This window comes from Anabas testudineus, chromosome 21, assembly GCF_900324465.2.
Source record: "Anabas testudineus chromosome 21, fAnaTes1.2, whole genome shotgun sequence".
In the NCBI taxonomy this organism is placed as follows: Eukaryota; Metazoa; Chordata; class Actinopteri; order Anabantiformes; family Anabantidae; genus Anabas; species Anabas testudineus.
The window spans coordinates 23243794-23387972 of NC_046629.1; the positions used below are offsets into that span (position 1 = coordinate 23243794).

General features: G+C 41.1%; 2 protein-coding genes across 4 annotated transcripts; one reads left to right on the forward strand and one right to left on the reverse strand.

Moving 5' to 3' along the window:
• The first annotated feature begins 8826 nt into the window (after positions 1–8826).
• On the forward strand, positions 8827–109837 carry hdac4 (histone deacetylase 4). 3 transcript variants are annotated; one of them, XM_026376571.1, is made up of 28 exons: positions 8827–8973; positions 18555–18783; positions 46076–46138; positions 63837–64040; positions 64134–64279; positions 64743–64893; positions 67011–67131; positions 68272–68390; positions 74483–74611; positions 74752–74858; positions 75049–75168; positions 75485–75692; positions 76043–76260; positions 80267–80539; positions 81525–81711; positions 82200–82333; positions 82979–83081; positions 84362–84408; positions 87149–87256; positions 88989–89044; positions 89142–89229; positions 90060–90179; positions 90281–90378; positions 97727–97845; positions 98530–98663; positions 105337–105421; positions 105527–105668; positions 105869–109837. In XM_026376571.1, the coding sequence occupies exons 2-28, from the start codon at positions 18762–18764 to the stop codon at positions 105906–105908; spliced, it is 3342 nt and encodes a 1113-aa protein (XP_026232356.1). In that variant the 5' UTR covers positions 8827–8973; positions 18555–18761; the 3' UTR covers positions 105909–109837. The 3 variants fall into 3 exon arrangements, with proteins under 3 accessions (XP_026232356.1, XP_026232357.1, XP_026232358.1); XM_026376572.1 differs by lacking the exon at positions 46076–46138; XM_026376573.1 differs by lacking the exons at positions 8827–8973; positions 18555–18783; positions 46076–46138 and adding an exon at positions 57460–57687.
• Positions 109838–117540: 7703 nt separating this feature from the next.
• On the reverse strand, positions 117541–120653 carry twist2 (twist-related protein 2). The gene is made up of 2 exons (XM_026375741.2): positions 119912–120653; positions 117541–118046 (listed from the first exon to the last, which is right to left on the reverse strand). The coding sequence occupies exon 1, from the start codon at positions 120437–120439 to the stop codon at positions 119945–119947; it is 495 nt and encodes a 164-aa protein (XP_026231526.1). The 5' UTR covers positions 120440–120653; the 3' UTR covers positions 117541–118046; positions 119912–119944.
• Positions 120654–144179: the final 23526 nt, after the last annotated feature.

Sequence of the window (144179 nt, forward strand, 5' to 3'; positions counted from 1 at the left end):
AGAGTCAAAAATGCAAAAAATGGAAAGTCAGACTGGAAAGTCATACAGAGTTTTTATTTTAGGGCTGCCAAGTGAATCCACATGAGTCACTGACTGACTCATATGCCATTCACTGCCTCCACTGCTGTGCATTGGAGACAGAGTCAAGTGTAGTGGAACTCATTAAATGTTGGATTTGAGCACAAGACGAGACATTTTTTTTCATTTTTAACCAAATGCAGGATCATTTCTCTAAACTTAACCAGAGGTGTGTTGGTAGCTTGAACCTAATCACATGTGGGTCACTGGTCTCAGGCTCCAAAGACATGTGCTTGCTACTCCCTGCTGTATGAATGGATGTAACACTTCTGGAGTGAAAAAGAAAACATTATCAGTGATCATAACCCACACAACAGCTCTGTTTAACAGCTTGTCAGTGTATTTGGCAAAGCAAATTGACAGCATATATTAGAGAGAGATAAGGCTACTAATAAAATATTTCAACAACTACTGAATGAGTTGTCATGAACTCTAATGCAGACATCTGTGCACCTTCCAGTAGGACTTTTATGTCTTTATTGATCCCTTAACTTTTTCATCACATAACTAGATCCGCTAGCAGATTGCTGAGAATAAAACTATCTGCTGTAGCATGGGGTTAAACCTCGCTGTGAATACTAGTTATCTGCTTAATTGCTTTTCTTGATTTGAAAACACGATCTAAATGCATCATGGGGCTCTGTATTAAACATGCTTTCAGGCAACAAAAGGAATAAATGAGTTTAAATTTCACAGGGGAACGTGTAATTACGAGAGAGAGGCCCAGTTGCCCCGGTGGATTTCACTGTTGACTGGAGTGCACAGTGAAATTACATGTAGGTGTTCGCTGTATGGCTCCTTCTGTGTACAGACACAACACGGTTTATAGAGAAAGCAGTGGATTTGAATCTGTAAAAAGTGCTCATAAAAAACAGTAAGACTGCTTCCACTCCGTGGAGATGAGGTCCACATGTGTAACAGGTGCACATGCAGTGTCACTGTGCTCATTTCAAACCTTCATTAACTTCAAAGCGATGATATGACTGTAGCTTTATAAGATTTATATGTCTTCTAAGATTCAATATGGTGCAGCACGTGTGTCTTAAATGTGTGCTCATGTGTGTAATGTCCCATAGTTATTAGTGAACCACTTGCATGATTAGCAGTGAAGGTGAATCATGCAGGTCTTGGGCTTAAATTGCATGAGTGGCTCTTATTTCTAAAGGTCACCCCTTAAGAAAATCAGACGCAGATTTTCATCACAGAGTGAAGCATCTTGACTGGTTGTAGCTGCAGACAGTTTGGTGCTAAAACTGTAAAAGCTACAGGTTCAGTATCTTGTTCAGTGCAGTAATTAGATAGAAATTCATTCTTAATTGCCTTGAGAAGTCGATTGTTTTGAATCCTGCATCCGGTTGACAGATGAGGCACAACTCCACAAGTGCATTATATATAGTGGAGAATGAGTATGGGCTCTCAATGAGACATGAAAGAGTCTATATGCTGTTTGTACACTGCCCCATTAAAGCAAATGTATTCTTTTTTTTCTATCATTCTAGTCTCTCAAGTATCAGGGTTTCATGAATCAATAAAATGATGCAATCAGAGCTGTGGGGTTACAGGGATGTTGCTTGAGTTTACTGTGCACAATAAAATTTGATTTTTTAGGATCAGCTTAAATATTTAATAATGTAAAATTAGCACAATCTGGACCACCTGGGCCGTTAGGAACACCTAGGAACAAAACCTGCACAGTCCAACTCTGTATCCAGCAGGGTTTGAGTGCACAGCCCCAGTTATGTAATAGATGATAATCCGCTGTTACCATAGCGACATTGCTCACTTGTGGCGTTGAGACTGCACTGTGCTGAAAGTAAGAATCAACACGCCTTCCTCCACTTCGCTGTCTTTGCTCAGGTTCTCGTTCTGTGCGCTCGTGTCGGTGTGGTTGGTGGATTACAGCTGCATTCTGCATTCACCACACTGTCGCAGGACTTGAACGCTGCTCGAAGTGTTCTCCAGACACTTGGAATGTAACATAACAGATGCAACTTCTGATGTTGAACTCTTTAAACTAAAGCTAAGAACTGAGTGAGAAGTCAGGAGGAAACTGTTGTATTTGTAGTTCACTTAATTATTTCCATCTTATGTTCATTTCTATTTTACTATACATAAAATACTAACCTTGGCATTCCACTACATGCATCTGACAGCTGTTTACTGGGGAAAAAGCAACGACAAAAACTGTGCAGAATCTTTCTTTTCTTCCTGCTCCATCAATCCTCAGATTTATCTTTTGTAACCCTACGAAAGGACTGCATCAGCTGCCACAGTATTCATAATTGTTTAATATTAACACTCATGTAAAACCTGTTAAATCTACAGTCAAAGGGGCCATGTGCTTTCACTTTTAGAACTTGTACGTGCTGTCGAGAATACTACTCAACAAAAAACATACGATGTACCAGCGTTGTCCACGGTCGGGATGATGGAGTGACAGGAACCACACTAAAAAAAATTAAAGGAAGAGGAAGAGAATGAAACGCTCACGAGAGGGGGGGGGGGCATTCGATAAAGGGATGATATGTACACAGGCAGAACTCTGAGGGCTCCTCGGTGTCAGGAGACCCACAGGGAATCACTGAAGCCGTGCACATCTGAACCACTGCCACTGTGCTTGGCTTGGCTTAACAGGATTGGCTGGTGTTTTGTGGCTTGGAAACCATTAATCCCTCTTATCCACTTAGTGCACCTTTAGCTGTGGAGGAAGGATGTACAGTATAGCAAGCTGTTGCTATTTCTTGTTAGTTACCGCTTTCTTGAACAAGCATTTTACACACATTACATTCAAAACCTCTTCTTTAGAGTTCCAATTTCATTGGAAAAATTTCATCTCTGTGGTTCTGCGTTGCTATTGTATTGGTTAAAGGATTCTCTCAACTCAAATCTCTAAATCCAATTTGTTACTGTTGTTGACACATATTTTCAAAATCTGTTCATTTGGTGACAAATAATGCAAAAAAAATAAAACAATTAATTTCACTTTTAAAATTGATCCTGTGAAATTGTGAAATAATGCTCAAAATAAAAGACACATGATGCTCTAAACTTCAACAAGCTGAGAGAGGACTAAAATCCTGTGCCTTAATTGAGTTAACCGGATGCAGAAACACACCCTTTTAGCCTTTTCCCTTCTTCTGTGGGTGGCTGAAATCCTGAAATTAAATAAGATAATGGAAAAGAGCAACATTATTAGATTATTCCAAAAGGGTTACAAATAAACCCTGCTTTCTCACAGCAGTGTATGGCAGTACCGGCTGTTTCCCCCTGTTTATCATATGTGCTACATTTGCATGCCCTGGCATCTCCCCTCAGCTCCCCGTTCCCCACTTTGAATTGCATTACCCACAGCGTGCGAATGTGCCAACGTTAGCTTATCTCCTGAAAGATAACGATGTGCTCCCGGGAGAACGCGCTGCAATCGTGGGTTTGCAAGAATTGATCTTCCCATCATAACGTGCAGGAAATCCATCCACTGCTGTCAAAGCAATATTACAATGAAGGCATACAGTGTGTATTTCCTGCAGGTCTTGCATGAGCTCGGAGCTCAAATAGTATTACCAGTCGTGTTTGGAAGAAAAGCAGCAAGATTTGATGAAGCAGGTGTTTTGAAAGCCTGTACTGGCATTCCTGGAGAGGTGCTGGATCTGTTAGCAGAGAGGTATTAGTGTGGATTATTAGCATTTTGGTGTGATAAATATACAATGTTTATAGTTTTAACTGTGGAAAACTAGAATAAATCCATGGTCTTTATGATTTTTCTGGTGCATCTGGCAAAGATTTCCCATCAGTCTCTGTTTGTGAGTTACAGTTTGTCTCTAGCTCAAAAAGCCCTTTGTGTAACTGCACGTGTGCAATAACAGCGCACAGACAAAGCACAGGTGTAGGATTCACTGTGACTGTGAGCCAGGATTTCTCAACACAGGTCAACGCAAGTCACGCGACAAACTGCTATGACTGCTCTCTGTAAGCGAACAACGTCTTGTGGTCACCTCACCTCAACAGATCCCAGGAAAAACATTTGAGCTCTGCGGTTCCAGGATGGTGGAACGAGGTACCCACCTCTGCACGCTCAGCTGCTTCACTCTCAACTTTCACAAACCTGCGGAAAACAGAACTCTTCCAAACCTCTCTCTGCACGTAAGGCTCATGGTTAGGGGGGGGTTTGGGGACCCTTGCCATAGTTGTGAATGGTTGTCTGTTTACCCCACCTCTTGGCCAATTACAGCTGGCATTGGCTGCAGCACTCCCCAGCCCCTGTGTGTGGGCAATACATGGAGGACAGCCCTGCCTGCCTCTGTGATCTTTCATTACTTCCCTCAATAAAAAAATCTAGTGAGATACCAGATGTACAGAGTCCCGTGAACCTATTCCATAACCAGGACACAGTACATTATTACAGTTGAAACCTGTCACACTATTTTTACAGATCATCTATAGCGAGTTGACAAGTGACTGACAACTAGCATCTCAATTTCTCAGTCATCTGACACTAACTTTATTTTGGAAGCATCACATATGACAGGTGAGACACGCTACTGTGAAGACTCGTTGAGGTTTATGGTGGCATCACTTAAATTGAAGCAAAATGTCACAAAATACGCCGTAGCTGCAGGCTCTGAAATTACAACAGCATTCACGTTTGTCATAGAATTTGGGTTTCTCTTTTGTCTCTAATTCCACTGAGCTGGAGGAGTCGATTTTCCGTCACTCTTTCTTCACTGAGGCCCAGATGGGTGACAGCCAATCCGTGGAAGACTCACATGTCGGATGACGTGAGAAGAAGAAGTCTCTCTTGTCGTGTTTCTTTGTCATTCAAACTCCAAAAATAAGAAAAACAAGAACAATCTTTGTCGCTTTCCTGTGTCAGTTGAACTGACATTAAAAAATGACATTCTGACACTTGCAGTGAGCTAAAGGCCTCTTTTTCCAGTCACGTCTGACACGTGAAACACTCACTACTCAGTAAATATACCATTTAAAATCAATGTGTTGCTTTTAACCTGCATCTCTTTTACTCCACTATCTTAAGGGGATTCAGACACTGCTTATTGGTGGGTGGTGGAGAGGCAAAATGAAGCAGCATGTACACCACTTAACAGATAATGATAAGGGCTGCTGGGACTCAGTTGGTAGGGCAGATGTCCACAAACCCCAGGGTTGGTGGTTCAACACCTGGTTCCCCGGATTCCTGGCCGGATGTCATAGTGTCCATGGACAAGACACTGAACCCCGAACCACTGGTTCCTAAGATGCAGCTGCTTGTCCTCAAAGAAGGTCCCCAGGAGATTAATAACTCTATGATTATAAACTGATGAGCTCTGAGGATCATTGGATGATGAGCACAGGTCTCAGTAAAATGATTGGATAGTAGCAGTGAGATGAAGATGTAACAGACTTGCCTTCTTAGTTTCACATTTCAGGAAATTGTGTCTGACATTATGCTTTGTTTATTTTATTTTATTATTATATTTTATAACAACCATAAAAACCTCACCGTGCAAGTTGAAATAGTATGTGAACCCTTGAATTACCCGTGAATTACCTGGCTGACCACCCGTTGGCAGCAATAACCTCAAGCAGGCGCTTCCTGTAGCTGCAGCTTCTTCTGTTAGTTTGTTTTGTGAATTTTTATTGGTATAAAATATGGCACAGCAGCCTATGGCATGGTTGAGTCATATCTGCTTTCATTACAGAGAAACTCTGGATGCATCCGATGTTTTTTACACAGCTATGGACAAGTTTCAGAGAATACTTATTAACTTGTCAGCAGTCTACGTTTCGAGGAGACTGTGGCCGGGTTAAGTTGTCCCATCTATGTTCAAATCAGCTTTCTTTGCTTTCTAATGTGGACAGGCCAGTTTGAGTGGATACTTATTATGCTGTCAGTGTTTTCTTTAGAGAACAGCTCTGCTGGGTTGAGTTGTTCCATTTCTTTTCAGATGAGCTCCCACTCTTAAAGCTAGAGTGTCAGTGTTTACATAATCCCAGTCTTACTGCTGCGGCAGCTTTTGAGGCAGCATCAGGTGTCCTCTCAAGCCTGGCTGCAATATCGTCCACTGTTGTGGACTTCTACAGGGCTATGGAGCACTGACGAGGGGCACATAGATTTCAGCACAGTTACTGCAGTTCATCAGTATACGTATATTTCCAAGTGTCTTCTATCATCTTTCCACTGCTACACCATGGATCGATTAGTAAATGGAACAGGCACAGGGGCCCAAAAGTTCAAGAGGCCCCTGGACTTGGGCCACAGTATGAAGCAAGTGTTAGTATTTCTTATTATGAGATATAAACTTACGTAATACTACAAGTGGGGGTCTTACCTGTGTGTGCCCTATGATTTGTCCAAATCTTCACCTGAAGAATGGCTTCATGCTTTGGTAAAAGTCCATCTTTCTGGCGTCCAGTCTCCGTAATCAGCTCCAGACAGTTTCTTGGATCACACAGTAAGTAAATAGATAGTCTGTGTTTAAAGGGGATCAAGAGATTTACAACTGGGTTTTCTGTTTTATCCACCAAATTCAAAGTGGTTTTCCATAATAGCTCCATACAGGAGCTTGTTTTACCCACATTTGTTCTCTAGTCAGCGTCTGTCAGTTATCTTTTTAATAAAAAATAATATTCAGTACATGGTGGATACATTACAATTCACTGATAGTAAATTACATTTCTTACTTTTATGTCTAGAGCAGTTGTGACAGAGCGACTGTGAACGCTTGTTCACATAATGGAGATTCAACATGAAAACACAGAAATCAAAGTCATAATTTGTATTTACTGTGTTTTATCACTGACAAATCCATTTGGTTCTTGTGTAATGGGACTCTTAGGAAACCTATCAAATACCTGCCTTTTTTGTGTGGTCGGATTTAAATAGGTTTGTGCTAAAACAATGTTTTCTCTCTGATTTCACAGTGTGCTGACTACTTCACACCACCTACAGTATTTTGTGCACTATTTTGTGCTGGGGGGGGGGGGGGGGGGGTGCTCTTCTCACCTGCTGAGTGAAGATAGATGAAGCAAAAAATAAGAATCAGAAGCAGTAGTGCGAGGTGCAAGTCTTCAGCTTGTACACATGCATCTTTCGAAAGTATTACACCCCTGGATTTCTAGTAATGGAGCTGTTCCCTGAAAGCAAAGGATCCGACTTTAAACACTTCAGGACAGGTAGCTAGTGGTGAGACATGCTGGATTTCCTGCAGGATTTCAGTCAACAATGTGTCATCACCGTTCTTGTATGAATTTAATTTATTACAAGTCTACCTGAAGTGTAACTGGTGTTGACTTTTTTTTGAGGAAGGCTCTCCTTGATGCGGTGGATTATCATTTCCTTCTGCAATAGTGATGCAAACCCACCATGAAGACAGTGCAAGTCTCACTTTTCTCAACTGGAAAATCTACTGTTGGTATACACTTCTCCACCTAAGTGTTAAACCAACAGCTTAATGCAACATGTTGACACATGTTCTCTGCAGTTGTGTAAAGTCCTCCTGGAAAAGGCTGCCTGGAAATCACCAGGTGAAGTAAAAGCAACAGAGGCAGACTGAAGTTACACAAGACAGAAAAATGATTCAAGGAGTACACTGAACAGAGTAGATCTTTGTGAAAGGAAAAGGTCTTGGAACCATGTTTTGTGATATTTGTTTTACCTTTTAATATTTTTCAGACAGTATATTGTTCCTATTTTTCAATCATGTTTTGCGATAATGTAGCAAAATAAAAAATAAATGGGCTTAATTTGTCATAAATGTTTGATGTGATACGAAACAACATTTTAAACTAGAGTTTCCTGTTTGAAACACCACCTGACATTCTTTACCTACTATAGTAGGTAATAGTTCACAGCACTACATAAAGAAAGCGGTTTGGTCCAGATTAGTTCAATTAACTCTCAAAGGTGAGAACTGTGCACATTTCTGGCAATGGACAGGAAATAAGGGGCCAATTACTGTGTTGCCATGGAGACACATGGGGGCACAGCTGGTAAAGGTGGAGCTGATTTTAACCGCTCTACTTCCTGATATCTGGTTAAACACTTGTCCATGATGATTAATTAGTGAATTATATTGTTACTAATATGCAAAAGGTAACTAGTAAGTAAAGCTGTAAACTGCATGTAGTAAAAGTAACATCAAATAGAAATACTCCAGTAAAGAAAAATGTGCAGTACTCAGGAATGTAGACTAGTTAGTACTAGTTAGTCACTTTGTTGCTGTCTGTGACTGAGAGAGTGAGACACCTGTGTCGCTGTCAGACAGATACTGCATGGGGGAGGATGCTTGTTGTGTTCCTGCTGGTTCTGGGGAAGCACGAGTTTGTAAGAGTGTGAATTCAGGCTTGTTGTTTCTGGAGATGGCTGCGGTGCAGGGTGCACTGTAACAATACTGCACGTTATCACACACCATGAGAGCCTAATGAGGAAAAGATAGGTTGCATCAACGTCGAGGTATTGCAGCATGATGGAATTCAAAGTGTAGAAATATCCAGTATTTTATATCACAGCTGCCAGAGAGGCCATGAAGAGAGGACAACAGAGGTGGTAAAGCAACAGCGTGCAAACCACAGCATTCAACAGCTGATCAGGAGTGCGTGTGTGCGTGTGTGTGTGTGTGTGTGTGTGTGTGTGTGTGCGTGTGTGTGTGTGTGTGTGTGTGTGCACTCACTCCTGTGCTCTGGCTCTGGGCTGTCACTCATCCTGCCCCTGCAGACCCCGCCCCTCACGGAAATCCAGGAGGTAGTCCGGCGGCACGTGATGAGTCCAGTATGGCGGAGCTGCTGGCTCGGTGATCTCGGACTGGTTCTGTACCAGCGGCTCCTGACACCCTGCCCTGTGGATGCTACTGGAGACGTGGGAGCGAAGCAGCCGTTTGCACCCAGGGGTGCTGAGTGCAGGTAGAGCTCGTTCCCTGTCTGTCTCAACGTGAGCACCGTGACTGAAAGACATGTTAAAGTGTCCGCCTGGTTGCTTTCTGCTCTTTTCCTCGTCTCAGTCTGACTCTTCTGTTTGTTTCTGGGTCGTATTTGGATGTTTACGCGAGTTTTCGTTGTATTTAACGGTCTGGAGACGAGAAGTCGAAGTGTTGCGCAACAGGCCACAGACAGCGTCCAGTGAAGTTTGGAGAGGATTTAAAAACAAAACGCGTTGAGCAACATTGTTCGTCGGCGGTTTGAGCACATTTCACACTGCTGCCAAACTTGTGTCACGTCGGAAAAGTGTTTGCTATGTTTTTATTTTTCCCTCAACTTGTCGCTTGGCGTGCGGGACGGGCTGTTTACGCAGCGCCGCACTTTGACTGTGCGTGAAGCTGCTGCGTTTCAAGAGTCGCCAGGTGCAGCGTCGTCTCAGCAAAGTCCTCACACACACACACACACACACACACATTTCTTTAAACACAACCGACACCTGACTGTGTGTGTGTGTGTGTGTGTGTGTGTGTGTGTGTGTGTGTGTGTGTGTGTGTGTGTGTGTGTGTGTGTGTGTGTGTGTGCGCGCTGAGGTTGGACCGCCGCTCCGCTGCCACAGCTCGGGCTGTGCGCTTGTGTCTTCCTGAGCTGTAAACACAGCACTTCTGCAGCAGGGTTGTGCCCCCAGCTCTGCTAAGACTCCTCCACTAACAGTTTCTTTTTCAGGACCGGTTGTACAAACCTGTGAACTCAGCTGATCAGCATCTGTACTGTACCAGGTTTTAGGAAGGACTACCTGTCACTCATGTGGTTCTGCTGTTGTTTCATTCTTATGGAGTTTTACAGAGTGACAGTGACTGAGGAGCGAGGAAACTTTCATTTCTAATGACACTGATGATGACAAACGAGTTTAGATACCTAGACAGTTATGTTGTAAGTCGTGTTTCTGCTTCTTCCTGTCTGCTGGTCAAACTGCTTATGGATGTGCAACATGAAGTGAGACTAGAAAACAGCTTTCACTTTTATTTAGAGAGTTATCCCTGATATGAAGTGAATGTTTGAATCAATGCAGGCGTCACACACCTTATGTATGTGAAAGTTACATTGTGGAACATCTAAATGGATGCAAAGGAACATTACGACACGTCTTTGGACTTAAGTGTCTACTAATTATATCTTGTGGGAGTTTGATGAACAGATATAATAGAATACAGTAGATAGATGTCTGCACTTTCACACAGCCAAGTACAGACCTGCCACGTGCTCTCTCTTTGTTTAAAACTTTAGTTTTGTAAGGACCATACGATTGTGGCGGGGCAGTAATAATAGAATCAAACATCACAAAGCTCTGTAATGTTACTTCAGCAACACTAATGTCTGAATGTTTTTGGACATGAGGTTTTATAACAGTCAAGGTTAATTTCAGACCGATTTAATGTCAGTGCTGTTTCACCTCCTTTGACCGCTTCACGTCTCGCCAGTTGAAATCCTTTATCGTCACCGCTTGTTTTACTTTTACCTCTCCATGTGACAATAATTAATTTAGCCAGACATTGATTTTGCAAGTGAAGTTGTTGTTTTACTGAAGCCCTGTGGTAACCTTTTATTCAGGAGGTCATGACTTGGTGAGGCGTGGGAGTTACGTTGAGATACTTTGTTGTTGCCACGACTTCATAATGCGTGGGAACAAGATCATTCATGTACCGCGTGTGACGGGATGCTTGTCATGCTATGGTTGTGTTAATTTGCATATTTGACAGACACCCGCTGTATTTATAGGACAGAAAAGCCTTACCTCACCTTTATTACTTAACACCCATGTTCCTTTGCATATCTTTTTAGAAATATCTTGATAAAACTATTATGAATCTATGTATAATATAAAAAAATCAGTAGCTTCCAAATCATGTGAAATATTCAAGACAAAAAACAAGCCCTGTGTCCTCTCACATGTGGAACATGAATGGTCTTGTTACCACTTGCAATGAATAGTGGATCATAATATGTCTGTGATGGTGATGAAGGTTATGTGTGCATCATGTTGTTCCCACCTGATATTAAAGGTCAGGTCATGTTGTGGCCACTCTTGTTCCCACGCTTTAGAAACTTGAGGCCACAGCGTATTGTTTTGTTCCCAAATGTCACCAGAGAGACAAAAACAAACATTCAATCCTTAAAGGTTTGATCCAATCCTTCAAAGTCATTTCTGACTTTGTATTTGTATGACATAAACTTTGACTCTGCTCTTGTTATTCAGGTATGTGTTGAGCTGTGTCCAACAACAGTTAATGTGTCAGCTTTAATATCTCTTAGCAGGTGACAATAATAAATGATACATATTGCAGTTAGTAGCACTTGAAATGCCTTTATAAGAGCATTAAGACACATCATTAAATGCTCTAAGTACCTTAAGGGCACAGTGATAGTGATAAGCGATACTCCAGGGAGTGTATGTTTTTGAAGACTCTTTTGTTGGCACTTTTTCTTTCATTTGACAGTGATGACAGACTGGAAATGTCGATGAAACAAAGGTTCCTAGCTGTGCTCAAACTGCTGATGTTGTGGCGGCATGTTCCAATACCACAAAACTGGAATCGGTTTAAAGAGCCTGAAGTCAGATGGACCATAACTGCTGGTTTTCACCCCAGAGGAAACAGTTTAAAGCCACACTTCCAGTCAACAAATTGTTTGACATACAAAGGATAGATTTTCTGTTCAGTACTTTTATCGAAGAGCAATAGTTGAGAAAGTTTGAATATCCTGGTCATTTATTTGGTGATGAGATTCTTATCCAGATATATCGTGGTTCACTCTGTCCAGGTAATAAAAAGTAATTTAGTTGAAGTTTCATTATGCAAATTTAAAAATGTAAGTACACATAAACATTTAAATTCTAATAAAATCTATTGTCTATTGCACAAAGTCTTTGATACAGCATTTGTCAATGTAGTGTGTACAGTGTTCTTTTACACAGTATTGTGTACTTCTACCCTCCTAGTCCTATAAGCTCTTGCTTTCATGTTCTTTATATATAGTTTTCTTTAACTTAAATCAAACAGATCCTTCCTGAATTGAATCCAGCCCATTAGACATTAAACTCACAGCACCACCTTACCAATATTTGGGAGCATGTATTTCTTGTTCTGCACTTGTCCCAATGTCTGCCTCTTGTAATCTCAATAATAAGCTCATTTAGCTCAGTTCCTTTGTGCTTTGTCAGGACCAGGCCTGACTTTCCAACTTCCTCCCATCATTTAGCACAAGCTGGCACTGGGAAAGTTTGCTTGTTTGTGGACATTTTCTGGATGTTGTCACGCTAATGGATACTAATGGGGTTTATTAATGCCACTGTTGTGCTCTGGGACAAATAAGGTGACAGGACCCTCTAATGCACAGACACGTCCACCCAGCAGGAATTTGTAAACTGCCTGGCGGGGTCTTCCCCTGAGCCGAGAGCCATTCAGCATATTATTGTACCTTTGTTCTCAGTCTTCTCAGCTGTTCGTGTATTTGCGCATTTCTCCATTACACGCAATGCTTGAGAAGCTGCTAATAGACTTTGCATCGAACTTGAAGGAATCTGTCATTTCATTAAATTCATTTAAATTCTTGGATTAGGTAGACCTAAAAATACAAAGGTCAGGGAAATCAGCTACTGTACAGTTGTACAGTTGCTTTTTGTGCTTTAGCTTACAGTTATGCAGCTTAATAAAAGAAAGGAAGTTGGATATTGGCCAGGCAGTCAGGGAAGCAGTAAAAGTAGACAAGAGGAAGATTCAAAGCAGTAAAATGGACACAGAGCTTTTAATGGGCAGCTATACAGAAGCTCTCAGCCTCAACTGATGTGATTTGAGGCTTGATGAATCCTTGTGTTGATCCTTCTGGTCACTCAGTGAGTTCATGACTGTGAATCATTGTCCCAGACTCGGCTCTATATACATTACATTGCTGTTTTACCAACAGTAAACCCGTTTTAGCTTTTTTTTTTTTTACCTGCCCAAACTCACAGTCAATCCACATCATTGCTTCATAAAATAAATACAATATTATAAGGTTGAATCCAGAGTGTTTGACTTTGTCTGGTACCTGGATTTTTCATCTGTGCTGTCATGCTGATTGTAAAGGAATGATTCATTACATCTATTTATAATAATTAGAACTAATCATTTTTCACTCCCCTTAGGGAAATTCTTGTGGACAGGCAGATGCATTTAAGGCGCCAAGTGTTCAGGGTCTTTACCAACAGAGTCATGGTCGCCCACATGTATTTAAAATATATTCTGCTCTGCTTGAAGTCAGCTCTGATTCAACTAAGTTGGAAGATTTTGATTCACGTTTGTTTCGTTTTGATTAATTTCTGTTTTATTCTGTTATGCAGTCATGTCAGTGCTGCATAAAACCCAAAACTTTAAATTCTACACAGAACAGGTAAATAACACTGTTGATTTATTAGCTTTAATATAGAGGCCTGTGAAATACACATTATAGACTAAATTATGAACATTTCCTTTCTTAAAACAGAGATTCACTGACTTACTGTTGCAGTAATAGCAACAGCTGCTATTCATTGTGAAGTGGAGCTTGTAAAATAGTGTAATAGCTATCTATACATCTCAGACAAAGAATTGCCAAATAGAATTGTTGCTAATTGTGATTCGCTGCACAAAGTGCAGCTTTGGTTTCAGGTATTATAGCTTTCGAAAACATATATCCTTCTCTGTGCACAGTAGATTACTAAAGGATTGAATGGATAATTAATAATAAATATGGGTGAAGCTGAAAGAAAGTTAGAATGACACGAGTGAGTGCAACATGAAAAAGTGTGATTAATAAAGGAAAGGAAGTTGAGCAGGCTTCTGTTATTAACAGGATTTTGCACACTGCATGGGAAGATGCTACTTCCCGCTTTTCAATAGACATATGGTTCTCTGTATATTTGTGTTTGTGTGTGCATTACCACGGTGTTCTTTTTTTTTTTTTACCACTCCAGACTGGATTATAACAGGTCACACTATAAGACTTCTCAAATCTGGAGAGCCGATGAACAAAAGTGCTTCATCACCATGTGCCATGATGTTTGATGCCAAATATTTGAATCCCAAACCCAAACAATTCAGTCCAGGTTTCACTCACACATTTAAAGAAAACTATTAAATATTTTTCTCCCACCTAAAACTTTAAACATACCTCCTAGTATAGTCAGTCTGGATTTGAGGAAGCTGTGGTGGATGATCTCAGTGATGGTCACATTTTACTTGCCCCCACAGGCCGCTCTAATTTATGCATGTGACACACTTCAGGACATTCCAACACTGTAACAATGACTGATCTTTACTGATTAATTTGGCAAATTCCATGTGATTATCACACAATACTGTGACATTTATATCATCATCATGTCCACTATAAGTGTGTATTTCAGTCGCTACAACACACAACTGTCAAAACCGTGTATGAGCAGAAAAAATAGTCCCCTAGTGCCACTTGATGCCTGCTCTCCTCATCCTGTCATCTCGCACATATTCAGCCAACAGCTGATTGATGTGTTGTCCTGCAGCCATAGCTGGCCTCGTTCACTTGCAAACATCAGCAGAGAGTGTTACTGCAGGTCCTGGGCACTTTCACTCACTCACTCGCTCACTCTCTCTCCCTCGTGTGCCATGTTTCTCGTTGCCTATGTCACACTGACCTTTGAGGAAGATGGGGTCTGTTTGACTTTGACACAGCCATGCCCTTAACTGATAAAAGCAACAGTGATATGTTACCATATTCTGTCCTCGCCTTGCTCAGAATGAGATGCCGCACTTTTCCTGGGGGATCTTCAGGTTCTAATTAAGTATTTTGTTCAAAGCCAACATCGTGTGGCTCATTTTGAAGCCCAAATACCTCGACTGTTTTTGCCAGTAACAAAGAAAACGCAGCAACACATCATTCAGTAGCATATTAGCGGCGCTGATAATCCCACTTGCCAGCTGAATAATTCATAGTCAATTAGGGCTGAGAAGCTGAAGCTGTCTTCATGGCATAAGTGCATTTTCAATGATTCATTTCGCGAGCTATGCAAGGGGTCTCTTAATTGTTGTTTACTGCTCACTATCCGACCACATGTTATTTTTATGCCTTCGTGATTACTCCCGGCAGTGCTCAGAGTGCTTGGGAAATGAAGTCCATTAAGGGGTCCTGAGAGTTGTTTTCCTGTCAAGTGCCGTGAAACGTTTCCAGATTCAAACTTTACTGCATGAGAACAATAAATCTCATCTAATCCTAAACGTCAGTCTGTGGAAATGAGGCACATGAAGAGATACAGGTGGTGTATTTTATCACTTCTACTAGTGCAGTAAAAATATCCGCAGTGTTGTACCAAGATTAATTTTTATCCGATCCCCGAAGAGCAGTTTTAATTTCAGAAAAAGTGAAATTAAGAAGTGCTCACTGCTGACAGAAGCAGACTGAGTCATCGGCAAAGAAGTAGTTTTGGCTTCATGTAGAGAAGTTTATTTTCTGTTTGTGTGTGTGTGTGTGTGTGTGTGAAGAGAGTGAGAGTGCCTGAGGTCGTTGCTGACACAGTAGGATAAGCTGTAAAAGCACAGTTCTTGTGTGACAGATGACTCCTTTGACAAAAATATGTAGCTTGATCTAAAATTAGCACCGTTGTCCTCCAGCCGACACAACGAGGGCTTTTTTTTTTTCCAGGAAATCCATCAACACCTTTTGAGAGTACGTCTCCTGGTCCTGAAGGCATTGTGCACACGAGTACAAGTATTTAACACGCAATCTTGTCAGACGTCGGACAGACTTTTCAACTTCACCTCTGTTCATAATGATGGTAATCTGGTTTATCAGGCAAAGGGGGAGGATTTTTTTAGTAGATTTTATTTTAAGAAAGTAGATTTAACAACTTTAAATATTGGAGTGTTCCCCCAACATAAGGCCTTTATGTCTTCACATTTCACACTAGTTAATAAGCCCGGATTCACTGAAGGGACTGTTTTTCTTCTATGATAATTCCTGATCAGTGACGTAAGACCCTGGAGAATCCTGCCAATAATATTTCCATGATGTTTTATTTGGCCCTACAAAGATGTCACCCTCCTTCCAATGAACATTCATTTGACAATAATTCAGTTCAGCACTTCTAAAGTAACAACAGCAGCAAATAGACTGAGTGTCTGTTTATAGGAGAGACGGGAAAACGGACCTGTTAGTGTGACTTCTGTGCTGCTTCTAGTGACCGATTGGAGCTCTGCTTCCACTTGTTTGCGTTCAGTTCACTTGACACTTGTTGAGATGTGAAAAAGGTGAATTTTAGTGGCTTAGGGTTGAATAAACAGAGGCTTGTGTGTGTGTGAGATTAGATACATTTTGCATTTTTGACACACTTTAGTCTTACTGTGAGCACAATAATGGACATAAAGCCTTTCCTAGCTCCTTATGCTAATCCCAAGCCACATTCAGACAGATGTTTGCCTTTGAAATCAAGACAGAACTTCATAATCAGATCAAATATGTATAATATTGTTTGCCATGATATCTTCCTTTATTGGACAATATATTATCCCGGGAAATAATTGCAATACACAATATTACTGACATTTTAAGACCACTTCATCCCAGTGATGGGGAGCTCCCAAACACAAAATAACCTGTGCTCTGTACAGTCTCTGACCACCTCAACATCTGCACATCACACTCCACAATGACTTTTCTTACCTTTCTATGTAAAATCTCATTATTTACAGACCAAGACCATCAGTAGATTTTTTTTTTTTTTTTTTAGCAATGCTATTTATTTCTAAGTTTTTACAGAAGAACAACTGAAAACATAAGAGATGGTATCTTGACTGCTCTCCTTTCCCAAAGACCATTTCTGATCAAGCTTCATTGGATTATTGATTAGCATCCAGATGAAGTTGCCAGATGTGAGCCAGGTCCTTCCTGGACTTCTTAAAGTTTCTCAGAGTAGTAACTGTGAGAAACGTCTCCTCAGATTTTGACAGGTCTTACACTTTTTGCACAGTTCTGTGCTGGATAACTTAGATGCTAAATCAGAGATCCAACATCTTCACCGTTCTTCTTGAGAAGGGCAGTTCTCTTGTTAGAGCACAGCTACTGCCAACTAATTTGTATCTGTACTTGTTCAACACTTCTCAACCTGCGGGATTGTGTGTGTTTGCCTATTGTGTCCACACATGAAGTGACCCAGTTCACAGGCTGTTTGCCAGCCACTTTGCGAGCACACAATTCAAATACTGGCGGTGGCGGTGATGTCAGTGTGGTGGTGTTGTGTGTGTCTTGGCGTGTTTACACGTACAACACAGAGATGACACAGGAGGACATGGCAGCGAGACTGTCCAAAAATGTTGCTGACATTTATTCTTCTGCAAAAACGCTTGTGTGTAAACACAATGGGCAGTATCAAGGTCAGCAGAATGATTTAGGTTGTGTCCATATATCACATGAAAAGTCAATAATATCATTTCTAATCTTTTCTAAGTTTGTGTTTGCTTGGATTTTACAGACTGTGTACAGACATTATAACTGTGCTATTGTCACATTGTCATTTTCTATTGTTGTGTCACAAATATTGATAAATATTGTGATATAGTTTTAAGATGATTCACCTTTGGTCATGACAATGTCTGGGTTAACACCTGAAACACAGAGTTGACTTTACAAATGAATCAGATTCAGATTTTCTGTTTGTTTCCCGCACAGAGCTGCGTCAATTCAGCAGAGCTCCTAGTGTTGCCAGTCCCTGCTGTGTAATGTACTTTCCCTGTCCAGGTGACGTTTTTTGTGGAGAGTGAAAACCTTAATGAATATGATCTTAACCATTACAAATAAATGCCTAACCCCAGCTCTTAAAGCGAAACCTAATTGTAACCATGGTTCTTATGAGGCTGTAGGAACTGGCCAAATGTCCTTAAAATTGTAATGTTTCTACAAAACCGGAGTAAGGCATGTACCGCTGACACACTTTTGACATCATGAGAGGTTTTTTAACTTTCTCTTCTGCAATTGACTCTGAGGCAGAGAGACACACGCCTGTTTCTGCTACTCAGTTCTCTGTTCTACTACAGGGAACAGACTTTTATTAATGCAAAACTCAAAGCTGGCAAATGTCGAAGCAGCTTCCAAAGTCACAATTTACTAATAGTGTTGAATAATCTGTGAATGCTTCTCAACCACCAATGTGTATATATACATGTATCAGGCCAAAGGATTTGCAAGTCTGACTAGCAGTGTTTTGCAGAGCTAGCTGTTGGATTTAAATTATGTAAACATGCTGTGATTTTTGCAAACCCAGATGGTTCTAATGAAACTTGATTGAAGCCAGAGCTGTTTTACATCACTACTCTTGCCCAGAATAATCCAAGTGACTTTTATTAATAATAAGATTAATGTCATATTTACTACACTTAAATTGTAGTTGGTGTCCACACTACTCGTAAAACAAAATGCTGCTTTAATTCATTTCTGCTTCATAAAAACAACAACAATTTAACAATTACATTTCCGATTTTCTTGGCTCTTATTGACTGTGACTCTGTCTGACTGTTTGGTCGAAGGAAACCTGCCACAACAAACTACTGACAGACTCCACCTGTGGCTCGGTGTGATGAATCTCTGAGATACACCACCTTCCTGTCCCTCCTTGGCCGAGGCTCGAGGAAGCGCCAATTTGGCTGGGAACCACATGGTGGTCAGTAGACAGTACACCTTCGCCACTCACCTTTGCTCCCCTGTCAAGTTTGTCTGGCCCCAGAACCACAGCGATGAACTCTCACAGTCGACCAGGTAAGATGTAAAAAAAAAAAACAAAATACAAAATGATTATGATGAGTCTGCATATGCACCTTTGTTCGACTCTGTGTTTGACGGCGTTGAAGACTGTGATGTGAGTTGTTTAGTCTGAAGGCAGTAATGAAGGTAATTGTGTTGTGTTGTAGCTGTTACCAAGTCAGACAGTTCTCCTAGCCAAAGCTGAGACCTTGTTTCAAAGTACAGAGATCAGTTATTTTGAAACTGCAGAACTGTAGCCTCTCTCCGTCTTAATGATGTAGCTGATAATTTGATTACACCTTAGCGATTAGACCAAACCTGCTGCTTTGATTTTTCCTTTTCTACAAGGGCTCTTCAGACTAAGAAGTGATTGAATGTGATCAAGTTAACAGTTGTGAAACGCATTTACTCCAGCATGTTGCATTGTTAAGACAGTAATTACACAGTGGTGTCTGACAGAAGGCACGTGTTTGTCCAAGTGTAATTTTATGGTCTAATTTTAGTGTCATTGCTTTGCAGTCATGTTATGACTATATCACTATATGACATGGATGTGTACATGGATTTTGTAACCACACAGTCAGGTAATGAAAGTGACTTCAGGTAACGAAGGTGACACAATATCAGGAAACACAAATTAAATACAAAAACAAAAAAATTATCAGATGTTTGCATCTAGATTCAGCCCTACAGAAACCTTTTCTAGAGCAAATCGGCACAATGAGAAGTTTGTGGTACCCTGTTCTCAGTGACAGAAGCAATTCAAGTGACAGTTTCTCACCTGTTTTTGTTACAGAACTGTTATTACATTTTGCATTTCTTGTTTGTATCACTCATCCCTACTTTAGCGTTTTCTTGTTATTATGTTTATCTTTTCTTAATTGTGTTTTTCCTCTATGAATATCAGTGCATTCTTGAGGTTTTCTGTTCCATAGTATGTATCTATAGTTGCCAGTTACCAACTAGACCAATTAAAAGTTATTTAAGACATTAAAAAAATAAAGGAAGAACCAACATAACATAAACAAAAACCCTTCAATAAGAACAGGGAAATAACAAACTGTATATCTTAATAATTTAGGGGCAGTAGTTGGAGATACTGGTTAGAGTATTACCCATCGACTCTAGGATGAGCTGTTTGTAAACTGTCCCTGGACAACTTAGCCGCCAAGATGTCCCAGCCACTGAGGCAGCACAAGCCAGTGGGTGTCGGCCCAAAGTTATGTTAAGAGGGACATCAGGCATAAAACCTATGCTAAAAAAATGTGCTGGGGAGAAAAAAAAAAAAAACAGATCTTGAAATTTTAGTGATTCCTTCATCTGCGCTTCAACAGCCAAGTTTAGTAACCATACTTAAAATTAATTTCCTCACAACACAGGTGACCTAGACCCCGTGCTGTTGAACCTGACATACAACTAATTATAAAGTCTTCTAGGTAAACCTAGTTTATTTTTCCTAATGTTCTTAAGTTCTAAGAAACATCCGATTTCTGGAATATTGTATTGAATTTGCAGGTGTTGGGGGTGTTGCTGATAATATGTGGGAGGTGGGATGCTGCTGGTAGCAGGTTGGTGGTGTTGGAGACCGTGGGAATTTGTGCCTCAGTTTCAGAACTGTTACTCCCCTGCTACGTATAATTTTCTTTTTGGCAGCTAAAGAGAAGTACAGAGTAATTTATCCATTTAGTTGTGAATTTTTTTTCTTGGATGCAAATTCCCTTAAAAATGTAAAACTCTGTACCCTTGAATGACGATGTGTTCACTGTTCATCGATAACTTCACAGTTGTTTTTTCTCTATCTTCACCTTTGTTGCTTATCGTCATAGTGGCGCAGATCTACGTTTTCATCACTCCTGTAGACCTAAAATGGACAAAAGACCAATTGTGTCCTCCCTTAATCATCATGCTTTGGCTGTCTTGGTCGTATTCAACACAGTGATGCCACAGCCAATGATTAATTCTTGTAGCGCTATTGGCCCTGTGCGGTGGAATGTGGGTTGATGGCATAACCTTTTCTCTTGAGCTGTGAGTAGAGACACGGTTGAGTCCTGTCCAGAAGGGTTTGCGTCAGAGTGGATGTTTCAGGCTGTCCAGATAGCTGTGAACGTTGGCACAAGCTAGAGATATCCGTTTCTTCTTCTTCTTTCTTCTCAAGTACACACAGCAACAGGGCCTCTATTATTTTCCTCTTATGCTCTGTCTATTCTCACTTCTCACAGCTGTTTATTTTCTTTCAAGCCTCAACTAACATTATATATTTTATTTTTGCTGTTGTGAATATTGATACGTGTAGTTATTTCATAGACATTGTCCGTGTTGCTCATACTTTCATGGACAATAATTCACTTTTAAGGTAACGGGATATGGTCCAAACCTGAATCCACAGTTGTCAATGTAATCACAAGTCATTTTTCATCTCATTTAAAATCTTTCAAGAAGGGTGTGAGCCTTTTATACTCTGCAACAATATGTCAGTTGATGGATAAACTTAATCCCTTTTTTGGGAAGGAGGTTTCTTATGATTCATAACTGAGCCAGATCCTTCATATACAGCTGTTCCCAAGTAACACCAAAAACAGTTTAGGGATAGTTATGTTGACATGTTGTAATAAGCTGAAACAATTCAAACTGCCAGACTTTTCTCCACCTTGAGGCTCTTTGAAATTTAGAACGAGGCTTGCATTCCCCACTGTCACCTTCTGTTAGCAGTTAATTTTCCCCTTGTAGCCCTCCAGTCTGCGCAGTATTGCTAAGCCCTTTCCCATATATGACTAATCATCATTTCCTTTTCTGAAACCACCGTTTTAGAGAACTGAAGGGGCTTTTGTCCGACTTAAACTTGGGTGGCAAAGGCTGGCATGTTGACATGCAACTTGGCATTTTGGAACTGGGTTTATGGCCTTGGAGCCAGAGCTAGAACACACACACAGACAAACTCTCTCATCCCAACAAGACGCTGCCCTCCCTCCTCTCTCCAGCAGAAGTAATCTGTGGCAGGTCCTGGCTGAGGGGGATCCTGCGTCAATAGATCGTCATACAGAGTGGCTCCCCTGCCTGGAACACAAACAGAGCGAGGGGCCGTCTGCTGCTGGAGGCCTCAGAGAGCTTGTTAAACCCCTCTGAGCCTTGGATAGTCTGACTGAAGAAAGCTGGTGCTGGGTTTAGTGGGTGGTTTTTGTGTATGGGTTGTAGTTGTGTTTTTACATTTTGGAGACTCCAGCCTCCTCCTCTGACAAAGTTATTGCAGGCTGGAAAGCAAAATGTGGACAATCTGCAATTTCTTTTTGCCTGCTTGTGTGTTTTTTCAGAATGAGACCTAGAAAACATATTTTTCCCCTGTGGATCCCGGTAGAGGACGTCCTGTAACTTTTGTTTACTTTGCATGTGCGGTTTCATCCGTTTCACCACCCTAAGATCAATTCACACCCTCTCACCAAAATGCTCGCAACAATAATTAATACAAGAGTAGATCCCAGTAAGGGTGTGGAGCAAATAAAAAAAAAATAAATAAATGCATGGACTAGCAGTTTTTTAAATGAGCTCATAGCTAGGTGGGGAGTTACAGTTGTCTTTCTGTCAGTCACAGCAGCCGTGCAGTGTTGTACAGTACTGGGCGGGAGCTGCAGTGAGAAGTCGTTTTTTTAAGACAAACACAAAAATCGCACCGCCATACTTTTCTGAGACTTATTCAGACCGTTGATCTGTGGCAGATGGCTGTGAATTATTCATGTGTAGATTTTATCCTAGAGATTACTCAGTATCTGAGAGGAGAGGAGAAAAGATTGAGTGGACCAGCAGCACAATGGAGGCCTTACAAAAGATAGCAGAGTGTAAACAGCTAATACCAGATAAGACTACGTCATTAGGTGGGATTAAAGTTCCTTTTTTAATGGCTGTGATATACACAGTTTTGTTTTCCTAGTCTATTCTGCGTCTTCGTCTTGTTTTGTTATTAGTGCTTCGAGGATGTTCATGTTATTAAAGTAATATTCACAGTTGGGGTTTTGAGACTGTTTCCTGTCAGCTATGATATAAATACTAAGAACATCTTCAGCTCAGTTTTTCACTTTCTAAACTGAATTTTTAACACATGCGTGTGTCTTATATAACCATCTGTGAGTTTAAGTATAAGGGTTAGAGGTAGTTAGAGGAATTCAGCTGCTGTATTGTTTAGAATCCCACTTCTGAAATAGGAGTAGCTTTTAGTTCTTGCCTTCCCTTTTTCCCGTCAGTCTTTTTTCTTTATCTGTTTTCTTTCCTGCTCTGTCTCTCAGTTTTAATCAGTAACTGTAATACGGATTCGCAGTGGGAGCTATCAAAAGCCCGCAGTGGTGGATTAGAAGAGAGTGGCTAGTCCTGGGCCAGGCCACTGGAAAGTCAAGCATAATCTTCAAAAAGCAAGCTTAACCCCTGCTGGCCCACACTGACGATTACTCTTTTACAAGGGCCACTAACGCAGAGAAAAGGCTCGGGTGTTAAATGATGTGTTCTAGTTTGAACATTCAAGAAGTCGAAAGATGAATGAAGTTCACCAAGAAGCCAAACTAACTTGAGTCTAGGAGCTTATTCAGGGAAAGTTATTAAAGAAGTTTTACAGAAAGCCATGCTGTCCATTTGATCTGTGCTTCTGTACATTTGCAGCTGCGCTCATCACCGCCTCTGCTATTTAGTGACTGTCCAGAGAGCCAAAGGGACACAATAGCGCTCCCTGCTATCTATGTTTGATGCAGTTGATGATTGCAGAATTGTTATTGTTCTCATTTATCTTTGGCTCTGCAAAATGTTCCTCAATGGAAAGATGGATGGGAATGAGAGCTAAACGTGACTAAACAGAAGGCTTTTTAAGAGTACAATGGAAGCTGCTGGGGAGAAATAAGATTACTGTCTCATTATTGTCTTTCTCTCTACATTTTCCAGAAAATTCCATTCAAGTAATCTCATTGCCAGATGAAACGAGTGTGCAATTTAGCCTTTGAAAGAATTTATTAAGCATTCAAAGCTTTGCGTCTGCCGGAAGTGAATTGAACCATAATTCAGAATTGAATTATGGTTTGTGCTCAAACCTTAGTGTGTTGTTCTTTCAGTTAAATAAAGGCCACCAGTCTTTCTTTTTATTTCACTGTTAATTATATAATGATATGGCTGATTTGGTAGCTAAATTAGGCAAGATGACATTTGAAATTTAACTTGCTCTATGCGTTTGTGTGGCTTCTTTCTTCTGTACTCTGACTTTCAGTACACTTGCCAGTAAAAAGGGTTCACTTGAAGCTTTATATACACCACATGTGCTTTTGTTTATGGGAAAATGGAATGTAATTAAAACTCAGCAGTGGCAAAATTCTGATCGTAGCTTAGAACTGAGGCCTGAGACAAACAAGACCTTGAAGATTAACCCATGGGGAATCACATTTGCTGCCAAACTTGCAGTACGAGTGAAGCGCAAGCGGTCACATTGTCAAAGACCTCTGTGCAGCAAACAACCACAGTGCAGTAAGTCCAGTGAATTCTGCTTCTGCTTTATTCATGTATCTGCATGGGAAGTGGCTGCTGTATTGGTTCAACTGAGGAAAGCAGAGAAGAAAGAGATGGGTCAGGTGGGTCTCTGAGGATGTAATCTTCCTGCTTCTACGAGCAAAACAAAATCAAAAGTTCCCAGCAATTGCACAATCTCTGCTAGGAAGGGCTCAGTGCACCCTGGCTCTATTGGGACAGAATGAACTTTTTCAGGCACTAATCCGAGGATAAGCCCTGGAACAGTCCTTCAAACTTTGCTGTGTGCCACAGTGTGCTAAAAATGAACGAAATGTCTAATGGAGCTGTTGTGTTTACTACAATTGGCATCCCATGCAGGTCGGTATTTGCACTGCCAGTGCAGTGATTTAAAGATGCAGAATCTGCCCTTCAGGAAATTGTTGGATCTTTCCATTTTAATATTTTCTGAAACCGTTGCTTCTAAAATGAGAAGCCTTATTTTTGGCAATGTGCACGCACTGCATTCCAGCATTAGATCCTTATCCCATCTGTGAAACATATTGGTGGCAGTATCATGATTTGGGCCTGCTTTGTAGCTTCTGGACCAGGTAGTTGCCGTCATTGGCAAAGCGCTGCTGATCATTCACTTGCCTTCTTCAAGTCCAAAAGATACTACAACATGTAACCAAAAAAAAAAAAAAAAAAACCCACCCGTCTCAACTCCAACTCTGAGGTAGGTTTAAAGGAGGTTGGTGTACTGCTGAGATATTGAGATGAGATATTATTTGGTACTTATGTATTTATGTATATTATGTAATATTACTATATTCCTGGTATTTATTAGTAAAGTCTGTAGAACTAAGATGAATGAGTCAGATCGTGGTTGAAGCATGTCCAGTGGTTCTGTGAATGATCTTCTCCTTTAAGAACAAGCAGTTTCTCTCCTGACTTAATAATTTAGCCAATTCAAATATGCAGACTGACCCGTGAAAGATTATATTTTTGTGTTGATTATTTATATATCATGTCATTATTTCTTCTATGTAACAGCTTCTTCTTGTGCTAATCTGAACTAAACAGATTAGTACATGTCAGTCTGTTTTTGTTGCTGCTGATGCCGTTATTCATGAGTGCAGTTTGTCTGCTGGTTGTGACTGTGTTACTTACTGTGAGTATCATTAAGTGAAACTGCTGGCACTGACTTGTTTGGGCCAAATACTAAATAAAAAGGTTCCATTGTTTTAATGGCATGCAGTGGGTTGTGTTTGACAGCAGGTGCACTGGTGCACAGGTTGCATGAATTACCACAGATCAGCTTCAGACATCCAATCAGTTTATTACTGTGCAGGCTCTTGTGCTTTCTCAACACCTGAGCTCTCTCCATCCATCCATCCATTAATTCTTTTAGCTTTATGCATTGTGTACTTTACACAATTCTGTCTAAAAACTACTTGGCCTTTAAATCTATATATGATATATGATATATGATATATATACATATATATATACATGAGGAGCTCAAAGTAGCATCCTGATCCTCAAGTGATTGAAAGAGTTTTTTTAAAGCAGGAGTTTTCTAGCTTTCTAACCCATATTTAGCAGGGGAAATAAAGGTTGTTTAAGTGAACATATTATGTTTCGTTTCTCAGAACTCCTTCTGCTCTGCTGGAACTACTCCGCTGCCAATGGTAGACTCATGTGGTTGTACTTGGCAGCTATGATGTGTGAATGTGTGTAAATTAGAAGGCCTTTTTTTGAAAAGCGTGCTGCTTAGTAAACATTCCTTAAATAAATAACAGTCCTTCTCGTCTACTTCGTTCAAACTCATAGCATTATAAGGGTCTAAAATCTGAAATGACTATGTTTAAATGCATTTCAGTAACCAGATTACGATCAGTTTTCTCAAGTAAGTTTAGTTCCTCACTGCCATAGAAACGAGGAACCTGGCTTTTGTAGCCAGGTTTCTCGTTTTTCGTTTGGCACATGTGGGGCAAGAAACTTTGGCATCGACTGGCATTCACAAAATGGAGAGGCATTTAAAAATTGCACAGCCAGGTCTAACCAGTCACACAGAATTGTTAAACTATCAAAAACATCTTTTCTTGAAGAAAATGATTGTTTTTTTTCAAGGTATAGTGTCAATAAAAACACATCTACATGTCTTCATGTTAGGACTAATCGGTGGTATAAGGAGAATTTAAAATGGGAAACAGCGTGATAATATCAAAGAGGGACTCCGATGTAACGACTCTATCTATATCTTCTATGCCACAGCACATTAGGTCTTTGAAATCAGTGATTCTAAAGCCACAGCAACTTTGTACTTTTTATATAGAGCCCTAGACGTCGTGTGACTCTAGTTTATGTTTATGCTACTATGTTGGCATCAAATAAATGGGTCTCCTATGGATTTCAAACCAGTGGAGTTTGCTGTGCACGTGAATCCAAATGCACTGAACATTATGTTGCAAAAACTCAATAGTTAACAACCGTTAATATTACAGATGTTTGTAATATTCTTGCTTTGATTACAGATTGTTCGAGATGGTAAGCTCAACAATACATTGCAAGTTTTCTAAACCGGTGAAGTCATTTGACAAGACTCACCCAAACTCTGGACGTATTTCCCGAATCCCCATAGACTCATTTTACCGTAATCAGTAATTTCTCCATTTCACTTGGCACATTTTGTCAGTTATAGTTAAATAGGTTTAATTTGATAAATTGGCCAAATGACAAATTCAAATTTGTGACTTTGTGACTACTTTTTGCTTTTTGCAGGAGTTTTTACTGTGTGTGCCTAAAGATGGAAAACTGTGGTTTAGAAAGACCAACAGAATGGTGAATGTTTCTTAGGGCCACAAACTAGCTGGTTGCATAACCTCATTTTTAGTAAAACAGTAAGCAGATAATGGACAATTCTTCTGTTCAGTCAGCCTGTTGAACCTGGTAAACATATAACAATCGTCTTTTAGACTCGTTAACTGATGTGATGAGCTCATGTTGTCTGTCATCAACACTTTTTCTCATAAGCATAAAAGAACATGTAACAACCATTAACACAACATATGAGACTTTTGATTCAGCAGAGCTTTGTGCCTTAGGAAAGGATTACTGTGTCACCATATACACAACATAGCAGCATACATGAAGAATTTACAGTAGTGCCCCCAGGAACTGTGCTGTAAAAATCTGTGCAAGATCACAGAGTTCAGCAGCACTTGCCATCAGTCAAATTGCATGAAACCGAGGTTTGTTGTCCTCCCACATTTGTAATTTACCAGTCTTCGCTTTCATTCATTAGCATAACATAGCAAGCTCATTTCTTCAGCTTTCAGAAGCAGTAGCCTATTAGATGAATGAAACAGCAAAGGCATGCATTAGGTTTTCTGCAGGCTAGATAAATGAGCTCCATATGAAGAAAGAAAAAAAAAAACACATCTCACTGTGACCTGTGGTTTTGTGAGCTTATCACTAAAATTAATGGTCAGTAAAGGTTTGTATCTAGACAGCTTTGTGTGTGTCTGTGCAGCATGTTGCTTTTATTTAGCTACAGTTAAATTGGACTTTATGTTAACAAGCAGTCGAGGGGTTGTATTAACAGTGTGAAACTGAGAATTGCTGAAATAAAATATTGAAACTTTTTTTTTGGTGGTTGTATAATATGTGCATGTTCTGCTAACCTACCTCCTCTTTGTCGCCCTGACTCTGTATTTGTTGTTGTGTTGGCCTCTGTCAGGCTCACTGTCATTCTCACACAATTGCAATTGGAGCTAACACTCTAATGAGCATCCGTGCAATGACGAGCTACACGGCAAGTGTTTCACTCGCATGGAAATGCAATGAAAGATGCTGACACATCATGTAATACACGCAAACACTGTGGGAATGTTTATTTGACCTGACAAAGATGCACTCCCACAGGGAGGTGGGGACTGAACAATTAGATAGTTTGTAGCAAACACACAAAGCTCAGAAGGTGACACTGGAAGCTGCTGGGGCCTGATATCGACGGCAGCAAAGTCAAATTTCATGTGCTTTTTAAAAATGATGTATTTTCACATCTCGTGCAATAATTATTTTTGCGTATATCTAAATGAATTCAACCCAAAACATTTTATTGAGTTTGAAACTTACTCTGAACCACTCTTATCCTGCTGCTTGCAGCTGGTGAAACTTGTAAATCCTTTAGGAATGAATATGGAAAAATGTGTTTATGATGATTTTATGCTTAATTTACTGGTTAATGTCCAATTTGTACCCAAATATTGCAAAGTAATGTAAAGTGTAATTATAGTAATATATTACTATATACAGTAATATATATTGCATGGCAATAACAAAACATATGCAGAGATTTTCTGCATTTTTTGATCTGCTGTACATTTTTCTTTTTTTTTAGTGATTCCAAACCAACACAGTTTACTTAGCTGAGGTTTTCTAGGTGAAAGGTAATGTGGGGCACAGATGTTATGAATTAATAATCGCAGAACTGAGAGAAGGGAATTTTTTTAGCTATTTATAGACACTATTAATAGGCACAAGTTGTACACCCATCCTGCATTTTGCTCTCTCACAAATGTATTCACACATTCATGTCAGGAACAGAGGGCATTTTGTTGCAAGCATAGATCTAATGGGGCCCCCATCCTCTTTTGTCTACACCAGACGGAGAGTAGCCTCTTGCCAAAACATGAGTAAACAAACCACATCCGAGGAAAAACCTGCCAGTGAGCTTTACTTAACTTTTTATATTGTAAAAATTATTTAGAAGTGATTTAATTACATTGACTATCACGTTAAACTTTTCCTGCACAATGTCGTCCTGCCATCTGCCATCCAGTACAATACCCCATAATAACCCTATTGACAGTGATAAAGTGTTAAAGTAAATCCCGAATTTCAGTGCCTGAATGATCTGAGTGATGATCAGTCAGAGTCAGCAGAGCAGGAGCAAGTAAAAAGAGAAGTTGAAAGGTAAACATTTGAACATTCTTTATGGTTCACAGAGGGATATTCTTATGACTGGTGATTCCTTGACTTTTCATCTACTGTCAGCAGTAGGTTGGCATTTTTAATTTGGGAAGAAAGAAGAATTTCATGCTAATAGATTAATTACAGTGGCCTAGAAAACAATAGCTTATGAGGTGATACTTCTGTCTATAAAAAGACAGGCAGGGAGAAACTGGAAGTCATTGTTCTTGTAGATAAGGGACAGTTCATTAAACATATTATTCTTGTCCACCTCCTTGTTGTGTTTTCCCACCACAATTCTTTGGCCTTCGTCCAGTTGGCTTGTGATGTTAATTTGACTGTGTTCTTTATAAGTGCTCTTGTGCACTTGTGTTTTCTCATTTTTCCAGATAGAAGTTTCATGTCCCTAATTCCTGTCTCAGATGTCTTAGATTGCTGTATCCAGCCATGACTGACAGCAGATTAGGTTAGGTTCAGTGACCATGACACAATTGAGCTCTTACATTAATAGCGCAATTACAGATGACAAGACATTGTAGGGTCAGAGTCTTAGTTTAAGGGGTCAGACCTCCTCCCCCAAAGCCTCTCGTAACTTGCGCCGTGGTTACTCAGAGTGATATGAAGGATGTTCAGAGTAAGATAGAGAAGCGTTATTGAAAAAGCTCGTAGTGGTCAAGGATTTGGCATCACATGTAACTGAAGATGCTATATCTTATATATATAGAGAGAGGAATATTGGTGATTTGTCAAAACAGTTTTACTGCTGGGTCATTTTGACCTGATAATCTGGTCTCTGCACTACATATTTATCCTTGAAGTATACAATAATTCATTTGGTGTCCTTGTTCAGGTTCCTGCAGCATGCACTTTATGTAGCATAAAATAAATGAAATCCAGTTGCTATAGCTCCTAGATAGCATGTTCAATCTCCAGTACTCTGGCTACAGAAAGAGACGAGCTTCTGTCTCCTCTGGCACAGGTCAGGCTGGACATAGGGCCCCGTTATTGAAGGCCCTTTTGTCATCATGACTACAATAAACAAGTGAGCCATTCTCAGCTCTGGGGTGCTTATGCTGCATGAAAACAAGCGTGACTATTTTAATTGTAATTAGAGGGAGAAAATTAGTGTAGGGTCTAAGCCAATCATAGGCAGTGAAGAACCGTGTGCGTGTTAGAGAGTTAGTATGTGTCTGTTAGTTTATGATGATATACTACTTGTACAGGTGTCTAGGCCAAGTATAGCTCCGTTCAGTTTTTTTTTTTTTTTTATGTGAATAGAGGGGCTGTCAGACTGACATAATAATCTAGCAGTTGAAGGCTGTAATTGCAGTGTGTTTAGTCATTCTGTTAATACATTAGTTAGTGAAAGAATATTCCAGATAGGGCTTATTCTATCTTTATTCAGTCGCTGCTTCATTAGTATGACTCACATGCTGACATTTCATTGCCCGTGTGTCATCTTACTGTCATGTCAGCCACGTAATATCTGCAGCAAGCTTGGCTGCTCACTGAGGCTTTCAGCAGTGTTCTCACCAAGGTTTCATGAGGCCAGTATGTGAGCACTTAATAGAACGTTGGACAAGCCCAATTAGATTGTATTTCTTGAAGATTTAAATTGGATTTTATTCCCTAGAAGTGGCCTTTATAATTACTGTAATTATACAGCCTTGACAGATCTTTACAGCAGCTGTTAACATCATACCTTATAGATTTGCATTACTGTACTATAATTTTTACAATAAAGTGCGCAGCAAGTAGCTGTAAAAGTCACTGCCTGGTAATGAGAAGCCAGCATGCTAACATCATGCATGGTCATATTATACCAACAAAACAACATATCAATGTATATCAGATATAAAGTATCATAATGTCAACACCAAAAGACGCATAAGTGCTGCATTACATATTTACCCTCATCATCCAATAACAGACGTTTTGTAAGAACAATGCTCTGGTGAGTTAACAGTTCTCATTTCCTCTCGCATGAAAACACACCTGTTATTATGTATTCCCAGGTCCATTTCTCTTCTCTAGTTTTTTTTGTATAGCGCCAATTTACAACGGAAGTTATCTCAAGGCACTTTACAGTGTAAGGTTTAAGACCTTACAGAAAATATTTATACAAACAATTATAGAGAAAACCCAACAATCCCATTTGAGCAAGCTTTAGGCAACAGTGGAGAGGAAAAAAACCCTTTAGAGGAAGAAACCTCCAGCAGAACCAGGCTCATAGTGGGCGGCCATCTGCCTCGACCGGTTGGGGTGAGTGGAAAGAGAAGAGAGAAAAGAACAGCAGGCAATAAAGACAACAACAAGCAGCAAGAAGATTGGGCAGATGAACTGGATTCTGGAGATGTACAGCTCCAGGCCGAGGATACCTGCAGAAAAGTACAGAGAGGGAGACAGAGAGGAGGAAACACAACTACAGGAGAGAGAAGACACAAAGTTAATGACATGAAATGGTGGCATTAGAATGGATAGAGGAGAAAGGAGAGAGGAGAGGAGCTCAGTGTATCAATAGTGGTCCCCCAGCAGACTAAGCTATATCAGCATAACTAAGAGATGGTTCAGAGTCACCTGATCCATCTCTAACTATAAGATTTATAAAAAGGAAAGTTTTAGGTCTAGTCTTAAATATGGAGAGAGGGTGTCTGCCTCCCGAACCTGAACTGGGAGCTGGTTCCACAGGAGAGGGGCTTGGTAGCTAAAGGCTCTGCCTCCCATTCTACATTTGGAAACTCTAGGAACCACAAGTAAACCTGCAGTCTGAGAACGGAGAGTTCTGCTTGGAAGATATGGAGCTATGAGGTCTTTAAGATAAGATGGAGCCTGATTATTAAGTGATTTATAAGTGAGGAGAAGAATTTTAAATTCAATTCTGGATTTTACAGGGAGCCAATGGAGAGAAGCTTACGTAAGAGAAATATGATCTCTCTTACTAATTCCAGTCAGAACTCTGGCTGCAGCATTTTGGATTAACTGGAGGCTTTTTAATGAGTTATTGGGACAAACTATTAATAAGGAATTACAATAGTCCAGTCTGGAAGTAACAAATGCATGGACTAGTTTTTCAGCATCCCTTTGGGACAGGATGCTCCTAATTTTAACAATGTTTCTCAGGTGAAAAAAGGCAGTTCTAGAGATTTCTTTGATGTATGAAGTGAAGGGGATATCCTGATCAAAGATAACTCCGAGGTTTCTTACAGTATTACTTGAGGCCAGTACTAAGTCATCAATGGTGAGAACGTGATTAGACATAGTGTCTCTGAGATTTTTTTTGGGAGTTTTGGGTTCAAGTAGATTTTACATCTGTAAAATCTAAATGATTTATTATTCCTTAAAAGATTTGACTGTGTTTGACTGTAAACAGTGTGAAGAGCTTCTTGGGTTGTGCCATAAGACTGCTGCTGAACAACAGCTGGCAAGTATCCCGCACAGGCCTCCCCGCACTCAGGGCACTTCAGTTTGCTTTCAGTTGTGTTCCAACTGCTCCGCTGAAGGGGCCGCAGCCGGCTATTTCTGCCCTCCCCAGACCCTCCAACATTTTATGCTATTCTTTGCTTTACCTCAACAGCTGATTGTGGAGGGGAGTTAAAAAGCCTCAACGCCTCTCACTGCACCATAGTCCTGAACTTTTTGAGCAATAATAAACTGTAGACCAGTCTCAGCTTCAAAGTCTATAAAGCTAACTGTATGCTTCTTATGGCAGGCTGCACAAAACCCATCAGCTCACAGCCAAATCTACCCAGTTATGCAATTGCCGCCCATCTGTGGACCCAGACTCTGCTCAGCTCCTTGTTAATGATTGGCTCATTGATCTGAGGGAACCCCCTTCTGCTTCTCTGACACAGAAAGCATGGGGGCAGAACTTGCACTCGACTTTAGTTTGTTATCACTAACTGCTGAAATTTCTCAACCTACATGAAATTAATGAATGAACTGGTTCATCCCCAGCTTCTTCCCTCAAGCTATGAGGATGTTCAACATCTTGCACATCCAGCGTGCCCAACCCCCTCCCAATTAGTCCATGAGAATTACAACATATACTATGTAACATATATGTAGAAATGACAATAAAGAAAGCCTGAACAATAAATCTTGTAGGAGGCAATATGAGCAAGTTTGAAACATTATTCTTCTGATATCAGTTTGACAAAAGTGCAGGAACCAAAACTCCTCATTTGTGTAAAACACTCAAACCATTTAATCATGTTTTAAAGTTAATAAATTGATGTTACTGAATTCTCACACAGCCCAGAATACCATGAAATGCTCCATTGGTACCACTCGATAGGTCATACTGATCATACCACCCTAAAATGAAAATGTAGTTTAGACCTCACAGTTTGTTTCCAAGGAATATGTTCCACAAAGACAAAGCTTGATCTGCCTCAATCCCACCCCCTCCCCCACATCCCTACATTTGCTTCAGTCAAACGGTTTATGTCTAATTACCGGTTATAAGCTTTGCACTTCCTCTGAGAAGCTCCATATTAGAAACCAAATCTTATAATTAACCCATCCTTTCACATGAAAGTAATGGCAGTGCTCTGCCTTGACAGAGGCCCTTGTTGACAGTTCTGTCATCTAAGCCTGGCCCTCCCCATCGCTGCCTCCCCAAATATCCCAGCAGTTTAAGGAAAGATGAGCTGGCTAATGGACTGTTTACTAGTAGAGAGATTGACCTTGAAGGTTTGTTCAGTTTACAAGCAGAGAAAGGATAACCCAAAACGAACAGTATGGGGTTCAGTATAATTTAAATGTTCTTTGATACACAACTACAGTCATAATGGTCTTTTTTCTAACTTTAGATTAATTCCATGTTCAAGTTTTTTTGATTAATAACTTCATCAGTAATATGACAAGCAACAACATAAATCTTTTAGGATCACAACTTTACACTTCATACATCACACAAAGATTGGGTGTAATTTATTACATAAATGTGAGACAAATATATAAAGGGTAATTAGCCTCAAATAGTGAAAATATTTCCTAAATAATTCCTATAATGTTGCCATACACAGATTAAAATAACATTGAAATTGATTACAGTAACAACACCTAAATACCTTTTAGAGACAGTGTTCATTTTGTTTGTTCATCCTTATGTGACAAATGTCTTTTCATTCACCTTTTTTGTGACTGTAAAGGTGATGGAGCGTATATATTTATGAGGTGACTTCTTGAGTTTTAAACAACACTTGTGTGAAACTTGCTTGTTCTTGGTGAAATTGCTGACTGATTTCAGAGGAGTTTTGGGAGTGGATTAGTGTTGCTGAAGGAACTTGTTGACATCAGATGGCATGGGAACTATGAATACACACACAAGGCTCAACGAAGGAGCTCAAGCAAACTTACCGGGCACATAGTAAGGGAGAAAAACAAATAAACTAAGTCCAAAGCAAGTATCCTCACAGTTGGCATGTTCCCATAGACATTTCATCAAGGGAAAGGATGGATGCAGGAACATTATGGTTATCAATGAATGACTTATTGCAGTTTTCATCTTTCATAATAGTTAAAATATCTCACAGATGTGTAACAAAGGCTATTATTTTTAGAATTAATTGACAATAAATTGCCTTTTATCTAATAAAAAAACTGCAGTTATGTATGAATATGTTGCCTGTGTGCCTTCTTCCACATGGTGAATAATAACAGATCATTAATGAATAATTCCCTGCCACTTTTGTTTTAGGTTAAAAGTTATTTGTTTATCCATTCATGTAGCTCAACTGTATGTTGGATGCTGGTTCAAACAGGACAAGTAGAAAAAAGAAAGATAGATTATAAATCACAGAGCTCAGTATGATGAAGAATAATAATAATAATCATAATGACTGCACAATCCACTCTGCATCAGATTGTTCTGTAATCTCATAGTAAACTCCCACTAAACCTCAGTGAGTCAGTATTATTTCAGATAATCTGCTGGTCTGGTTTATGTGACACACGCAGGCCTAAACCACACATGCACACACCCACACACACACACACACCCACAAACACACACACGCACGCCTCTCTTTAGCTTTCAACTCTGGTCTCAGTTTCAGCAGCCACACATATCACCATGCAAAGCAGATGGCTGATGCATAAAGTATAACGTCACTCTCAAGACTTTTAGTTTATTGATGTATTGATGCGATACATTTGGCAACATGCTAGAACACTTGATGACGCTGATATGGTAAAGGGAATATTAGTTTAGCATTTTATTTTTTATTCTAAAAAAATTTAAATCACACTTCAGTGTCATATTTACGCTCCTCATTCATTCAGATTAAGTCAAACAAATGTGTTTTTCCTGTTCAGCTGCTCATGACTCGTATGACCGATCCAGATCACTCGTGAATTGCGTTTGTACCTAAGAGGAAATTCCTTGCATGGAAAAAAAAATTGTGAATGCCACAAATTGCCTTAAATTGCTCACACGTTCCTTTTAGGAAGGAATCTGTTTGTATGATTTTAGTTTGCATGGAGCCACTTTTTTTCACAATAAAGAAATACTCGTTCACCCTCACCTGAGCTGTTATTGTGACTTTCTCAGTTCCACTGATTTTGCAAATGTCAGCATACACATAAACAGTGCAGAAGTACAGGAGCGGCAGATACTTGATCAGAGGTTACCATACTCATCCTTGCTTGCTTTTTAAACAAGCAAAGAAACCCCACCCTCCCCGCTAAACCTCTCCTAGCACCCAAGTCCAGGAGCTTTGCCAAAAGCAGCCCAACACTAAACATTCACAGCACTAGGGAAGAGAAAGCAAACTCTGGGAAGGTACAGGATTGACGTCAGAGAGAGCCACATGTAAGAAATTCCTTCCTAATTACCAGGAATGCACTGGCTTATTGTGTAAAAAAAATATTCCTGTTCATATCCACTTTTAAAAGGTGACTCTTTTTTTATTGTTCGTGCTACATCTTAGTATTATATTAAATCTTACTCTTCTTTCTTATTAGCCTTATTATTTCACATCCTTTATGCCATCTTCTTGTTCTTCTTAGTCTACAGTTCCAGTTTCTTCTTTCCCCTCATTCTCAGTTCTTAAACTGCTTCCTTACATACATCTATATCCTTTTGTGCAGCATCTATTTTCTTGTGTGCTTTGACGCACGTATGTTTAAATGATTTCTTCTGACCCACAGGGCTTGGTGCTGCACCTGTTATTCTTCCTACTAGGAATGTATAGACAGTTGCATATGATATTACTCTTCAGACTCACTCTTTTATCTTCTTTCTCATTTCATGTAGATTTTTGGCATTTGCAGTTTTCACATTGCTGATTAAAATTATCATGGTCTTTTGTGAGCAACAACAAACAAATCTTATCTTACAATAGGTGCAGTTTGTCTGCCTAAAACAATCCTAACCTTGCTTTCCATGGAATTCAGTGTTTTCCCCAAGATTATAACAAAGCCTGGTGATGCTAAGAGTATTTTTAAAGGTTTCTCTTTAAAGATATACTGTACTGGATTGGAAGAGATGAGTGTAGGGAGAGTTGATTTAGGAGGGTAGAGTGTGATCGTGAGGTGTGAGGAGCGTTCACACACAGGGAGGATTTGTGCTGAAAATGGAGACAGGAGGGAACCTGGGGATTTGCAGTGGCTCCCATATTGACTGGAGGAATGCCTTTGAAGCTTTTTCTTCCTCCCTCTGGGTTCATTTTATTAGTCGGGGACAGCTACTGATCACACACTGTCTGGGGGAAGGGAAGACAGATGTTGGGAACTAAACAGAGTTGGTAGACTAGGAAGGGTGGGCATCAGCTGCTGAACTATTGTGATGTTAGCAGTACATTCTACTTTAGTTCCAGTTGAAGAACATAGGTGGCATTGAGAAACGGAATATGATGCATGGCTGCTGCTATAACAGCAAATGAGTAGATTTCTTTCCAGCATAATTTCCCACCCTGACCATATGATATCTATGAACAGATGCCTCAGGCCCACTTAATGCTTCTGCCATTTATTTGCATCAGACCACATTACTGGTCACAACAGACGTTATTCTTGGAAGATGTCAAACGCATCACCCTAATCATCATAACCCTGCATTCCACCTGAGGCTGTAAGACACAAGGACAGTTCATTCTTAAAAACTGCCAGAACCTGCAGTTTACTGTATTCTTGTCATGTTTGCTTTACTGCATTTTTATATTTAAATTTCTCTGAAGTCCAACACATTTTCTTCTTTCTTCTGTCAAAATATTTTAAGTGTAGGTCACAGAAAAACACCACTTATTGCACAAGTGTCTTGTTATGGATCTAATAACTGCACTTAATATTTAAGGTAGATGTGAAGTATTGGAGATTTTGAGAGATCTCTGGGAAAATAATTGACATAGTAATCATAATTATGCTGTTAATAGTGTACAATCATTTGAAAGGAAGGATTTTCTTTGCTTAAAATGAGCCTTAGCAGCCTTAGCAGGTCCCCTTTGAAGTTTTGTCCTGCCATGTTTCTACAGTAGCTCCAAATGCACAAACCAAACACTCACTGTAGGGACATTTGTCAAAGATGGGTTTAGAGAAATGATTAAAACACTAGAGTTTAGGTTTTAGCAAGACATAAATACTTGAATCAAACTGATTGTACCCTGTAGCATAAGATTAAATTTAAAATTGGAACTTTGTTTTCAAATGGAGAACCATGGGAACAGCCATTCAATAAGGAAAGTAGAATAAGCCACAAAACAATATAAAGGCCCAGACATGCATAAAAACACACCCTATACTGTGTGTAAAAAATACTGTTATGCAAATTATTTGTCAAGCTGCAAGTGATACCTTCACAGTAAAAGTGCAGCTGGATATTGTAGTGGTAACACCGCCTTTCATATGGGAGACTGGGTTTCGAATCCTGGTGGTACCTCCAGTCTATAGGCAAGACCTCCTTACACTTGTACACTTACACTGTACCTCACTTGTAAGTTGCTTTGACCAATAAATGACTAAATGTAAATGTAAAAGCTCTATAAGCTCTGAGAAGAAAAGCAGTTTCACAAAAATTATTAAAATTGATTTTTAATTGTCACTAGCAAAAACATTACTTGGATGACTACTGAAACATTTCGGACATACAAGAAAGAAGTCTAGTTGCCATGACTCAGCTTCTAGATGCACACACAGTGATCCTTAATGCTGGTGGGAGCAACACACAGCTAATGTGATTCAACATGACCGGGCATGTTGGGAATCACACCCATATTCCATTGCATTGGCATACACAGAGAACACAGTTCTTGTGAGAACAGACAAAAAGTGTAATTAGCTCTAGTGGTTTACAGCCTGGTGGGGTAGCTGCTCATCATGTCCCGTCTCACTCTGTCTTTTTCCTACAAGTTAAAACTAAACTAACTGAATACTGTTGGGATTACGTTAGAATAAAGTGCTAGGGCAACAGAAACAAATTGGAAAAGGTAGGTGACGGAGAGCTATCCTATATTTTTAACTGGTGGCATCTGCATAACCTGTAGTTGGCTACATCAAGGGTCTACACTACTGAATAAAGGGACTGGCATCAGGGGGCTCTGCAAAAGGATAATCTGCTTAACAGTACACAATAACGATATTATAACAAATATAGAATTTTGACCAAATATATAAATATGTATATGATTTGCAATGCCTGACCAAAAATAATATGTCACACCGTGGAACCCTCATGAATACAAAAGTGTGATTGCACTATCTGCTTGGATTAGTATTAGCCTCGATGCAGGTGGTTGGAGTATTCAGTATAAAATCTGATGAAGATGGATAACTGGTGCTGGTGATTTTCGCGGTGCACGGACAAGAACGTATTTTTCCTTAGGGATATTCACGTGTATGTTGTTTTGCATACCTATGTATTACAATACTTGTGACCTATTGCGTAACCAGTATGTGGAAGCTACCATGTGATGTCCACATGTGGAATGCTCTTACAAACAGAAAGGCTCTTCTCTTTCCCTAGTGACCTGTCTATTCCTGTTTTGAAACCAAGGTTTAACAGGTTAAAACAGGTTTAAGTCTGGACCCCAGCTGGGCCACCCGAGGACAGTCAGCTATTGCGCTGGAGTAGTTCCAGTATAGTTCTGACCTACAGGTTCTTCTGCACTCTGCAGCAGTTTTCTTGAATTACTTGATATTTAGTTGGATTATTCTCTAGCTCAACTCTGCCCAGTCTCCTTGTCCCTGCTGCGGAGAAGCTGTGTCCCTCCTGGATTATTGCACATACAAACACAGAGACACACAGTGTGATCTTTGTTGTTTGACCAGTCCTGTGGAGGTTAATGGTGATGTTGTACATGCTCTGCCTGACACTCGACTGGTCCAAACTGTTAAAAAATTCTTTCCATCCTGGTGAGCATCAGTATCTTTCTTTTGGAGACTTCAGAAATCTGCTTTGCTTGAGCCACACTTGTACAAGCCTGTACTGTCAAGATAAAGTGCCACTGTACATAAATAAGAGATTTTAGTTTTAATTTAAACTTAATTAACAAAATTAGTTATGGTTTGGCATTATGGCTTGCAATTACATTTTTCCATTTTAAAATACAGCACAGTGAAATGTGTAAAATTGAATGTGGTAATGTGGTATGAATACTTTCCATCGCAACTGTATGTGCTCACTACAAACATATAAATTGTCCTTCTTTGTTCTTCTCATACCTCCTAAGTCATATGCAAATATGCAGTACACGCAGAGGCACACACATGTAAACACACACAGACACACAAACCTTAAAGGATTGAGCATCAAAAATAAAATCCAAGCTGTGGTTTGTATTGTAGGTTCAAAATGCCCAGAGGAAGTGCTGAGTAGATGGTAAACATGGCCGCAACATCAACAAGTGGTTTTAGCAAGCCAGTGGCAACATTAGGCATAGTTTAGTCCTTCACGTAGACAACAAAGCAGGAGAAGAAGTCTGGTAAATGTTTTTTCTCTATGTCATCCATTATAAATTACTGTATATCTCTTAATGTGCAACATAGTGATGTGTTTGAGAAACATAAACACATGTCACTTACATTCAAATCTATTTGGACTGCACATCTTAACACTTACTGCTGTCCACGTTATTCATATATTTTTAAATATAGCATAGATTAAGCCAACGGTTTATTTGGTATAGTTATATTTTTGATACAAGTATTTTTGAGAGTGACTTCTGCTATTTATATTTTGGAGTTAAAGATTTACCAGAAATAGCTCCGAGGGTGGGGGGTGGGGGGGGACTGTGCCTGCAGATCCCCTAGATTATTTTTAAGGAAATCATCACCCAGTACAAACTGTGATCGAAACTGTGAGACATTTTACACATGTAAAGTCAACTTGTCAGCAGTCTCTTGTGTGAAACCCATTGTATGTAATGTGACAGTTTCTAATTCTGCTTGTCATGTCTGTCCTTGAATTTCTCGTTACTTATCAGACATCTGCACCATTACCAATGTATCTGCTTTAAACTCATGTTAGACAGGCTACCAGGCTAGCTCAAGGATATTTGATGATTAATATGATGCATAAGACTGACCAGTAAAACATGTAAGGACTTTCAAATGGCTTCCTGGTGAAATCTAAATCTACATGGTGAAACTGCCATGGAGGAAAATACCACCCTGACTTTTCAACTAAATACAGACATTGCATGTTTTTTCAGTCATATGATAGATATCTCATTTTGGAGTAAAGTTCCTCATATGTTGGCTTCCCACCAGATTATCTTGTGGTTTGAGTGGTGGTGACAGGTTGGCATTGCTGGCACACTCTCAGACTGGCTCAGAGTTTGATCGTAGCAGAAGGACAATTTTGGTGGAGCCTCAGCAGACAGGATGGCATAGTTGGCAGAGTAGAGTGTGGCAGAGCTCTGAAGCTGATATCGAGGGCTCAGAATACACCAGACCAAGTTGACTAGACAGGTTGGCATGGGGGGTACACTGTTGTGATGGCTTCTGGTCAGGTGGAGGTAAAGGTGGCCCCTAACAAGGTGACCTGGCATCTTCACAGTCTAGCAGCAGGAAAGGTGTGTGCCTGTCTGCACATTCAGCTCTGCTGTGCAGTGCGTGTTCACTTTTTGAATGAATGCTCATATGCGCTCTGTATATCTTTTCTTGTGTTGTCGAAGGGTTCTCCTCATCACTCTAGACCGGGTGTGTATTCACTCAAGCAGGCACTCCGGCTTCCTGCTAGCCTCTGAGCCAACTTGTCTTCTTGCCAGGCATCGGTAACTTGGCAGTGCCACTCTTCCTTTTCCATGTGGTGTTCACGTATGTCTATCCACAAGGAAGTCTGTCGACACATCTAGGCTTTTACAAATGGGATATGACACATGCAAAAAGAGCAAATCATTTTCCTGCCTGGACTTGGAGGCACGCATGTACTTCTTAGCAAATTTCACTGCCCATATGATTATTGGTACTCGTCTGTGGGGAATATGCATAACTTTTGCTGAGGGCTATGCATATGGCCCGGGGCACATAGGTCAACACACAGAGTATTGTTCTTTATTTTAACACATTGTCCATTGTAACATCTCCAAGCATCAATAACACCTTGACATACATTATGGAGCACTACAAGCGTCGGTTTGAAATTGTGTGAAAAATAGGTGATAAAAAATGTGTCATATCACTTGTTACAACAATAAAGCATTCAGAAATTCCTCTTATTATGGTTTGATTTCCTGCTAAAACTCCACGCTGTTTTAAGTGACATTTTTTCTATTAAGCTATTCTACAGCAGTTTACAGCAGACCCAAAGCTCAGAGCACCAAATGAGCTGTAAGAGGTAGTGAGCCTCTATGTCTCATACCTCTTGAACTTTATCTGTTGTTACTGCTGTAACTTCAGATAATAGTCCTACTGCAAAGAGGACAACTATTCAATAAAACTCAGAGACAATAGTGAGGTGGTTTGGGCAGCATTGATAAGTACCTTGTTCAAAGCGAACAAGAGTGCTTTGCAGGCAAATGTGTGGCTATGCACACAGTGGCTACTCGAGAGTGGACTGAGCAAACAGGCACCCTATCCATTATGGCTGGCCTTGGAAGACAGTAATTCAGGAGTGAGCAGGACAGATTAGACCAGTGGTTGGCTAGAGCCATATAAAGTATATTGTTATCAAAATAGCTGTCCAGATGTAACCCACTGAGACTATGGAACCCAATAGAACCCAAATTCTGAAAATAGATTTTTTTGTTTTAATCAGTAGACAAATATTCGCCAGGCTAGTTGTTTCCCCAGTGTTTTGCGTCCATATGATGTCCTGATTTTTAACAAAATGTCACAAAAGTTGAGAGCTGATTTGAAATTTTAGCAGGGTAAGGATTCTTCAGATCAGTAGTTCAGTTCAAACCTTGATTTTTGAGTCATGGTTCATATCCCATGTTTTATTTTGATTGTTTTGTTTTGTGGTTGGAGCCTCTCCAGACATGGATAATCTAAACTCTGTATTGTCTCTGAACACAGTGCACGGGAACAGCAGCTGATAGACCTCTAATGCTACTTAAGACACAGTGTTACTTTCTTAGCATAAATCCAGTGCATAAAAGCAAATGATAGGTCCCCTTACAACAAGCAATTCATGGATCAGATTTCCAGTATATTTAATTAGGTTTGGGAGCATTAGGGAGTATTAATATGTGGGAGACTCCACCACGAGAGAGATGGGATGTCTCCAACAGGCTGGCAGTGGGTTGGGTGGTGAGGCTGTTCTGTCTTTGTAAATTGTGAAATTATTTTTATCAATGAATCTCTGAATGTGAAGCTACCTTTCACATTTCCTTGGGCAGGTAATGTCACTGTCTGGTCACCAGCCCAAATACATAAAAATTAAAGACATGTAGACGGCAGAATAGAAGCAAATGTTTACATTTAAAAAGGAGACAAGTTTGTCTTCTTGGACATTTATGTGCATTTATTAAAGTCTCAACAAGCTTATCCAGAATTAATCTGCTGACATATAAACTGTACAATATACAAAACATTTTTTTTTTTACATATGCAGCTATATTCAGGAACAGTAATAACGGCAAAATAGGTGGTCAGAGGTCAGAGTTCAGTTGTTGGTGGCCAACTTATAAACCTACCTGGTTTCCATGAGTGATGTTTCCTGTACACATAGTGATAAATATATGATTTATGTTCTTCCCTCTGTTTACAGTCTCTCTCTATATGGACCCCACCCACTCAAACATACTCACTCATAAACTTTAATATACACAGCTTATCTGTCACACTTTAAAGCTCTGTCCCTATGAGGACACAAGAGATTTGAAGAGTGAAAAAAGCAAAATAAAAAAAATAAGACGCTACTATTAGTGCAGCAGAGGGAAGATGCAAACCACTCTCCTACACTTCCAACTTTTCCTTTTTGTGTGTTTGAGTGTGTGATCGCTTGGCTTGTCTCTCACCCATCAGGCTCTGGTGTCGTCTTTCTGCCATCTGCCACTGCCACCCTACTGACACACACACGGACATGCACGCTCATACTGTAGGCACATATTGTATCCAGTTCACCCTTCTTATAATACCACACGGATAACAAACCTCTTCTCTTCTCTTCTCTTATCTTCTCTTCTCTTGGTTACTACGGTTTTATACTGTAGATTTGTGTTAACATTTACTTTTGTTCGAGACACAAAGAACGCAGGCTTTGCTTAGAATATAAAATTCAATAAATGCACTTGGTCTGTGTTTGTGTGTACAGTATGAATATTTAATCCAGCCCCTCCCTCCATCATGTATTAATCATGGAGCAGTCTGCTTAGGCTGAAAATAGTGCCTAGCAACCCAGAAAAACAAAACCCATAGTAGTTGTGGGTATGTCATGTGCTGCTGCTCGTTCATGTGTGACACAGCACATGGTCTCTCCAATTTCTTCCACACTGTTTTCTTTTGTTATGTCTGCTGGCACTGGTTCAGAGATATTGATGGTGGAGATTTCTGATGTTTGCATGAGATATATTACTTATTTTATTTTTCAGTTTGACAAATGAAAGAGTATTAAGCTTATGCAGTACTTACTTGAGTAGCACACATGAAGTGCCAGTCGTTACACCCACTGAGCATAGGGAAAGTTTAAAATGTGTATGTGGAAGAAAGTCTGCTTTCTGGAAGCAGTGATAATTGCTGGATTACTGAACTTACCAACCAGCTAAGGATAAACTGATGTAGGCTGAGCGATTGCATAATTTCAGTCCAGCTGTTTGGAGGTGGGAGAAACAAGTTTATGTCGAGTTTTTTAGCCAAAGAATTAGAATTTTTTTTCACATATGCGTTAACTTTGATCTGTAGAAATTGGTGAAATAGTTATCCCATGGGGGAGGTTTGTGTGTGTGTGTGTGTGTGTGTGTGTGTGTGTGTGTGTGTGTGTGTGTGTGTGTGTGTGTGTGTGTGTGTCATCTTTTACCTACAGCTTTATCTACAGAACTGTGCAGCAAGACCATGACAAGCCAAAGTTCTCTTATAGCCAAACAGTAGATTGTCTGTTGACGTCAGTCTAATTGTTCATGTGCTTTTCTGACTAAAGATCAACCTAAATACAAAAAGGCTCCAGAATGAAGATTATTATTATTATATGTAAGGGCAGTGTATAGATAAATGTTAGAAAATAATTGAAGCTCATGTAGTGTGTGCTATTGAACTTTATAAAATAAACTAAAACAGAGAAGTTTATAAAAAGGGCTACAGTCCTAACAGTAGTTATGAGGCGGATGTAAAACTCTAAATTAAATGAAAGCTGGGATTTTAAATGATCAGTGAAGATTTTAAAAAGCACAAAAACCTCCTGCAACAGTATGTCAGTGTCATTTGTAGTACTTAGGCAGAGCAGATGTTAACATCTAATGTTGCTTCATGCTTCTTATTGAAAGTGGCATAAAACCCTACATGCCCACAGCGTCTTCGACCTTGTGCAAGGTTGAAGACACGGTCTTCAAATTCGCACTCACCTGCAGAGTGAGGAGGTTGCGTGTGGTCGTCTGCAGGAAACATGTTTGACCCTTAATTCCAGGGGGACTTGTGTTCCCTTCTGAGCTTTAGACAAGACGAGTCAGATAAGTCAAGAGTCTGTGTTTGTGCAAGCCTTACAATCACATCAACTTAAAACTAGACTACACTAACCTTCTAAAGCAGATTGATCAAGTAGGATTTTTCAGCCCATTGCTCAGACTGGATTTCTTTCTTTAAGGAAAAAACAGACAAGCTTTTATTTATAAGAGCAACTTGCTACAATTGAACTGAACACATTTCTACGACTACTGAAGCCGTAATAGAGTCGTTACAGACAAGAAAGATCTAGGAAATTGTTGATCACTGTAAGTAAGAGGCTTTATATCTTCATCACATCTTTGTCTTTATTTTTTCTTCTGATTGAAATCTGTTGCTAATTCCATAAGCATCTGAATGCACATGTAAATACCCTCTCTAACAAGGATTAGCAAAGATGCTTGAAATTAATTTGATTTACCTTAATCCTCGACTATGGTATAGTCAAGACATAATTAAACATGTATTTGAAAGTTGTTCCAGACAGACAGTTTATATGGTTAGAAAGAGAAGATGTTCACCTCTTGCTGGATTTATAATTATTATTTATTTTATTGTATTTTTTAGTGATTGCAATGTGTGAACACTTTGTCTGCTTTGCTATTGTCTTTCTCTCTCTCACTCTTCTCTTGCCAGCTTTGTTGACAAGATATCATTTTACTGCACACATCTGCTCTGTTCATGTTACTTTCTGTTGCTGCTTTTCTCTTTTCCTCCCCCATTTCTCTCTACTTGAATTTCCTGGGACTGTGGACAGATACTTGTACTAAGTCTTGATGACATACTGGTGACCATATTAAATCCAATTTTTCCTACTTTCTGACAGGTGGCTTGAGCAGTAAGGAGCAGCCTGTGGAACTTCTTAAACCAGCTGCTCTCAACCATTTTGGTAGGACTTCTGTGTGTGTGTGTGTGTGTGTGTGTGTGTGTGTGTGTGTGTGTGTGTGTGCGTGTGTGCGTGCATGTGCGTGCACGTGTGTGTGCGCGTGCATGTGCCTTTGTGTGTAAACAGCATCTGCACACATAGTCAGTGGTTTTCGGTCTTACTCTTGCAATTGTTGGGATTCAGCATGCACATGTTTTTTCATGTGCAAATCGGTGGGAAAGAGGAAAAGGTTTTTTGACAAACTGCCACACGGTGATACAGCCGACTCTATAACTACAATTGCTGCTTGTCATCGGAGAATATTACATTATTAAAAATTACTTTTAATATTGAGTGAAAACAGAAAAACAAACTTTCCTTAGATGGTTTCTGCCTGGCGTCTATTCCAGTACTCTGTTATAGACTCTTGGTAGCACATGTTTTTGGGTTTACTGAGGTGTAATGCACCACAGGTAGTTAAAGAACATGAATGTTCAGGGGTGGATTTGGTGATATCATTGGCTTAATAATATACTCCGTCAGTGTCTGTTTATGAGGAAACTTATAATTTACTTCTGAGCATGTTATCATTTCCACCAGCTGACGTTGCACGTTGTTTTTAGCACATGGCAATGCATTATTCAGTGATCCACTCAATTTTAGAATTAACAACGCACTGCTGGCGCACACGCGTGTGCGCCCAAGTGCACTTGAAATGAAATGTTTCGTTGGAACTTCTCACTCTTATTGACAAGAATGTGCAATGATCACAGCACATCAGCATGTCATCAACCCACGAGCGGTATGTTTGTCCCATGTGGCGGCAGGACACGCTGATACAGCAATGATGTCATAGATACGGTTGCCAGGGCCTGGAGCCGTAACCCGTTAATAGCATGATTCATTGCAGAACTGACACACATAATAAGATAATCACACAGACGGATTTATACACACATAACACAAACATATGTACAGTTGGACATGTAATAGGATCAGAATGATGTTTTATCAGATTGAGTTATAGTCATATTGATGGTCCTCAAATGGTAGTTTATGCTTGTGTTTAGGATTGAATAACATAATAATGTTTTAATAGGAAATAATTCATGCTGATTTTAGACTGTACTCATCAATAATGTCGGTCTAGAAGCTACAATGCAAAGAAAGAAATGCATTTCACTGTTACCATTTACACATTGTACCCCATTTAGACCAGCACAGCGGTGCAGGTCACATGCATGTTGGCAGCTTATATGAGCAGGTTAACACGCATCATCTGACCCTCTATTATTACCCTGCTCTTGTCCAGGGTTTAATGTTAGTCACACACGCATGTTTGGACGGGAGAGAAATTAATTTAATGATATTGACATTTACAAGTTATTTAACTGACTGTCTGACAAGAGAGAGAAACAGAAAGCCTACATGTGTAGGCGTGGGAGTGTACTGACTGAAAGACAAGTAAAACTGAAACTTCACATCATTTGGTAACGGTGTACTATAAATCGGTGGTTTGTAATGGGATATTGGACCTAAACTGTAACCAGAGATTAACCTGTGACAACTGTTTCACATAAATGGGACTAGTGTGGGTTCAGAAACACACTGATGGATTAATTTAATTACATTTTCAATAAATACCATAATAAATAGGACTGCTTCTTTAAATTCTGGGATTCTTGCTTGTTTTTGTTGTGTAACTGTTGCTTTGAGATGGGTGTTCGAAAAGTCTTTGGCACCAAAAGTAAAGTTAGTATCTCTCAAAATAATGTCATGAGTCAAACAAAGCGCAGTACACAGAAAACAACATGAGCATCAGTATTTGGTGTTACCACCCTTTGTATATAGGGTGTTCCAAGCATCTTGGAGAAGTTTCCGTCTCAGTGTCTTTTGTCTCTTCATGCAGTCATTATCTGATTCCATGATGTTGAGATCAGAGCTCTGTGGGGGCCACACCATATGTTGCAGGACTTTCTGTAACTGAAGATAGCTCTTTATGACTCCGGCTGTATGTTTTGGGCTTGCTGTCATGCAGCAGAATGAATTTCAGACCAATCATACCCAAGTATTACTGAAGACAAACTTCCATATTTCTACCTATAGCATCAGACGTATTGAGTCTATTACACAGTGTGGTCATGGAATTCTTCACTAGTCTAATTACAGACCTTTATTTTTGATTCAAATGTCGCTTTTAACATATTTATCATAAAATTATATTATTATATTATTATCCTAATAACAATAATTAAATGCCTGTCAATTGGAATAAGTACAGTACAATACAGGGTTTATTAGAGCTGGGTATTGGGCGCAACATTAACTCTTTCTGTGCTTGCTTAGTGTCCTGTGCTATGTCTTTTTTTTAACACAAACCGTAATAAGGTGGCATCAGCTGCAGTCTGCGGCCTTGAAGCCACTGATTTGTGTGTATGTGCTGTTTTCCATCAAAAGTCAAATTAGTGTCAGGAAGTTTGAAAATGAGGAAGATAGAAGTGGTGGAGGATGAGGAGGAAGACTCGGTGATGGAGACAGATTTGGGTGCATATTAAACAGGATGACTAAATTGTGCACAGGAGAAGGTACTGTAAAAGGAACAGAAGTCAGCATCATTCCGAGTCACTTCCGCACTTCAATGTGAATGTGGGTTTGAGCATCTGTTTGTATCTGCAAGCGCACATGTGACATTAGGAGAGGGAGTGAAAATCGCAGCCTAGACAAACATGTTCAGCATTATTGGGCGCTTGTTTGTGTGTGTGTGTGTGTGTGTGTGTGTGTGTGTGTGTGTGTGTGTTTGCATGGAATGTCTGTCCATCCATCCGACCGTATAAGCTAAACTCGGCTCTTTCTCCCCAAGCCAAAACAGCTTTCTTCCACTCTGCACAAATTAGCAGCAGCCCACGCTCCACTCACACATAACTGTCAGAGCACAGACGCGGCAGGGAGTGAGGAGGAGGGAGGGGAAGGTGAGAGGAGTGATGAAGGAGGAGGAGGGGGACAAATTGGGAGAAGAGGATGGGGAAAATAGAAAATTTAGTGTAGAAGAAAAAGCAAAAGTGACATAATGTAGAGCAGAAGTAGCTTTTTAGCTCACAGAAGGACTTCATTTCAGCTCCTTTCATCAGAGCCTGGTGTCGTAATATGCAAGAAACGTGACCGTTGTCTTTTTTAGCTTTTTAGTCTTAGTGCTTTGTGCACATGTCCATTTTCTGTCTGCACAGCACTGATTAAGGCTGAGCAAAATGAGAGGCGGCGAGCAAGTTGAGAGAGGATGAAGAGCTGTTCAAACAGGAAGTGACAGACCTGTTTGCCAGCTTCTGTCCTCTGACTGAATTGCTTATCTTTATTTAGCCCTGTCAATTATCCATAAATGCTTAAGAACCTGAGAGAGGGACAAGTAGGTAGAATAAATGTAATGAATGGAGATGGGTGGAGGGAGATGGAGACGGTAAAATCGAGAGGAAAAAGAGAGAGAACTGCAATTTGAGAAGAGAGTCTAGATAAGTAGTAAAAGTGGGAAGTGGAAAGGCACATTATGTAAATATCAGCGGGCTCATTACCATTTCAAAACTGGAAAGGAAATCGCGAAAAGTGGAGAGAAACATATTTTTGGACTACGCCCAATTCTTTCTCACTTTGCATCTCCATTTCTATAGTTCCTTCTCTCTCTCTCTCATACACACACACCCATGCCTCACACACATCTCCACACTTTGCTCATGCTTGCTCACTCACTTCCATTGAGCCCATTTCTCAGTATGTGATTTCTATTTCTGTGTTCAGTTGGACTTTGATTTCACGTTGATTCTGCATCTAGAGCTCGACTATACACACAGTGACCACTTCATCAGGTTCGCCTCTCTAGAAGGAGCCATCTTAGCCCCGAGAAGTCCTAGTTTTTTGTGGCTTGAATTCAGCGAGGTGATAGCATGACCCCGGCAACAGGTGAAACTGTTTACATAATAACATTAATGTGTTACAGACATTGTGAGCGAAGAATCCTAGAAGAGCTCTCAATCCGCAGCATGTATTTTAAAGCACTGTGAGTTTCTTCTCATTGCTACGAAGCTTTTAAAGCATATTAGTGATGTATTAAGAATAGTTAGTGATGTTATCTTGTAGTTTTAAAAAATGTGATTACCAATCAACCACGTTTTAGTTGTTGATTTCTAATCATTATTTCCCATGAGTCATTTGAATGTCTTTGTTTTGGTGCATTGCAAATACTTTTTACATAAAATTTGTAAATACATACATGAAGAGAGTGGGAAAAGCCAGAAGTGGAGAGCGAGGTGTTTTCCAGGCCCTGTTCACACCTTCTGTACACCAACAGCTACTCTACCTCACTCCCTACTCACACTGACTGTTTTGTGTGTAGCTAAATGCATGACATCAATCATGACATCTTTAGTGCATTTGCATTTTATTTAATGTAAAAGATCAGACAGGATGGGCAGATCAGTGGTTTTTTAACTGCTTCCTTTTTCTTTTGTTTTCTCTCGTCTTCTGTGTCTATTAGTTTTGCCTGTTGAGCATCACAATCTAATATGGAAGAGATCAAGTGATCAGGTATATTTTGAATCACTAATTCTTTTTAAGTGATGTTGAAGTGGACCTGCAACATCCCTTGACCTGGCATTGATTCCCAAATGTGGTGTCAGTTTGGTGTAAGCAGGAGTCGGTGGCCAATTAGTTCTTTTCTGCTCAGCCCCCGAGGCTTACAGTACAGACACATGAACGAACTAACAAAGTCACAAGAGCTTTTTCTTTATGGTTCTTATGAACTTCTCAAGAACTGTGATATGTTTAATCTCACACACTCCTTTATTTCATCGTCGTCTTAACAGTTTCAGATCCATATACCAACATTTGGAGACACAGTAGATGTTGTAGTAAAGCAATAAGTTTAAGGCAGCATGTTAAAACAAACCTGGAGCTTCATGGAGCAGAGGTGAAATTAAGTTTGAACCTGAGAGAAAGATTGGAGTTAAAGGGAATACAAGACAGTGCACCCGTGCCTAATTATATCTACAGACATAGCCCGAGGTTGTGGCCTTCATGTCAGCTCTGTTAAAAAGACCCACACACACACACACACATTCAGGTCTAGGAAAGTATGGCAGAGTGCTCAGAGGCAGACTTGTTTTTGTCTTCCAGCAGAACAGGCAATGCCTTAACCTACTTTGTCTGCATCAGTGCCATTATCCTGACAGCTATAGCAGGAAGGGGGCTGTGTGAGTGTGAGTTTGTGTTTATATGGATGCTGTAGAGAGAAAGAGATTTTTTCCATGTTACCATGTCATGAATATTGCATACTGCCTGGTGTTTTTGGCTGGGCTTGGGAAGAGGTAGATGTCTGGAGAGTCAGGTTGTGAAGGTAAGTGAATAAATCCCAAATCCTTTAGAGATGTTTTTATTTTTAAAAGACAGTCATAGCATGTTATCAGTCTCAGTTCCTCTTGTGTATACACATTTAAAAATGAAGTATTGTTCCATATAACAAATACAAACTTGGTGCGTTTTCACCCTCATATAACAGTTTTCTCTATCTTTATGTGCAAAGTCATACCACAAAATGGCACAGTGTAGTAAATGTGCATGTCTTTTTTGAGGCTGAGAGTTATTTACAGTGTTACACACTGATAAAGTTAAAACAATGTATTGAAATCATATTATTGGTACCATCCACTAAATAATTCTATAGTACCTCTGTGGACCACTTTATACAGCTGGAGAAGAGATCAGATGGTGCAATACAACTTCTACAGTTCTTCCAATTCTGCACTCTCCAGGGTCTCTGCTACCTTATAGGTCAGCACTGTCACTTTGCAATTAGTCAGCAGCCCAGAATCAAGGTTCTGCAAAGCTCTGCACTGTTTTACTTCAAGTCCACCAGTGAACACACACGTTCAGATGTTTACTGTGTCATCCTTTGTGGCAGGTGGAACAGTAAACCTCTGCCAAACCAAGCTCCTCCAATGTAATAATAATAATGTTGTAAGCCCAACAGATATCGCTTTGCTTGATTTTGACTTGGTAATGTGTGACTGAGGTTTCTATTACCTTTGCTTTTCTTTAGTAACCAACAGGTTGTAAGATCACTGCGCAGTTCTCTGCATAGTTTTTGATTGCCATACTCAGTAATAAGTAATATTAAAGATTAATGATGGCTGTTTTATTTGACTCAGGCCATGCCTTGCCCTTTCACTTCCTGTTAAACTCATTTGTTAATGCAGAGGTGCATTGTGCAGAGGCTTTTAAAAGCCCTTGCAGGACCAGATGGACCTAGAAGAGTCCTCTGGAACATCTATTTTGAATCTATTATGAATGACCACTTCAGGTTTAGACCTTTGCTCTTGCAAAGGGGTTCACTAACTTGTGGCTAGCAACACCACCATGACCAGAGGCTGGCCTTCCCCAGTCCGGGAAGAGGAGTTCATTACAGAGAAGCCTGCAGCCTAATGGCTACAACATGGCTGTCAGTGATAAACTGTGTTTTACCACAAACTCATTTAAGAGAAGACATGGAGCATGTTTTCTGTCTGCCATTATGTTTACAAGGTTTCTCTGTGGGATGAAGAGTACTGGACATGTGTATAACTGGAAAAATAAGTTGAAGAATAAACTTTGATTCTTTTTTCTTTATCACTGATAAACAAAATACACACACAAGTAGATATGTCAAGAAAGCACAGACCATTGTTTAGATGGAAGAAATGAACAGACGCCCCTATCCTTCACAAAAATCATTAACACTAGATTGGTACCAAAGTGAAGAGAGAAGCCAGCACAGACCTTTGATCTTACAGGACTGATATATCATATTGATGCAGTCCTCCTGTGCTATCCCTGTGTGTGTTTCCACCGACATGACGGTAGCAAAGACAGAGGCCCATATTAGAGAGGTTACTAAAATCTGTATTCTGTCCTTTTGACCCAACAGGCGGGGAAGGGATTACTACTGAGACATAAGGAGACAGCGTAAAATATGAATGAAGGGAACTCCCCACTGCAGCAAAAGGCTCGAAGCATCTCCTTCCCTTACCTCGTCTGCTTTTTAAGAAGTTATTTTAAAACCTAGATGGTTTGAGGTCTCCAGAACAACTGGTAGATGTTGGCTCTTGTTATTAGTAGTTTTGTAGACCTTGTTACCTAAACTGTATCAGTTTGGACGCCTCAAGCAAAGTTGATTTTAAGATTGTGATCATATGTGTGTAAAAACACAAATCTGATTCAAAAATCCGTCTCTGCGCAAACACTCGAACTAGCTCTGGCTGTGAGCGAAGCAGTGACAGCTTCCCTGGGTGGGAGGGAAGTTATATTGTATTTAGTTTTTATTTTTTGTAAATGCTGATTGGACTATCACATACAACAGAAATAAAGCTTATGATAAATCACCTAAATAAAATGACGTTCCTCTTTTTAAGTGCCAATAAAGAATTTGAAGAGCATTGTCTGTTTACCCATTTAATATGAGTCTGCTTGCGTTGCTACCACATAAAGCATCTGTGCCAGCACTTTAATGACGAGATGACAGGACTGTTAACACAGCTGATATTTCAGGTCAGTGCTATCTCCTTGTTCCCAGTTGTAAAGCCTTTTAAAAGCTGTTTTAGTGCTGTAAAAGTTTCTATTAAATGGCAATGTTGTGATTGTCATTATAAATTCACTGTGTTGCCTAAATCTGTGGTTTTATCTGCCAAAGAACGAAATTGGAAAATGATCGTTAGAGCTTACTGATTCATCTCAGTATAAGTTTCATATTTAGTAATTGTATTTTAAGACACCATGGATACCAGTCAATGGGATGTGAGACAGAGAGAGAGATAGTGTGGTATAAAAAGGTTGCAGAGAGAGTCAGAGTGTGTATTATAAATAACCCATATCAATAATAAACGACACAGTATCTCACATATTTGGAGTCGGGTTTGGGGTTCTCTGGGGAGATGGTTTAAGAAAAAAAAAAAAAAGCAACCCTCCTCCCACTACACCCCTGTCACTATGGAGAGAAGGGGGGAGACAAGAGCGTAAGAAGGTACAAAAACAAGAAGTTGCTGCCTTATCCCCTCTCCTGAGCATGAACCAGCTTGTGGTTATGGTTCGAATGCATGCTCGCGGGTGTGTGTGCACATGTGTGTACTTTATGAGGCAGACGCCGTCCATTACTTATTTATCAGTCCTGTCTGCTAGGCTGCCATAGTGTGTACTTCAGCATGCCTTGCAATCATTATGCCACATGCATTATTTAAGGCACACGCAGACTCTGATGCAGATAGCTACACAAGCTATTTATCTCAAATATGCTTACTTATGGCATTGTCTGCTATTCTTACAGGCTGTTGATAAGAACTGCAGAAACCCCGTTTCACTTAAACATGCACTGTCTTGTCTTTAGGTTACACATGAACACTCACACTAACTTTCATTAATACATGTTGTTTTCATATAACATCACACATGCCCTATTAGGTCCATTACCTACTCCAAGCATTGTGTCATATTGTACACACTTGATTTAATGTCTGTGTAGACAGATGCGTCTTGCACGTGTGTAGTCATCTTGCTTGCTGCCACATTCTAACGAGAGATGACAAAATTGATGTCATGTGGATGCTCACTGTTAGTTAGATGCAGAAACTGGACTTTAATTGGTATGACTACAATTTTGGAACAATACTCTTTCACAATAAATAACTGCGATGGAGGAAGAGACGTTACTCTTTTTCAGATGCTCGATATTCTTTTTCTTGAAAATATGTTGTTGTGAGTTTAATCACACATTGCAAAGGTTCTCGTCCATGCATTTGCACCACTCATTGCACATTGTAATTTTGATTGCTTGCATTATGTGCTGTTGTCTGTGCCTCTGGTGGTCTTCTTTTTCATGCTGTGCTATGGCCACATTTTCAAAAGCTGTCCACATGCACACACCCATTCATTTTTTTGGACAAGCTGCTGACTCACTGCCACTGATCTTTGAACACGTTTCTTTTCAACTAACCTAATGTCCATACATTGATTTTTTCTCTCTCTCTCTCTCTCTTCTGCAAAGTTCACGAGGTGCTTCTCCGCACGGTGTCACAGTCTGGTCACTGCCCTCCCCTGTGGTGAATCTCCCTGTTCTAAAAATGAACAGGTGTTTGTGTGCGTGTGTGTATGCCATTGTGGTTTTGGCTCAGTAGCACAAGCTGTTATCAGTGTCATGGCTGCATGAAGCTTTGCTAAGCCTTTGACGTCAACACCATACAACAAGCTGATAACGCAGACCTTTATTGCAGCCAGGTGTGTGGGTACACTGTCTGATCAAACAAAAGTTGGTTTCCTGGATTCTACGCCGAACTTCAAAAATAGCTCTTGCGAACACACAGACCACCCTACGTGTACCACGATCACACTCAAATCGTGTGCGTACACTTAGATAAGCTGGTTTCTGAATTAAAGATTTGAGGAACATTATGTAAACAAGCAACCCTGTTACCTTAACTGTGGTTTTTTGCTCCATTTTTGATGGAGACAGCACATTTCTGTAAGTGAGTTGGATTTAAATTGAAACTGAAAGTCTTCTTAAGTATATTACCTCATCTTAAACACACCTACAGGTGTATACTCTCAGTTTTTTGGCTGGTTAGACTTCTTCTCATGACTGTGTGGGTGTGTACAGACTTTATTTGCATCTTCATCACTCTATTAGTTCTGTTTTACCTGTAAGGGTTGGACAAATTATATCTCTGCTTGTTCCAACAGTTTTTAGAAACAGTTTGGTGACATCAGCTAATTCCCAGCATAGCTCCTGAACAGAAGTCTAATTAATTATAGTAAGTAAAAACTGTGTGGGTGTGCAGGTCCTTTCACAAACAGTTCTTTCATCCCTCTGTCTAAATACAGTGTGTAGTAATGACTATGGGACATGCCCGATTATGGATTAATTCAGTTGAGCGTTTTATGATCCATGCAGTCTGATGCTGGCCTGCAGACACACCCCCATTGCTTTTCTTTTACTGTGCTTGTTCACACGTACACACAGTCTAAACAGACTGATGCTGTGGTTAGCCTCATAACAGTCTTTTTGGCATCTTTGTGGTGACAGTAATGCACGTTCTTCTAGGTTCGATTCTGACGTCATCACTGATTCTCATTGACTCTCATTGATTTCTAGCTTCAGCTTCTCTTCATTTTTTTTATTCTTCCTTATATTGTGGTTTTCCCAGGAGAATCTTAACAACTGCCATCACAAGTGTATGGATTAGAGGACATTTGCATACAGTTGAAGTTGCAGCAGTATTTCTCGTAGCCAGCACCAGCAGGTCCAGTTCACAGCTGTCATCATGTGTCTCCTCCAGCCCTCAAGCCTGCATGTTTGAAAGGGAATGATGAAGTAGCCAATTCTGCAAATGAGGACTAGACTGAAATGTGGTCATTTTTATACACTTACTCTATCATCAAGTAAACATCCATTCATACAGTAGTCAGTTCCACCACGACGGTTTCCATTCACTCGTATTGGCTTGGTATCAAACTGCCCATTGATATGACAGTAAGACAGACGTTGCGCTATAAGTGGCCCTTCAATCACCCTAATTGTTCCTCATAGTCAGTGAATCCAAACGTCATCATTTATCCACAATCCTTTCTTTAGGCATCCATACATAAATCATAAATCTGTGTCACCTTCTTTTTCTCTTTCTTTTTATTTCTTTTTATTTATCTCTCTAAGCACTTCTGCTCATTATTACATTTAACGGTTTCAGTGTAGGTCCAAAGATATTTCAGTGATGTTCATTCTAAGCATCTTTATATGCAACTGCTCTTTAAATGCTCCGAATGTGTAAAGTTATGTAAACTCTTATGCTTAGATAAAAAGCCCAAGCTCTAAGCTGCATCTTCTGTGCTCTCAAGGTACAAGCACACATGTATATGATGTGTGTCTTCAGTGGTTGTGAAGTGTTCCAAGGCCAAGGAGCATCCATTATCATCAAATCAGGAACAAGTGTCTGTGCTGTTAGGCTGCTAGTGTGTAGGAGGGTTTCAGATAGAAAAAAAGCCAGAAATGTGATCAGCAACAGCACCGAGCTGTGTTCAGTCCAAAAAGCAGAAAAACACAGCATTTGTTTAGTCAAATGAGAGATTGTGGTCACAGTCTCTCTCTTTCTCTCTGGTAATCGAGAGACAGAGAGAGACTCCCATAAAGTGCTCAACATGCCTGAGACTGCCCTCTGATGTCACTGTGAGAGCGAGCAAGCGAGAACAAGAGAGAGAGAGAGAGAGAGAGAGAGAGAGAGTGGGAGGGGAGCAGAGGAACAGAGGGAGGGAGAGGCAGAGGCAGCCGGAGGGCAGAGCAAAGCACGTCAGTGAGAGAAGAGAGGGAGAGAGGGAGAGAGGTCTGTTCCCGCTTTGAAAACCAGGCGGGTCTGCTGAATCTCTGCGCTGCAGTGGACTTTACAGCTCTGCTCAGAGTCCCACTTTTGGCCACATACACTTTCCCCTCACTCTTGCTGAGATACACCGCGCACGCACGCACGCACGCACTCGCAAAATTGCCCAACAACCGGACAGGACGGCACAACTGATGGGTGAGAGCTCTTGTTGTTATGCACAGATTACAGTTTGTTTGGATAGTGTGTGTGGATACTTGTAATTGTGTGTTTTTGCTGAGTGGAGAATGACTTTATTTAGTGCTTTCGTGTCCACTGATTAATTTGTGTATCCTGTTAAGGTGGTATGTGATTACTCTGACATACTTATCTTTATTTCAACTCATTTAGCTTATGGATTTTAGATGTGTGCTCACTTGAGGACTGTGTGTGTGTGTGTGTGTTCATGTTGATCCACTGTGTGGGTGTGCAGCTTTGAGTAGTGACAGTGTTTATTGAATGGTACTGATGTATTGAGACACTTGTTCAGCACCACTCAGTGCAGCCTTTAACTGAATGGAGCAGATGGCAGTGCTTGTGTCTTTCCCTCCCCACGGGCCATTGTGTACATGTCTGTGCGTTGGGGGGATATGTATGTAAAATTATGTTTTTAAGTGAAATGTGACTATAAACAGGATTCACAAATTGCTCAACACTTTGAAGCTTGCAGAAGATAAAATATTAATTAAAATTACAAGTGCTTAAAATGGTTGTATTCTGTCATCAACAGCTGAGTACAACCTGCACTCTCGCAGTAGTAAACAGCTTTTCTTTGAATTAGTTTCCGTTCCAATTCATATGTTTTTCAGTCTTCTTTGATTGTTTAATAATAAGAGTTGAATTTGCATTCTGTTATGTGTCTTCTCTTGTACTATATGTCTGTGTCCCAGCTGGATTGAGCACTAATGACACCAGGGAAAAGTTAAAGTGTTATCTCCATATACCCACCTGAAAACACACTAGGTCTAAATCCTTCAAATGACTTAATTAGTTACTTTTGATGGATTTAACTCTATTAAAGAGAGAGGAATTAGTGAATTAACATGAATTAGTGGCCTAACATCATTGGTTGTCCCTCTATTTCTAGCCACACCCCTTCTCCCATGTTCAACCAAACACTGGTCACAATCCCATCAGTCGCCATGGCGTTTGCCTCCCTCCTCTGTGAGCACCTGTGCGTGTGTACATGAGGCTTATAGCTGGGAAACATTATGTCAGCGTTTGCTATTCATTCTTAATCTGTCACTCACAGGTGACTTTGTGATGCATTTTTTTAAAAACACAAAGCGCTTGCTCACTGCGTTTGAATTAAATAAATTACAGTAATGTATGCGTTCAGTTCCTCCCACACACATGGGGCTTTGTCTGAGTGCACAGATGCCCCTGTGGGGCAAGGAGCTCCCTTGGGAATTCTGGCCTATAAATAACTCCCTGTGTGTGATACATAATCTTTGCCTGATCATGGGAGAGCGGGGTGAGAGGAGGGAGGGAGGCAGCAGAAGGACACAGAGAGCGATGGGTGAACAGATGAGGGAGAGAGAAGACCGGTCCGGTTTGTGTTGGTTTGTGGTGAGTTCAGGCAGATTTCACATCATCATGCCTGCAGCAGGGACACCTCGCAACTCGGTGGGATCTTCACAAAGTAAACACAATTTCCTTTCTAGAAATCAACAGAGTTTATCTCACTTCCGCCCTTCATACCTTTTATGGACCTTCATAGCTGTAATAGTCCCTGAGCTGCTGAAGGCCCCTAGACACATTCACAACCTACTGTATACATTTCAAAATGATCTAGTTGTTGTAGAAAATCACTGATTTTATTTAATTTTTTTGTGATAGTTACGTGGGAAAAAGACACGTCCTGCCTTTTCCGTCTCTTCACACATCGTGTTGTTTTCTCTGGGATAGAAATCACAGCATAAAGCCAGAGTGCCAGTTTTGCTATGTAAATGTCTGGCTGTATTCTCAAGTGCTCAGCCATGCCTGCAGCAGGAATGTTTGCGTTACCATGCCCTACGCTGATAGGGTGAATCAGCTTGTGCAAGCACCTCTCCTCCTGTTGGCTCAGCACCATAACGTCATGCCACATTCACAGAGTGCCATTCTTGTAAGCTGGTCTAATCACTCCACAGGTGCCTGCACCCTGTTGGGCGCTGCATGTCGCCCTGTTTGTCTGCTTCACAAAGCTTTGTTTACTGTAAACACACCTCTGGGAATAGTTATTCAGAGCGCTACTGTTGTTTTTGTCGTGACGGCTGTAACAACGCTGTGATCCTGCAGCGCCGTGTCAGCTTGACCGTGAACTGTCAGACAGATGTGGTGCAGATGTGTTTCCTGTGTGCTATCACATCTTTTGACACAAAGAAAAAGTTTCAGTTTGCCACAGCAGAACTGTCTAACAAATGTTGATTGGTACAGTGGGAATGCAAAGCATTGCACAGTAAACTACACCTTATTACAATCACAGCAGCAGTTTTTGATGCATGTTGGTCTTGAACAATCATATATCTCAACATCCCAACAACCACTCTGCACTTCAACCCAAAGGCTTCTCTCTTTCATCACATATAATACATTTAACTAAACTATACCAGTAAAAACATTTACTCTGGAAATGTCGATGAGACATGTGTGTTGTTCAGATACGGGCTGTAGTGTTGACACACAGTAAATCCACCATCGCTATCAAAAGCTGCTGTACAGTAACATCCCAGTCTGTAGCCACTGATAGCTCTCAGTGTAATCTTAATGGGGGCAGTCAGTGTGGTTGAGTAGCTGGTCTGAGCAGTGATTACGCCACCCTCCCTCTCCTTCTCCATCTCTGTCTCGCTCCGTGCCGCATGCACTTGTAGCCCCTCAGCTTGAGGATAAGTGGCTGTAATTAGGTTGTTTTTTTCTCTGCCTTGCTTCAGCCGGCCATTGATTGCTGGTCTGTAAGTGACCGGCCATGTTAACAGCATAAAACATACACAAAGACATTCAAGATCTGTGTTTACTTTGTTGTTCCCCAAGGTGAAACTTGGTTTATGCAAAATATAATGAAATACAAATAAAACATAATAGTTTTTAAAACAAATACAGCAATTATACAGACACATTTTGGATTTTTATTTATATATACATTATGGATATAAGTGCACAGTGGTCTTTTTAAGATGTACACACACCAACTAGTTTGTCTTATGAATCATGATACTGCATACCACCTTCTTTGTAAATGTTTATCTATTTATTAACTACAACTCAATTTCATATTTGTCAATTACAAACCAGGCCTGGTCAGTCTCATTACAATTTCTCTATCAGTCATTTTCCTAAGGACTGCATGTGAAAAGAGTAGAAGCAGAGAGGGTGTGTTTTTGATGTTGTTTTTGTTGTTGTTGTTTTAAGTGGTAATTGGGGTGAAGCCCCTGTTTAACTATGACAAAATGACTTTGAGAAGCCTATATGACACACCAACTGAGAATGGCACTTGAGGACAAGTGCTAGTCTAATGTAAGGGGCCCTCCAGACTCCATTTAGAGGAAATGGAGATGGGCAGGGCTTTGTGTCTGAAGCTCACAGATATAAACTACAGTAAGTCCATATGGAAATATGTACACACAGTAGAACAGACATGAGCTGAGGTGACCTCCATGAATAGCTGGTGCTGCCATGTGTGGAGTGGCACTAACCTGCTCGACAGCCCATTCAAAAATTGAAACTGCTTATTAAGCGTGTGTGTAAACAGCAGGCATGTGCGCACAGGTAGTATGTATGCATGTACAGCGAATGTGAGAGGTGGAGAGTGTTTGCAGTAGTTCAATGGGAAATGCTTTGTGTATGTAAACATAGGTTATTGGTACAGACAGTGGTTCTCTCTCTGTTAGTGTGTTAATGTGGAAGTGTCGCACATACTAATGGGTAGGTCAGATGTTGAGTAATCATTTAACACACATGTATGCACAACTTCCTCACGTCTGACCTTAAGTCTTGAGAACATTTGATTAAAGCATTAGTTCGTGTTACAGTACGTGTTGATAAAATGAACTTGACATTGAGAACAGTGTGGTTGTACTTCAAGTCTTGTTGCGTTACTTAATTAAACCTGAGCTATTGCAGCGCTTTCATAAGTTCAAGGGAGCAAACAAAAAAAAAAAAAATAGTTCCCACTGTCCAGCTATCAAGCAAGTTCTTACAAGTACAGGGATACAATTAAAGACAAACACACACACAAACACACACACACCAGTAAAGCACCAGTTTGTCTGGCCCAGCGTGGCCACACCCTTTCTTCTCTCTCTGCTGTCCCGTTGGGTGGTATCAAGTTTCCTCCTTTGCTGAAAACCTGCCCGGTACCAAAGATGCCATTGGCTATCTCAGCAAGTAACTCCATCGCCACCTCATTGGCCACTGGGGATGCCAGGACATCCACGATAGGCCAGAGATGCACTCCGTTGGTTTCAAGGTATTGATAAGTGGCAGAGGGCTCGGCACAATGCAAGATGGTTGTATCAATGAGAAGAGACTGATCTCAAGCTCAGCTATCGAGCACAAATCAAAGATTGGTGTGGTTGCACGAGTTTGAAGATTTGGTCATTCCTTATAAATTGGTTTTATCTTAGCCTAAATAAACTTTCACACAGCTTCACATAAAAGGCTGGTGCTGCATGACGTCGCTACGTGTATCAATAACTTTGCCAGTTTTGGATGATGTTTCAGTAAATACTATATCGTGCTGTATGTAAGAGGACACAGTAGCACGCTGACAGTGTTGAATCAGAGCACAGCTGAATCCAGTTAAGGCTTTAAAGTTGGCATAGGATTTCTGGAGTTTTGTGTAGAAGTTGACCACGGTTTGCGTGTGAGCTGCTGTGCTGTTTGCTTGTTGTGGAGAAATAATCTGATTGCACTAATACTCCAGTTCAATATGTCAAACATGTTGATGCAGGGATGTTACATTTCCCATGTTTGCTTTTTGTTTCGTGTTTCAACAACACTACAGGCCTCACTGGATTAGTCCGATAAAGCAGCATAAATGTTGCAGATTAAATGAAACATGAGGAATGTACTGCAAACAGGCGTTTATATTTTGTGTCAGGCACTTTTTCACTGTGGACACATGAGCTAAGTGTGCAAGTGTAGCTTTAGTGTCTTGCCCACTGTGAACTTTGGTCCCTCAAATGTGTGATGGTGCTGGATGTATATGTACATTAACATCATACACAACTTTGCATTCTCTGTAAAAAAGAAATATATATATATACACACTCTCTTCACTCGTCAGCAGTGGACTTAAAATAAGCAAAATGTAGCATAACTGTCTGTGTCACAGCAAATCCCTGCTGCAAAAAATCATTTTGCATGGGGATTGTTTTTACATCCTCTTGTCGTGTTTCCTCATTCTATCCGTGTGCGCTTGCTTGTCAGTTGTTGTATGTAGTGTAAGTGCAGGGTTTCCGTGAGAATTAAGATTGTATGGATGTGTGTAAACTGTATATTTGGAGGCATCCTGCGCACTCTGCTCCCACCACAGCGCTGTCTGTTGCTCGGATGATCTCTGGCTCTCTAAATCGCAGACACATATTATGTTTTTGGTGTTTTTGCTAATCCCCTTATCGAGCGTGTACAAGTGAAAAACAGACGTATGTTTGCCAACATTCCAAGCAGCTAGTATGATGTGTAACCGTTAAGTCTGCAGTGTCCAGACAGCTGATGTAACCAGCGCTCATTGGTCTTGTTTAGATCAGAGAGAGTGGTTTGGCGGCTATTAGAGGATATTAAAAACCTTGGACTTCAAATTTATTATGTAATTTCACCACAAACATACTGTATTCTGGAAAATGACATGGATTTTCTGTTTTCCTTAATTTTTTTTCTTTAATAACTCTGGACTTGCAGCCATGTTGAGTTTCTCAGCACTGTGCTGTAGTAAGAATTCCATTTTTCCTGCCAGGTTAACCTCACTGACCCTCAGAGACAAATCTGCTGTTGGACTGAAAAGCTTCACGGTACAGACACGCACATAGTTGCACATGTTGTTCACAGAGGCACATATTGAGGCTAAGATAATAATCTCTTCATGGGAAATATCAGAGGAACATGCAGGCTTCCTACAAGTACTTCCTGCAGTACGTGGTTCTTTTTATGTATGTTTATGTTGTGTTTTTATGCATGTGTGTGGATGTTACCAGGTAATAGCTGAAGTTGATATTTGCAACCTTTTGAGTCTAGAAACCTGCCCTGTAAGTTCTTTATTGCTGCATGTTCTTAACAGACCCCGCCTTTGTTTCCTCCCTTATGCCCTTTGTGGCTTCCTTCTCTTTCAGTGGACGTGAGCACAGCAGCGCTGCCCACGCAGGTGCCTCCTACCACCACAGCCATCCTTCCCATGGACCTGCGCGTAGTGGACCATTCTCACCACCATCACCAGCAGCAGTCCCCTTTTGGCCTGGTTCCCCAACCTCACCCTACGCCGCCTTCCTCCACAGCTTGTCCCACGTCCAGCGAGCCTGGCCGCGGGCCAGTCAATAGTAAGCAGGGCCGATCTCTGGTTGTCCTGTGTGGTTCGAAGTTGTCCCTCGCTCCAGATGATTTGAGTAACAAACTCTGTATTACCTCCTCAGGCCACCAGGACCAGCAGCTGCAGCAGGAGCTGGTGGCGCTCAAACACAAGCAGCAGCTCCAGAGACAACTACTGATCGCTGAGTTCCAGAGGCAGCATGAACAGCTATCACGACAACACGAAGCCCAGCTGCAGGAACATATCAAGGTGAGGTGGTGGGGCGGGATATGTAAGGAAATACAGGCTCTAAGGGTTAGGGAGGGCCTTCGTCCCTAAATACTACCCCCATAGGCCTGTACTGGGCATAAAATCCATCTTGTGCGGACAGGAGGAAGCATGTGCATGTGTACAGTCATCTCGGTGGAAAGATCACTGGTCCCACTAAACCTTGTGTATGTGAGTTTTCTGTTCAACTGACTCCACTAAAAAGCCTCTGGTGATTCTTCAACCACTAAGTTAGCTCATAAGTACAATCAGTCTGGGTTAAAAATAACTCTGATGTGTGTTTTCCATTCTACTCAGAGTCCAGGTTAGCACAGCCCTCATTATTGGACTCAAGCCTAGTGATGTCATGTGGTTCATCAAAAGCTAACTTTTGAATCATAATTTTGCCAAGGCTCAGTCATGGCTTACTGTAAATGAATCAATGTCTCTTCCCTCTCCCCACCAGCACCAACAGGATTTACTGGCGCTCAAGCACCAACAGGAGCTGTTGGAACATCAGATGAAGATGGAGCAGCAACGTCATGAGCAGCAGCTGGAGAAACAGCAGCGGGAACATAAGCTCCAACAGCTCAAAAACAAGGAGAGGGGACAGGAGAGTGAGTAGCAGCTGTCAGTGAGAAAGATGTTTGGTGAGGTGACCAGCGTTTATTAGACGTTTAGAGTCATATTATCACAGCAGAAGTCAGCTCAGAGGAGAGACTTGGTTCTTCCAGCCTTTCTGTCACAGCAGTAAAAGCTGCTCCTGCACATTTACCACAGGGAATCTAAGCATAAGATGACCAAGACAGCTTGGAGAGCAAGTGGCACACATGCTTTTGTTTGTGTAATTTGTTCGTTTCCTAGTGTCATTTTTTTTAAGGAGCAACACAGTAAACCAAATAATTCATTGTAGCCTGATTTGATCTATTTATTTTGTCTCTTTCTGAAGAATTTTATTTGATCTTACATTTCATTATTGTTGCATTGTCCACTCTAGGATCTTTTATCTTATAATAATGGACAAACCCATGAAGCCAAAGTTATTCTTTTAACTGCCATTGCCATTGGAGTGTACTCAGATTGTATCGTTACTGTTAGGAGTTGTGCTGCTCCTGCTGTAAAGCGCTCCTGCTCCTTTTTTATGACAAGCTCATATCGACTCTGAAATGAGCTTTGACGCAATTACAATATTTTTTGGCAGGAGGAAATGTTTGTGGCAGGTTATTCGAACAGTGCCAAGCCTGAATGCTTTTCTTGTTCCGGTAATTGTTCTGTGTAACGTAAATAGAAGGCATTCATGAAAGCGTTCAGTGACTATGTAAAGCATGTGCATTTGCATTGTTGTAGAAGAACACCTTACTAATATTCTTGCCTTGTCTTATGCTGTGTTACTGAATAGTGTCACAGATTGCACAGGATGCACGATGTAGACACCGGTTAAAACGTCTATTATAAAGTGTTTCAGACAAAAAACAAGTCAATGAGCAGGCAGTGGTCCAAACAGATAAGTAAGGCTGCAAAGCTGCAGCTGAGGGCCACAACCTGACCTACTGCGAGTAGAAGTGAATTGGTGTATATAGTTGGAAGCGTGGAGAAGTTTATGGATATAGCAGAGGCAGGTATAACAGTTTATTATCCACAACATGGCATGCAGCATTCGTATATAAATTTGTGAAAGTACTAAGTAATGTGATCATATTTTGGACACAACTACACTCAGAAAGTGACTTAAATTACTTATAATTTAGTCAAAAAGTTTAATATGGTTCTTGCTGCTTCTTGCTGCTTTATGCTAATATAAGAACTAGTATGCTGGTAGAGACGATGAATGTATTGATTATCAAATGTATTAAAAAGCCTCATCATCTCACTGATTGTGTGCTCTTATGATTATTGTTGGTATGCTGCTAAAGTCCTTTTTTTTTCTCTCTACCATTTTCTCCTGGGCAAAATGAGCCTACAGTTTAACATCTATGGAAAGAGCGTTGGGTTGTGAACAGAAGAAGCTTTGTTAAGTATGCAGTAAATTGCATAGAAGGCAGTCTCATAAAAGCCAATTTGCTTCAGTGGCAAAGCAGACATAGTGGGATGTCAGCACTTCCAGCGGCAGCGTGATTTAAGGAGCACATATTAGCTGTTCTCACTTTCACATACTCTTTTTTTTTTTAAAAAACACTTTTTACCTCAAGCTTGACACATCACCTGTTATCACTCCTTCTCTAACATTCACAGAAAAACATGCTTCCACTGTTTGTTTTTTTTCTTTATTATTATTTGCTTTCCTCACTCGGTGCCTCACTTCCCTCTTCCCCCCCCCGGACAATTTGTCTGTAGCTGTGAAACGAGGGTGGTAATTGAGGAGAGACCGGGAGCCGAGTGAAACTCGTGATGTGTGTGTCTTAGAGATGAGTTACCTAGCACGGATGTCCTCTCTGTGGAATTTCAGTGAAATGCTGATGCAAGATTGTAGCGTGCAGCTAGGAAAGCCATTAGGTATCATAACATGAATGATGTTGTTATAATTTCATGTCAGTGTCACAGATTGGACTTATAAAGGAGCTACAGCGCGGCTCAGTCACTCAAGTAGGAACCTCGCCATAAAAAAAGAGAAGTGTTTTGGTGTAGGACACAGGGCTCTGCATGGGGTGGGGGGGGGGTGTTTGTGAATGGAGTTGTGTGGAAAAAAAATGTAACTTACTTCTGCTCATTGTTTTTCATGTGTCTCCCTGTTTAGGTGCAGTTGCCAGTACCGAGGTAAAGATGCGGCTTCAGGAGTTTGTCCTGAACAAGAAGAAAGCCTTAGCTCAGCGAAATTTGAACCACTGTCTGCCCAGTGACCCACGCTACTGGTATGGGTGAGTATCACTACGGATCACCACAGAACCACTCGCAGTGTGCCTTGGGGTCTAGCTCTTTGTACACTGATGACAAATTTATGCAACATGAAGCTTGATTCCAAATTTATGTGGGTTTAATTTTCCAATTTACACAAAATTTGATAAGTGAGAAGCAGAGAGACAGAGAGGTGAGATTTCCTCTCTGCAACTCCACATGCTATCAAATATCGGCTTGTATTGACTTTTGTGTTGCTATAAGTCTTTTAATTGTTGCTTTTTTATATCTAAGCTCAAACAGTGCTGTCTATGAGAATCAAACACAAAGCGACAATGATGAACTGTATGAAAGCATCTTTGCAAACATGGCGAACCCCGCGGTGTTGTGAACCCCTGTTGTGTGGGTGTCTGCCATTGATGTGCTTTTTGTGTGCGGTGAATCCCTGCATGTGCAAGAAACTTCCAGCATCAACATTAGCCTTTGAGAGTCCTCGCCAGTTGCCTCTGACTTAAACTACAGAGGAAATGTTTGAAGGAACGTCAGCGTTTGTTGCCGTGACTGACAGCTGGCTCTCTTTGAGGTGCGCTCGCATGTGCGGATGTTTGAAGCGGGTAGAGAGAAAAGACAATGGCATCTCTCCTGTGCTTTAAATATTTGAAGAGGTTTTAAGCAGTCAAACATTTCTGCCAAGTAGGAGATGACAGAACAATTTACAGACTGTTCTATCAGAAGGAAAATGGCTCTCTATCACTGTCACCACCCTTTCTCATTGCCTTTTTTCTCTTCACTTCTTCCCGTGCGTCTCATCCTGCATCTCTCCCTTCTTCCATGGCTGTCTCTCTGTATTCTTCACCCACTTTTCTGAAGGAAACAAAGCAGCTTAGCCTCTTTACTGTCTTAAGAAGATAGAGTGAGGGAGAGGATACTTCTAGTTCTCAGCTCTCAGACCCAGTCTGTGTTTGTCTTGCTCTCTTTCTCTGTTGCACTCACGCTGTTGTCCACAGTCTGCTGTCTTTTCAAGTGTTTACCATGCGGAGGCAGTGCACCTTTTGTGTGTGCATGTGTATGTATGTCAGGTAAGGTGCAGTAGGGATACAGAAATGACCAAAGTCATGTTACATGTTATACTAATGTTTAATATTTCTTTACATTGTTTGTAGAAAAACGCAGCATAGCTCTTTGGACCAGAGCTCTCCCCCACAAACAGCATTGTCAGCATACAACCACCCAATGCTGGGCACATACGACTCAAAAGATGACTTCCCTCTGCGCAAAACAGGTACTTAACGATGCCAGGCTTTGCTGAGGTATTGCTACTTTTCAGTTCCATATTCCTCCACCTCTTATAGCCGGTGACCTATTGCATGTCCAGAAGGGAGCCCTAATCTCCCTTTTCCCTGCATTAGCAATTGAAATGGCTTATTGAGTTTCAAAGTCAGGCACATGAACCAGGAGTCAGCCAGTGGAGGATTAAAAGCAGTTCCTAAAATATTCTTTAAAAAAATGATAATGTAAATGAGGGTGGGGGGTGGATAGATGGAGTGTGGGATCACTTGAAATTAGAACATTAGAAACCATAAAATCAGTAATAAAAACATTCTCAAATCAACTTAAACAGTAAAATGCCAGCACTTATACCCACAAGCCGATCAGTAGCAAGTAGAACCAATTTCAGTTCTGGTTTATCATCTAAGGGAGGGGTATTAGATAATTTTAGTCTAGAATGATTTCTATTTAGCCTTCCTTCCATATAAAGGCAGTTGGCTATTTGTTTCTTATTTTCAGCTCATTCACACTGATACCGACACGTTCAGCCACACTCATTTGCAGACGTTGTGGATGATACTGTTCAAAAAACAACTCTTGACCACTGTGGGAAGTGTCCTAAAAACCACAGAAAGCATATAAAAACCACTGTTTCTGCCTTTTGGATGCATCAGACTATTATTTCTCTGTCCTTCTTTCCATGTCAAGTACGGCCAAGCTGTGATTATTCACTTAGCGTCAGCAGCTGCTTTGGCAGTATCACTGCCTGCTCTCACAGCTGGAGGCCAAACTCTGTGTACTCTGCACTCCTGCCCACCTGCTGTGTGCCGGAGGCGGAAAGATTTATCTTGGCACACAACCTCAGGCAGCAAGTTTCAACTTTCAGTGACACTCAGATGTAATTCAGGAATTTCTTGGGGTGCCGATGGTGCTGAGAAATATGCGCAACTCGTAGTTTCAGTTCACATTGACACAAGACACAACAACCTGCATACTAGTCAAATCCAAAAATGATGGCAACTGCTCATGTGCCCACGTACGCTGTGACTGTTGAGGAACTTTTCTGTCGGCAGTGAGCTGACATAGATCAGATCAGACTTTGAAACACAGAGCTGAACTGTGTTCAGAAGGAAGTGAGTGACAGTAGTCGCCACAGTTCTGCTCCGATCTGACGAGCGGAGCTGTCATACATGACGTTTTTGCCTGTGGTGACCACGTTGGTAATGTATGCGTGTAAATTACAAATGTACGTGAAGAATTCTTTTTCTGTCAGGCAAGTCCAGGCATACAGTATAGTCCAACAGGGCTTCATTGTCCAAGTCTGAGAGGCTTTGTGATAATGGCTCTTAGAACACAGAGGGCCACTTTGAATGCTGCAGCAGGAAGTCTGTTAGGGCTTCATGACAGACGCAGACTTGTCATGGTGACCCCCTTTCTCCCTCACTCTTTCACACACTGTCACACACTTTTCCATACCACACTGTGCACTGAATATTTAGACCATGCTGGAAAACCACATGCAGTATAGTGCTTTCATGTTCTTGGTTTAATCCGAGAGCTTAACGACTTGACACTTCTATTGAGCACAAAAGACGTTTGGTAAGGTAGTGATTTTGTGTTTAGTGATGGCCTCACTTCCACATGGCTCTTTGACCCACTGACCATGATTAGAACAATCTCTTCTGCTGTCACTGGAGATGCCATCATGTTGTTCTCATCTAACAATCCGGGGCACTCCCCGCAGACTGTTGGATTTGTTGGATTGTTACCACTTCCTGGTATTTAACCAGACTAAATCAAGTCCAAATCACCTATTACTGCTTGTGTTGGTGATAATCAAATTTAAATTGGATGTGGAGGTGTCCTCATGGGAAGCTCTAACATATTTTAAGTAGCAGTTAAATAGCAAAAATGTAAATAAGAGAAATATCAGCATCAGCTTTTCCACCCACCCCACTCATTTACCATTGGGTGTCACAGCAATCAGTAATGGATGCCACTAATTCTCTATCACCTCCGCAAGAAAGCCTTATTAGTTGTAAGTGTAACAAAGGAAATGTCAGTCAGCCCTTTAGTGTCTTAAGCTCATATCCACTCTGTAAAGATGGATGGTGGAAGTATTATGATAAATTTGTGAGGACCAATGTCTTACAGACACTGTAACTAGGAATTTGCTTTTATCATAGTGCTCTGTTCATAGAATAACTTGGCTGTAAAACATTTACAGTTAGATCTGAGTCGGATTATTTGCTACACTACCTATGTTTGTCTCTTTGTTCATGTCTATCTCATCTATCTTACTAATGTATCATCCATATGGTATTTCTGGGAAACTCCTCTGATGACTTTCAGAAAACTGCTGTATTGATTTCCATACTGTAAGTCTCCCTCCCTCCCCTCCCCTCCTTTCCTTGGAAGAGCGAGACGGCTTCCCCCAGCGTACCTCTTGCTCCTCGGGAATCCCATCTGTCAAAACAGATGAGTGACTAATCAATATGTTTTGTATCATAGAACCAGTTTCCTCCTTCACTCCCGTTTGAAATATTAAGCACCACTTATAGAGATGTTTTAATCTAGTATTGATATGTCATCAGACAGATAGGTTAAGAGTGTTGTACCATTGGCTGTTATGAAGAGAGACCTTAAAAGTTTTTGCTGTATTGAACAGTGTAGAAGCAAAGTACATACAGAAGCAAAGCATCCTTAGAGCAACACTGAAACTGTACTGTTACGATGTCTCTTATGAGTCCTAACATACGCCCTGTGGTATTCGTGCATTTTGAAACATGCAAAAGCTCATAAAGGTTTATGTTATTTTACTTCCTCCTCTTAAAAGCCACTTTGGACACCTGTGGCTGTTATGGAAATGTCTATGGGTCATAGAGGCCCAGCTAGGTTTCTGCCTCAGAAATGAGTGACCCATCCATTATGGGATGGAAGACCACAGAAGAAGACAGGCTGTTGCCTTACAACAAATACTGAAAATGCTCCTTGCAGTGATGTACAGTCTGATATATTAAGGTGCCATGTCCGTCTTTGCCATGCTTCCTTTGTGCACGTATACTTAAAAAAAAGTGTAAGGGCAAAGGCTCAAAAATGAAGAAGAGATGCCGGAGGTGAGAGAGGGAGAGACAGAGGACGGGATAGATGGAGGTGAGGGAAGGGGAAAGAGCTACAGCAAAATGCCAGCATCAGCAGTAAAGCCAGTCTGGGCCCTCTGCAGTGAGTGTGTTCGCACATGTGCACACTGGTGTGCTTTTGCCCAGTCGGCATTTACACCCTTCAAAGTCACTGTGTCCTGAGGTGAACACCCCCATTGTGACCATAGCTCTACTTCACCCTCCTTGTCTTTCTGCTTTACTGTCCTCTTAGCCTCTCTATAACCTTCTGCTTCTGTCTAGCGTGACGCTGTCTTCAACCACTACAATTTGCCCATTTCTTAATTACTCGGGATGCACAAACACAATTCTGACGCGCCCCTCTTTTATTGCACTGCTGCCGTGTGACCTCTTTCTCCTTTCCTGGCTTTCACCAGATTGTCCACAGTTTCTATCAGCTTTGCAGTCGGAGAGTTATTCAGTTGTATAATGTTTCCTGTGATATCTAGATGATATTTAAAAAACAAAAACACAAATAATGTTTGCGTATGATTTTAGGACAGACATGGTGAGAGATAACCCTGTCCTCTTATCTGAACTTGTTCAACACTCAGGCTCACATTAGAGCTGTTTTGATTGTAACAGGTTTTATCAGGATGTCATCTAAAACAAAAAAGACAATAATATAATGTAATATTTCAACCAGATCCTCAGCACTGTGATTTCTTCACTCTTCCATCATTTTGAGATGTCCAGAGCAGCTTTGAAAATCCAAAGTTCCAAATGTTTTTTGTAATATACTGAGTATTTCCATATTATGGTATTTTCATGAATCCAGAGAGAAATAATGTCCTTTTTACTCTTATTTAACAGCTTTAGTTACTCATTACCAGATTCAGATTCTTCACTACCTGAACTTGTACTAGTTTGTGCTTGTGTACTTCTGTCGCATGTGGTAACATATCAGAATTATACAAAAAGCCATGTTATTTCAGTATCTTTTATAGAGCAATAAATGATTGCAGTGGGTGGTTGTCTGATCTTATTTTTTATGCCCTATTATAATTATCATGGCAATAATTGTGGTAGTGTTAAAATGTCAAACTACTATAATTCCCTGTAGAATAGACTAAAACTGAACACAAATGTACCGTGCTGTATCTCTCAGTCCTTTCTTCTCCTCCAGTTCTGCTAATGCATTGCATTTTACCCTGACTCACCCCATCCCTCTTAACAAAGACTTTGGAAGAGTGCCCTTCACTTAGAAGGAGCTCAAATAATTGAGTTTTATAAGTTCAGCACCATGTTCCCCTTAAAATTGAAAGTGCATTTGAAAAGGTACTTAGACATTTATAGATTAGCATTCAAGGCTACGGGAAACACAGGCCACATGGTCTTTAATGTAAATCTCTACAGTATACAAATAAGAACCAATTACTTCCACTTGACTGTACCAAAACCTCCCAGCTCCTTCGCTGAGGCTAATGAATGCTGCATGCTCTGATTGATACAAGGTCGTGGGACGAGCATAGGGTCAACCGTTGGTCATCTGTCCAGCTTTGACTAATTGAATGGAAGAAAGCCAGTGGAGGAGGGAATAAAGCTGCCTGTATCTAGGGTAGTCTGACAAAGAGACACCAAAGAAAGATTAGCCAGAAAAGTCCAAACAATACCTCCGACCCAGGATATACCTGCATCACTTCCTGCCGTCACACAGCACTCACCAGTGCAGCTTGACAGCAAATCTAGAATAGGAGCCTCTGTTTGAAGGGCCAAGAAATTCAGAGCAAGACATACACAGATACCCAAACGCACGCATGAGGACACACACTGGCAGTTTTTTACAGCTGAAATTGTCTGGAAACAAGCAGTGTTCATTAGCAGAGTGTGGAGGCAGCTTCATTAACAGTGGGGTCAAGGAAGCTGCCAAGTTGGCTGCTTCCGCTTTGTCACATGATGACGCCTAACCTCAGCTCATGAGTTTGTCGGCCAACACATACAGCGTGGCCTATAGGGATGAGCTCATTAGCTCCAGTACATGCCCGTGAACAAGCTCCCGCTTGTGTGGCCCAGCAGTCTACCACCAAGCTGAGTGTCACAGCGACAGTTGAGAGAGAATCTGTAATTTCCAACACATTTATGGGGCTGTAACACATTAATATTTTTAGAATGGGTGGCCTAGTTGGAAATGCAATACTTAACCCTGTCACTGCTTAACTGTATTCACTTAGCTACAGTGGCAAGAAAAAGTATGTGAACATTTTGGAGTTTCATGGTTTCCTGCATGAATTTGTCATAAAATGTGATATGTGTGAAGTGTGTTAACAAATATAATGTGTTTAATATAGTAACAACAACAAAAAAAACAAAACAAGAAGAACAACCTTAAAAACCTCACAGTGCAAGTGGAAAAAGTATGTGAAAGCAATAACCTCAGCCAGGTCCTTCCTGTAGCTGTGAATCAGACGTGCACATTGTTCAATTTTAGCCCATTCTTCCTGCAGAACTGTTTTAGCTCTGTCATATTCCTTCGACGTCTCGTGTGTGGCTCTCTTTTCTGAGGTCTGAGCTCTGACTTGGCCACTCCAAAAAAGTGGATTTTGCTTTTCTGGAGCCATTCTGTTGTCTGTTTTAGATAATTGTCCTGTTGTATCACCCAACTTCCACAGAGTTTCAGCTGACGTACAAACATTCTCACATTATCCTAAAGAATTGTTTGATACACTTGGGAATTAATTTTCCCCTCAATCGCTGCAAGCTGGTCAGGCCCTGATGCATCACAGCAGTTGAAAATCCTGATGTTTCCTCCACCAGACTTTACGATTAGAATGATGTTTTCATGTTGATATGCTGTGCTGTTTTTATGCCAGATGTAGTGGCTGGGTGTTCTTTCTAAATAGTTCAATATAGTTTCATCAGAAGGTATCTTACAGGTTTGATCTTATTCTACAATAAACCTCCTTTTCCTCCCTCATCTTGTCCTTTTTCCCCCTCTGTGTCTTGTCAGCCTCTGAGCCCAATCTGAAGTTTCGTTCCAGGCTAAAGCAGAAGGTGACAGAGCGTCGCAGCAGTCCTCTGCTCCGCAGGAAAGATGGTCCCATCACTACTGCCAAGAAACGTTCTCTAGACATGGCTGGTTAGGACTCGTGTCACATGCTTTCATCTGTTGCTCTGATTTATTATATTGACGATGTGCTCAGTGCTGTATTTATCAATGAGTGGGTTTTGCCTATGCAAAACAAACTGTAACATCTAATATCTGTGTGTGTATTTTAGAGTCTGCATGTAACAGTGCACCAGGCTCTGGCCCCAGCTCCCCCAACAACAGCTCTAGTAACATCCCAAATGAGAATGGAGTCACTATCTCCAGCAGCCCAGGAGAGGTAAGCAACATTGCTGCCAATGTGTGCATCCATTGGTCTTTGTGTGTATGAGGCAGAGGTGTGATCTCTCCAGGAGGAGATTAGCAATGTGTGTTTATTGTACCAGTGATGTATGTAAGATGTCTTTCTTGTGGAAAAACTGTTAGAGTATTTATTGTATTTATTGTAATGTGTGATTATGTGTGTCCAGGCCTCCCTGCTTCACAGGTTGGCTGCAAGAGAGGGTTCAGTCAGCCAGCTCTCTCTATACACCTCCCCTTCTCTGCCCAACATCACACTGGGACTGCCAGCTACAGGCCCAGCTAACACTGTAAGTAATGTTAATAAACAGTATTATACCATTATACAAGATAGCATTACCAATAAGCAATCTTTGGTTTGCACCCATAATGTAACAGGCCTATGTAATGGTACTGGAACACTTGTTCAGTGAGTGCTTAGTTTACTACAGAGTGAAATGGTAGCTTGTCGTTGTTTTCTGGCATGGCTTCCATGTTGCTTGTTCCCTCTCTCAACCTCTTTGTCTCGTTCGACCCTTCACTTTTTGTCCATCTGTCTCTTTCTGTGTCTGCCGGCCTTTTATCTTCTCCCTCCTTGTGTCTCAATCTTCTTCGTTCTCCTTGTAGGTGGTGTCAGGACACCAAGATGGCGAGAGTCATCTGCCTGCGTTGCAGCAGGGCATTCCTCTGACGCCTCCTTTCCTGCCCACTGCTCACTTGCCTTCCTACTTGGCATCTTCAGCGTTGGACAGGGAGGGGGCTGGAGGGGGCACAACTGGTCACAACCCCCTTCTGCAACACATGGTACTGCTGGAGCAGGGCCATAATCCAATGGGTTAGTGTTAACTGCAACATTTATTTCCCTTTCTTCTTAGCATTAAGGACTTGATCACTGAAGTGATATACTGTGCATGTACATACATATTTGTGCTATCAGGATAGTCCACATTTTCTTTAATTTGACTAATGTAACACAAACACATATATAGAAAGACAGAAAAATATTCGATGATTATACTGTAGGTCACAGTGTCAGTTCCAAAAGATGTTATCTGTCCATTATCTATACCAGCTTATTCTTAACGGCGACAGAGAGTAGCTGATTCCAGCTTACCCTGGGAGAGACGTGGGGTATACTAGATCGCTAGTTTAAGAAACACTTTAACCACTTTGTGTTTACCACAGTTGGCCTTAGTGGCCTTCCGCTACCGTCACCGTCTGTCTCCAAGCTTGCGCGGAGCCACCGTCCCCTGGGGAGGACCCAGTCGGCCCCTCTGCCCCAGCAGCAGTGTGGACAGGCCCAGGCCCTGCAGCAGCTGGTGGTCCAGCAGCAACACCAGCAGTTCTTGGAGAAACACAAGCAGCTATTCCAACAGCAGCAGCAGCAACACATCATCAACAAGGTAGGGCAGTGTGTGTGTGTGCATGGTTTAGTACCTGCATGTGTGAGTGTGTCAGCACTGCTATTCACAGTTACACAGGTGTGATGGTGCAAGCAGCAACAATACATGTAGATAAAAGTGTTTGAGTCTCGGTCTGTATAGCAGTATTTGTCCATTCGGTTTATGTCTGTGAATCCTGTCTTTGCTCTAAGAGCAGGATGATTCAGCCTGCAATCAGCAAGTCTTCTAGTCAGTCTCTCTTGTCTATGTTCGCGTATCCCTACTTCTCTCTGTCACCCTGGCAACTGTGCCCAAGAGGAAGCTGCCTCCAAATATGGTCACATCGGAAATGTAACTCACTGCATCACTGTAGGTGTGTTTGTGGAAGTGTGTGTCTTCAAGTAAATGGGGAGTTGCAGCATTGTAAGGTCACAATACAGAGGGAGATGTGTTTGTGCTTGAGTGTGTGTCTGTGTGTGTGTGTGTGTGCGTGCGTGCGTGTGCGCGCACGTGCTGACGTTCCTGTAGGATTAAGCATCATTATGTCTTTGTTGTTTAGCTGTTGGTGACTCCCTCTGCTTCTACACTCCAGGCTCCACTCTTGAGTCCAGCTAATTAGGTTAAGCTCAAGTGTAAAACCAGGTTATTTACATGGAACAGTAAATAAAGCAGTGTTAATGCTCTTTTTCAGGAAACCTGCAATGAGAGTGTAAGAATGTAACTCATACGTCACACAAGGTTTAAGTATGTGATATATTTTTAAAAATGTAAATGCATCTGAATAATCTTAAAATATTTTCTTGTAGTCCACTACAGTGAATGACGAATGAAGAGCTCACCAAACAAGTAAAGATAACTTGCTGCTGCTTTGATCACATATGTTTTGTGTACATTACATATATATTTATATTTAGACATTTGGCTGACGCTTTTATCCAAAGCGACTTACACGTAAGGTACAACGCAAAGGCAGGGGAAGCGTAGGGAGGTGTTGCCTGAGGACCCCTACTGGAGGTAGGCGATCTTAGCAATACACTACCTAGCCGCCATTAAAACATCAACAACAAAAACTGACTTACACAGGAGTGTTGAGTAGACAGTGGCCACAAGGCCAGCATCACATGGACAGAAGATTTGTTCGCAGACATAGAGAAATACGTTCTCTGTTTTTCAAACAGGCAGATGTTTGTAATGTCAAAAAATGCAAACCACATGTGTAAACCTCCGTCATCAGAAGAATTGCTTCCATGTTCCAAGTTTCTGTTTGGATCACTGGGGATCTGCAACATTTAAGTCTACAACAGAACACAACTCCCTTTGCGAGTTTAAATATGTAGGTTGAAAACTGTGTTATAGCTGCAGTAGAGGTTATTTACATTGTTAACTCTTTCAGCAGTTGAACTGTGAAATCTGCAGTGATTTGCAGTCTTCAATGTCTAGATTACTTTCTATTACTGTAATTTAGCCTTTGAATGTAGGGCTGGCATGGCAGCTCAGGGGCTAGACCACTTGTCTCTCCAGAACCATGTCCTGGACTTGAAGCTATCAGACCCCCTGATTGTCTCTGACATATGTGACCCTGTGGTTTCCTGCAAACACTTTCCATCCCGTGTTGCTTGTTAGTGTGAATACTGTACGCTTGGCTGTACAACTGTGGGACAGACAGTCAACCTGTCCTGAGTGTATCCCTTCCCAATTTTTACCCCCACATTTTCACTGCATTCAGGTTCACTTAAAAGAATAATATCAATGCACTGATGATCTCATTGTTTTTCACATGTACACAGTCCACCGTTTAACTCAAAGGCGCCCAGGCAACTTTTCACAGTGTTTAGTTATCTTTGTTGTTGTTGTTGTGACGTTGTTGCTATGGGCTGACATAGAGGATGGTGTCCCTTCCTTTCTTTAGAACCAGATTGCTTGAAAAGTGAAGTTCACTTGACTCATCTGGCTGATCTCAGCCTGTGAAGTATGAAGCCCAAACTCTAAATATCCGCGGAATAAGAAGCACACTTAGTGTTTTTTGCCAGAGTAAATCCAACAAAAAAAATCTACTGACATGCAGTGGCTTGGCAGTGTAGTTTGTTACGGTGAATAGTTTGTCATTGTCAACAGTTGTATTACTTTACCAAAGGACTAAATCTATGGTTAAGCCAGAATAATCCCGGGTGAGTGAGCAGCCATATAGTGCTACAGACGATTCTTATTGGCTGATTTCTTCTTTTTGCTCTGGATTCTTTGTTTACCTGCGCCAGCACCTGCAGCTGCAAAACAAGTTCTGATAGTGTTGTTTTATTTTAAGCATCCACCGGTTGGCTGCTCTGGCTAAAACAATACTGCAGACATAGCAGCATCCAGAGTCGTGCCATTCTTACCTAATTACTCACTAAATAGATTGTATGTCTTCAGTAGGTCACGGCCTTTTCCTTTGATTTGTACTATCTTTTATAGAACATGAGTAGCTACGGACAGTCCACTGTTGCATAAAAAATCTGGTTCTTAACGTGAAGAAGTACAAGTTATTCTCTACAAGTACTGCAGTGGTATGTTATGTTTAGATGGATTTATTTACCCTACCCCACCCTATTTACCACTGAAGATCCACCACTTTGCAAAACATTAATCATCTGTCGCCTTCCTTCCTTTCCTTGTTCACGTTTTCAGTCAAGTCAGCAATGAAAGAGGACCTTCCTGTCGACTAAAATTTGGCTTTAACAGTTCAACATGTTGGCAGCAAAGAAAGGAATGAAAGAATCTTGAAACAGTTCCAACCCGAGCTTGCCACCTACCATTAATTGCTTGAGACAGCTAAGGCAACACTGTGGTGTATTCAGTCACCTAATATTGTTGTGTGTGTGTGTGCGTGTGTGGTGTGTGTGTGTGAGTGTGTGTGTGCGTCTGTGTGTGTGAGACGAAGAGAGAGAGACGTTGAGTCAACTGGAGTCAAGTGTTTGTATATACAAGCACCTTTCCTCCACACTCTTCCAACTGATTCAACAGGCTTATTTAGTGTATGTCCCACTTAAGGCTCAACTATTTCCTCTGTAAAAGAGGAGAAATAGAAAGAGAGAAAAACAAGAGAGAAAGGAAGAGAGAGTCGGTGCAGCATTAGTGGATGAGTGTTTTCAGTTTGTTTGGAGAAGAGGGACTGGGATGAGGCAAGAGCCTGTTCTCTGACGTCAATGGACTGTTCCCTGGGCAATATGCCAGCCAAATATTTGTGTGTGTGTGTGTGTGTGTGTGTGTGTGTGTGTGTGTGTGTGTGTGTCTTTCTTTCACAGTGTGTTCCATGCACAGTCAGTGGTCTGCTTCAATCATGACCTGCACATCAAGGTTAAGGTCTTTGACGACAGGGACAATTCTTCCTCTGGTCCGTTGCTCCGTGTTTCTTCTCTCCTACAGTCTCGGGCATTAGTGAACTTAGCTATATAAATTACTATTAGTCAGAGTTTTAACTGGGAGTTTTGAAGTTACAAGAGGACCAATAAGAGGCCAGAGTACACTCGCACAAAAGTACAAGTGCCCTTTCACATTGTTTTTGTACTCAAACCAATCAGTCATCTATTTTTGGAATGGAAAACATCATCAGTGGACGAAACACTTGTTAAAGTGGTGCAAGTTTTCTGGCATCACATGTTGTTGTCCCTGAGTTTTTCTTAGTTGAAAAGGCGAGTCGTCCCCTCCCTTGTAGTTTCATGTTGTTCCTTCTGTTCTAATTGAGTTGTGGTTTCTTGTTTCGCAAGTATATGTGAAGAGTATTCTTAACGCGATGAAAGATTGACATATACATATAATGCTAATGAAAAATAAGTCTGTAGTTACAGTTTGTTATTATCCTTATCTCTCATTTCAACAATAGTCGATGCCTTTACATTTACATTTGATTGACAGTTTCCTCCTGTCAGGGTTAGGGTTCCTGTTTCTTGATTTAGTTTATTTTAACACAAGGCTCAGTTGAAATGAGATCCACAGTAAAAGCACTGCTCTGTAAGAACCTCTCACCTGAACTTCCCTTTTGCTTCTCTAGATAATGTCCAAGCCCAGCGATCAGGTCTCAGCTACAGGGTCCAGCACCACAGGTCCAGCCAGGCAGCACCAGAGTCACCCAGAGGAGACAGAAGAGGAGCTCAGGGAGCACCAGGGGCTGTCCTCCTCCTCCTCGTCCTCCTCGTCTACCTCTGCACAGGACATAGGTCCTCTGCGGGGGCTGGTCATCAAGAAGGAGCCCCTCGACCTCCAGGAGCAGGAAGAGAGGGAACAGAGGGAGAGACAGGCTGAGCAGGACTTCTTGTTTCGACAGGTAAGGATGAGGGGTGGGGAGAAGGTGAAGGGCAGGTGCAGGAAGCATGGCGAGTGGGAGTAAAGAAGACACAGGTGAAAAGACAGATAAAGATACAGAAACAGAAGACAGAATAAGTAGAGATGGAGGAGAACAGTGAGATAAAAAGCAAATGATGAAATTAGATTTAGTTTAAATGCACATCCCACAAGACCAATCAGCATATCTGTAAAAGTAAGAACAAAGAGCAACATTTGACGGTGGAAACGACTTCCATCTGTATTATATTTCATCATCTAATTTTAATTGTTTACTATGAATATTTTCTTTTGTAACTTTTGTAAGTTATACAAAAGCACACTGCACATCCTACTGAAGCCCAGTAGTGTGTGTTACATGAACAGATTAAGGCATGTGTACCTCCTCCACACTATTCTAGCACAGCTCCATAGATAGCCTACACCCACACAGAAACCCTCTGTTTATTTTTTTCCATAGATGCATACAACATATGTTGTGTGCATCTATATGGCTCACAGTCAGATCTGCGGCCACACAAATGTACACCCATGCACAGGCAGGACACCGTGTCCTCATCTGTCTGGCCCATCCCTGCTGTCCGCTCAGCCAAATTCAATCAGGCACTCCTTTCACTGTCGCCATGGCGCCCATAGTGTAAGCAGACACGCCCATCAGAGCATACCAAGACGATAGCCTTGTCAAAGTCTTAAAAGAGTAAAATGCTTAACTCTGGTACACACAGATATTTTCCAAGCACCTGCGAACCACTTTCAGTTAGAATCATTAGCAGATGTTTCAGAAATCCACTCATTTCTCACTTTGTTTGTGGTTTGTTAGCAGAATATAACTCTTAATGTATACTTTACACTGTGGCTCCTCTAGAATTTGCAAGTATCCAGCGCCACCTTCTGGCAAGAGGAAGATATTACAGTCAAATCTCTGTCTTCAGGACTTGTTGTAACTGTGTGTGTTTGTGTGAGATCAGCAGGCTCTGGTGTTAGAGCAGCAGCGGATCCACCAGTTGCGGAACTACCAAGCCTCCATGGAAGCAGCCGGGTTACCAGTGAGCTTTGCTGGACACCGCCCGCTCTCCAGAGCTCAGTCATCTCCAGCCTCGGCCTCCTTCCCTATGGTGGTGCAAGAGCCACCTGCCAAGCCTCGATTTACAACAGGTCTGTTGAAACTAATAAGAGTCATGCACACGCCAGCTAAACATACAGGAATATGTTGCTTTTCATTTTTATGCATATTGCTTCTACTCAGAAATTGATTATGAATTAAATGGACTGTTTAATAATACTCTGTGACTCTACTGGTTACAGATTAGAGAAAACTTTTCCCTGGAAATACACAGCGTGATAAGCAAACAGACAGTGGTTTTGTATTTGCACAGAGCTGTTGCTAGGTATTCTGGTCCCCTGACAATATGAACCATTACAGATTTAATTTACTGACCTCTCACATGACCTGTTTATGAGGAAGGAGATGGGATAATCACTCAATAATACCTTTAGTGGGATTATAGGAGTCTTGTTGTTGACAGTTATTCATGTGCTGTCAAACATGCATTTATCACAAACAACAACTGTGTGTGTGTGTGTGTGTGTGTGTGTGTGTGTGTGTGTGTGTGTGTGTGTGTCATGGTTTGTGTACTTTGCAGGACTGGTATATGACTCTTTGATGCAAAAGCACCAGTGTATATGTGGTAACACTACCAGTCATCCAGAGCACGCTGGCCGCATCCAGAGTATCTGGTCCCGACTACAGGAAACAGGCCTCAGGGCGCATTGTGAGGTAAGGACAAAGTTAAGTTTAAACTCAGAGATGCGACTTCATTGCACGGTGGATCATTACTCCTTGTGATTCTACATTTACTTTGTAAGAGTATAGTTCAACTGATCACTGTTTGTAATGTCTTGTATAATTATAAGACCCCCACTTTCAACAAAGTACATAATAATTTGTAACTGCATTGTTTTGACATGGATAGTATTATAACGTTTAACACAATTAAACTCACTCAAATGATAAGTATCCAGCATTTAAATATATGTATTAACATGAATAATTTATCAGTGTATATCTGTTCATCGATTTATTGGAAAAAAGATTGAATCTGCCTTGAGGATCTATTTCAAGTCACAACTGCAGTTTGCTATATTGACCAGAAGGGGGAAATGTTCAGCCATGTACAGTTGACCCTTGTTGGCTTTACTAAAGGAAACCCCACTCTTTGAGGTTATAGCTTGAAAATGATCTAGAATTAATTTCCCCTCTTAAATTCTGACTTACAGGCACTGACCATATGCACTTCTTGTGATTGTAGTACCCCGCACCTCACACTTCAGTCTCACTCCCTTGTTGAGGAAACTTAAGGAAACTTAATAAGATCGATCAGTTTCTTTTTCTCTCATCTGTTATATTCTACTTTGTGTGCAGTGCATCCGTGGCAGGAAGGCGTCGTTGGAGGAGCTACAAACAGTTCACTCTGAAGCCCATGTCTTGCTGTATGGAACTAACCCTCTGCGGCAGAAACTAGACTGTAAGACACAGATTAACACTCACACACATTAACACACAAACAGTTATACACAATGTGCGCTGCTCCAGAACATACATTTTGTAATTCCCACTGAAATATTCAAATGAACTGTGTAAGGTTTTACCACTGAAATGAACAGGTGTTTCAGGACTTACCTCACTTGTTAAAAGCCTAGTTAAGATACAGAGGAAAACAGACAGCACAGTTACACACAGTATGCACCAAGTATACATGCAACATTACTCTAAGCACTCCGCTTGTCCATTTGACAATAGTCTTTAACCAGCATGTCGTGTGAATGCCATGCATTTGCAGCATCTGTTAAAGAAATAGACTTCAAAGTCAAACCGTGTCATAACAAAAGCTCCACTCCAATAAAGTCTTGGAGGTGTGATGATAAGGTGAGGAGCCGCCGAAGCTGTTAAAGGAAAAGTCACATAGGCTGCATAGTCGCTTAAGTCTGGCCTGTGTGGCTTAAGTGCAGGTGTAGTGAAGATAGCTGCTGCATGTGTATGTGTGTGAGTGTTGTGTGCAATAAAACCTACGGGCCATCTAAGCTTTCATTCCAGAGGAGACATACATCCCCCTTATTATTACTGCTTACAGAGGAGTCTTCAGGTTCTCTAAGGCTCAACACAGGCAGATTTCCATATACTCTGTAAACAAAATGTAAATTACTTCAACAGTTTTAAACCTACAGATGTGGCAGCTAGTTAAAGATTAACATATGGTAGACAATGATAGGATTACGTCATTGTAGCTGCTCAGGTAGATTTCTTGCAAACACGGATTAAGCAGGAAAATTGAATGGAATTGATCTTGGCTTCCTTCAAAGTTAAAAGAAAATGAGCAGAATGAAAAAGTAAAAATATTCTGGCTTGAAAATAAAATTGTCATTTGCAGCAAGTCGAATCAAATTACTCATCTTTGCCTCTATTTCTTTTTCTGATACATCAGAAATGTGAAGTTTATTCATTTCAGTTTTCTATGACAAAACAGATCCCTCCCTGGACTAAAATCTTGACTCCCCCTGGCCAGGGTGAGGGTTTGATTGTGAGTGCAATGAGATACTTTTTTCTTCTCTTCACCTTACCCAATTAAAGCATGCCCCTGTGTACTCATGCTGTTAGATTAGGGCAGAAAGTCAAATGCTCAGTTTCAGGGGTCATGCACCCGTTTGTGCCTGCAAATCCACAATATTACCTCAAAACCTCTTGTTTCTTTCTTTCTGTATTTCTTTATTGCATTTTAACGTCTCGTTTTCTTTCTCTCTGCCTCAGGTTCAATGAATCCCATGTTTGTGAGGTTACCGTGTGGAGGCATAGGGGTAAGTTACGTCTTTTGTTTCTGTCCATAAAAGTGTTCTTCTTACTGCAGATCGGTTCTTTTTTGCAACTATTCCCAGTCTAATTAAGTATTTGCAATTTGTGCGCCTGATATTACTTGGAAATTACCAGCATTAGTCATGCTGGTTTATTCAGTGGAAAATTGTTGTAATAGACTGCTACATTTTTACGGCATCGTGTTAATCTAATCAATACCCAGCTGGCAGTGCTCCATCTGACGCTGTAATGAAAGAAATCAGCATAGTTTCAGCATCATCAAATAGTAGAATAATAACTGTTTCCTTCGCCACTCTCTCTCTGCCCCCTGCCTTAATAATGGTCCCATTTGTTCTTGTTCCACCAAACAAATGCACACACACACACACACACACACACACGGCCCCTCAAGGACCAGAGGCAACAAAAGCTGTTGCTTGCCTTTCCGCTGTGTTTGTAATTATAACCAGATGTGTGTGGAGCTGTTTGTGTGTGTGTGTGTGTGTGTGTGTGTGTGTGTGTGTGTGTGTGGAATGGTGGGGGGTATGTTTTTATTTGTGTGCATAGCAGTGTGTTTGGGGATGTTTGTGCACTAAGGCTTTGATTTAAATGGTTGCTCAGAGTTGGAAGTGCTGTCTGATATGTCCGAACAGTTGCACACCTGTAAGTGTGCACATGTGCGTCTTGTTCACAATGTGGACGCTTCCTAAAAGCGAGTCCAGCACACACTCGCTTACACCTACATGTACATTTCTCTCTTTCTACAACTCTTGAATCTTCCTTGCCTTCAGACTATCTTTCTCTCCCTCCCTCTCTCTCTCTCCATCTTCCCTCCCTTGGGACCTACTGTTTCTGCTGTAGTGGGAACAGAGGAACAAGAGTACTGCTCTACTCTGTTCTGCTCTTTATAATGGCAAATGGGCCTAAATTGTTGTCTTCCTGTCATACGCACACACACAAGTTACTAAACACACACACACACACACACTTACAGAGGAAGGGGGCTGAAATTAGGCTGTCAGCCTGTGGAGAACCATCATTCTGTCATACCAGCACGTTCCCGCTCTTTTCTACCTCTGACACACACACACACACACACACACACACACACACACACACAGGCACACATTGTTTCCCTTTCACTTTTTCCTGACTAGCTTGTGTCCCACTCCTAGCTTGAGGCAAAACTAACATCAACATGGGAAATAATGAACCACCCAGCCTCCAAATGCTGCTTTAGAGCAGCATCTGTTTGTGCTCATTAACCTGACTTGTATATGTGATTCAGTTTCCCATTCAGTCACTCACTTGGCTCTTCTCTTGCTCACTCTCTGACTCTGCTACTGCATACTGAGCTCCTCTCTCTCTACATCTCTCTCTCTTCAAATCAGTTTCTACATTCCCTCCTTTTTTTAATCCATGGTAAATGCTCCACAGTTTTATTTCATGACACGACTTTATTGGCACAACTTTTATTTTTATTTTTTAAGCCTTGTTTCTCTCCTGTGGATGTTATTACGGAGTCCTCGTTCATCCTCGTTCACCCCATCAGTAGAGAAGAGAGGAAAGCAGGCCCGGCTGGCTGAAAAGCTGTAAAGTCACTTGAAGGTGTGAGAGACTGACTGGGTGGCGAGGGTTAGGGTACCACTTGGCCAGTCTAGTGATGGATAGGCCGTCCGTGTGGATGAAATGGCCGGCTGTCTGACAGAGCAGATGAGTGGCAGGTTAAAGTTAGCGTATTCAGAGTAGAAGAGCCCTGGGTTTACATCTGAAAGCCACGCTACAGCTCTGACATCGTCTTCTCCACACACGTGTTCAAGCATATTGACACACAGACCTTGGTTTTCTTCTTTTCTTCTGCCAGCTTATTCTCTGTGTGTTTATCATGCGCTCCATCTGCCTGCAGTATCTGCTGTGCTTGATGGAGGGTGTGTATATTATCCTGTGCGTGGCCCTGCGTACAATCAATCACATAGAATGCTGTGGTCCGTTTGGCTTGTGTGCATGTGTGAGTAGACGTTCTGTTGCGATTGGTGCTGAAGGCTGTCCGTGCCTCAGCATTAATCAGGCTTGACCACTGAATGGCTGCCCTGTGACTGAACATTCTCATACACACACACACGCGCGCAATCAGTCGTCTTATAGTCATCTATAAAATAAATAAATAAGACTCAAAGTTTTGCATGAGGCTCAACATTTATGGAAGTTTTTCATCCACAACATAAATCTACTATATTTAATATATATCGATTTTAATTAAAGTAACTTAATGTTGACATGTATGAAGTTACAATAAAGTTATCATGGACAGAGATTCACCCATTGTGAATTAAGAAATCTTTATTGTTGTCATCTTTTTCAAAGTCCAATTTATTTGTTGATTAACATATAAAACAAAGACTTATAGTATCCAGCTGCTCCTGCTGGTAAGCTCAACTAAGTGTTCTGAAAATCTGCTCTGGTACGTGCCGATCTGACCATTTGTCTGTATGATTAATCTTCTAAGTATGTTTTACTGCCTTGTAGTTTCTGTCTCTATTGTTTAACAGGCTAAATGATTTCAAATGCGCTCACAGTTTTACAACTGCTGTCACACTGAAGCATTGTAAACCACTCCATCAAATATCCCTTAACTCCTACGTAAATGGAAAAGAACACAGCGTTCAACTTTTTTTTTTTACTCCATTTATAAATTGTGATGTAAACAAGACATGACTGCATGCGTGTTTGCGTGTGTGTTGGCAGGTGGACAGCGACACCATTTGGAATGAAGTCCATTCATCCACTGCGGCTCGTCTGGCCGTCGGCTCTGTGGTGGAGCTGGTCTTCAAAGTGGCAACAGGGGAACTGAAGGTGAGTCTGATTAGGTGGGCCACAGTATGTTTTTAGGGACTAGAAACAAACAATAGATGTTTGTCATGTCTGTGTGACCTTCCTGTGTCTGTAATTTTTAAGATGGACCCAACATGAAACAGAGCTCAGAGTGGCAACACAAATTAACCCCATGACTAAATAGTCTTCAGTCTGATTGTCTGATTAACCCTCGTTGTTTCATTTTCCAGCTGAGCTACATGTTAGATGGCAACATTTTTGCAGAGAAAAGGAAGCAGAGCAAATTCAAACTCAAATCACAAGTGATTATGTACATGTTTATTTGCTGATGGATTAATAAAACCTTGTTACCTTCGATACTGTCCTTTCCATCCCCCCAACACATCAAGAGAAGAGAAACCTCTTTCCAGAACCATCTACTCTAAGTCTAAGTCTCGTTAGCACCTTCCAGACAGACACCCCACCCCTATCATGCCTTGCCCACCAGCCAGCCTTCCTGTGTCTGTGGCGAAGGCTGCTTACTGTTTGAACCCAGCAGGGAGGCCCGGCGCACAGGCACTGCGAACGCTAACGGTACCCACTAACAGGCCTGCTTTATTAGTACTACACCACAGCCACCTGCAGAGCAGCCGTCACAGTGAGCATCAGCTTAGCACCAACATACCACAGACTAATGACATTCCTTAAAGAGACAGTACCACCCCATGCTCATACGACATGGTTTTTGGCTGTAGTGTGTGTGCTAATAGTCAGCATCTCTAATATTAGTCTGGTCTGTCTATATAGCTCATTGGGTGATTGAAAATATCACAGTTCAAAAAGATAACTCCTTGTATTGTGCACCCTAGAACATTCACCAGGATATTGACTTTCTCCTACTAAGAGTTAAAGTTCACAGGTATCACCCTGGTCTTAACCTTATCTCAACACATGCATAAATATGTGTACATATGGCCACACATACATACACACAAGCATACATGCACATACACGCACACAGATGGTCCTTTGACAATCCTCTGCAGCCAAATGACCAAATTCCACCTGCACCAGCAACTCTCTGAACTCCACAGAATGTCATAAATCTACTCAAGGAGCACACAGTCACACATTTCAGGCTCTCCATCTGTGCTTTCTGTTCCCCTCCCTAGGTCTATTTTGATCCATTGACATTTTTTTCCCTGCATAAATAATCCGTCTCACATATACATATTTACATGCCGCATTGTGCAGCCTTTTTTAAGCGTGTGTCCTGAAACCAGCTGAGGCACTTGTCTCTACAATAATCTCCCTGCTGGCTGCTAATCCACAACAGCTGACTCAACATCATTAGTCCAGCTTGCCTCGCTCTGCATCAGCCCAAACATCTATCTAATGTCCCCACATAGCAGTGGGAGCCCCAAAAACACTTGCTGGGAGTCCCGCAGGTCCTTGCCTTAACAAAGCTCCCCTTAACTGACCTGAGTAAGCATCTGTTTCTGTGTGTGTGTGCGTGTACACTATTTTTCTCTGCCTGTGAAACTAAGCCATTGTGTTAATTTGGTATGTGGTATTAAAATAATTTTGCTTTTAATCAGTTGTACACATTTTTGTTGATTTCACTGTCTTTTTTTTTTTATGTGATTATGTGACGCTAAGAAGTTTCTCAACATCATCCGACCCTGTAACCTCTCAGGCAGAGAGGAAGAGTATCATTACATCATACTGGGAAGTTGAAGGTCAGATACAACAATTGTTTTGTTTTCCCTGACAGAATGGTTTTGCTGTAGTTCGACCACCTGGACACCATGCTGAGGAGAGCACGCCAATGTAAGTAAAGATCAGATCCGGCTTGTATAACGGCAACTTTATCAAACTTTTTCAAAGCTTATAGCGCTGTGTTACTATCATCTCTCTGTGTCCTCAGGGGGTTCTGTTACTTCAACTCAGTTGCCATAGCAGCCAAGCTCTTGCAGCAGAGGCTAAATGTCAGTAAAGTCCTCATCGTGGACTGGGTGAGTTCCACACTGTAAAGGATGAACATTTTGGATTTTAATGACCCTTTGTCTGGAAAAAAAAAAGCAATAAGACCAGAATTGAAAAGATCCAAACCTAAGACTATGTTCTGGATCAACAACATCCACAACCCTATACATTGTCCTTGTGTGAGAGAGAAGAGGCTTGGACGTTCTGCTATTTAGATCCACTATATAAATAATTGTATCTATGTGTTTATTTATTTTCAAATAGAGAGAATTTTGTTTTTAAGACATGACAATCCTCATATCCAGGATCAGTGCTCTTCAGTGGTGTCCCCAGCTAGTCAGAGCCTTTCCCAAAAGCCTTTGAAGGTCCTTTTCATTTCCTCTCTGTCTGTCACAGGGGGACAGCAGCTAGCAAACTCATTGTCATGCCAGTCTGCCTCTGGCCAACAGGGACATTTTTAGATTTGGTGTATTAAAGCATTCTTGTATGTAGACAATGAGGTCATATAAATTGATGTCATGCCGTTGGCAGAAGTGAATCACTATTGAAGTTGAGTGTTTTTATTGAATCCTCCTGACTGTCTCTTTCTGACATCACAGTAAGATTCAGATCAGACTATTGTCTGTCTCTGAGTGTCTTTGGTCATAATGCAGGTATTTCTAATCCTGGTCCTGTCTGTGTATGATTTCCTATTTGTCATAGAAGGACTGCTGTAATACGGCTGTTGTTTGATGCACACTAAATGTCTTGGTTAATGTCTCTACATGCATGTTTGTTTGTTTTTTTTAATCAAGCATTTTCCATATCCAGAACTAAATTTAACATTGATATGTCCCATTGTTCATTTAATTGTTTCTAGGATGTCCACCATGGTAATGGCACTCAGCAGGCCTTCTACGAAGACCCCAGTGTTCTTTACCTGTCACTACATCGCTACGATGACGGGAACTTCTTCCCAGGCAGTGGAGCACCTGACGAAGTGCGACCAACAACCAGTCTGTTTTTCTGCTTTCCTGACCTCCTGTTTGTCTGAATGTAGGCTTAACAAATTAAACTGTATATGTGTTTATGCATTCTCAGGTGGGCAGCGGAGCAGGGGAAGGCTTCAATGTAAACATGGCTTTTACTGGAGGACTGGATCCTCCCATGGGTGATGCAGAATATCTCGCAGCATTCAGGTAAAACAATAATGTCACTGGCTATTCTATGGAGAGTGGGATAGTGGTTGGGCTTCCTGGAGGGAAACATAGCAGTCCCAGTCATACTGTAACTTATGTCAAATGGTCTATCAGGAGCTGTTGAGTAGACGGGAAGGTCCCCCTCATACCAGACCTGATTTGTGTTAGGTCCACTGTCTGGAGCTATTTATAGTGTCCCCCACCCATGACCTCGTGCACGCACACCCAAATTTGTAAGGCATAAAAGCATTAAGGCATGGAGTCTCTTAGACATGTACATGTCTCTTACACATTTCGGGGTCATACAGCTGGCAAGAAGAAGGTCTAGATTGGTTCCAGCCCTCTTTGAAGATGAACTTATGCTTGTGACCGTGTGTCCATCTGGTCTGAGCCAAAAACTTCAAACTGACAGGCCACTATCTTCTTGCAGCTTTCAGCACGCAACCTCCTGGAAACACACCTTATCCTGCTAATGCACCCCAGACCCCTGTACTGTATGCTCTCACGCTCCCTCTGTCCACTTTATATTCTTTTATCCTCTTTCCATTGTCCTCTTGCTACCCTTTTGTGTGCATGTGCCCTGATGACAACCACCTAATATATATAACGCTACAGATATAATTTACAGTCCTTTACCAACAACATCTCCTCTGTCTTAAGGGCATGCAGATTTGCCCTTTTCAACATCAGAAAGATCAGACCCTACCTTTCGGACTACACAGCCCAACTCATTGTGCAGACTCTGGTCGTATCTCGTCTGGACTACTACAGTGTCTTACTGACGGGGTTACCAGCATGAACTATCAAACCCCTCCAGATGAACCAAAATGCAGCAGCATATCAGCCGTATCAGGTTTAAAGCCTATAAAGTGGTCAACTCAACAGCACTGGCCTACCTGAACTCCCTCATTCAGGTCTACAATCCCTCCCACTGCCAGTGAACAATGGCTTATGGCCCTCTCACTTCACCTTAAAAGATCCCAGGCAAAACCTTTTAGCTCAGTGATTCCACGATGGTGGAACGAGGACGTAAATGTAAATGACCATAGAACACTACAACTGGTAAATGTGTAAATTATCTGATCAACTCTCAACGCAATTTAAGATTAACATGGCCCAGAACCTTATAATACAAACAGTGGTTTAAGGGAGTTTACTCTGAGCTAGATCAGTGGAGGTATTGAAATAATTTAGTTGCCATTATTCAGTGTAGATTATAGGAAAAAAATGCCTATATACTACTTTTAATTGTTAACTAGAGAAATCTGTGTAGCTGCGACATGCTATAATTCTATGATTATATTGTGTAGAATGAATGAATTGAAAAATGTAAGTATGTATGCACAAATTTCTAAAGGGAAGCTTCTTATTTTCATTTGAAAGACTTAAATGTTGTTTGCTAACTATTTTGCACTTTTATAATAATATATAACAGATACTGATAGCTGAGAGTGGGCTTGTCTTTTTTTACCAACATATTGTAGTGTTGCAGATTAGTCACAGAAAAAATACAGTTTTCACTTGTTTATTACTAACAGTTATAAATGTAGACTTGCTATATTACAAGGGTGAATTCGGAAATTTAGCAAGCACAACGTTGGTGCACTCACAAGAGTAAAACAAGTGCAGCAAAGGACTAGATTTCCTGATTTCAGTCATGTTGATCAAAAAACCCAGGTTCCTGTAATCCCCTGCAATGTTCCTGCACCTCAATGCAATCCTCTATTAGACACTTTTATCCCTAAATGCCCACTTCTCTCAAACTCCACACCGTTGTGTAATGGGTGCTTTTAGTTTAAAATGTGTAGCTGAAAAAAAGAAAATGCCCAGAGCCACAGACATTATGAAACTATCTTTTTAGTTCAGCTGTGTCATACTCCGTGGTAAAAAAAAAAAACTGAACTTCATGTGTAACATTGGTTGGGTACCCTTTAAGCTCTTCTAAGAGTTTTGTTGGAGATTTTCCATCTGTATTTGAGTCAATCACTGCATGTTTAACTTAGTTAGTAATGCACCATGCTTCAGTTAAATGAGCGAACTCTGTTAACATTAAAACCACTTCTTATACAGTTTCACCATGTGTATGTTTGTTCAGGAGCACATGCTTGTCTCTGAGTGAATGTTTATACTGAGAAACTTGTATTGTCTCTGTGTGCTCTGTCTATGCAATTGTAGCTTATTAGATCTGTGTTCTTTGCATTATGGACATGATCCACAAATCCAAAATGATGGACATTGAGTGTTTGGGTGTGTATCACCTTAGACTTGGCATCATTAATCCTCACAGGCGGTAGCTGTATTTGACAATTTATACGCGCCACAGGACAGCAAAGACAGATACAGAGAGTAAATTGTCATGTATGTATATATAATGCACATGTTGCACACAAGGGCGTAGGAACACGTGCAGCTGCACAAATGCTCATACATTCAGCTTTTACATCAGTGCACTTCCACATGTATCTGCTGCATGTGGAATGACACCTGACACACATAACCTCTCCTTCTCTCTCATTCAGTCTCTTTGTTTGTCTGTGTATCTTGGTCTTCTCCTCTCATTCTTGAGGAGGAAATGCCTGCCTTGCAGCCGGCACCTTCACATTTCTCTGCTGGCCTGTGCCACGTTGCATTTGCAGGGGATCGAGCCTGAGCCTCCAGAAAGCACAGAGAAAAAAAGATAAGAAAATTGGCTCTAATGAAAACCAGAAGCACCGTCTCCCTCTCTCTCTCTCTCTCTCCTTCCCTCTCCCTCTCCCTCTCTCACCTCCTCCTTTCACTTCGTCTTTTGCCATGAACTTGGAAAGACGAGAGAGCACGAGAATTAAACTTAATTCAAACCAGCTCTCTGCAGCGCCAGATGACAGGGCTTTGAAGTGTAAGTGTGCGTGTGTGAGTTTTTCGCTCTCTTATTCTCTGTCTTCTCCCGCTCTCCTCTACTTTTTTATGAACGAAGGGGGAAAGCCTTGAAGCGCTGTAGTTTAACCTTTTGTTCACTGGTTTGATGAGCGCTGCTCCCTCTAAAGGACAGCATATGTATTTTCTTCTGAAATGTGCTGTGCCTGACCCTTTTTGCATGGGTGAGGTTGAATCTCAGAGTACAATGTATCTAGGTTTGGCCTTTTAATACCTGTAGAAACCTTGAGAGTAGATGGTGTTGGTAATTTCCTCCGATAAATTCTGGTAGATTGTATTTGTTTGCAATGGCTTCATATATGGTAAATCTTATATCAGTCCTGAGTGCAATTGAAAAACAATTGGAAGCTTTTAAAGTCTGTAACTGTTCACCAATATATTACACCACATACCTATACAAAAACGTAATAACCATAAGTAGTGCCTTATCTTGTCTATTTTATAGCCACACTGGATTGAAGGTCATAATTAAAATGTTGAAATGGATATGCTGAGGACTATAGTAATTAGATGATGATGAGTAGTCCCTAGTCTGGGTTGACCAGGGTAGCTAAACCTGATCCTCGATGGCCACTGCTTGTCATCTAAATCTTTAAACAATGTTAATAACTACCAAACAATTTTTTGTTTGTTGTTTTGTACCTCACTGGTAAGTCACCTTGGATAAAAGCATGTAGTTAGTTGGAGCATATGAAATGAAAGGAAGGCCCTTAGTTCCTGTTAGTTGATACTGATAGGCATCGATAGGGAATCTTCAGGAAATAGGAGCAGAATTTGAGCGCATATCAAGGGAGATATCTTTTGTGTAAACAGAAGCAGAAATGTATGTGAAATTATGTGTAACATTATCTTGTGAAGCAGTTTCTCTTTCAAATGCACTTCTTTCACTATAAACATGAACATACACAAATTACTTTGCATCAAAATTCATTACAGCTAGAAGTGTCATTTTACCTAGCATCAAATCCAGTGTTTGATTTGTAACAACACACACATATCCATTGTCAAACACATTATATTGCACACACTTATACACACATACTGAGAATTTACACTGAAAGTGAGATCATTTATGTCCACATTCAAGTCAACTGAAGCATCATTAATGCAATCCATGCCAGTTCCTACAAACTGTCTTCATCAGCTGACTGACAACAGAAATCTACTGGGCAAAAAGAGGCTTTATGTAGACTTAGCAGGTGGAAATCAGTATTTCATTGCACTGTGGATTTGATCTTAATTATTTGTAGACTAAACTGCTGTTAGATAGATTAAATTAGCTTCTCCTGAATGTGAATTCACATTGACAAGTTCTTAAAATTTTACATAGACAAGTTAGTTCACTCATTTTTGGGAAGGCTGTTGATTCTGGTGTTATGCCATCAAGGTTATGTTGATCTGAAGATATTGAAAGTGTAAGAGCCAGTATTTTTGGAGCTTGCTGCTTTGATTTATACTGTGCTTCTTTTGTCACAAGTTGCTCATCTTAATGAAGACCAGTACCAAAATACTAAAGCCTAATAACCACACAATGTTCCCACAACCTCTATCACGCCTCCGAACACAGGTCAACCTTTTCTTAGTTGTCAGATCTACACCTGTTGCTAGGTAAACCAAACAATGCCAAACAAAGATGGTATATCTTACCCAAGTACTTACTCAATTCCACTCCCAGTATCTAGAGCTAGCCACAAGTGAGCCAGCAGTGGTTTAGATCTTTCGCTCAGGATGTCCTGTAGCCTACGGCTCAGTCATAAACTCTCTCCTCCCTTAATTAACAGAAAGCCTGTTTCATCTCCACATACATAGCCTGTGATTCACACGCAATTAGTCTTCCTCCAAACCACTAGCTTCCCCTTATACCAGTCTGTTAATTGATTACTGTGGCTTTCTTTAAATGTCAGGATATTATTCCAGGGGGTGAGAGCTAGAACTGATGACACCAGCAGTTTTCAGCATTGTGAAGGTTTGAGGAGGAGGGCGTATGGAATCCCTCAGTGGTTAAAGCATCCTCTGCGCTGTGTGTCAGCCCACATAAGTGCCTGTAGCCAACTCCCTTTAGTGTGGGGTCTTTTATGGCCCAAATGTTAATGGGCCATGGGGGTGTGTGTATGAATGTTTGTAAAAGGGTAAAAAAAAAGAATGAAATGAAAACACGGTAAACAAAGTAAACAAAAAAAACTTTCATAAAAATATATCTATATAATTTTTAAAGATTCTCATTAATAGGTTTGGTTGTTGATTGCTATCTGCTATAAAACATAGGTAATGCTGGAAATGATATTCACAATAGTCATACAGTGTTGTCATCTCTTTTATCATCTGTTCAGTTATGTTTTCATTTATTACTCTTATAGTCCACATCCTCTTGACTTTGTTTGACATTCTTACCCTCTTTCATCCTTTGATCTTCTCATTCATTGTGTTTCTGTCAAACTTCATCTTTGCATTTTGATGTTCTCTAAAATATAAAACAACACACACAGTGACACATGCACTTCATGTATACTAGTCTGACTACTAGAAAGCTCCTAATACTACTTCCCGCTTCTCCCTCAGACAGCTGTGTGTATGTATGAGTGTTGTGTTGTGGTAGGGGTGTGGTGTGCACAGTTAAGGGTTATAATTTGGTGGTGAATAAGGGATGGAAAAACCGGTGGCCAGAGTTCAGGGCACGCTGCTCACCCACAGCCTGCAAACCAGCATCGTGTTCCTGAGGTCTGCAAAGTACAGGGGACCTATGACGGAACCCTGTGGTACTCCGTCACTCGCAGACCTCACAAAAACACAGCTCGCCCAAATATACCAGACCCCCCAAAAAAATTCCTGTGTCAAACCTGAGGTCCCACAGTGAAATCAGAGAGAGCCACTTGTTTTGCCATCTGGGAAGTCTAACTATTTATGAACTAAGTGAAACATCCTAAATCATGCTAAACCAAAATGCTATTACACATTTAGCTGACCTTTATATAAAGTCAGCTAAGTTAGTGTTTTTTTTTTATCCTAGTAATATAGGTCAGATGAGTGACTGATTATTTTGGATTACTAATTTATTTGTACTATTATACATACAGTACCCTGTAAATAAAAAATGAAATATTAGAAACAATTGATTAACTTTAATTAATTAAGATCATTTCAGACTAGACTAATCTTTATGATCTAATCTAATCATTCTGTACAAAACTGTCTTAGTATTAAAGACACACATATCCTATCCAGTGTTTTGTTTATTTCAGATAGGGTCATCATATAAACTAGACTGGATTTTCCAACCACAACTTGCAGTGAATCATTAAACACAGTACACACTTGAGCACTCCCTCCCTACCAGCTGTGTGTAAGATGGAGATTGTACAGAGAGAGCCTCATTCACCACACCCATCCAGTGTTAGAACTATCCTCCGTACTTAACACACATACACACATGCAATTATGTTCCTCCTTCCGTTTCTTCTTTTTACTTAAGGACCTTCAAGTGTATTGCTGCCTCCATATTTCCAAACACCCCACTTCAAAAAGTGCATGTGGTAACCATGCCACACACAAACTGTACATACAAACTCTTTAAGATGATGTTTGCTCTGTCAAACCATAAATGGGAGATAATCCAAACAAGAATTTAAAAAGTGACTGACGCACAACAAAATTTACATGATGCATCTCTAGCTGAGTACTGCACATACTATATTTAAAAGGATGGGCAGCACACTAGATATAGATCTCAATAAATATCAATAAAGTATTTTAATAGTGGTCCTCTGAAATCACGTGTGCTCTTTTGGAAATAAAAGGTCACAGAGTTCACTATATATTTAGCTTTTCAAAAAAACTACTTCTAAAATTGATGTTGCTGTATCACAATATTGAACTAGTGAACTAGTCTTGAATTCCACCTAAAATAGTGAAATTTAGAAACTAATGTTGCCCATAGTGCTCTAAGTGTTTCAATGCTGGTACTTTTTTTTACTCTAAATGTACAACTCTAAATGTACTCTCGCTGAAACAAGCAGCATGCCCTGAACTCTTTTTCCATCCCTTTTTCAGATGTTGGATCAACTGATGTTTGGCTGTAGCCCAGTGGTCCTGTCTTTTAACCAACCTATGACACAGATGGCAGCTGCTATTGGCACAATATATGTTATATACAATGTATATTTATTTAATGGGCTTGCTTGAAAAAGATGTGACTGTGGGCTTATTGCTAAACCTTCTATGCTGCTAGCTTGAGTCACAAACAGAATATTTTAAATCTTCTGTGTTGTCTGGCCTTTCTGTGGAAGGCAGCAAATCAGAAATATATGCACTTGTTTTCAACCAAAGTGTCCTATATAAATCAACAATTTTATACTTTTATAGAAATGTTCTTACAAACAGCCCTCACCATAAATACATTGTTTTGTTGAGGTTATCTTTTTCTTGTTGAATACTCTAGGACGGTGGTTATGCCTATTGCCAATGAGTTTGCTCCAGACATGGTACTGGTATCTTCAGGCTTTGATGTGGTGGAAGGACATGCTCCACCCCTGGGAGGATACAGAGTGACAGCCAAATGTAAGTGCTGATCATCCAGTTAATTACTGATGTTTTTTCTTCAGCATGCTATATCTTGTAGATAAGATCTTCAGTTTATGCATGCAGATTATGATGCATAGCTTTTAGATCTCATGCTATCCTGTAAATTGCATTCTCCCTGTACATATTGGCATAGACCGGCAAACACACTCCTTGTGTTTAGTTTCTGCCTTTCACTGGTGTATTCAGATTAAGACCTTGGCTTACCAGCATGGAGCTTTTCTAAAACTATCAAAACAAGGGGACTTGGTTGTGAAGGGGTATGATGTGGGTGGTTTAGAGAGAATTGCAGGAAGAGGGGATATGGGTAGAATTCAGTGGAGAAGAAAGTATGGCTGAATGCATATTAAAACCCCTCTCCTTCTGAAAAAACATCAAACGCTGTGACCAAGCTTTACAGCAAAGCGACATTTATTAAAAATAAACCTGGCTCATATTATGGCTTGTTTTTTGGCCCCCAGTAAATCCACAGTGCACTCGTGTTCTCTCTTCCTCTCTCTGATGCAGTCACCCCTTCCTTTATCCATCCTCAAGTCCCCTTTTTCTCTTTTTTCTTTGAACAATATCCAAAAAGGAAGTCAGAGCTTGAGGAGCACTACTCCTTCATCTAACTCCTCTTCTCTGCCTCTACCTTGTCTTTGCTGTCATTTCCTGTGTGTACAGGCTTTGGCTACCTGACCAGGCAGCTGATGGGTTTGGCAGGCGGGCGGTTGGTGCTTGCCCTGGAGGGAGGTCATGACCTCACAGCCATATGTGATGCTTCTGAAGCCTGTGTCTCCGCTATGCTTGGCAATGAGGTAAGCTGAGAGGAGGATGAATATATTAACATCAAAATGTCCTTGAGCAAAGGACTAAACATGTGGCTAGTGTGCGATTAAATATGGACTGAGGTACATGATGGGACCTTAGTAGAGCAGCACAAATTCTTTCAACAGAGAATATAATGTGGTGAATTGGCATGATTGTTTAAACTAGATTTGAGAAAGTTGATACTAATTTCAGCCCAAATTACATTTATGCTGCAAAAGTCAGTTTTAATAAATGCATAATGATTCTTCATTTATAGCAATAGTAGTACAGTCTCTGTTTAATTGTATCAAATTATTATACAAAATATATGGCCTTTAGGCAGCTGAAGAGCATTTGGTTTATTTTTGTTGTCAGCATGAATTTTTGAGAATCCAGATGCACTCCTCGGATTTTGAATGATAATTTTAAAATACATTTACTAGTGATTTTACAAATGTCAAATTTTAATAATATACCTTTCTGATTTGTTCACTTGATGCTAGAAAATGCCACCACATTGCTTACATATTTACATCTCAGGCAGCTTTGACATATGTGTACCATAATTGAATCACTAACTTGAATAATTCTAAAACAAATCAATTGACAGTAACAAGAATTAAAAAAAGCCGAACTGTGCTTGTAAAACCAACAGCACTCAGGGCCAAATCCATATTTTTTTCACTTTCTGTTTTACCACACCCACACTTGCACACAAAGACGTCAGAATGAGAGGATTTCCAGGCAGAAGGTTAGCTGTGGGAGTGTGTTAGTCTGACTGTGGAACTGAGCAAACATCTACATGAGTCTGTGTCATTGTGCGCACAACAGAATAACAGCTCCACACAGCCGGCCACTCTTTGCTTCCAGCTAATGGAGAGGTTTGAGTGCTTTTTGGAGGGCCCCAACACATTATGCATCCAAGAAATATCATGGCTTTTACTGTTAGATGACATCTGAATTATGGTACAGAATGGAGATTTATGGAAAGAGAGAGAAGAGAGTGTGACCACTTGTTCATAAGTGTCTTATATTAAGATGCTGCCAAGGTTGCATTGCAAGTCAACTCAGCCTGCTTATAGTTGACACCTGGCATGAAGCATGTATGTCAAGGTCACTAGTAATGTGATTTAGCTTTTTTGCTCTGATCCCGAATAAACAAGGACAAACATAGACTGAAGGATATTAGCAGTCCAGATTTTTGGAAATTAATTTTCACAGTCACTACATAGTAGTGTTCTTATTTATTTCAGCTAAACAAGCTAAAAGTGCAACAACACCAATAGTGCTACATACAATATGAGTGAATATCCAGACTCACAGTCATGCATTAACTTCTTTTATTTTGAGAAACTAACCACTGTCAAGTGTTGCTGCAGGCCTAGCCACAAGCACACCCTCAAAGTGTTGGTTATCACTGGAATGATTGCTGTCCCTGCTAAATCCATTATCTTCTACCCAGTGAGGCATTGAGAAAAGTTATACTAATACATGTGGTTCTACACTTCTGATTGGTATATACTTACTGACCTTACTATGAATCAAGACTGATTGTTTATCCAGTGGATACAAAATAGTAATTAGCATTTAGTAGCATTTAACAGTTACCTCTTAATCTGTAAATGCATTATCAAAAATGGAATCTGTGCATCCTTAGGCCTCTTGTTTCAACTCTCCAGACAGTTCAGGCTGTAAATGAGTTCTTGGAATCGTAAGAAACTGCATGGACATGTTCCATGTGGATCTTGGAGCTAAAGCAAAACAAACAGAACAATAGCATAGGGTCACATTAATAAAACTCAGCCACTGCAACCAAACAGTCCACCGTCTGTGGAACATGAAGACACTGACCACCACAGGCAGATACCATGCAGAAACTTTGAAGTGACACTGCACAGACTGGAACTATTATTCAAAGCACTCTTTCTTGTGGCAAACGTGTTTGCATGATAAGAGAAATGCATAAACAACAGGCTTCATCTAATAACTTAACTCTGTTTACCTACACTGTGCATACCAATGACTCAAAGCTTCACAATACTGCCATTACAGATAGTAAAGACTGGTAAAGAAATTCAGGGACACCTCAGCAGGGCAGACACTGTGTTGCTGTCACTGAATTTGTACTTTGGACTGCTAGTGTGAAGGACGCTCTCCTTGCTCACAACACCGCCCTTCTGCAAAAATAATGAATTGGATCAAGGGCTTTGCTTCTTAGGTTTCAGCAGCCTGCAGAGCACCGGCCCCAGCAGGGGTTTGGAGGAGGTCACTGGATGGGTGCCACAGGGAGCTGAAAATTCGAAAATAGGCAGGAGGCAGGGGGCGTCAATTGCCTTAGCCCTGCAGGACACCCCTCTCACCCTCTCTCCCAGGGCCCCTTGACTGGTACACATCTGAAAATGGTTACACTCACACCTCCTCCAGCAGGGTCAGCCTGGGCCTGCAGATCACATAATAAAGGGAAATTGAGTAATCATTTGAAGTTGGAAGGGAGGAAATTATTGTTACAAAGCAGCTGTACAGAGTACTGTACCCATCGACTCCAGAAAAGTATGGATTATTATATATCCCAATATAAACAGTTTAGTTTAGTGCAGCATGCCCTATATTGAATACCAACCATAGTCTCAATTTAACCTCTGGAAAAACTGCAACGTTTTTTAATGAAACCTGAAGAGTATACAGAACAAATACTTGCTGTTATTTTTGCAGGAACGGTGTCATGACATCAGGATGGTGGAAAGAGTTGTACAGAATGCCTCATTAGCAAAAGCTACTTTGATAAAGCCATGAACAACACGAATGTCGTAGATGTTGTTGACTTGCTAAGAATAGATCTAGAGTTCTCATGACTTGCGTCGGTTGGCAGCAAGTGATGTCAGCTGTTTGAACAAAGGCAGATCGTTCAGTTGTGTGCAGCTTTGATAACTGATAGCAAAGGAAAAAAGAGGCTGAAATGTTTGTAATCAGATCAAAACCACAGGAAGCAAGTGTTTTTATCATAATCTCAGCGAAGGTCTCTGTAATGAACGTGGAATGTAGCTGGAAAATGTCAGTGGGGAATTGAGCTAGAGGAGGAGAAAAGGGGCCTAGTGTTTCTTTTTCTTTCTTTCTTTTTTTTCTGTGGAGAAAGTGTAGCAATTTAATTCAGAAATCTTAAGGCAAGAGTTAATCGGTATTGTAGCCTCAACCACTAGGTTGAGCAACAAAGCAGAACGCAACAAGAAGTGGCCAACATTCAAATGGATGTTGAACTTGTTAGAATGTTTCCAATGGTTGGGTTTTTTCTAGATCATATATTTTACTTTGTGCATGAGTGTGTGTGTGTGTGTGTGTGTGTGTGTGTGTGTGTGTGTGTGTGTGTGTGCAAGGAGCAAATGAGTCGGCCCAGGACTGGGACCACAGCTGTATTAGTCGGTCAGCTGTGCCTTTGTTTGTGAAGCTTCATCCTGCCAGAGGGTTTGTATTGTCTGGAAGTGTCCAGAACCCAAGATGTCACCAGAATAGAAGTTTCTGATCTAACAATAGCATTTACTGTATCTTAAGCCACAAAATATGCGTTAAATGATACTGTGCAGTAAATACCAGTAAGTCTTGGACTGACAGATTGCTGCATTGCATGAGTCAACTAGAGTTGCACAAGAGTTAAGAAAAAAAAAAGGTGACATAAAGAGTTAGGAAATTACAATTACCCACTTTGTTTATTATATACACTGTATTTTATTACGTGGAAGTCTAGTCTAGTCCTCTTCACCTCCTGTGTAGGTTTTACTTCCAGTGTTTTACTGTTCGCCAGTGTGAGAAATATATCTGTGCTTTTATTGGCAGCGCAAGACAAGCTTTGCTATAATGAGCATTAGGTTTCCTTTGAAAGCAGCTCAAATTAGCTGGGAAAGAGATGGATGAAAATTGCTGAAAGGACTTCCCTGGCTCCTTTATTCATCTCCACCACTGTAGTGCGTAATTTTGAAGTCTTTCTAGTTAAATAGCTCATGAATGATGCATTGGCGGCTACACTAGTCAACTCTGAACCCAGGATTAATTGATGATTGCTCACAAACACATGTTGGCCCAACTCAAACCATGGTTGTTAGCAATTATTTGATAAACAACAGGCTAATATGTTAATTGTTACCAGCTTTCAATGAGGTTATTCGATGTGTTTACACTCCAGTTACAGTAAGACGCTCGACTTCACCTGTCCCCCTTGGGCCTGACTATTCACCACCACCAACCCCCCAACTAAAAGCTCAACATACACCCTTTCCAAAAAGGTCACCTGAATTGCACAATACACATCATTACCTTGTTCAGTTAGCATAACATAATCAGCCAGCTTTAGTGGCTGCCAACACATGCACATGGACATAACAGTAAACAATGAATGCCTTGTGCACTTTTCTTTTGCTGAATTTCTCTTCTTTCCACTGTTTTGGTGTCAGCCTCCCTCAGGAATGTTTTTACCAGGGCACATTCCTCACTCAGCTCATGGCTTTCCACGGTGTCTCCACTCTGTTGGCCAGGACCTCATGGGTTGGAGACCTGTGTCACACAGACACAGTCCTCAGAAATCAGTGAACGATGATGACAGCTAATTTCCTTAAAGGGCGTTCCTCCTTCTCCTTCTCCCTCAAATCCTACTGCACATATGGTGGTATGAAGATGCAGGACCACCCACTCAAATAAACAGAAATGTTGCAGTGAATGAAGTGACCGACAAGTATATGCTAGTGCTCATGCTACTGTGTGTGCATGTGTGTTTGCCATACCTGCCAGGTGGGGGCCCCCTGACAAGAGCCATTAAAGTTTATAAGCGTGAGGCCCAGTTGTCAATCAAGCTGACAGGCTGCCCCCATCCAACGCTACACTGAGGTGAACCCCAAGAAGCCCTAGAGAACCCTTGACCTTCCTTTGACAGGGAGCTGAGCTGCTTGGGGTTGGGTAGGTCTGGGCTGGAACTGGCTGAAGTTAGGGTGAGACTTTGGCGGATGCAGACTGAAGGTTGGAAAAGTACAATTTGATGGGAGTCCCCAGACAGTCTGGCAAATTTTGAGATGGAAGGCATGAATGACTGCTGCTGCCCCCCGTTAAAATATGAAGTTACCCCATAGATGAGCTTCATACTGTAGCTGATAGTTGTGTTCTCAGTGTGTGTTGGTTTTGGTTTTCCACTCAACAACCACCCTGCATTAATAAAACTCAGGGTACCCTGATCTGGAAGCACAGTTTCACAGTTGTGGGCTAAACAGTGGAAGTGCATCAGTCACATACAGTACTGTGAATGTCTGTTTGCTCGTATTTCATTGGCTGCTGACTTCTAGCAATTTTTTTGCTGGAAGTCCCTGCATTTTGTTGCCAGTGACGTCTGCTTTGAGAGGGGTTGGTTTTCAGTCACTGAACAACATGTGCAGGTTGCCTGTTCAATTAAGCCTCCTTCGCTGTGGAGGATCTTTGTAAGTTGCTCTCTATCAACCAAATGGCAAATAGACCAATGTAAATAATTTTGTACAAATCGTGTATGTGCAGCATACGGTATGTGTGTCTGTGTGCATGCGCCTCTGTCCATTACTGTGTGCATGATGTGGTCTGTCGTGCCACAGCAGGATTAAAGTATCGCTCTCCCCAGACTGCCTCTTCCCTCAGCCTGTGTGGACCCCTCCCACACACTATTTGTTTTAATTAAAAGAAAACTTCCACCCTTGGCCAAGTGAGTCTGACCAGCAGTGGCTTTTTCCTCTTGTCCCTGGCATACTGCTCCCAAATCTAAGGCCAAACCTTTTTTTTTTCCCCTTTTTTCTCTGTGGCTCTTTTTACATGTTTCTCAGTTGGTTCTTTATTCCATTGGGTTAAGATTGAAAAGAAAATGCATGTCATGTGTGTTGGAATGCAAAGCTGAGTGGGCCTGTTTGACAAAATAGGATGAGAAAGTGTCGTATGTGCAGTCGGCCAAAGGGGAAATTGAATCATTCCGGGTTGGGAAGGCGCATTGGGGAATAGCCTTGTTTCCTCTGAATTGTGGCTTGGAGTTTCATAGGCTTAGCAGTACTCCCTGAGGTGTGAAGGCATGAGTGTGTGCATGAGTATACATGTATGTTTGAGGAGCAGTTTTCCATTCATGTGCATCTGTGTACACGGGTATGTCTCCTCAGAGCGAGACACAGTACAAAGCGCACATTGTAGTTTGTGTCAAAGAGTAGCACAGCTCTCGCTGAGTGGGAGGAGGTGAGCATCTGCAGGTCTATTTTCTATTGTGTCAGCAGCTCGGGCTTGTTTCCCACCTCTTGGAGTGATTCAAGACTGGGCTGTAGTCCACATTCAAAAGTGATCCTTTAAACCAGAAGGGAACCCCATTAATTCAAGTGAGATTTTCAGTATTTTGGAGCGGTGGTTCTGAACACCTGTCAGTCACAGTCATAAAAATAGATTTCTAGCTGTGTTCACTATATCTCACAAATGCCTGAAGCCGTTAAATGCACTTAGGTGATGTTCCTCAAGACACAGGCTCAGTTCCAAGCTAACCTAACCCTCTGCCCTGCAGCAGCACACTTCAGCATGGATATTGGAAAGATACAGTGCTTATTTATGAGTTTCTATGTGCTGTGTATAATGTCACTTGCTTTCAGTAGAAAACATTAAGTGGGAAATGTGTTTTGTGTGAATATTGTTTTGTATTTGTTGAAGCTGGATCCAATTCCTGATGAGGTGCTGCAGCAGAGAACGAATGCCAACGCTGTCCGCTCAATGGAGAAGGTCATTGAAGCTCACAGTGAGTGGATTATGAACATGCTGTCACATTGTGTCATTGTGTCATTCTGGCTTTTCTTGTAATTTTAAATACACACTTTGGTGTAATTGTCCTTGCCTCCTATAGGTAAATACTGGCGTTCGCTGCAGCGCTCTGCCTCCACTCTCGGTTGCTCGTTGAGCGAAGCCCTCCGACATGACGCAGAGGAAGCCGAGACTGTCTCTGCCATGGCCTCGTTGTCTGTTGCCAGCAAGCACATTGGAAAGAGGTGTGACGTTTTGTCCAGATCTTCTTCATGACTGATAAATCCTAGTATGCATTTAAAGATCCACTGATCTGGAACGTAGCAGCTAAATACCCAAATATGTTGGTGGGTTTGGTGTGTGACATGAAATCACAGTAACCATCACAAACTAAATATAAGCCAGTAATATTACTGCATTCATTACGGTATTGTGTTTTCCACAGGGCGGAAGAGGAACCAATGGAAGAGGAAGCTCCCATGTAAAGAAATACCCTCTGCCTTTGACCACTCAGACTTAATCTTTGACAGAGTCCTCATCCGATCAGTTTCAATTTAAAAGCCACTCCACTCTGTCACCCCTGCCATAGCAAGTGGCATCTTATGATGAGAGAGAACAAGCAGAGCTGACAAAAGTGGCCGTCAAAGAGAAACTGGAACACTGGAGGATGAGGGATGCATTCGCTGATCAGCAGTGCACAGATTGATCAGCATAACATGTTGCATTGTTTCTTCAAGACTCTGGATGTAAGAGGATCGACTCAACAATCCCACGATGACAACCTCGAGTGCCAGTGCTTTTAAAACACTACACAAACATACTTTTTGAATGCCAGTCAGAACCATGCACAGATGATCTGTAGCAGTCTACTTATCTTGCTATTCTCTTCTTTTCCGTGCTTTATCTTCGTCTTCTCGCTTTCATCAGAAACCACCGGAGCTAGTGCGATTGTGACTCTGCACTAAAGCTGGATCATTCCTGCTCTTTTAAGATATCTGGATGAAAGGAACAAGATGGTGGAGCTCCCTGCTCTTTGCCAAGGTGGTCGCAGATCACAGATGAGAAATATCAGCAGGTGTTCTGATTCCACAATCACTGACGATGAAAGGCTGTGTGTTTGTGCCTTTGAAAAAAATGGTTTTAAAAACCTTTTCTGTTGAACTTTGCCTTAAGAAGCAGGTTTGGGAATGAGACTCCGCAACCCCCCTTACACATTTCTATTCTGGCAAGACATTAAATGGCTGCATGTTGTTGGCACATAGACTGGAGGACTGTGGCATGTTTACCTGTAATTCCCTGCAACCAGCCTGCTGTCTCTTCCCGCACCTTCATCCCACTCAGCGTAGAAGGTAGTTCCCAGCCACAAGTTGGAGTTGGTTCTTTTGAAAAGACGTTTAAGATGAGATTAGTAAGTGTCAGTGTTACCATGTATCAAATGGGCATCAGTTCTCCTCAGAAGAGGAGTTGAGTTGAGTAGCATGCAATGTACTAGAGCAACATACTGTATGTAGTAGTTAGACGATAATGATGCCAAAGCATGATGGATCATCATCACTATCATCTCTGTAGAGTCAAATCACAAGCATATAATGCAGACTATAACACGACAGTTGTTCACGTTTAAAACAGCTAATGAGGGATGGACAGGAATGAATATCATATGGGCCAATTTGTTGAACCAGCCCTCTCCACAGAGACAAATGTGTCTCTGTGGTAACAAGGACCGTGCCACCTGGGACTTTCCAGTGAAGTGTTCCTGGGCCGCACAGGCTCTCACAGCTGGTTGCCCCTCGTTAAGCACATCTGCTCCCCAAATGTCAGGTGCTACTAGGCAGGTGTGTTTACATCTATTCACATGGAGTGAAGCACAGTGTATACACACATTTTTGAGTTTTTTGCTTTAACATCGTTCCAACTTTACATAGCACATGTAGCTTAGATAGTGGTTCTAGATAAATCCTCCTCTAGGGTTGTTTTCAGACATTTCCATATATCGGTACTGAATACTGAATCAGATTTGTCGTCCATGAACCCCAGGATTGGTGGTTTGATTCTCAGTGTCCACGTGTCCTTGGACAAGACACTAAAACCGTGGAGTAGCACCTTTGTGCAGTTGTCCAACAACAACATTTCTACAGAGTGACTACACTGTACCAACCACTGTGCACTATGTGGACAGTGTGTAAACCTTCTTGTCTGTAACCATCCTTCCAACTTGTGCTTTGCCTCTGGGCAACTACCTTCTATTTTTGTTTCATCCAAAAGCAAATCTCATGTTCTGATCAAATGCATTTTTTTACCGGAGTGCTGTGGTGTTTACTCTCGTTTACTGTACATAGGATGCTGATCTCCTGGGTATTCCTGCCACACACTTCTGTCTATCACTACTCTGCCTTTGTTGATTTGATTTCCTCTCAACCGTGTCTTTCCTCTGGTTCTGTCCCGCTTTCTGTTGTGTGTTCTTTTCCACTGTCTTCGTTTTGTGCACTTCCTCAACTTTGTCCCTCTCAGTCTCTCTGTTACGTTGAAGGTGATAAACTTCATGAAAGGTGAGAGAGTTCAGATTCTGTTTTTAGTGGACTTTACATGATGTTTCCTGGGTTCAGGGTTTTTTTGGGAGGATTCCGATGCAAATGTTTTTACTTTGTATAATGATGGACAATTGTGTATTTACTGTCTGTTCATAGTAGATTTATATATAAAAAGAAATCAGTATATTATATATATCTATACATCATGAAATACTATGATCTTGTTTTTAAAGCTGATATGGAAAAATCATACTTTTTATTGGTCTTACATACAGTTGGTCCTCTTAGGGTGTTAATGAAAGCACCTTGTTGTCTTTTTGTCTTTCAACACTGAGAAATTATTCTTCCCATTTATCACCACATTGTTACAGTAGGTGTTCAGTTGCCCACAGTTACGAATATTGATACAAATCCTGACTTTTGTTATTTTATGTGTGTATATGTTATTGTTGAAAAACACAAATTTTCGCTGGCACCAAAAAAAAACTATTTTAAGAAATGTGAGACTAAAATTTGAAATTTGAATTGTACACATCTTAGTAATGACCAAAGTTGTGATCTCTTTCATCATTTGTTCTTCCTTCCTCCTTCACAGTTTCATCCTCCAACAAGAAAAAAGGAAGGATGAATTAGAACGAAAACAAGGTCGTGTTTTTGTTTTACTGTGATGGATTTTGCAAATTATTCCACAGAATCAGTATTTATTTACTTGTCAGGCCCAGTGTCCTTTTGTTGTTGTATTTCAAATTAATATTCCTTTGCATTCATCAAGCTTACATGTGCAGTCCCATTCCTAAACTCGATGCTGACTCTTCTCATTCCTGGCTTCATCATTTTTAAAGCACAGCTTTGTCTTAAGAAAAATATAACTTAAAATTGTCATATGCTGATTGAAATGTCAAATCAAAATGAGACAAGTGCATTGTCAAATGGCAAATGATGACATCTCCTCCTGCAGATGTACCTTTGATTTCATACAGCGTATCCCTAAACCACCTGCATAGGATCCTTTACTGTCTCCTGCACATTTTCAGAGAGGTCAAAGATCACGTTAAGACTGTTTTGTGCATCTTCCACTTAGATTTGCAGGGCATCACATCTTTAGTTTTATTTTGTATGGTTCGGGTTTATAGTGATTTTACTGTGCATTACCTTTAATCCCCACAGAAATGTATCACCTTCTCTTGTATTTTGTATAAACTTTTTGCACAAGTTTCTAGGACCATATTTGCATTATCATAATTCTTCATGCATCCAGTACAAGGGCATTTGTGGGGAATGTGAAAATGCATAGAGTCAGGCTGTCCTGAATATCACCTTAACACCTCCGTGCGTGTTGATCAGATGCTTTTCGGTAACCCAAACCAGAGCATTCCCAGAACCTTTGCACAGCAGTGCCATTCATGGGTTTTCTACTGTTGAATGCTTTGGTTTCTCTAAAGAAGCCAAAACTAGCTCTGGCTTCTCTGACTGTCTGTCCTCACTGTTAGTCTTAACACAATGTCCAATAACAAAAAAAAAAAAACGAGAAACATTCCATTTAGCTGTAATTTCCATCTATTAGGTGCGGGCAGATTTTTCTTTTAAACCTCGTAGTTCAATTCACTGAAGGACATTAGTGCTACTTTCACTGTATCCAGACTGTCTCATCTCTTTTACTGCTTTTTTGTGTTTCTGGTGGGGAAGAGTTTGGTGCTTTCAATGTTGTGCTTTTAATCGTAGCATGTGGAATCATCAAAACTGAAACACTTAAGTTGACTATTTTACAAACAAGGATAAAAATGTATCTAGCACTTGTAACACAGACAATAGATTTTATTGTATTTATGTAGAAAACAGATTGTTTTAGGGGGACGCTTTGTAAACTGCATCAACTGAATGGACGATTTCACCAGGCTAGATGTGACTTTGATGGACTTTTTCAGAAGACTTTTTTTTGTTGTTCTTTGTCACATCTGCATTTATCAAAGGGCTCCATCCAGATGCCTGGTCATTGTTATAGTTGTCCATTCCTATAAATAAGCCAGTTATCTCTATGACCACTGTGGTTCAAAAACAGTTCTAGGTTTACATATGTATAAAATGCATATTCTTTTTTATCAGTTGTTTTTGACTTGTTCCACCATTGTTACAGAAATAGTACATTTTTCTTGGCTCTAACATGTTGTCTTTGACATCTACAATATAAAGTATTGTTTTGGAAAAACTGCAATGTCTGATTTTTATGTTAATATTGTTGGTTACTGGTTTTTCATTGCACAAAAAAAGTATTGTTCACTGGCAAGAAACATGTTTGTTGAGGGATGTGCACGTGCCCTTACATAATATAAAACAGCAGTGTACTGAGACAACATTACAGACAAAAGATCTGAAGATAGATTCTATTTCGCTTCATCCAGTGGGCATTTATACAGGCCACACCATGGTTCATTGGTCTCCTGCTTAATAATATTGTACCAAATTAGCATTGCACTCTTTTACAGTAACACTGTTGAGCTCCATGATGGAAAAAATGATCAAAATCCACGTAGCAGAACCCGAGCTATTTTCATTTTTCATTCTATTCATTCCCCTTCCTTGTGGAGAACTAGCACCTACATTTCCCGTAATGCTCCTCGACCGCTTAAAGTTTGTTCAGAGAGCTTTTTGACCAACAAAAGCCCTGTGTTCACAAACCAAAAAAACAAAAAATAGCTTGGTTCAAAACCTAGAATACTGGTTCCCACCGAGAACCGGATACCAAATGGAAACTCAACATCAGAAGACACTGATGTCTTCACTGAAAGGCAGAGTCTATTCAACACTTTTTCTTTTCACTGCAATCGAAATGTTGGTTTCCAGTGTGTTTGGTTCTGTGGTTCCTGAATAGAACTGGGTCTCTTTTGGTCTTAAGGTACAGCCAGTCAATCAAAGGTATTCGCAATCCTAATTTCTAATTCTACAACCCTAGTAAGCTGTTGTCTTCACCTCCCTAAACACTTTGAACTACTTTTTTGCATATCATGCTACACAAGACCTGCAAACAGACTTATTTGTATACAATTTAGCAGTGGTGCCCTTTAAGTCCAGAGGGAGGCAGTGTTGGAGGAAAACCACCAAGGGGCCCACAGTAGCTTCAACCAGGATTAGCCACCCATTTGGACAGGTCAAAGGTTTGAGCCAGTGTCCAAATAAACAGTAGTGAATCAGTGTTGGTGGTGGAACTAACGCTAAGACAACACTCGAAAAGCAAACAAAACCAATCCTGTCTTACCTCCCCTCAAATAAGCACACATTCCACTGCTTTCCTGTCCAGCTCTGAATTTAGAAAGTAACAGTGTAAATAATAGTGCTGCCTCAGGCTTTGTAGGCTTGTCACAATCTCTGTAAATCTTGGAGGCAAGAGACACCATGCTGAGTCAAAGGCAAACAAAAAGGAGCGCATCTCTGCTTCCCTGAGAGAGTGAGAGAGTGAGAGTTAAATGGAGACATGAGGAACAATATTTACTATCATGCAGATGCTGAAAAGGGCTCTAAAGGCTCCCAGGAGGGAGAAACGGATGACGTTAAAGCTGGGAATGTCTTCTTTATGGTTCTTCAGTGGCTGGAGACGCTCTAACGACCGTACTCATGGCACACAGACTCACCGTCTCACCTTTAGCTCACCATAGGCGTCAACGCGTTCGTCATCTTGGCTATGTAGCAACGCGCAACCCCTGCGACCTTTCACTGAGGTCAGGTCAGCAACAAGGTGGAGCCCTGCTAGTTAAACTTTCCTCCCTCCTGAAGACCAGCCCACAAGATGGCCGCCTCTTCCCCACAATAAAGGGCTGAAATGTCAGTAAGCGATGAAATCTGGGAAAACCCCCCTATCTATTTTCCCTCTCGTTTCCCCTCGATGACATTCTGGTCTGCGGCAGCTCGTCCTCATGCAGCGTCGGCCGTTGTCAGTTCGCTCTGTCATTACCCGGCCACCCAAATGCGTAAAAAAAGGCCTCATCCTTCCAGCTGTGTTCATCACAGCGCTTTTTAATTGCAGGTTCGACTAAGTCGAAATGGGCGATGAGGCTTTGGCCAGCTGCTCGGATGACAAGTAAAACTAATTACAGATGAGAGTTATTAGAATCAGTTTTGAATCATCAGCACAAAAACATAAACTGAATGAGGGGCATCAGTATTATAGGAGATACAGAAAGACGGGTGTAGAACTTCTTCATGCCACTCCATTTGTTGCTGTCTAAATGTCAAACAAATTCTTCATTTAATCTTCAGTTTCTCCCAATTTCTTTTATTCCAAGCAGAGATTTGGAAACAATGACAATATACATGAGACACGAGTGTCTGAGACCGTTTGCTGTTCTTTCCATGGGATGTTCCACCAGTCCAGTTAGGACGTCTGATCCATAGAGTATTTGAAAAGCTGTGCAGCGTTTGCTTGTCTTGCTACTGTATGTGTTTAGTCTGGTGTTAGGCATGTACTGACATCAAAAAGACAGGGACACATGAGACCACGAGGTGCTGTTGCAAACATAACACTGAGGCAGGGTCACTGTTGGGTGTCAAGAGTGACACTGCAAAGTTCAGCGGCAGTCAGTGGCACATGCTAACAAAGAAAGCTTTGCTTTATTTGAAAGATACAGGCCATATTTAATCACCCAGTCTCCATTTCTTCCCTAACTCCACTCAAATAAAGGGCACTAAAACTTATTTGGGTCAAGATCTTTTTGAAACCAGAACGTATAATGTGGCAAATGTGACTAACCACGACATGAGGTCACTCGGGGTCACCTCACTAGTGTTTTTCCCACCATTCGCGTTGATAAATGGATCAGTTGGATTTCTTCTAATGAAGACCATGTGACATAGTCAAAAGCTTTGGAAAAATCTAGTAAAAGAGTCTTTTTGCTATTTCTTTTATTTTCAAAAGCATACTTGCAGCACCACCAGGGTTCAAATGTTTTCAGATTAAATATGAGGTTAAGATGGTTGAGTTTGGCACAGAAGTCCTGTTGTTGTTTGGCTTTTGCTGGTTTCAAACCCTGCCACTAGAGGGGTTTCATCAAACATTATATGGTTTCTTTTTGGGCCTGACACTGTCCAGTGGCTCCTTGTTATCCCATAATCAACAATGAAGTTTTTTAATGAAATGAAACCTTTACCTTTCATTCGATCTTGTTCTTTCCCAAAGTGAAACGGTGTGACAGAAGCCTTCCTGTTTAATTAGATTTGAATAAAGTAGAATAAAATGTATTCTGAAACCCTAAGCAAACATTTTAGATGTTTTCTTTTCACCTTTTACGAGTGAACTGACAACTATAGTGAATAAATGAGGCTGCTGGCTCCTGAACTCGTGCAACCTTGTGACCTCTACTGACCCCTGTGGTCATCACTGGTGCTAATGAAGCACAAAGCAGGAAGGGAAGTTGGCAAACCTCCCCACAAACATACCCACAACCAACCCCCAGCCCCTCCCCCACCACCACCCCATCACCTACCCAGCCTGGAGCCGAATCAAGTTTCACAGCTGAAGGTGAGATGGGTGCTGGAACTGTTTTGTGATTCTTAGATGCAAATTGGGAGAAAGAAACAAGGAACTGAAGGGGACGTGGGAGGTCTAGGTGCCGCCCTAAAATGCTGCATTTTGATTGGCTCACAGCCATGGTGAAGGCGAGACGATCAAGTTAGTCAGTTAAAACCGCACTCTGTGGCACCGCAGAGCAAAGCTTAAGATACAAGCAGTGATTCTTTAATGTCTTTAGGTCAGAAACCAAACAGAGCAGTTTATATAATGTTGTTATTGTCCACAGCAGTTGGTCTTCAATTTGTGCGTGTGTGTGTGTGTGTGTGTGTAAGACGAGGCCAGATGGACTGCGGACAATGCCAGAAAAGAAGATGTGCTCCGAGGCTCGGTGCCAAAAGCTAAGTTACACACAAACACATACAGAGTAATGCAGCACAGACACAGTCCCATACAGCCTCTCCAAAACCTGCCCAGCTAAAGTCTAACAAAGCTCAGCACTGATGTTTTATTCCTTGATTTTGTTTATTTATCACCCAAATAATCACATTTATTTTTGAACATAACCCAGATTCGATGTGGATTGAAACAGCATGTGCAAATGAATAAGAAAAGCCTTTGTTTGGGCAGTCTGTCATGAAAGACACCTAATTCCACATCGTTTGCCACAGAGGATTTCAATCAAAGCATCTGCACAAACTTGAATTTATTTCACAGTGTCTCTCTTGCTGCGTGCCAGGAGTCTGAGTGATTGTCTTCCATTATTTTCATATGACAGAGACCCAAAAACATGAGAGATCAGACTATAACACTTTTTAAAATAGAGCTTTCGGCCTTTAGACTGTTGAACCAAGACTGAAATGTTTCAAGACAGTGCAGTGAGGTAGAAAATCAAAGGGAAATTTTAAATGTGCATCATCATATCAAGTTAATATCCCACATATCGTAGTTCTGGCAGGACTGTTTTTTACAACTCTGTTTACCAGTCCAGCTGTACGGCTCTATCCTCCAGAATCAGACTGATAATCTATTTTATTAGCCAAGTATGCAGGCGGAAAGACTGTGTGTGCCGGTGTTAGCATCCCAAATGCATGTGTAAGACAAGCACGGAATAAAGAATACGGAAAACAAACATACAGAACAGCAGCAGGACATTGTAATCAGAGTTCACATAATGAAGTCCAGGCTTTAAGATAACAACGCATTAACATAGCATTGGTAGCATACAGATTACACATCTGTGCTGCATCTCCATGAAAACACCTTTAGTTTCTCATCAGCTCTCTTGTAACCCAGCTAGGGAGTCATGTAGTATTCTACAGGATGCAGGACACGGTTGTGTTTGAGGTTTGGAGCCGGTTTCCTAAAAAAATCATGTAGACAGGCTAAGAGATGAGTGAATTTCAGGTCAATTAAACAAAAGACAAAAATAGACAAAGCAGTGCTCACATACAAATGTATGTCATTTTATGTGCTCACCCTCTCCTGAGAAATAAGGACTTAAATAAATCAGCAACCCGAGGCCTGATGATAATGTGGCGGGGCCTTTCTGTGCAGGATCAAAGTCTTAGGGGCCCTGATTAAACGATGGAATGAAGGAAAGGCGGAGACGGGCTGAAGAAAAAGGCCAGAACCCCGGCTAATTCCTCGACATCCGGGCAACCTTGAGAGCCAACACTCTGCCAGGTTCCTCTGAGAGGCATCACGCTCCCCCCCGAGCCCCATGTGAGGTTTTGTCAGTTGTTCATATGCATCAGCACTGGTTGCTCTATTAGTTAAGACATCACAGTGGCCGCACATGCCAAAGCCAGAACACAATCAAGTATGTTGGCAAATCATTTTATACCTTAAAGTACTGCACACACGTCACTTATTGACTTTTTAGTGTTTTCTACAAAAAAGATAAAATGATTTGAAAATGTGGATCTAGTGAGACACTGACCTCGAGCCTGCAGTGCAGGTTCTTTACTGTAATACAATTCATTTTGGCATAAAATACATAATGGCAAACAATGTTATATGATGACAAAACAATATATAAACTAATCTTTATTGTTCATTAATGTCTTGACAAAGTGATTCTGCACACGACACACAATGGGAGAGAGGAAAGGAGAGATCAATACTGGAGGAATATTTGAAGTCTGACTAATGCTTTGTTTATCGCCATGGTGGCAGCCGGCACAGCTGACGTTTAGCTTTTCCAACACACACACACACACACACACACACACAGAGTGGAAGTTCAGTTGTGCCGACAAAAGTGGTCTAAGGCTAACCTTGAGGTTTTTTTTGTACTGAACCAGACGAACACAGAAGACCGTTTGAGGCACGCGGAGTGTAAACCTTTACTTTATTCCCTTTTTTACTGCAAAGTAAAGTTTTGTAGCTTTTTCCGTCTGATTTTACGGGAAACATCTGGATCTCTCGCACCGCTGGAGCAGTGGCCCCCGGGTGATTCTGTGCTGCTCAGCTGTGAGGGCCCGGGATAATGAGCAGGTATCAAACGGGCTCCTATGGATAAGCTAGACTAGGTGAGAAGGACTGAGCGCAGCGTCTGAGACCACCATGTCAAAAGTGACTGTGCACTGTGGCATTTAATCATCTCTGAAACACTTTTGTGAAAGACTTCACAAGAAAGGATTTTACCTGATATTATTTTTAAAACATGACCCATTATTGAGTATTTTCCTCAGATCACAGTAGTCTTGGATTTTTTCTCATCTGTTTGGTCACACTCCTTGTGCAAACTCACTCAAACTGACTACAGCCCGATGAAGGGAGGTCATGTCATCCTTGAAGCAGTATGAGATCATAGTGTCATCCCACTCTCTGTGTCACATAAACAACAATTTAAAAAAAAAAAAACTTGTAAAATGAACATAGTGATTCTGTTTTTCTGCTCCTCCTGCGCAGCCAACCTGGTGAACAGCACGTTGAATGGTAATGTACCTAAGTGAACATCGGTGAAAGCCATTAACTCAGATGACTCACTTCAGAGAAAGAAGCATTAAAGTAGACCCTCTGCATCACACAGTCTGGATGCCCCCTCTGTGAAACGACCTCATATAGATTTGTGTTGGATGGAGAGTGTGTAAATGCTAATACATCGGTGGAGAATGTGAGTTTGATGCATCAGCATCTTCACAAACCAGCAGGGGAATAAAGCCACAGTGGCTGCAGGTGTTTCCCCCTCACCCAGCTTAATCAGCGAGCACAGGCGCGTTGGCGTCTGTATAGGGTTTGAAAGCTGTGCTTCAGCATCATCATCATCATCATCATCATCATCATCATGTGGGACATTTTATTGTCACCAATACTTCTTTTGTTACCACCTGATAAAACTGTCCCACCTGCAGCCGTGTTGAAAAGTGCAACTTGAAAAGGGAGTTTTCAGCAGCAGACTCACAGAGAGGCAGCCTAGCATTTCCACTGGTAGCCCCACATTAACAATGAGGCCCTTTCAGTGTTTAGATTGCATCTAACCACATCTGGGAAAACGAGATGTAAACTATTTTAATGTTTTAAGAGCGAGATTCAAAGGAATTTCTCCAGTCGCCTGGTTGGGCCCCGTTTTTTTGTGCAGAGCTGCAGGCGGAGAGCTGTTGACCTTATCTGCTGTTGTTGGGGCTCCCTGCTCGTTAAAGAGCCCTGAAGGCATCGCTGTTTAAAATGATTTCTCGTTATTCAAGCGGACAGGTATTTTATAAGCCCGGGGTTTGAAACTGGCTCGAATTTCCTCCTTTGTTAATGAAGCTGTATATTTTTATGGAGGTTTGTTTTAATGTCACCGGTTTCTTTCCATAACAAGCAGAGGGGGAGAGAAACAGGGGGAAACTTCTCACACCCAGCAGTAAAAAGAAATATAGTGCTGCTATTTTATTTTCTTAATCAAGGGAAGCATGTTGTTTTATGGCAGGTTTAAATATATATTTTTATTTTATCTTGTTAGGTGGGAGCTTAAGAGAAGATGATTTTTTTTTTTTTTTGCATTTGAATTATATTTTTATATTATTATTTTAAAACGACAAATCTACAGATAAAATAAAAAAATGACATATTTTGTTCAAAAATATGTGTTTTAATAAATAAGAAAAAACAAACAAAAAATGTACATTGGTCGGAGATTTGGAGACTTGCTAAAGAAAGTCGATGAAATCCATGCAGCATGACTCTAAATTGCATTGGTCCCTTTTACAGGCTATAGGCGTTTCTTACACAGGTCTGTACAATATGCGGTCATTTCTATATATATATATATATTTAGAATATTTATACTTTGGTTTAAAGTCTTTGAAACAAAATATATCTCCTTCTAAAAACGATTCAAGGCGAAATGCAGGCCGTAAATCCGAGCTGTTGACATCTTTGGCCTTTGCACGCTGCACGGCTCTGTCTGCCACAAACATCTCCGAGACGGTCAGAAGCTGCGTGATGAATCTGCATCACGCACACACACACACGCACACACACGCACGCACGCACACGCGTCCTCAGAGTTTGTAATTGTGGGTCACGTTACGTATCTCCGCCTTTGAGGTCGATGGGTTCTTCAATAATCCCTTTGGTCTTGAAACCTTGTAGCAGTAAACAGTCTGTGAAGGAGAAAAGAGAACAGTGTAAGAAACAACATCAACCATCAGCTGCTCTGAGGCACACAAGTCATGTTGATTCTGGTATTTTAGGACACATAGGATGTTTGTTTGGGTTTTTGTATCTACACTCACTGACTCACTGGGAAGTCATTAATGAATCCATTATTAGCCCCTGAGCTGAGTACAACCATGTGGAAACGCGGGGACGTTTTGGATTTGAATATAAAGCTTAAAGCTGAACGCAGCGTTCCTGAGTTCCAGTCTGAAGCACATGACACGTTAACACAATCAAAATCAGTTTTTCTCCAGAGCCACATTTAACCCGACTGTTTCTGAACGCATCACCAATCGTGTGTTTTATTTTGAAATCAAACGTTTTGCAAAAATCAGCCTGAAAGAATTCAAGGCCGTGGACATCCTCACAGCTCACCTTCATCTACATTAACCAGACGTCACTTCAACCCAGCTTTACGCAATAAAACAAAAAAAATCCACCTTCAAATTGGCTTCTTCAGATGACTGTGATGAAGCTGATTCGTCCCGTGGCAGCGCCGGGTTTGGTTTATAGGACGACGCAGCTGATGAGCACTTACAGGACGTCTAACTACACGCCAGAGCCAGGAGAACCAAACAAACTCTGCTTCAGGTTATTTTAACAGAAACCTCCACTTTAGTGTCACTCTGGGTTCAGCTGTGTGCTGAGGAGCAGCCTTTAATCGAGCTGTTAGATTTACGTTACCAGGAGCTCTGAGTGGGAGAAGTGATGCTTCCAGCACAGCGCGGCTCTCTCCTCTCATTTACCAGTGAGAATTGAATTCACCTTCGTCCTGCCAACACATCTTATTCTCAGACTTTAACATAACATAACGACACCTCCTGATTTTAGTTCTCCAGACATGAATCTGCAGAATGACGTGACCAGACCCTGACTGCCTGTTAATACGGGCCTCTGCTTTTATTGTCTTGCACTGACTTGAACTTGTCCCGCCGAGCTGCTCATTCCTGCGGTCTCCACACAGGAAAGCACTCAATTGTGGATCTAAATTACCCGTGGTGGCACTACAGCTGCGTTTCGGCGCTGCCCAGGACTGTTTTGTTTTTACCTTGCTCATTATAAAATGCTGCTAAGAACCACCGACTGACTGCTCGAGTCACAAGTGGCTGATTTAACGCGTATCTGGACTAAAAAGAACCAACAGAACCCGACGACGCACATTCTTCACTTGGCATGTGAACACGGTCCAAAGCCATTATTTGGATTAATTCACCCACTTCCCTCCGTCTAACCCCCCCTCTCCAAATAAATACAGTGTTCATTTTTCCACACCCTGAACCGGACTTAAGGGCTTAGGTTTAACTGGATCCTTGAGGGGGTCTTCAATGTGTCAACAAGTACTCTGACGGATCAGTTGTCACCAGGGCGCACAGCAGCATCCCAGATGCGGACGCGCGGTCAGGCGTTGACAAGATGCTGGGCCCTCGCTGTGAAATCTGGCGCGCACGTGACGAGCGCGCACGGCTCTGGCATGCTTTTGGGAACCCCAGGTCACATTTTGATGCACAGCTCTGTCGTTTGGCCCTATGGAGCATATTTAATCTGCTCTTAAAGGACATTTAAGCAAATGAAGAGTGTGACCGCAGAAGAGAGCTTGAATGTGTGAAGGGAAACTAAGTGTGAATGTGGGAGTGTGACTCACAAACACTTTATGTCGGCTTACAGCCTCCATCTGTCTATAAGAATATTTACATTTTTTAGAATTGTCCTGTTTATTATTTACTCACCAGTGCAGTCTAATAATAAACCACATTATTCTACAAACACTAACAGTGTATGACTGTCTGTGCTTCAGTCTCGTGGTACCCACCGCTTTGGCATTGAAAGTGAAGGTCTCTGGGTGCTAGTGAGATGCTGACATAGACCAAGCGCCCTCCATCCTCCACACGGAGAACGCGTAACTGAGTCTTTCGTGCGCGACGTAGCTGCAGCTGGACATCTTGCTGTCCATCTCGTCGCTCTGCAGCACCTGACACAGAAAGTCAATGTACCTGGAGGCGAGCTTCAGCGTCTGTATCTTGCTCAGTTTGTCCGACGGCAGCGTGGGGATAATTTTGCGCAAAGACGCGAAGGCCTCGTTCAGAGACTGAGTCCGTTGCCTCTCCCGGACGTTGGCCAGGACGCGCTGGTTCTGCAGCTCCTCGTACGACTGAGTGCTCCCCGGACTCGGTTTCTTCCCCCGCTTCAACGAACCCGGGCTGCTGCCGCTGCTGTCCTCGCTGGACTTTTTACTGTGTCTCCTCTTCCTCGCGAAGCGTTTCTGCTGTCTGTCCAGCTCCTCCTCGCTGGTCACCAGACTATCCACAGGGGAGACCGGGGAACTGGAGCCCTCTTCCATTTCTTTCTTGAAGAAATGCAGGGATAGAGAGGAAAAAACGTTGTCCACCTTTGAAGCCGTGGTTACAGAAGTGTATAGATATCCGTAAAGATGAGGGGAAGAAATTCAAGATGTCTCTGTCTCTGCGCGTCTTGCTTTTGAAGAATCTGGAGGTTGGCACACTTCTCCCCTCGAAGGAAGTTTTTTGCCTTAAATTTTTGGGAAACTTTATCCCGGTTTCAGATGCTAAATAGTTTTGAGAGGGAAAGGGGAGGGATTTTTCAGGGTGGAGGGGGAGCTAGTGCGTGTCTTGGTCCGCTAATAAGCAGGAGGGACCAGTCACGGTTTCATGTGTCGGGGACATGACTGAAGCAAGTCTCTTATTTACAGTCCGAAGCTTCAGAAATGCGTCCTGTTGTTTAATTTTCTCTTCTGCTTAAATTTAGTCAAATCCACTTTTTCTTCTTATGCCGAGTTAGGATTTAAATTTATTTAAATTTTACCGATTTATTTATTTAAAATCACAATTAATATAATTAAGATTAATTGTAGCTTAAAAAGAAAAGATCAAAATTAAAAAGATAGATGATATTTTAGCGCGTAATTATCTTTAAATATTTTGTAATAAATACTAATATGAAGTTAATTCATTGTGTCATATTTGTACAATTTTCCAAACATTCTTTCTCAATCTAAATGCGTGTTTCCCTTTAGGGTTTGAATTAAAGTAAAACATCAGCCGGAGTCAATAAAACTACCGAATTAACTGCTGTATAAAATCCATTTGCTCTTGGAGTGTTACTGCTCTGTGCCAAGCTACAGTCACTGTTTGAGGCCTCTTCTCTTCGCTCTCCAGACCAACCATCCATGTACAGTAAAACTGGGTTTCCACTGCAGTGTGGAGTGCGTACTTTGCGCGGGGCGATTTACGCACAAATTCGCCGGGCTGGAAGAAATCTATCCTCTTGATCTTTAATCGAATCAACCCTGTAAGCGCTCACAGTTCATATAATGTGGAAGTCAAACAGGAAGGAGGCTTAAACTAACCGAGGAGCTCTCTAGTTTCTGCGGATACCTCCAGTGGACGGTTTCTCCATGCGTTTTGTCAGCGGTCCACCTCTTCATCTGTCATGTCATGTTTTCCCTACACAGAGCGGCGCACAGGTGGCTCACATTACAGAACCGAATTTATCCACTGCCAAAATGCAGAGTTTGTCCAAATCAGCTGACCGACCTCTATGAGGCGTTGAGTTGTTGTGAGGTTTTAGGCTCCATGTTCTTTATCTGCTATAAACTGCAGAAATATTATTTAACGCATGATTTGATTTTATTTAAAATGGAAAAAACGGGAGGGACAAAATTCTGCGTGTGAGATGAGATAATGTCTCTTAATTGAAACATGTTTCCCAAATTAAATAAAAATTTAATCGTCTTGATTTAGAGAAAATTATAGATTTTTACCCATTTTGAAATAATCCATTATTTCATTATAGGATTTCTGAAAGAAAAATGAGGGCACATGTCACAGGCCGCACTCCACAACTGAAAAACACAATATTAGATGATGTTTGGGAAATAGCTCAGGAAACAAGGATTCAACTGCTAATGTTAGTCAAGCTGCACTGAATAATTGTGTCTTATTAGGAAGTCATTTTTCTCATTTACACTGCAGAGTTCAACAAAAGTATCTTTTAATCAAACTACAGTATCTTCTGTTTATATGCTGTGTGTGTTCTACACATCCGGGGAGACTGGTCTTTGTAAATGGGGTGGAACTGAGCTGCTCCTGAACGTTGCACAACACAGTTTTAATTCATGAGTGTTCACTTGGTGTTGGGACATATCCTGGTTTTCCATTGAAAGCTCTCATGGCCTGTAAGAAACCCGTCCTGCTTCGTGTTCGGGCTCCCTCTGGTAATGGTGACTGTCACACTACTTTTGCTCAATGCCAGATCTCCTAATTCAAACCCTGGAATGTCCCAGCAGAGGTCGAAGCGGTTACAGTTTACTGGTCTAGTTCAGGCAACCTCTGCACAGCACAGATAACGTAATGCTTCACACATGCAAATATGAAACTAATGCTGAAATACAGTATGTGTGAGCACTTTACAAAGAAAAAAAAAAAAAACATCCACACACGCTTTCCCTGATTATGCCCTCTGACCTTCTGCTCTCTGGCTTAGACTCGAGGAGGCCTCCATGCCCAGGGGACACTTGCAGAGTGAGAGGCTGATCCTGCACAGAGTCGGTGAGGTAGTCTCCAAAAAAGTGTGTGTGTGGGGGTGGGACGGGGGTCTAGGCAGCACTCTTCCATCCACTGTATACGCTGTGAGCAATGATAAGCAACCTTGTAATCAAAAAAGCGAGCAACAAATGATGAAGGCAGCTTGCCCCAGTGTCACACTCTTAAACTTTGTAAGATCTGTTACCAGTTTGAGCTTCTTCTGTGTAAGAACTGCTTCATGAGGAATCAGAGCGTTATGGTGACCTGTTCATGTACTGTAACTGCAAAATCTTTTGATGTGGAAATATGCCAGTAATATCCATAAGAGCTCTTTAACCCCCTGTGGATGTTGGTAAATGATTCATGTACATCTCACCCAGTGCTTGTTGGAGTTGAGAGGGATTCTTGGTCCCTGTGGCTATAGAAAGAACCTCCTGAGAGAGATGACTGCAAAATGAAGTGAGACAGAGGCGGAGAGAGAGGGATGACCTGCCTCCCAGATCAAAGATGAGCTCAGGTCGTAATTCAGCCGAGCAGGATGACGTACCTCTGTCTTGTCTGACACCTTTAAAACCAGCTCCACATGGGTCGAGGGCACCGCCTTAATAAGCCCAGATCCCCTCTGCTGTCACATAAGTGGAAACGCATCCTCGTCTCATGCAAATCGTAAATAGGAACGAGTGGTCGGGAGACAAGAAGTGAGGCCGAGAGGTGTTGAGAGACAAAACCCAGTCGCGGAGGGAGAAGGAAAGAAAGGATACAGACAAAAACGAGGCAAAGAGGCCAAATGTGTGGATGCGTGTTGATTCGCAAAAGTCTTTGATCTGACAGAGAGAGTTATGGATGTGTGAGAGAAGTTATGGAGGAGATGATTTGTTAGAAGCTGCGATGAGTGGAATTTTACTGCCCATGTGCCTGCCAGGGTCAGTTACAGTACCTTTGACTTTAACCCCCCCATCCCACAGCCCCGAAACACTTGAGAGGCTCACCCCAAATGATCTTGGCAAGAGGATCTAAAGCCAAAGCCTGTGTGCAAGCATATGCATGTGTCCGCTCGTGTATGTGTTGTGCGTATGCTCTTTTAACACACGTACAGTACATTATCACCTGATTACTGTGTGCATCACTAAATCTACAGCTGACGCTTCGCCCATGCATTGTATGTGTATGTGTGTGTGTGTTTCAGAAAGTAATTCAAGATGAACCAAAGATGTTCAGCAGAGGAGAGGCCCAGCTGGTTCTCATTGCACAGAATACAGTGTCTATTACCAGCAGTGCAATCGCTTTTAAAGCTACTTGTAGCCCCACTGTTTCGATTAGGGCATCCATTTACATATCAGTCCTACTGTACTACCCCAGCTCTGCAACAACGACTGGCTAAAGGAGGCCTGATGGAAAGATTACAAAAATCCCATTCAATAAGCTTTAATTGTTTAGAGTGAGAGCATGAATTATTTGTTTTCATATTGATTTTTATACGGCAAAATGGCAAAAGGTTGTCATGGGACTTCACATTAATGGGAATTTGTTTACACATTGAGTTAGAGTGTGACACTTGCTAATGAAAAAGAATGGTATGTACATGTTAAAGCTGCCAATACCACTTTATCTGTTTACTGTTTAATGATTCCCTAAAAAAAAAAAAAAAAAAAAACATTGGTCTGGATATTGCGCAGTTCTTTTCCAGTAAATTGTGAAAATGTGACTCACAAGTCAGTTGTTACAACTTCCATGTCAGACTCAACGCCAACCCAAATTTAAAGTTGAATCAATACAAGGCAAGTCTGAGAAACATTAGCGCCTTATATATATATTTATATAAAACGTCATTGAAAGAACAATGGTATCAATCAGGTTTTATTAAGCTTTGATTTCTTCCTTGCTAAAAATAGTTAGATGTTCTTCCTCTGTGTCCCAAATGGTTCAGCCACAGGCTTTCAGGACAGGGCATCTGACTGTATCAGTCACAGCCAGTGTTTCTAATCAGATCAGATGCTGTATTTAGCAGAGGCCTCTTTAGTGAATGAAACAACAGGCAATATCAGCGAGAGCTACATATTGGCCTATAAAACCATAGGCACCCACAGTCATAGAGTCTTTCTTCACTAACTCTCACACCAAGAGCCCATTCATTCATATATCCACACTTCTCCATTCTGCTGCCTCGAGGCTGATGACAAGGTGTTTCTGAAATTGCATTAGGGGCCCTTTCATAAAGGTTTCATTGCGGAGTGTGTAACACCTTGAAACATTTAGGCTTTGTTTAATATGATGCAGACTTGCTGCTCGATGCTTTGTGGAAGGGGGGCGCAGGATGCCAGAGACCCCCGCTGTCAGAGTTTGCTTTGATATCTGGAGGTGGAAGGAGAAATAGGGCAGAATAATCCCCTCTCCCCTGAACACACACACATACACACACACACACACACACACACACACACACACACACACACACACACACACACACACACAAACACACACACACACACACACACACACACACACACACACATACACACGTGAGCGCACACACCGCCACCCGAATGCCTGTATGCTCAATACCTGACTCTGGCCTGTTGGCCTGTAGAGTTATGATCATCCAGAGAACAAGTCAAGCTTTGAAGCGCAATTCTCCGCGGCTTTACACGCTGAGGGAGATGTGTGTGGAGAAAAGATATCATGATATACAGTACTGTGTCCATTTAGGACACACACTGTACCACTTAGGTAAGGTATGCTATAGTTCAGAAATACTATTTGTCAAACGTGTAGCTCGGAGCCACTTCGGCTCACGGACAAGGGTATTTGGATCAAACCACAACACCTGTGATTAACAGCTGACCCTCTCTAACATCTGAGCTAAATATTGTATGTTTATATATATGTATGCCATATATATATATATATATATATATATATATATATATATATATATATATATATATATATATATATATATATATATATGTATGCTATATATATGCAATTATGTTTATAAATATACACAGTGGCAAGAAAAAGTATGTGAACCTTTGGCAACTTCACATTTTTTTGCATTAATTTGTCATAAAATGGGATCTCACGTCAAAAGTATTAACTTTTTTATGTGCCTAAAATAATAACACAAAGATCTTTCATGTCCTTATTGAGAACAACCATAAAAACCTCTTAGTGATAGTGATACGTTTTCCTGCCACTATACACATATGAATTAGATGTGGATGCTACAAATCAGTACAGTTGCTTTACCAGTTTTATGTGCCAAACCTTAAATTCAACACATACTCAACTCAAATACACTTAATTGACTTGACAGTTACAAAAAACAGTGTTGCCAGAGCAATTATGTTGGCTATAACACAATTATATTCATTATGCATGTACTACTTCCAGAATCTGAACTTAGCCAGGCCAAAACAGGAGAGAAGGGGGAGTCTTGTTGATAGGGTCAAAGTTAATTTGCTGAACAAATGACAGGGGGACTGCGCACTCGACTGCTGATGGGGCAGCCTGCTGCACAAATAATGTAGTGTAATTAGTGCTGCACTTGTGACCCTAGTGCCAAGGTTAGCCGGAGAGTCGGCCCAGGTTCACAGTGCTGTGTATTAGCCAGGTGGCCTGACTAGACTGGGCCACAGCGAGGTTAGACTGAGCTCAGTTTGGGGGAGGCAGCGCAGAATGGCTGGACAAACAGAAGTGCTGTTTGTTCTGTTGATTGGCCTGGGACTGGCAGGGTGAAGCCCAACGGATGTCAACACGGGGGGTGGCATTTACAGTCCACTGTCACTGCCTCAGCGTCACCTGTGTCACCAACATCCTCAGCTGCTGATTTGTCCTGAAGCTACAGAACAATAAATCTATTGTGTGTGTCCTGAACTCATCTGAACCGTTGTGAGGTATGAAACTGTTTTACTTTACTTCTATTGACACTGTTTACTTCTTTCTGATCCAACGAAGAAGGTATTGAATGTTGCAGTGTGCGGGGGCCCCTGACTGTCCAGGGCCCTTGTGTGCTGGCCACTGGGACGACACTGCATTTTTCTTTCACGCTCTCTGATCTGAGTTATTAGCTCAGAGGCTAACAGCGCAAGTTAGAAGAGGAGCTGTAATGAGAAAAGCAGGTGAGCTATATAACTGGAGTTTCACAGCTATGAAAGTGCCAACACACTGGGTCACCATGGTGATAAGCGTGGGGTGGAAAGCTTCCGGGAAGTTTTCGTCTGTGAGGAGGAGGATGTTTATTTTGAAATCTAGCTCTCAGTTGGTGATACCCCACACTGGCTTTGACAGGTAGAGCTTTTCACTACTGGATTGTTGTCCTTCCTTTCAACATCACTTACAGGCTCAACATATATTCATGTTCTAAGCTAGGTATATTGTTGTTTTCAACCTTTGTGTCTCTCTTCACCTGCATGTTGTGTTTGCCCATTGCTATAATTAACTTAACAGTTTGCAGGCATTTTATTTGCATGTGAACAAACATAGCAGCAGGTGACAACCGCAGACAAAATTCCAGGGGGGCAAATAGTAAATTCATCACATGGCGCTTTTTAATATTATGCAGCAGACGAAATGCTGCCGTTAGATGATCCAAAATATACAGCTGTAGTTGAAACAACCCAATGAGCAGCAGCTTTAATTTTACACAACAATCCCACAAATCTTATTGAGTTAATTGAACAATTGAACAAAAAAAAGAAGAACATACTGTATATTTGTTTCAAAACTCATGATGAAGTTTCTGTGTGTATCTGACCAATAAACAATGTGCAACCTTTTGAAAGTCCAGTTTCTGGTTTCTTCTGTTTAGACCTGACACTGTTTCAACAGGATGTGATGCACTAATTATATTTACAAGTGCAAGGCCCAGACTTGCTCTAACATGATAAACACACCTGCCGCCTGAGCCTCACAGTGTTTGTCAGTGTAAGTCTGTCGGATGTTAAATCAATAAACTACCTCAATGCGAAGTAGAAAACCTGATGAAGACCACAGACTGGAGGATTCTACTTCAATCTGGACCCAGATATTTTCTCATTAGCTGATACATAAACCAAGACTGTGAGCAAAGTCAAGACTTTTGGCTTCAATTCAAGGGGGCTTACAGTCATTTTGGGAGACTCGAGAGATAATGGAACAAATGGCTGAGAAGCAGTTACATGGCCAGGTGTGGTCTGTTCCTTCATTTCTCATTGACTCATCAAACAAATAAAAGGCCTGGATGTGGTTCTGAGTGTTACATTTGCATTTGCACTGCTTGCACTGCTAAGTAGAACTCTCAACATGTGGTCTAAAGGGGATTATAGAAGTGAAGGTGGCCATCAGCAGGCTGAAAAAAACAAAATAAACCCATTACAGAAAGATACAAACCTTTGCTATTACAAAAACAACAACTTGTGACCTTCCTAAAAAGTAGAAATTTGTGTAACTGGCAGCTCAACAACATCAAGAGGCCTGAAGGACCATAGACAACAACTAAAGTCTGACCACAGACTTCTGTTCATTGTGAAGAAACCCCCTTCACAAAGTCTAGCCAAGTCATGAACACTTTTAAGTCTACAAGAGAATTATGTTTTATGAATGTAAATACAGAAACGCTTCACAACAACAACACCGGTACCACTCAAGAACAGAAAGGTCTAATTAGACTTAGCCAATAACCACCAAAAAACAACCAACGCAGTTCTGAAATAAGATTGTTGTTGTTGAGAGAAAACACAAGATTAACATTCAGAGGAAAGCAACAGGTCATAATCCAAAGCATACCATGTCATGCGTCAAATATGGTGGAGGCAGTGTTATGACATGGGCACGTTTGGCTGTAGTCATGTCCATACAGTCCTACACATAAGGCAGTGAGTGACTGCAAAGGAATTTTGCGAAGATGAAAGAGAATCCTTGTGTTTATAATGATGTTATGTTAATCATTTAATTCCATTATTTATGAGTAACCTGAAAAGGGGGTTTGTGTGTGAAAATGGCTGTAATTCCTTTCATTTGTAAGATGCCTTGAATTAAAGTTCACATTGTGGGTGTATCATTCCAGTGGAGCAGATTTTGATTATTTTTTGTGTCATATAGATCGAGAGGAAGACAAACATTTTATTATTACTTCTTACACTGTACTTGTAATATAATCTAAAACATTAGTATTGTCAGTTGTAGAATTGGTTTATGGTCATTTGTGACATCCAATAATATATTTACTCAAGACAAAGCTTTTAACATCCGACCTTGTGACAACAATTCTTAATAAATGTCCTGAAGCCACTGATCACAGCCACAGAGCTTCAAATTGTTACACAGAGAAATCATGTAACAACTCAACCAATGCCTTTAGGTGGATCCAGGGTCACTGAGCACCCACAAACGTCCACTGGGTGTTTTTGTGGTTTTTTAAAAAGACACATGAAGCATTTCCTTACATAACCCAGGGTCCCTGTTGTGCATTTACATCATCACCGTTGTCCAGGATAGTTTAATCCCACACAGAGGAACAGAATAGAAGTAATTGGTTGAAATGTTTCCAAAGAGAACCCATGTTCTCCCCAAGAAACTGCTTTTAATTTAACTGTACCCTCGTTTGCCGAGCAATACCAAAGCATGTTTGACTTTTACTCCATCCTGTCTTAAAGGAGAAATAAACAGCATGTGTCAGCACATAATTTTAAGTAAAAATGTTAAAAAAAAGAAGAGGTTTGTCTTAGGATTCATCTAGGGACTCATTTTTAATTTACTGTGACCAAAACTCCCATACCTTGAATTCTTAAATGGAGATCTCATAACTGGATTGCTTCTTAATTGTTTCCTTAGGGCTCCATTAGTGGCACTAAAATTGCATGTGTTAGGGAAGAATGGGCATGTTGTTGACTCCCTTTGCCTGTTTTACACATCAGACTAGTACACCTGGACCCGGAGCAGCATCTGCACTCACACTATGAGAACACTATTTGGCCATGGCCTAATGTCACCATCTTTACACGCTGTGTTATATGGGCTGATAATGACACTAAATATTACTTTAAATCATAAAACATATTTTGCTGGTGGTGGCATATACATTCATAGTCCCTATTGACTTGAAAATACCTGCAAAACTGAGGACTTCCCCGTCAGCTGTACTATCCTGTGCCAAATGTTAACATATGAGTTAGTGAAGATATTAAACATTCTACTGCAGCATATTAGTTTTGCATCTTTAAGCAACTTATCTGGCAACATTTAAGTTGAGTTAAAACTCGCTGAAGTACAGCCTCACAGAGAAGTTAGCAAAACTGGAAATGTTTTATATATATATATATATATATATATATATATATATATATATATATATATATATATATATATATATAGTACAGTGTACTTCTGATACTTTAATTTAACTGTGACTCTTAACATTTTGAATGGATATGTCCTATTACTTCTAGTCTTCCACCACCATCCATTATTTACAAATGTCTGTAGTTTCATGTGTTTTGTACTGTAGCTCTGCAAAGTCAAAGGCATTATGATGTCATAAATATGAAAATATTAAACCTTGACTGTCTACATGAACATCCTTTCTCCTGTTTAATAGTCACATTGAGGATTGACAGGACCAATACCAGCATCATGGAGGTTAGTTACAGTCTATCCTTCACTGAACCAGTTCATGTGATGAGCTCCTGACTAAATTAAAGTGGTGTGTAAAATACTAGAAATTGGATAAAGTTAATTCTCTGGTAAAGAAATTTGAACCCAAATCTTTACCAAAAATGTACAATTTTGACTTAAAGTAGAGATCAGTGATCACAAATACAGAAGAAGATACTGAATTCCTTCTGATGATCCATTTAATAAAAACAAACATTGTGATGTAATATTGCGTAGTTTCAAATATAAACGAGTCACAGTAGACATTTCTCATTAAATCATCATTTTTCAACATGTCCAGAAGAGCAGTTCAAGTGTTTCACATCATAAATAAATAAGTTAAATAAATAAATAAATAAACAACACGGCAGATGACACGAAACAAACCTCCCTGCCATCCCTGGGAACAGCACCTGACATGCTAAACCGCATTGCGCGGATCTGGTTCACACGCCCATCATCTCATTTACATGATCAAGGCTCTTTTTAACACATCGACTCGCAGCCTAATGAGAGAGAGTCCAGAAAACACTTCAGAGCTCCGTGCAGAAGTATGAGCCCTTGTAGGAAGTCCATTCAGTCTCATGCCAGCGTGCCCCTCTCCCCGTGTGACAAGTGCCAGTCATTTGGGCAAACAATGCCAACCCTCTCCCCCCCCCCAGCCCCAGAAACAGTGGCTCTCAATTACCAGTCAACAACAAATTAGAATATTAAAAGCCGTGCGGGATGAAGGAGTGGGCCGGGTTGAGAAAGCCTGAGATGTGTGACCCAGTGAGAAGTTTGCAGATGTTGAACAGTCGTCTCTGTCGTTGCCGACCGTCTGCCTGTCTTTGACATGTAGAGAGAGAGAAGTGGGAGGAACAAACCTGAATCACCTCCCTGGCGACTTCGCCACACTTGGGGTGCCCTATGTTCCTCAGTTAATCCCACTTTATCCAAGACAGGCGGGCTGTCAGATCTGCAAAGGGGGAGCGTGGGGGCAGAAGGAGACAAAAGCAGGACAAACACATAAGTTTGGGTACATTTTAATGACTGTTTAACAAGTCCTGGGTCTGGGCCTAAACAAGGGCACACTTCTACCTCAAAAGCCCCGTGGAGAGGCTTCAGAGCAGATTCCCACCGAATTACTTAAGTGCAGGGAGGGAGTAAGAATACATGTGCTTGTGTTGTGGTAAAATGAGGCTGAATTAAGAGCAAATGCTCAAAGGAAACACACCTGGGGATAAAGGTCTGCAGCAGCCACACAGAAAGCTGCTTAAAATGGCATTTGCTTTAAGGGATTAATGTGAACAACAACAAGGAATTCTTTCTGCCCACTGTAAACTGATTAGATTTCTTTTAATCTGTAAATATAAGCTGCAGACTGAAAATACATCATGTCAATAATGTATATTCATTGTTTAATGTAAGAGTTGATTTAATGAATGAATAAAATAAATATAAAACAGAAACTTGCACTTTTTTAATGAAATAATTATTAATCATGTTTATTTTAATTGTCCCTTCAAGCACTTTGGAAGAAGACATATTTGATGATATGATCATGTTTGAGCTGCTGACATGACGCGGTGCTTTCTTGTTACACTGATCTCATCTTTAAACGCAGTTCTTCGTTATTGCCACTTTAACTGTGAGTCCACTCACCACTTGTGTTCCACACTGCTGCGGTCTGGTTCTTATAGCCATTCTTCATGCACTCGTCCACGTAGGATTTGGGGTCGCAGCCCGACATGAGGATCTCTCTCAGCAGGGCGATGTAGGCTATGGCAAGTCTCAGAGTGTCTATCTTTGACAGCCGCTTCTCGTACGGGAACGTGGGGACGTGGCAGCGCAGCTCCTCGAAGGCCGAATTGATGCTCAGCATCCTCTTCCTCTCCCGGATGTTGGCGGCGTGCCGCTGCACCTTGTAGGGCTGATGGGAGACCAGTCTCCGCGCTCTGCGCTTGGTCACTTCCAGCGGTTCGTCCAAGGAGGAACTTTCCCCTTCAGGGCAGAGACCCTCCCCGGGAGACTGCACCTCGAGGTCGGTGAAGGTCAGCTGTGAGTCCGGGAACATGGACGGACAGCCCAGAGAGGACCACGGTGACAGCTGGCCGCTGGCTGTTGTGCAGTCCAGCAGGAAGGTGTCCAGCTGGGTCTGAAACTGAAAGTTTTGGTCCATCTGTCCCCAGAACGCAAAATCCGTGGCACCATCCTGGTCGAAACAGTCAAACAGCATTTCCTCCATATTTTAAAAGTAGTTTTCTTGGATTTGTGGGAGATGACAGGTGATGCTGAGGCTGTGGAGGCAGACCACAGAGCGCCTGGCTTTTCTTTAATACACGGGTAGCTGCCTACCTGCGTGTGCCTGAATCCCCTCTGTGCCACAGCCTCATGGGCACATCTCCTGGGTTAAATACTTCCAGAGCCTCCATGGTTCTGACAAGTCGCTCTGGCCAATTCTAAAGGCTGAAAAGGAGCTCTTCAGAACACTTTACCCCTCCTTGTGAATAGGTCATTGCTTTAAAAACGAACCACAAAAGGAATCAGTTGATCTCCAAACGACAAAAAAAAAAAAAAAAAAAAAAAAAAAAACCACGTGTCCAATTATAAAGTTCCCCCCACAGTCCCGCTAATATTGACAGAAACACTCAGTATTTAGCTGTCACTGGAGGGTTTGTGCGGAGCTTTATAGCCTCTGAATGGGACTGTTTTCATTTATTAAAGCTCAGCTGACAACGAGAACTGTCAGAAACACATGAGCGCTCTTTTTGTTCAGAATCCAACAGGACTTTGATTAAAGGTGAAACCTTTTTTTATGTTTGTGCCTTTACCCACACACACAGAAATCAGATCCCAAACAGACCTAAAAGATGTCAAATATTCCAGCAGCATCGCCACAAGTCGTCCCACATGAACATTAATAAGCTCCTAATTTGCAAATGACACGACTGACTAAACCGCGGCGGGGACGCACGCTGTAATTACGGCGGAGTTAATCAAATGATCGTCCTCTTCTTCGAGGTTGGATAGAGGGCAGCTTAGGGACCAACTTTAATTCAGGAAGGCTGTATTTTCACCAACACACGGTTCTGATTTGACCCTCGAGTGCTCTTTGAAATGGGAAACACGCGTTACTGTACATTTACAGTTGCGCCTGTTGATGAACGGTTCATTCTATAATCATTTCAGTGCATCCTCACTTTTCCTCACAGAAGACACCTGTCGTGCCACATTGGTCTTGAATCATGCTCATTTCCGCAACGTGCTACATGTTTAATAATGGGTTGAAATAATGTATTCCTCCTAATTTGTTGCAGATGTCATTTCTGCGTGAAACAAACACCATGAATGATTTTTTTTTTAAAGATGACGCACAAACTAGTTGTTTGGTTAATACTGAAGGAACAATATAAAGGTCACAGTCCTGTCTGCATTCTTCTTCAGTGAGTTTGATTTCCCTGTAGGGAATTCTCTATTTGTTTAAGGAAACACATCAAAGTTGCTCGTATTTTCCTACGGATTAAGTTACAATTACTTGATGATCCTACGATTCCAGTATTGCTCTAACCCCTTTCTGCAGTTCAATTAACACATGAGACTGACACACATTTGAAACGACAACATCCTGATTAATGAGCGCATTGTTGTCAAGCTAAACATCTCGTTTTACCGCTGCCAGAAAGTGGAAATTACGCATGGACGAGAAAAATGTACGCAAGGTTTAACATGACTGATTTCGGATTGAGGCATCATCCAGTCCTTTTTCTAACCCTGGTCAGAGCAGTAGTAGGCTGTGGAATGGAGTTTATTCAACATTACTACAGTGGGTTTTCACCAAATGACACCATGTATAAGGAGAAATGACACAACTCAGATAAAAGTAGGTTTTTCTGTGCGCAGGGTCAAAATACAATAGAATTGAAGAATATTTTCCGTGGACAAAAAGCTTCAAAATCTCAGTCTGAGTGAAATGAAGCAGTAGTCCCACTGTTTATGCTGGAAAATCTAATGAATTCATAAACAAACGGAATGATCTCACTCCATAAAAACGATTTTTTAAGACTAGGGAGCTGCTTTATAAGCTCGTTGGCTCTGCTCAGATGGACAGGTTTTACGGCCTGTCAAAGTAAAACAAACTTAGTAGTATAACGCGTCTCAGCTTCCTAATTAATGAAGCAAAGCAGACAGTCTCTGTCAGGACCTTCTGTCAGCCTGCCAGCCACATCTCTCCCCCAGCTGACGCTCTCGGTTCAGTTTGGTCCGGCCTGAAGAGACGCGCCTGTCAGATTCAGATCCCTCTTTTTGTTCATCCAGCAGTTCAAGAGGGGGCGAAGGGTTTGAAAATAAGGGCTGATAGGAATCTAATTAAACAGAAGGAAAACGTGCAGCTATGATTGTGGAAATGTGGCTTTTACATTTCCAGATTGATGCGTGAATTCTTTTTCTTTGGTTAATACGCGTGGCTGCGCTCCTCCGACGGACGCGCTGTAAAAAGATGGTTTCCACCTCAGAGGACAGACACCGGACAGCCTGGAAAAGGAAAGTGGGCCTTGGACGCCGCGCAAGGCCACATGATCGCAATTAGGGCTGTGGTTTTGAAGCTGTTTACCACCTGGGAGTTACTGCGTGGAAAACAAGGAAGTCAACGAAACTGTGAATCAAGCGCTCATCATAACGGATCTGCACCTGCTCTTTCATGTCCTTTATTATTGTATTATGATTTTTAATCAGCCAAAATGCGCCGTAATAACGTTGCTGCTGCGGCCAAACCTCTGTCCCACTCTCTTCAGTTCTCTGTTTCTCACTCTTTGTTTATTAGTCTCTCAGTGTTTCTGTTTGACACTCACAGTGTCTCTCTTTACTTCCAGCTCATTTATGTTTTTCTCTCTCTCTCTCACCCCCCCCACCCCCCCCCCCCCCCCCCACACACACACACACACACATGCACCCCCACACAAAGTAAAACCCATGCAACAACAAAAAGAAAGATTAACATTTCAGGGTTCTGTTCAGTGACGCATAACTTGTTTGTTTGGATACAGGGCAGATAAACATCTTGGTTCTGAAATCCTCTGGGGTCTGTCTTGGCTGGTATGAAGGAATGGCACAGCAGCCAAGTGTAATCTTCAGTGTTGGCCACAAACAACACTTTGATCCATGCTGGGATTGAGCCCATTAGAGTGTCACGGCACATTGAAGCGATAGCTCAGAGCAGAAGTTACCCTTAACCACAGATTAGGATTCAGATAGCCCCGGGGCCTTTACCTTTAAAGGTAAACTACCATCAGGATTACTACAATGAACAGTATGTTCATGTGCATGCCAGTCAACTGAATGAAAATAATGCAGGAAATGCCTTGACTAATTGCATGCAAATCTCTCTTGCGTGTGAAGTATTTGTGGACTTGGGGCAGCATTCGTTTCCTCCATAAACTGTTACAGCATCTTTGGTGCAACAACAAATCATTAGTCCTAGTTAGTCTCTTTCTGCATTGAAGTCATTCTGACCGTCTGTGAAGTGTGTGATTAAAGACAACCTCCGATTCTTCCGCTGCACCTGCCAAAGAAGCCTGAATACTGAAGACAATGCTGATTTCACTGTAGTATGAAGAAGCAGCTTACTGGTTCAGTGTTCACTCCTGTCTGCATTTCAGGCGCAGGTCTGGTCTGGAAAAAGCATCACGGTCGTAAAGGGCCTTAAGCAAACACCCCTCCAGGAGAACCACTCCTCTCCCTGGACATGCTAGACCCTGAAGCTGGATTTCTGCCCTTAGCTTGATAAAAATACATTGCTTTAGCAGTGTGTATACACCGAATCACAACAGATGGGATTTACATAATGTGACTTCATACATGTGCACGTGCGCAGGCCAACATATTATCATATGCTTCCTCTTTACTCCAGTATTACAGTGTGTAATCCCAACCTGTCCATCACAAGAGCATTTTAGTGTGTATATCTGTGGAATGTGGTAATAAATGATAATACATAGACTGTAGTAGTGATAGTTGTAACTCACTCATCTTTAAATCATCTGACTGTGTTAAAATGCAAATTATAAATTGAAATTATAAACATATTTTAGCATTTTTCCACATCTCAAGGATAGAAGATAATGAAACTCACTTATCCCATGAAATGGAACTAGTAAAGAGTAGAGGTCATATGTTCTTTTGGGTCTGGCAACAACATTCCAGTGTCTCTATTAAAAGGCTTTTTCCAAGTGCGTGGGCACAGTCAACAATATTAAACTTGGTGTTTCTGGTGTAAAACTCAACTTGTTCACATACATTTTTTTGAAATGAATGAAAACAAAAAAATGTTTTTACAACCAAACAAACTTTGGGGTAATCACTGTGATAGTCAGGGTGGATATTCAGTGGAAACACTGTGGTTGTATTAACTGGCAAAGTCGTAGCAGTATATGATGTAAGTACAGTGTTCATGTGGAAAATTTTGGAAAGTAGAGATACTCTGTGATCAGAGAAGGAAACAACGTTACACTTAACGGGGCGCTCGAGCTATTTAGGTTAACACTTCAAAAAACATTTGCAGCATGTAAGAAACAAAAATGCTTCAAATCAAAGCAGTAATCAAACAAAATTCAAATTCAAATGATTCAAATTCAACATCTCAAATTTCTAGGTCAGACTTTTTATTACAAACTTTAATTCCCAATTCTAAACAAATGTAATCATTACCAGGGTGGTGTTCTCCCTGGTACCTTTCAAAGCTTACACCGTTAATTCCAATCAACAGCTGGGAGCTGGGAAGTGATTTGTGCACTTGTGGAACTCTTTTTTAATCTATGGGGCTGAATGACACATTGATGATTACTAGCAGTGTGATGATTTTGTTGTGCAGTCTAGGTATCTTTTATTGGGACACTCTCACTGAAACCAGATGTGAATATGCTCCTTCTGCAACTCCACTTCCTTGGAACAAAAAACTAGCAGTTCCACGGTAACACACACACACACACACACACACACAGGCCTGATACTCAGGAGATGATCTTAACAGGCACGAGGGCGTCTTAGGTCACTGCCGAGACATGTCAGTGGACACACTGCCCCTAAAGACCAGCTGCTTGCTTTGTCGTCCTGATCCTGTTATCTTCGTCTCTCTTTGCCCTGACCCCTGTTGTTTAACTCAGCAAAGGTTTTGCGCAATTTCCCCCCCTTGATTAAGAGAAAAGGGAAAGAAAGGATATTTTTATCTGTTTAGTATTTGAGTGGACTCTGCTCTGAAAAGAAATGTTGTCACTTGAGACATTCACAACTAGGACCCTCCTCTGTTTTCACAGGTTGAGTGGTGGATAGGGTATGGTGTCCACAGCAGGGCATGAAAGAACACAGCCTTAATATAGAGGACATCATACACTGAAGGCAGGAGGTAGATAAGTAGTTGAATACTGAGAGACCAGACAGACAAAACAAAGAATGCAAACAGACTGAATCTCTATAAATATCTCATCATCTAATTGTCTTCTTTCTTCTGTGAAGATGAATCCTTCCCCTCCACTGACAGATGCTCAGTCTGTCATGTGACTGATCCACCTCTTGAAAAGGGAACGTAACAAGTGACCCTCAAATTAATTTTATTCATATTTTTTTACTATCTAGATATTTTATTAATCACAAAAAATTACTGTTTTAGACACAACTAAAATAGCAACAGTGATAGTTGGTGGATTCACATGACATCGTATGAGGAACTATTTCTTGGCTGGGTGCATTGACTATAGACTCTTATTGTCACCAACAGAATCAGACTCAGGTTTATTGCCAAGTTGTTTTTTTATGTGCAAGAGCATTTGTCTTGGCAATTTATTGTAAAACTGGTTCAAACATATGAAAAATAAAATACCATAAAAGCATACACTGAGATTTACAGTGTACATGGAATGTAATTTTCTGCTAAGCATAAATAAAGTATTATTCTCTTTTATTCTATTCTATGTAAATAGTATGTAAAGTTTTTTAATGTTTTAATGTTTAATGTTTATATGCTTATTTCATTTCATGATTAGGCCTCATGATTGAGCATCATACAGCATATTGAGTTCACTGAGGTCATCTTCAAAAGATCAACAAAAAATTTTAATGAGCCAAGTATTCAGTCCACCATTGTGCAAACCCTTAACTGTGTAACAAGTAATACAAATCGACTTCAAAGAATGTTTTTTTTTATCCAAATACTAACACAATCAGGAAGTAATTACTTTTAAATTAAATAAAGTTTTGCACATTTTTGCCACTGCCAGTACATTGTTTGTGATACAGCTCTTGACCATTTCATTGATTTCCTGGGATTTCCTGAAATCACTTCCTATGAAAAATGAGTTGGCAACAACAAGTCAACTGCCATAGCTCTTGATCACCCAGCCATGTGCGTGCTACCCAGAACACATAAAAAGGTTTGAAAAGGGTTTAGATATCACAGATTATGGTTGTTTCTCTCTCTATATTCATTATAAGAACTCAGTAATGATATATCAACCAGGGGCCCATTGTATATCTGCGACAGAGGCAAAGGTTTGCAGGTTATGTACGGCAGTCATATGACAAAGGGATTGCAATCAAGAAGAAATTCCTGCTCATGTCAGGGATCTTGAGATAGGAAAGAGAGTGGGTGTACAAAAGGGAAAGATTAGGCTGTTAAACTTATAGAGAGCTTTTTCAAACAGGGCCCCATCTGATAGAGTCATGATGGCTGTGTTATTTTTCCTCAAGTTGTTGGCACGATCGAGTCAAGCCAGCACACTGGAGAGGAATCCCGGCTTCACCGAGGTGCTCTGGGGGATAAAACTGGACAGTCAGTGGTCAGAGTTTGTAACGTTAGAAGTCCACAGCAGCTTGATCACTGAGGTCGAACTCACAGATAAAACTAGAAACCAGCCTGGGGACAATCAAGAAATGATTGACTCAACTCTTGAATTGTTCACCAAATGCTGGAGAGACGCAGAGTCAGTGATAGAGTTTCATATCGCAGCAGAAGACGAGTCGTTGCCATGACTGATTTTCATCTGGTGTGTTTGGGAATCTTACTGCTTTCAGTTCAGTGTCACAAACTCCATAGTATCTTGTAACGTCAATAAGTGTTGATCATTTTTCCAAGTAGCGTCCTACACAGACGACACATGAATTAAATCAGTCGTGCACGAACAGAAATATCTGACAATCCAATAAGGCAAACATTGTGCTGACCTAGTGAGGTAAATCCATCAGTTGATTTCATAGGAACAAACAACTGCAAATATTTTTTTTATATCTCTGTTATGACTACCTGACCGTGACCTGATCTGCCCCACACTCAGTCAGACCTCAAATCTTCCAGGCACGCGAGCATTTTTAATCAACGGCAGAGAATTAATCCAGCCTTAAAACAGAGCAAAGTCACACATTGCGGCTCACACCAAAAGCTCCAGCATCTGAGAACAATTAAACGTCTGGTTTCCATGAGAGGCTGATTTGCTAGTTGACAGTTGCAGTGGCGGGCGGGTGGGGGGGAGAACTCGCCCCTCTAAGTGCCCCACTGCCTGCACCAAATCATACCACCAGACAACACACATTAGCAATGAGGCTTAAGTGATTTTAAATCACGGAGAAAAAATAGGAGCAGCAACTCTGCAAATGTTCAGATCCATTTGCCGACGTGAGAGTCGCATTCCAAGCTGGTGCTCCCACCCCTGTGGCGCCACCTCAGAGATCCCATGTTTGTTCCAAAATGGCACCAAACAATGGAGCTTACACTGCCTGATCTTAAAGTGCAGAGATCAACCTTTTAGAAAACAGACTTCGATATCTCGATGTGAAGATAGGAACTCCTCCGATGTTTGAGCAGTGAAGCTACACACAGTGGCCTGTTATCTTAGCTTAGCATAAAGACTGGAAACAGCAGAAATAGCTAGAGTGGTTTAAAATCATCTTCCCAGCACCTCTATCAGTAATAAACATATTATACTGTTTGTTCAATTTGTGTAAGAAAGAGAACTAAAATATAATGTTAAAAATGAAGGGTCAGACCATTTCTTGATGGACACACCAACTTCTTCAAGTCCCCGCTTCTTTCCCAGCAACCTTGTGCTGACGACTCCTGGTATTTGCTGCTTTGGGCCAAGACCCCCCCTCCCATAAAACCACAATGTGCAATTTTTATGCATCTTTGAATGGATATAAACAAAATATAAAATGCTAATTAGTGAGCTTTAGAGATGTTTGTTATCTTTGGACAGAGACCGGCCAGCTGTTTCCCCGTTTCCAGTATTTTTGCGAAGCTAACCATCTGCTGACACTAATTTTATTTTTACCAGACATTTGTGCAGTATCGATCTTCTTCGTCTAATTATCTCGTATTGATCATCTCTTGTGAGATGCTTGTGAATCTGCTGGAACAATTCTCCAATATGTCATGGCACCACTTAGACATAAGTTTAAGAGATGTAGTATTTGTTGTTGGTATACTTTTAATGTGGTTACCAGGTTTGGAATATGTCTGGTCCAAATCTCAGACCAGCTTAGTTAAACCTTGCCAGTTAATTCACTTTCTCCTTCTTAAACCATCCGGCATCTGCTGAGTAAGGCACTTAACCTCCAATTTCCCAACTGGAGCTGCTCAGCAGTCAACAGTAGTACGGTGTGGTTGTGATGCGCAGCTCCCAGGTGTATCTGAGCTAATGTCTGTAGCTGTGTGCTCAGCAAATACTCCCCAGATGAATAAAGTAAAAGGACATGTTGCCCTTGTTGTGGTGTAATTGGATTATGGTTAAAATCTGTGTGTGAAATGATTTCACAAAGGATGACCATGCAGTGTTCCTCCACAGAAAGTCTCCTTTCACAGGAACGAACAAAGAAAAGCCTTCCAGAAATACTGCACAGCCAAAATTGACCTCTAACCTTGTAAAGCTGACTCTAATTTTACACTGCGAGAAAAAAGGCAGGAACCAGCGCATCATGAGATGAAGAGCATTTGAAAAATGGGTTTTCTATGCAGATTTACTTTTCCTCCCATTTCCTCCTGGTGTTGGAGCAGTAGATTGAAATTCTGATGTCTAATGTACATTGGTTTGCTTTAAAAAAATAGCAATATTATTGTGCAGCAAGTGAAAACGCGCTGTGTCGCAGGTCTTAATGTTTGGAAAACGTGATGGATAACCTGTAAAGAGTACCTGCATATACAGAAATGATGTAACTAACAAATGGAAACTGTTGCACAGTTGCACAGCATCTGTTTTGGTCAACACATAAGTTAATTAGAGTGGTCAGAGAGGTGCCCAGGACATAGTTAGTGCCCACCTGCATATGTGGAATTACAAGTTGTTATGAATGAGGAAACTGAAATGTGTTATTCTTACCTACTGTATTTATACCGACAGTGGTGAAGACAAATGTGTACCGCCAGTTTGAAGTAACTAGCGAAGTAAATAATGCAGACCTGAGTATTTCTTTTTGCTCGTTACTGTAACACAGGATAATTAGAGTCCCTGGAACTGAGATTATTTACAGACAAACTGTAACTGAAGTAGAAAAAAGTGTCAATAGACAGCTATTGTGGAACAAAGCTGCTTCTGTGTTAATTGTTATGTTTGTTCAAATATGATTCATCATAAAGATGCTGTAGAGTAAAGTCAGTGTGCAACATCTTTATTGATTTTCACCCTTTTCAAGGTGTAACATTGAATATTACTCACTGTCAAATGGGGATAAATAGCTGTAAGAGTTTAGTGGCGACCAAACTTTATCTGGTGAAGTTCTATATCTCCAGCAGGAGTGTGAGGAGACTTTCTCTCCATTTTAAACAACTGCACCGCCAAGATACACACAAGCACACAGACACACTTTTCTGTACGGCAGTCGTTTTTATTTATCACGTGTACTGCCTTACCCTAACCCTAACCATCACAACCAACCGCCTCACCCTTCTCATTGTGACGACCGGCTAAAACGTCCTCACTTTGTAAAACTGTTCTCAGTTCAATGGTTAAAATTCATGTCAGTCTTCACAATGTCAGCCATACAAACACACACACACACACACACACACACCTTGCCCAGTATGGAAGTTTGGACTGTATTGAATGGCCTCATGCTGTATGTGTTACCATTTTCTAATTGGTTTAACCGTAGGCAAGGACTTTATTGTTGGAACTTTTCATACAGACAATAGTAGGCAAAAGTGAAATAAATAAATAAATACAATTAAGAATAAAGAGCAGATAATGAAAAGGTTATAAGAAACACATTGCTAAACATAAACACCAATCAGTTGACAGGAGCTGAAACAGGAAATCAGATTCCCAGGAGCTGGAAAATGCATCCCTGAGAGAAAAATCACCATCAATGATTCATTGTACTTCATCTGCTTCCGTCAGATGGGGAAAGGGGAGTGGGAGGGGGTTTAAGGAAAAAATGAAATAGAGAAGGAAACAAAGTCACAGAAAATAAGGAATCGTAGAGAAAAGAGTGGGTTAGATGCTGCAGGAGCATCAGTCCTGGCTGACCCTCTTTGTTGTTCATGTCCTCAGCCACCACTCTCGAGATACGTTTTAATTTTCCTGTTGATAAAATCCATTAGTAGTTTTGATAGGATTTATCCTCTGGCTGCTTGCCAACCTTTCAGTGATGACCAAATGCTGGCCAAGACTTGCGGTTCTTCAGTACACAAGTCCCCGAAGAACAACTTGTTATTTTTACACTTTTTTGTGCATCCTCCCTGTTTCCAGTCTTCAGGGTAAGATAAGCTTGTTGGCTGCTGGATGAAGCTTCATAACTGTTGTAAACCTTTAAGAGTTTTCTCATAACACTTGGTTAGTGTATTTACCAAAGTCTTTTAAAGCCCATGACCGGGCCAAATCTAAAGTATCCAGGTTAAACAACTCAGAACTGTTCATCATACAGGACCTGAACACGTCCTCGATAACAACGTGTTGTTGCTATGATAAAAATAATGCTGAGTGACAGAAGCTTGTTTCCACCGTCTCCTTCGTCTTACTGGAGAAATTTAAGTCTGAATGCATCAGTGGACATGAGCAAAACACTTTTGAAAACACACACAGAAACACCCAGTCACAGTGATCGGTAGTGTCAGTGGATTTCCTGCTGAGTCACCTGAAGCGCTGGAGCCATCTAGCCAATTTGATGAGTCACTGCATTCTCCAGGCAAAAGTCACACAACATGTCACACAGTGAATTAGAGTGGATGCCCAAACCTCCCAATTACTGGATTAACATCAAACAGAATATAAGTCAGTTACAGCGAAACTGGTCAGAAACAAACGTTTTAAATGTTCAGTGCGGATCCTAAGGGAAGCCACAACAACAACAAAAAATGTATTTTCAGTCACTTCAGATTATTTGAAGTGAAATATTTTTGGTAACGGTTTCCCAGTCCCAGACTCTAACCACTGAAAACCCAAAGTTTAATACTACAACATAAAACCGTTGTTTGACAATAAAACCGCTCTGTCTCCTGTTTTAAATGAAACTAAACCAACATCGAGCTTGACGTGAGTTCCTGCAGGGACCCACTGCAAATTGATTGGACGCTCCTACTGTTTTTTAAAAGCCACACTAGTACATTTAAGATAAAATATAACCTGGCACTGCTGTGTGGACAGAACAAAGGCACAGGATCCACAGAGTGGTAGAGGACTGAAGCCCAGGTTGTGACCTGCTTTTCTTGAAGGCCTGACCCCACAGCTGCCCCCTCATGAGCAGGAGGAAGCTTGGCCTTATAACCTGGAGACTAGCATGAAGGGGACTGAGCCAAACTGGCTAGAGTTGCAGTGTTTTGGGGGCAATGAAAAATAATTTCCTCCTGAAGATGGGCCCCAGGGGCTCCAGCTTTGGCCCAAAGCAATGAAGTGCAAGCCATGCAGGAGGATTTCCAAGATGGTGTGACTGAGAACGTCAGAGGAGAAA

Excerpts from the sequence above, each read along its gene's own strand:
- hdac4 (XM_026376571.1), top strand. The coding sequence starts at position 18,762 with ATGAACTCTCACAGTCGACCAG. Across the intron at positions 18,784-46,075 it reads GAACTCTCACAGTCGACCAG|GTGGCTTGAGCAGTAAGGAG; the intron begins GTAAGATGTAAA and ends ACTTTCTGACAG. Across the intron at positions 64,041-64,133 it reads TGGCCGCGGGCCAGTCAATA|GCCACCAGGACCAGCAGCTG; the intron begins GTAAGCAGGGCC and ends TTACCTCCTCAG.
- twist2 (XM_026375741.2), bottom strand. The coding sequence starts at position 120,439 with ATGGAAGAGGGCTCCAGTTCCCCGGTCTCCCCTGTGGATAGTCTGGTG.